Source organism: Alligator mississippiensis, chromosome 14 (assembly GCF_030867095.1).
Source record: "Alligator mississippiensis isolate rAllMis1 chromosome 14, rAllMis1, whole genome shotgun sequence".
Lineage (NCBI taxonomy): Eukaryota > Metazoa > Chordata > Crocodylia > Alligatoridae > Alligator > Alligator mississippiensis.
Window position 1 is genome coordinate 38927501 of NC_081837.1, and position 142429 is coordinate 39069929.

At 46.6% G+C, this 142429-nt stretch overlaps 5 protein-coding genes across 11 annotated transcripts; 2 read left to right on the forward strand and 3 right to left on the reverse strand.

Moving 5' to 3' along the window:
* Positions 1–1422: 1422 nt before the first annotated feature.
* Positions 1423–2709, forward strand: TOMM6 (translocase of outer mitochondrial membrane 6). The gene is made up of 3 exons (XM_006278769.4): positions 1423–1649; positions 1801–1905; positions 2336–2709. The coding sequence occupies exons 1-2, from the start codon at positions 1438–1440 to the stop codon at positions 1895–1897; spliced, it is 309 nt and encodes a 102-aa protein (XP_006278831.2). The 5' UTR covers positions 1423–1437; the 3' UTR covers positions 1898–1905; positions 2336–2709.
* A 13-nt stretch (positions 2710–2722) lies between these two features.
* Positions 2723–58222, reverse strand: USP49 (ubiquitin specific peptidase 49). Of its 5 annotated transcripts, none has more exons than XM_059717451.1 (7): positions 58060–58222; positions 26091–26238; positions 23340–24750; positions 21376–21580; positions 17064–17172; positions 13760–13965; positions 2723–13024 (listed from the first exon to the last, which is right to left on the reverse strand). In XM_059717451.1, the coding sequence occupies exons 3-7, from the start codon at positions 24720–24722 to the stop codon at positions 12834–12836; spliced, it is 2094 nt and encodes a 697-aa protein (XP_059573434.1). In that variant the 5' UTR covers positions 24723–24750; positions 26091–26238; positions 58060–58222; the 3' UTR covers positions 2723–12833. The 5 variants fall into 5 exon arrangements, with proteins under 5 accessions (XP_059573434.1, XP_059573433.1, XP_014449014.2 ...); XM_059717450.1 differs by lacking the exon at positions 58060–58222 and adding an exon at positions 57861–57917; XM_014593528.3 differs by lacking the exon at positions 58060–58222 and having other exon boundaries at positions 2723–12758; positions 12882–13024; positions 26091–36088.
* A 2770-nt stretch (positions 58223–60992) lies between these two features.
* MED20 (mediator complex subunit 20) lies at positions 60993–71739 on the reverse strand. Of its 3 annotated transcripts, XR_001371485.3 has the most exons (5): positions 71546–71739; positions 69806–69960; positions 65673–65926; positions 64575–64641; positions 62970–63060 (listed from the first exon to the last, which is right to left on the reverse strand). XR_001371485.3 is itself a non-coding variant. In XM_014593526.3 (4 exons), the coding sequence occupies exons 2-4, from the start codon at positions 69948–69950 to the stop codon at positions 62845–62847; spliced, it is 615 nt and encodes a 204-aa protein (XP_014449012.1). In that variant the 5' UTR covers positions 69951–69960; positions 71595–71738; the 3' UTR covers positions 60993–62844. The 3 variants fall into 3 exon arrangements, 2 of the variants coding, with proteins under 2 accessions (XP_014449012.1, XP_006278829.1); XM_014593526.3 differs by lacking the exon at positions 64575–64641 and having other exon boundaries at positions 60993–63060; positions 71595–71738; XM_006278767.4 differs by lacking the exon at positions 64575–64641 and having other exon boundaries at positions 60993–63060; positions 71546–71737.
* Positions 71740–71845: 106 nt separating this feature from the next.
* BYSL (bystin like) lies at positions 71846–78894 on the forward strand. The gene is made up of 7 exons (XM_006278778.4): positions 71846–72390; positions 74095–74260; positions 75072–75210; positions 75909–76042; positions 76248–76408; positions 77198–77300; positions 78149–78894. Exons 1-7 carry the CDS (start codon positions 72120–72122, stop codon positions 78495–78497), a joined length of 1323 nt encoding a protein of 440 aa, XP_006278840.2. The 5' UTR covers positions 71846–72119; the 3' UTR covers positions 78498–78894.
* Positions 78895–83384: 4490 nt separating this feature from the next.
* On the reverse strand, positions 83385–104189 carry CCND3 (cyclin D3). The gene is made up of 5 exons (XM_006278764.3): positions 103856–104189; positions 101525–101740; positions 91022–91181; positions 90044–90180; positions 83385–85466 (listed from the first exon to the last, which is right to left on the reverse strand). The coding sequence occupies exons 1-5, from the start codon at positions 104051–104053 to the stop codon at positions 85296–85298; spliced, it is 882 nt and encodes a 293-aa protein (XP_006278826.1). The 5' UTR covers positions 104054–104189; the 3' UTR covers positions 83385–85295.
* Positions 104190–142429: the final 38240 nt, after the last annotated feature.

Here is a 142429-nt window from a genome sequence, read left to right on the forward strand (position 1 = left end):
TCCTGGCCTTCGGTTGCATCTTCTGGCCGGGAACCAGCCCTGGAGATAGTGTTGCCAACTCTGTTTGAATCTACTCCAGGAGATTTCATCACACAATGTAATGACATTAATGACTGATGTACTGTACTCTAAAACTCATTCACTACGGAGCCATCTTCTTGCCTTTAGTGGAAATAAGGAGCATCGTATGAATAATAATTTCACATTTTAAGCATATTGCATAAGTAAACACTACTGCAAAATCCCAAGTTGTCATGTGAATCTTATTTTTAAAAAAGTGAGATCCGATTAGGGATACTTTATTTGTAAATACACAATTAAATGCTTGTGGGTCTGCATGCATGTGTACATTCATTTAAGAATACAGAAAATTAAATAACCTTTTAATACCATTATAAAATGACAGATACAGCAAAAACTCATTCAGTAAACTTACAATCAACGGTTATTGCATGTACCTCACAGAACTACAATTGCAGGGGAGTGTAGTTAGAAGACTAAAAAGATGCCAACGTGCATCAACGTGCGAGAGACAATATGCGTGTGACACGCCATTGTACCCGTGAGAGGCACCAATGTGTCCGTGACATACAATGCAAATGTGCCCGTGACACACAACACCAAGCCTGTGACACACACCATCGTGCCTGCGAGATGCCAACGTGCCCACGACACACAATGCAAATACGCCCATGACACACACCGTGTGACACGCAAAAGCAATGTGCTCGTGAGAGACGCCAACATGCCCGCAGCACACAATGCAAACATGCCCGCGACACACGCCAACTTGCCTTTGACAACGCCAATGTGCTCGTGACACACAAGGCCAACGTGCCCGTGGGAGGTGCCATCTTGCTCACGACACACAAGGCCAACATGCCCATGAGAGACGTCAACGTGCCCATGAGACACACAAGGCCAACATGCTTATGACACACAAGGCCCACATACCCATGAGAGACATCAACGTGCCCATGACACACAAGGCCAACACGCCCACGAGAGATGCCAACATGCTCATGACACATGCCAACATGCCCATGAGAGATGCGAACGTGTCCATGACACACGACGCCAGCGTGCCCCCGTGCTTGCATACGTGTTACGGATTACAGTGCATCGACATTTCCATTGTGTTTCATGTAAAAGACCCACTGGACGGCTGTCTGAATTGGATTCAACATCTGGCATTCATTTTAAACAATGCTCTGCGGTTGATCCGGCGGTGGTGTCCTGCAGAGCTGTGCCTGATGCCCGGGGACTGGCACAACCTGCCTGCAGGACACGCACGTGTGGCTGTACACTGGGCAGGGCTCCGGGCCCGCAGGGGGCGCTCGAGGGCAGCCGGGAGCAGCGAGGTCGAGGTGCAGACGAACAGCCTCGCTCCCGGGGGAGGGGCCACGCGTCATCACGGCCCCAGACGAAAGTGACGCTATGAAGGCGCGCCGGAAGCGGAAAGTGGCCCGTTCAACCCGTGCCGCTGCTCCCTGTGTGTCTGCTCCTGCACGCGGAGCGGCGGCGGACATGGCTCCGGGCGGGCAGGCAGCGGGCGGCGCTGGCGCTGGCGCCGGGGCGGCCCCGGAGGGGCTGCGGGACTGGATCCGCACAGCCTACCGCTTCGCCACGGACAGGAACGACTTCCGCCGGTCAGCGCGCCAGTAGCGCCACGTGGGGCCGGGGGGCGTCCTGGCGGGGCCGCGCGTGGGGCTTGGTTCTCCGGGGGGAGGAGACCCCTCGCCCGTGGGACCCGCCCGGCCCAGCGCCAACGTGGCGTCTGTTTTCTTTCCTGCCCTCCAGGAACCTCCTCGTGAACCTGGGGCTTTTCGCTGCGGGCGTCTGGGTCGCCAGGAACCTGACGGACATCGACCTGATGTCTCCGCCGCCCGTGGCGTAGCGGCGGGGGTGAGTGGCTGGTGCTGGGGAAAACGAGGTGTCCCCTCACGCGAGTGCACTGGGGGGATCGAGGGCTTGGGGGAAAGCAGCAGGCCCGTGAGGCCCTTGGAGCGGACAGGGACTGCTGCACGTGAAGTGCCGGGCGGTCCCCAAGCTGGTGCAGTTCACCTGAACAACCCCCTGCTTGGACACAGCCCTGCTGGCAGAAGGTGGGATCCAGGGGTTTAGCAAATCCCACCCAGGCGGGGAGGTGAGCTGTACTGGCGGAAACAAGCCGCCTGCTGGTGCGTGCCCCGTCCTTACCAGGGGTTTGCAATGCAGACAGATGTTCCCAGCAGCTTCATTTTGGGAAACTCATGAGTGACTTCTGGTATATCACTTTAGTACACTAGGCTGCAAACCCACCTGCTGGCTCAGCCTGTTTTGTATGTCATTGCAGCCCCTTGAATCAACGTTTGCCCGTGTCAAAGGCTGAAGAGCTGCTGCTCCCAGCACGGCAGGACGACCCCAATGACCACCAGAGTTGTGTGTTAAAGCTGCCACAAGTTTTGACCGGCTTGGGCAGTACTCCACGTTGCTTTTGTTTTGGGTAACAGCGTTCAGCAGCGGCTCTGGTTCGCGTGCATCGCCATTCCACAAGTGACGAGAAGACCTTTGTCTGAGAGATTTGGCTTCAGTTCAGCCGGCCGGGCACGACCACTTTTACAGTAGTCTATTACGTTTTCAAGGCTTATGAAACTTGCATGTGGCGTTTCCTTCTGTACTGAGGTTAACGGTTGATTAAATGATCCTTGAGGGTGTATGGAATAATGACAGGCTGCTGTGCTGGAATTTTATTCTTTTAATAAGAAATTTCAGCTTACAAAAACAAGGTGTAAAAAGAGTAAAGATTTACAAAAAAATCATAAAAACATGATTCATATTTCACACCCAAAAGAGAAAAGAAATAAATCCCAGTCCTGGGTTGTAAGCAGGACTTGTTAACCGTTTTATTCAAAGGGAGAGTAAAATTTTAAGAGGGCCTAGATAACTCTAACCACCAGAAATTTACACAGATAACATTCAGACAGGATAAAGCTGGTGCATTTTTCTTGTCTCAGAAGAATGATGATTGTATGTTGTTCTTGACGGGGAAGAAGCTATTTGGTGTTGCATAGCGTTTTAGTGCCTCGGACTATTTCTACAAGTCGCCACTGTTAAGTTGTTACAGGAATTTAGATGGCAGTGGTGGCACGACTACAGGGGAGGTGAAAGCAAAGGTTGGGGGGACAGGCCCCAGAGCAGTGCTACTTCCTATCCTCGACCAGGTGCACTAGCCTGCTACAGTTCCTACAAGAAGATGCTACACAAACAGTAGAACACTTTCTGGCCCTGAGCATTATTATGGCAGTACCACTGCAGCATGGCTTCAGATTCTTTGGATATTTATGCACAAGTTCATGTATTAGTGAATGTTAAGACACACTATTTATACGGCACTAGCTCCAGAGGTTTTACTGGGTGGGGGAGATGAGCCCCTTTAAGAGCAGATGAGGCATCAAGTCAATTTTCTGCTTGATAAAGGTTAAAGGTAATTGAAAAGAATGGCTGCCTCAGTTTTTTCACAGCAAGGTTGGCAGTAGCCTACAACAGGTGCTCATTACGAACTGTCTCTGGGTCAGTGGGACGCAAGTTTCTGTCCAGGCAGTTCTAGCCTCTGAAGGGGAAAAGAACGGTCAAAACAGACCATTAGCACTATTTAGGGAAATCCTGGTTCCAAAAGACTTTGATTTAGAAAACGCAAATCTTTTAGGATCTCGGTGCAGATCGGGGCCTATTTATGCAGCTCCAAGTCTACAGAGTTTGATTTATTGGATACTGTCTTGACAAACCTTTCACTTAAAGTTTAAGAGCAGGCAGCACTTTAGCTTGGTTTGCACATAGCAGGCATGAGACAGACATGGCCAGTAATAGTTGGATTGGGATTGTCCACTGCTACTACCACCTCTGAAAGTCCTTGGAACAAAGGAAGTAGTGTTGCTCCCCAGTACAGCACAGCATCAGCTTAAGAAATTCATGATTTTAGTAGAAGCCTGAAACACACCTACAAGGCATTTGATTTAAAGCCCTGACAAAAATCACTGACAAGCCAGTAACTTGTGTCAAGATTTTTAAATTTAGTCTGGGAGTCTCCTATCAAGATTGCAAGGGGATTTTTAGTGAGAAAAGAACAACTGCACATGACTTGTCCAGCCTTTGCTAATAGAAGGTAGTATCCTCTCAGGAGTTACCAAGGCTGAGACTTCAGAAATGTGTCAATATGGGATTTTCAAACTGGCTCAGCATTAGCTTGACTCTGGTCCTTCAGAAATCAAAGAGAAAGCTTCCTTTGACTTTTATGAGCAAGATTAGATCCAATGCTGATAGCTTTTCCAGAGTCCTAGCCTCAGTCACTAATGCATCACAGCCCTTAGCTGGTTATCTTACCAAGCAAGAATTTGGAAATCCATTCCTAGAATTGAAAACAATTGTTCACGTAAAAGGTAAACTAGCTAAAGGGATGCGCTGAATACAGTCAGACTTTTAAAGACAAAGGGGACTTGTGAAATAGGCTGGACCTGATTTTCAGTTGGGGTAAAACTGTAAAAGGTCCTCTTCTTTCTCATATGAACGGTCCCTTTAATGGCTATAAGCATTTAGCAAAATCCAAAAAGTTAAGCAAAACCAGGCTTGGTTGTTTCAGTGGTCTGATAGTGAAAATGGCAGAGTCACTTAAAGACTGCAGCTAGTACGAGTCTCTAAAACATGAACTCCCAGCTTTCACACACACAATTAATTATGTGAGTCATTTAGGGTAGCAGGAAACACTCAGAACTCAAGTCCAGCAAATAAAGTTCCTATTTATAAAGGCTTTCTAATACCAGGCAGGAAGGTGTACATGATGCTTCCTTTGGCACAATGGTGGTAGCAGCAGTATTGTGGGTTATGTAGGCCAAAAGCTGCCTTTCTTGCGCTGTCAGAAAGGCGCCTATGAATTTTTCTGGACAAACATTTGAGGTAAAGGACAGATTCTAGTCTAGAGCGCAGCCAAAATCTGCACGTCGTTCACCTACGGCAGAGGCTTCTCTCTAATAAGATACATTCTTAGACCTTGTCTGTGCAAAAGAATACTGCATGAACTACACTGACATCGCTGAAGTGATCCCCTTCCCCAAAGCAGATGGAATTTGGAGGTGGATAAAGAAGTTACCGTAAGATAAGTGAAGGGACTGAGTGACATCTGCTCTGCATTAGCCACCTATATGCACCCTTCTAACCCAGAGCAAATGACAGCAGACTGGCCATAGTTAACTGGGGGGTACGTGAGCATGTAGGTAGCTAACGTAGCCCAACTGACACTCTTTTAAGTTCCAGCACTTACTTACCTGATGGGAAACCTGTGTGCTCACACATTTATGGAGGGAGTAAGCTATAAATGCAAAAGCCCTTCTCTTGCTTAAAAGTACATCCACATTGGAGCCAGATGATCTCTTGTAGCTGCACAATTAAAAAAAAGTAACACCCATAACAAGAAGTTACACTGATACAAAAATCAGTGTTGATCAGCCTGCTGAGATGCAGACTAATTTAGAAGTGATGTAGACTCTCATCCCAGTGCCATGAGGAGTTTTTTTGCTTTTCAAGTTAAAACCTAGCATCTGAAAGTTCTCTTTACTAAAAAGTCCAACTCCTCCTTCCTGTATCTACTGCCATCTTTTTTTACCCTGAAATGTATAACCAAGATTTTCACTACCACAAATCAATGTTCAAGTGAACACTGGTTATCTCTGTCCATTCTTTTCTTGCCTCCAAGTAGTCTGAGCAATGTGGGGGTTATGTGACCACTGTGGGGGTTCAGAAAATATCTTCTTTGCTTTTTTTTGTTTTTTAACCTCCAGATAATTCTGCATGTACATTCTTTGTGTTAAATGCATGCACTGTTCACTCTAAGTAGTAAGTTACTGGCCAAAGAGGAGCTTTTTGCCCTGACGTTTGGATTTTGCTGCTGAGGAGATTCCATTCTTGGATTTTATACCTTTTAGCCACTACACCCCGACAAAATGCATTCCCCATGTACTGCATTCCTGTCTTGCTCAGTGTTTCTTCCCTCATATAAATCGGCCTTAACGTTTAGCTGTGGTCAATTTGGCATTAGTTTAAAACTCTTCCCTTTCTCTAGCTCCAACCTGAACAGAATTCAGTAAGAGGGCAGTTCAGAAAGTGCCCTAAAGTATACAGTATTTTGCTCTAGCTCCAATGCATCCTGAATCATGCACAAGCTTTACACAATAAATTAACAGTTAGTGGTTAAAGTCAGTCTTGGGCCCACTGGGCTGGTCATTTTTTTTTCCCTTCTGGAAATGTAAGTTGAAAAAAAAAATTCACTTTTTATGAAGACCGATTTCAGTTTAAAAATTCCTTTGAAAGTGTTGCGGCCAACCATACAAGTTATCCGTAGCACAAAAAACTCATACACACACCGAATGAAATAAGCACGATGGAAGGGCTGGCCCAAAGGCACGCCCTAAAAATGAACCAAGACAAATCATCACGAGTTGGGACAGGTAATTAACAGATGCAGTTTTTGATCATTCAAACTGTGCTGTGGTTTTGCAAATGTCAAAGCTTGCTAAAACGCTTCACATTCCCATCCATAATAAATGGGCATCAGTATTAATGTAATAGAGGCAAAAAACCCACACCCAATTGAGGTTTTATATTCCCACCGGCAACAATTCCTACCCACTGCTTCCTCCCTGTCTGATCTCCAGCCGGGTGCAGGGATTAGAGAGAGACACAAAGACACTGTTCTGAGCAGGTGCTTATGTTTTACCATTTACTCTTTAAGCAGAGATATTTAGCCACCTTAAGCAACTGTACCACTTGCATAAACGCTGCTCACCCACGAGACAGATTGCTACACATTGCTAACTGGAAATCTGTGCAATTAGTACCATGGCAAGGGGAATTTTTCCTTTCCTTTGTAAGTCAGCAGTTGCCAGTCATCATGGTTGAAATACAAGCTGCTGTTACTTCACCAAAACGCCACAGAGTTTATCATTCATAATATGCAAGCTCGTTGTAAATAAGGTACTTGCTTTGACCTGACTGGAAGTGGCCTGAGTGACATAAGAAAAATTAAAAAGCCAAAACATGAACTGCCTTTGAACAAGTAGTCATTTGAGTTATTACAAATACAGGAATCTCAGACAAACACACTAAAATACTAACTTCTGAACTTGCTGGTAAACTTTTTTTTTTTTTCTTTCACATAGATATGAAATGTACAAATGTCAATGATACCGAAAAGTACTTGTAAAAAACACACAGATTTGTCTGCCACTTGAATAACGAGAGGGGAATTTTAAAATCATTTCCCAAGTTTTCTGTCCCATGCAAAAATGTAATTGGATACAAGGCACCAAATTTAATGAATCATATAAAATTAGTTCACAAAGCTTTTTCAGTAGGCAAAACTCATCCTCATCCCACTCTCCAACTCCACCCCCCCTCCACACACACAGCGCGCGCACACACACACACACACACACACACACACACACTTTTCATTCTGCAATACTGTTGACCTCTCCTGTAGTCCATACCGGGGCAGTTTGGGGGCAGCCAAAACCCACTTGCCTGTTGTCTTTCAACTGATAAATAACTATGCATATGCAGAGCAGGGGACTTTACAATCAAAAAGCAGAGCTTCTACATAACAGAGACAACATTTGTGCTAGAAGCTTTGCTTTAAAGAAAAATAACCTCTGAGTGCGAGTCCATAGGACACAATTAATGCTTTCACCATTCCCAATTTTATTTCTACTCTCTAAAAACATGTCTGGAAGTTCTTAACTATCTGGAGGCGTTACCATCACCTGGAAAACATGAGACTAAGATGATGACGGTTTGGTGCAAGTTAGCTGAATACACATTATTCAGCTTACTGCCATAATCATGACCACTTCTGAAGTCACCAAACCAAGACGGTGTTCTTGTAAGTAGCGAACAAAACAAAATCTTTGCCGTTTTTCAGTACTTTGCAGTGAAACTCCTCTTTGCCCGGTGCATAGTTCAAACCCGGCAATTCAGGTTAACAATAACTTTCTGGGAAGCTGTTGTAATTAAAACTTGCTGGTGGGGTCAAGTTAGCCTAAAACAAATCTGCAGCAGACCTTGCTTTTAATCTGGCCAAAACGTTGTGAATTAAGTCTCTTGAATTTCACATGCGGGATGAAATAAAGCCAATTTGCATAAGATTTAAAACATTAAGGAGGTGCTGGTAGCAACTCTCTCGGTAAAACTGCATATCTGGATCAGCGCAAGTCACTGATTAATTACAGCAGCTTCCTATGCTTTTGGGGCCCTGTTCCACAAGGTGCCAACCCCAGTCACCTTCAGGTGTTGCTCTGCATACAGTTCACGGGACTTACTCTGCAGGCTGGGTTCCTAGAGAGCCACAGGAGAGACTGAACAGTGATGACTGCTTTTTAATCTACCGCAGTGCTCTAATATTTTGGCCTAGCACCTGCTGCTGCTCCAAAACCTCCAAATTCAGTCACAGACATCCTTCTACATGCAAGCAGGGACCTCTTGCAAAGGGGCTTTTATCTAGCTGGTAAATTAGCGCAAGGACAACTTGTTTAATATGTCATTCAGCGAATCATTTAAAGAGAGGTTTAATTAGTCTGCTCCGACAGACTTTTGTCACTGAATATAAATTAGGTATATGCACGGGGCCAAATTCTGCTCCCATTTACACCAATTTAAGGCTGTGATCCTGCTGGCACTTCCCCGGGGCTTACATTTACTCACATATCTGCGGTCTCATTAAAGCCAATGGAGGCTACTTGCATGATTTAAGATGCACCAGGTACTTAAAAGTTTGCAGGATTGGGAATTAAATCCAGAATAAGTCAACTGACATCAGCTGTGAATGAGCGGCATCGGACTGTCAGGATTAAGGAGGGACAAAGTTTGTCAAGATTCACTTAAGTGGGCTTCGCTGCAATTGCAAGCAAGATCTATGTTCATCATATTGACCTCAAGGTAACTTCCAATAAGAATTTCTGGCAACCCAGACACTATAAAACAGTGTACACCACAGTGGGAGCATTGGGCAATGCTTATATAAAGAAGCCTGCAGTAGACAAATATAAACCAAACAGCATAAAAAATGCTATACGCTATCGCTTCCAAATAAAAGCTAAATATTACAGAAACCTCACAGTGTTGGAAAAAGCAAGTTTACTTCAAAGTATAATTACTTCCTTCCCTACCAGGGTAGGTCATTTTTTCTGACTGCAATTTCTCCACATCTCAGCACTACTGGGCTCATGTCACATGGAGAGGCCACTAATCTCAAAAGATGTCAGCAGCAAACGCTACTAATCTGCTTGGGAAATCTGATGCACTGAGAGCTAACGGTACACCTTCCTTCCAGCCTCCCTTCCCCCTCTGCTACCTATGCGATTCAAGTGACAATTTTATTACTACCTGAATTCAAATATTAATGCAACACACTCAGTCAAAAGATGAGCATTCATAGTGATAAGTCTAGGCTCACTGCAGTCACAACTGTAACGCTGCATTGTGTTTGCCTTTATGTCAGACATTTTTATACAAACAGGGCTACATCAGCAAAGGTATTCAGAATTCATCACTAGGGTCAGTCATAGCGAACCATGGATCTCCTGTTCAAGAGAAAAATGTAATCTCTCTCCCCTCCCCGCGTGGAAAAGCCGATCCGGTTTCATCTTAGAAGTTGGACAGACTTAGAAGGATAAATCAGTAAATTTAGAAAATATCAACTTCTCCCTCCACCTCGAGAGGATTCAAAAGGCATAGTTAAGCAACATTTTAACTTTATCTCTAATTTTCTTTTTAGATTCTTTTTAAAGGTATTAAGCACCTACATCTTGCTCTAGCAAAAATTCCACAATGCTTAAGCATACATCTCATCAACCCACTGAATGTTTTCTTTCTTTTCTTTTTTTTTTTTTTTTTTTTTTTTAAATGAAGCTCAACTTACATTCACTGGACCAAATTCAGTTTCCACTGAATTCAATGGAGGTGCACCTTTTGACAGGGCTTCTTAATCTGTCCCATTATATTTTGAATGACAAATATCTGTTTTCATTTCCTGGTAGGGCAAAAAAAAAAAAAAAAAAAAAAAAGAAACACACAAAAAAACCCAATCCAAAACCTAGGAAATAAATGCACAGATAACTGTCAAGATGAATAAATAAAAGTCATATCCTCCCAACTCTAGTTACAGATAAGGCTTTTAAAAAAAAATACATTTCATTTTATCAGCACCTACGTGATTGCCTCCAGTGAGTAACAGCAATTGGAGGCTAAGGGTACAATTCGGAAATGACATTTAACAGCAAGAAAACAGGCATTTTGTTGTAGGCTCAGAAGCAGCAGGTTGCTCAGACATGCATGAAAGGGAATGCTGAACAATTTGAATTCCCAAGGACAGGGGAGACTCAGCAGGTCATTGAGAAAAATGCCTGAATCTCTGCTCCAGTGAAAGGAAAGGAGTTAATTGTCTGTCCTGCTGCATGAGTGACTCCCGCCCCTCTGGCTGTCCAGAGTGATTAACAGCAATCTGAGAAGAGAGCCTGTTTTGCCTGTTGGGGCAAGAGGTTAAGTGTGATCATGGCAGTGGCAACAGAAGGAAACTTACCCCACCACTCTCCAGAGCAACAAGGGTCAGCTCTGCCAGGTGGTACATGTCTAATGGGCAAACGCTGACAAAAGTACAAGGGAGGGGAAGGAAGAATGGTTTCAGGACTTCTTTACCTGGATGCTGAGCTGAAGTTGAAAGCACTCAGTGGGTTATTGAATGGCACCCTCACCATTTCCGAACAATCTAGATGGACTGCAGAGGAACAACTGAACCGCTCGCAAACGTTTCTGCAACCCCAAAACCAGAGCACAGACAGCAAAAGCCTCACACCATCCGATGTTTGAAATGTGGTTCTGCTCCAGAAAGTGGCTACAAACAGCGCAGGGAGACCCCTGTGTGTGGAAATCATTGGAAAAGCGCCATGTCAAGCTCAGATTGCATGCACACATGGTTTGTTTCCTCTTACACATTTTGCAGCCCTGCAAAGGCACTGTGGGACCCGAAAGTCAAGCTGTGTGCAGGAAGGAAAGAACATTGGTACAAATACAAGATGGCCTGGCCCAAATTATACTCAGTTATACTGGTACAACCTCACTGCCTTCCTTGAGTTTGCACAAGTATGACAGAGAGCTGCTGACTAAAGCCCTGTTTATACACCGAAAGAATCCGGCTCGTTTTCTTATAGCTGAAATGGCCCGTGCAGTGATATAATCAGCTCACACAGGCCAGGCCTACATTCACAACTGCTTATTGTACAGCAATACAGTGTACTCTGTTTAAGTGCACGGCACTGGGGCTAGAAAAAAAGGCTTTCTACTTGCTTGATGGAGATCCACTTATCCGAAGGTAACACACGCACCGCTCGGAGTACACGGCTTTGTCAGTGTTGCAATATTAACAGCCCCAAAACTAAACTAGCTCCCATCCTTTTCAAAGCTTCTAGCAGCAGCCTTTTGAAAGGCACTTCCCCGTCGCCATTTCTGGAGCCAATTAATATGCAATTAACCAGAGTAAAATGCTTTTACAAAGTAGAAAGGGATCTGAAATACTGTCTGTGCTCAAGTAGTTTCAACACATAACCAAGATGCAAATACTGGACATTTGCAATAATGCAAGCAATAGGAAGAAAAACGTGGGGCCTTTAACATGCCTTTAAATGAATTATGCAATGATCCAACGTGCATAAAAGTCAAGTACACTGTTCTGGTAAAGTGCTCTTAGCATGGATACAGCTTATATGCTCAAAACTGTGCTTTTCCTGGTATAACTTATTTTGCAGCTATAACCCCATGCCCTGAGCAAAATAAGCTATATTTGTAATACTGGAATTTTGCCAATATAAGCTGCACCCATGCTCACAGCGTTTGCTGGCTCAGCTGTGCTGGCAAGGGATCACACTTCTTGACACCCCTGACCGATATACAGGGGTGGCCTGCCAGAAGTGCGTAGCATAGACATGGCCTTATTTTAATTTAGTGTAAACATGATCTGTATTTTGTTTTTAAAGCTGTCAGCAGATACAGTTCTGAACGTGCAGGGGCAGATCTGGTCAAACAAAATGTTCCATTTTTATACGATCCCTTTCTAGAGCAGAACCACTTTTGTTATACTGCATGTTGCAAACCGGAAAAAGTAAATCGGCAAGTCAATTCAGCCTACACAAAACTGTCAAGGTGTATTCAAATGCTACGCTTGGGCCCCACCAGTACCCAGAAAATGACCTGTTGCTGTCAATGGGCCTTCGTGACTTCAGCAAGAGCGGCTTTTACCACAGTAGGGCCCCATCTACTGTAGATACCTTAGGAGCAGTTGGATAAGCAAGTCACGCTTTGAGCCATACTTCACAACAAGGTTAAAGAGGTTCTACCATACCTGTGCATTTCGTTTGGAGGTTCATCAGCATTCCCCACCAGGGAATGCAGTGTAATTAGGAGCTGGTTTGATGATTTTGTATCCTTGCTGAACACAATGGGCTGCCATTACTTTCATGCGCCTTATTTAATTTTTTTGCAATATAAGATTCATGATACTAGGCACCTGAAGTGGTTTCTCTTGTTCCGAGGAGAGCATGGTTTACCGATACCTTTTAACGATGAAGATTCTGTTTACAATCTTACGTGACAGAATTACACAGCCAGACGCACACTGTTCCAGACCTTGGGTGGCCAACGACGCTCTGATCTGTTCCTGCAGTGAGCCTTCTTCATTCCTACAAAGAGGAAAGATGTGAACACCAATGGTTTAAAATAACTGAGACTGTCGATTGAGTTACTGATGCTTCCCGTCACGGGAATGTCAGTCTTCTGTCCTTATCGCTGTTTTTGGACGGCACCTGAGCTTGGAGTTGTGTTTCTGAGATTCCTGCTTTGCCCTGCACTGTTCTTTGAGTGTAAAAAAGAATGTAGGCCTGGGTTTTGCACACCTCCTCCACACTACATACATTCAGTTTGGAGTCATTGCAGTGGACCCAAAAACCTACGAACCAAAGGGAGAAAGAGAATATTAGTAACTGGCCCTCAATTATTTTGCTTGCTTTGAAGGACTGTTCATAAGCAACATCCACAAGAAAAGGACATGGAGAATAGAGGAGCACTTTCTTAAATTTACAGGCACTTTAGGAAGAAACTCCAGGTAATCAGATGCTTGTAGCATTTCTACGGTATTAACCCAATTCACATTATATAGTTGTGCTGCGATTTGATTTTAATATTCTCTCATAAAACCTCCTCAATACAACTTTCAAGAGGAAAGAGACAATTCTTCCTCATTCCACAGTAAACTGGAGGGCGATGATGTAGCTGTGAAAAGCCCTGTGGATGCGACTCATGAACAGTCCCTTTCCCCGTTTCAAAACATTCTCTGTACATCTTATCACCCCAAGAATAATCAGACAGATGCCCAGCACGAGCAGCAGCACAGAATTACAGCGCCCAGGAAAATGAAACATACACCATGTTAAAGCAAGCAATAAAGACATCCTGACAGGCTACAAGGGAGGGGAAGGAAAAGCGGTCTTTGGTCTTTAAACAAACGCACACACAAAGACAACATGCTTTTAGAAATAAGCTCTGGGAATCAAGCTATGAAATGGCAGGAAACTTGATTCAGAACGACTTTGACTGTAAATCTTATCTTTACAATGTACTAGGTCTATGGAACAAAATATTGACAGACTGAAGATCTGTTTCCCCAGTAATAAGGCACACGCACCTCCCTCTGTGTTGTAGCAATATGCTGTGTAGTGTCCTGAGCCAAACCCTTTCCCATGATGCATCACCACAGCGGAGAGGTCATAGACAAAGGTCTCTTTGTCAAGAGAGGAGAGAGAGTCCCTGCAGCAGTAAGGTTCCATGTTTAATACCTGGTCAAAGAGGACATGGACCCCAATCTTCTCACGGTGATTACGTCCAGACCACCTGCAACACAAATCCTTGCAATCAACACAAATCTCTACTGCATATGCACCGGCTCTTGCTCTCACTCTGCAGTCTCTTATCCCCTTTGTAGTTTATTTCTCGTGAAACAGGTGCTGCTCCCAATACTAAAGGGAAGATGCGCACTACAGTTAAAGCATTTCTGGGATTTGGAACAGCCATTCACAAGGCACTCACCACTGTGTGTGAGAGCACTACTTGCAAAACCCAGTCGCTAAAAAACCTTCCTAAAACAGGAAGCATGTTATTCTGCCTCTTCCCTATAACAATTACACAGAGATGTGTTAATCTGGAGGCACTTTCCTAGCATCTGCCATTATAGGAAGCCAATAGAAAAACAATACATCAGTACATACATTCATAGATGTTGGGGACGGAAGGGACCTCAATAGATCATCGAATCCAACCCCCTGCATAGGCAGGAAAGAGTGCTGGGTTCAGATGACCCCAGCTAGATGGTTATCTAACCTCCTCTTGAAGACCCCCAGGGTAGGGGAGAGCACCACCTCCCTTGGGAGCCCGTTCCAGACCTTGGCCACTCGAACTGTGAAGAAGTTCTTCCTAATGTCCAGTCTAAATCTGCTCTCTGCTAGCTTGTGGCCATTGTTTCTTGTAACCCCCGGGGGCGCCTTGGTGAGTAAAGCCTCACCAATTCCCTTCTGTGCCCCGATGATGAACTTATAGGCAGCCACAAGGTCGCCTCTCAACCTTCTCTTGCGGAGGCTGAAGAGGTCCAGGTGCCCTAGTCTCTCCTCAAAGGGCTTGGCCTGCAAGCCCTTAACCATACGAGTGGCCCTTCTGTGGACCCTCTCCAGGTTATCCGCATCCCTCTTGAATTGCGGCGCCCAGAATTGCATGCAGTACTCCAACTGCAGTCTGACCAGCGCCCGATAGAGGGGAAGTATCACCTCCTTGGATCTGTTCGTCATGCATCTACTGATGCACGATAAAGTGACATTAGCTTTTCTGATGGCTTCGTCACACTGCCGGCTCATATTCATCTTGGAGTCCACTAGGACTCTGAGATCCCTTTCCGCTTCCATGTTGCCGAGCAGGTCATTTCCTAGGCAGTAGGTATGCTGGACATTTTTCCTCCCTAGGTGCAGCACTTTGCATTTCTCCTTGTTGAACTGCATTCTGTTGTTTTCTGCCCATTTGTCCAACCTGTCCAGGTCCGCCTGCAGCTGTTCCCTGCCCTCCGGCATATCCACTTCTCCCCATAGCTTTGTGTCATCCGCAAACTTGGACAGAGTACACTTCACTCCCTCGGCCAAGTCGCTGATGAAGACATTGAAAAGTATCGGTCCTAGGACCGAGCCCTGCGGGACCCCACTGCCCACACCCTTCCAGGTCAACACCGACCCATCCACCACCACTCTCTGGGTACGACCCTCTAGCCAATTCGCCACCCACCGGACTGTATAATCATCCAAGTCACAGCCTCTTAATTTGTTCACCAGTATGGGGTGGGATACTGTATCAAAGGCCTTCCTGAAGGCCAAGTAAACGACGTCAACCCCTACTCCTGCGTCCAGGTGTTTTGTAACCTGGTCATAAAAAGAGACTAGATTAGTCAGGCATGATCTGCCTGCTACGAACCCGTGCTGGTTTCCCCTCAGCATAATTTTTCCTGCTGGGCTCTCACACATATGAGCCTTAATAATCTTTTCAAAGACTTTGCCAAGGATGGAGGTGAGACTGACTGGCCTATAGTTGCCTGGATCCTCCTTCTTCCCCTTCTTGAAAATAGGGACCACACTGGCCCTTTTCCAGTCCTCCGGGACCTGGACCGTGTGCCACAAGCACTCAAATATTCTTGCCAGTGGCTGTGCAATGACATCAGCAAATGCCTTCAGTACCCTCGGATGGAGCTCATCTGGGCCTGCCAACTTAAATGCATCCAGTCCTTCCAAGTGACTCTGCAACATCTCAGGGTCAACGCTTGGTAGTCTGGTGCCCTGCTGCTGCCTCTCTACAATCCCAGTGAGAGCCTTGTCTTGCCCCTCGCTTAGGAACACTGAGGCAAAGAACTCATTGAGCAGTTCAGCCTTGTCCCCCTGTCCGTCACCAACTGCTTTTGCCCATTCAGTAGAGGTTCTATACCGCCCTGGGCCTTCCTTTTACTCTCTGTATATCTGAAAAACAATTTTTTGTTATCCTTAACTTGGGATGCCATCCTCAGCCCCATGGTAGCTTTGGCCTTTCTAACTACCTCCCTACATCTGCGAGTGGAGGAGGCATACTCCTCTTTAGTAATCTCTCCCTGTTTCCACTGCTTATATGCCCCCCCTTTTGCCCTTAGGCTGCTCTGGATTTCTCTGGTCAGCCAAGGAAGCCTCTTGGCCCCTTTCCCCCTTTATCAGGATTGTCTCCCTCTGTGCCTGAAAGATCACTTCCTTAAGGCACAGCCACCTTCCTGGGCTCCGAACTCGCCAAATCTCTTACTCTGCAGTGCATCGTTGATTAAATGCCTGAGCTCGCTGAAGTCAGCCTTCCTGAAGCCTAGCACTTCCGCCCTGCTAGTTACCTTTCCCACTCTGCACCTTATGGTGAATTCTATTATTTGGTGATCACTGTCCCCCAGGTAACCACTGATCTGGAGGTCCCCTACCATGTCATCCCCCGTTGCCAATACCAGATCCAGTAAGGCATTCCCCCTAGTGGGACCATGTACCTCCTGCGTCAGGTGAAAGTCCTGCACACAGGATAGGAACCTGCGTGAATGGTGGGAATTTGCCGTCTGCGTCTCCCAGCAGATGTCAAGGTAGTTTAGGTCCCCCATGACTACCACTTCCCTAGTCTTTATGGTCTCCGAGAGCTGCCTCAAGAGTTCCAAATCTAGTTCTTCCCCTTGGTGTGGGGGTCTGTAGCAGATCCCCTACCACCAAATCCCTTTCCCACTTGACCTCCATGTATCCTAACCCACAATCCTTCTACTTTCTCCTCCTCCAATTCCATTTTCATAAGGGTCAATGTATAACGCTCGGCAGTGTGATCCAGAAATGGTATTTTGGCAAGATCCGAACTCTGGTAAGTTCCTTATCTAAAAACCTACCACTGTGATTCCAAAGATGCCTCACCTGAATCGTTTAAGGTGCAGCCGGAGGACCTGAGGTAGTCTGTAGATCATTAACTGCTTTTTAGCTTCACTCAGAACAAGAGGTTTAGGAGAAGACTTCCGCCGTTTGCCTATGAAAAGTTTAAGTAAGGCACAAAATGTTAATAGAGCTGAAAGCTGTCTTCAAAAGGGGAAGCCACATATCACAGACTTCCTAGTGTCAAGAGTTCAGCTCACAGCAATAAAGCTTTACAAGTGAAATACACGGAGAACAGAGGGAGATACAGTAGGGGAAGTGTTGCGTACAACCTACGTATGCAACTTGCATACGTTTAAAAAAAGAAATTTATATATATATATATATATATATATATATATATATATATATATGCATGCTCTCAGATATATATATATATGGGGATTTGCTCACATATATATGGGGATCTGGTGCAACAGGAAACCACAGGTTTTAAAATACTCACAACTTTGCATTTTACACTGCTTATTTTACAGTTTCAAGCCATTTCTGCTAACATTTTGCACTGGAGAGTACTGCACTGCTGAAAAGAGATGACGGATTACAGAAGCTAGGAGACCTAATTTCAATGCTGAATAATGCTGAAAAATTACAGAAAAAAGGGGCACATTTACACAGTGCCATGATTGTGTTCGGAGCCTTACAGACAGATAAAGAGCATTCCTGTGCTGCTAGGATGAGTTATGATAGGACTCAACAAGAAATTTCACCAAATATTGGGAGGAAAAGATAAGAATTATCACAGTAAGATCATGTAGTTATTTGGGTTGTAGCAGTGTGCTTATCTTGAATTTTTTTCCATTTGTTCGAGAGGGAAACTAACTGTAGAATGGAATGGTGGCTTAAAATGAGTCGTAGAAAGAAGGTGAAGGCGTGCTGATAGATCAGTGCTGGTGTCTGAAGTGTAGGGGTCCACAAAGAAATAGTGGAGAGAAGAGTGGGAGAATAAAAGAAAAGGGTAGCTAAATGTAAAGGTTTGGCAGAGCAATGGAAAGTGGAAGTCCTTCAGTTCTCACCTCCAAGAAGACCACCCATTGTCAACAACTACATTTTTATTTGCTAATTAGATAACATTTTACTCCCTGTTGGGAATGCAAAAATTAAGAGATGACTCCTCACAAAGCCTTCCTTCTGGCGCCAGCAGACTACTGAAGTCTCACTTTGCTGTACTGTTATCCCTGCCATAAAAGAGTAATACAATAAAATATTTTTTCCAGTTGGAGTAATTTGTTACAGTGCCACTGCAGAGTACACATTACAATACAATGAAGGTGTCACAATCAGTGCTTTGTGAGTAATTAAAGCATTTTAGGAATGAACAGTAAAACACTCAAAAGACTTCTATGCCTCTATTTACATTCCACCAACTACCGTGGGGTTTTTTGTTTAAAAATATACCTACAACAATCCCATTAAATCATGCAGAAGTTGTTTACTTTGGCAGGGGAGAACGAAATCTTAACACGCTACAATCAGTAACTATTCTTTGCACTTCACCATAAACAGGTTTGAACTGAACTACAACGGAGGGTCAAATCTTGATTTCCTTTTCACTTTTACTCGTTCATTAAGGCAAAACTTCTGACGCCTTCACTACAGCGGGGCCTTATGAAAACAAGGATGTAAGACTTTGGATCTCACGGAGTAATGCTAAATTATGCAAGATTTATCATCTCTCCTTGCGTGCTGTTCATTAATCCTTCTAGAAAGCTACATCTCATGCTTACTATAAACAGCAAAAAAACAAAGTAAACGCCTTTCCTGTTGGCGCATTATCTTCCTATTTAAGCAAGTTGCTGGCACCTAACATACAGTTTCACTGCATGGCAGAGGAAGAGAATGGCTACTCTGAAGAATAAAAGGATCCATCAAAAAAACATGCATGCCTCCAGAGAAAGCAAGGGTCCTAAAATAAATGCTTCGGGTTTTTTTGTGGGCGTTTTAGAAACTAATGGCAATTTTTAAATAAAAGCATTCTGTGTGCAATAATCATTTAGTAGACCACATCACTTCTCTATGTAATTGTAGGTGACAGGCAAGTTTGACAATGCCGCCATCAGGTGTTCCTTGCTGCTGTGTAATGTTCCACTGTTACAGACATGCAGCCATTTGAAATGCCCTCGTACATAGGGAACACAGATACTGCTCGACAGACCTTACGAACCCTAGCCTTCAACAGGGAAAGACCGTCAGTCATTGAGGGACCATGCAACACCCTGCAAAATCCATTCCTGCTTTTACATTTTTATTTTTACCTCCATTAACATATCAGCTTGCAAAATATTGGCATCCTGGCACGATATTCTACCAACCTGCTGCTTTGGACCCGTTCACCAGACTACACGGATAAAACGAGCAACCCTGCGATTCAGGAGCTTAAAAAAACTTGTGTAATAAAAGTTGAGATGAGAGCTTCCAGCCTGGCAGGGCAGAATGGAGGTGTGGCTGCATGAAGAAAGGTAATTCCAGGGCACAATCTTTATTGTCTAATTATGAATAGGACAATGAAGGGAAAAAGAAGAAAAAAGGTCTCCTATACCTATTCGAGACCACCGACCTCTCCAGCAAATGCAGAACACAGCTACAGAGCAGAAAGTGGACAGGTGGCAGCCAGGGCTCTCTGTAAGAAATGTACCCGATAACCAGATTCCACTGCACCAGTTCAGAACAGATGGATTGCTGCTCCCCTTTATCACTTCTGACAGACAGTGCCATCAATAATTTTTTGGCATCTAGAGGAAGGACTGCTGCCTCCCACTGTGACTTCCTTTCTTCAGTTAATGCTTCCTCATCCAAATTACCTGGAAACTGCATTATTGGCAAACTTTAGGTCTGCACAAACAAGAACAGCAGAATACAGGGCAAAGATGAAAGCCAAATGAAATATATAGCGATCACTTTTTTTGCGAAGGATCCCAGCCAATTTTTTTCTCTGATAAAATTAGGTCCTTTTTTGCTTACAGAATATCCACAAACAGATGGCGATTTCTCAAACTTGCTATTTGAAAGCATTTGATAAAGGAAAAGTTACAGCTGTGGAGACAAAAACCTTCACGCTCAGAATACCGGAAGGAGGCATGGTAAAAAGATTACACTACAACTCGCTACGACTACATAAAACACACTCTGAGCAGGCTCCCCAGCCTTTCCATCTTGCAGGACATAAAACGATTATCCCCTAGCTGGGACAGAATCAGAGAAAAGTAGGGCTGGAAGGGACTTCAGCAGGTCATCTAGTCCAAGACAGGATCATCCTGAACCAAACCATTCTAAAGGAGTGTTCACCTACCCCAGTTGCTCTCAACCTCAGATTCAAAGCGCCCCTTGTTGGACTTGAGGTACACCTCTCTTAGCTTTTACTTATGTTTCGACCATAGAAAAACAATAGAACAATTCTTCCGTTGCAAAAACCTCAAGATCACACCAGGTCAGAACGTTTTTGACACTACGGATTCTTCTTCGATAGCTCAGAGTTTATCTGGTGAATTATACGTAGGTATTTGCGCACCTAACAGTAACTCGTATTGAGTAGCACCCTTGCGGCACCCTGCTTGAGAACCACTGGCATATCCTATTCTTAAAGCTGCATGACTGCTTTGTGCATCCTTTTTGTGCAACTACCAGGCATAATACCCCAAAACATCAAGAATGCTACTTGCCACAGGTAAAGGAGAGGGATGAGGGCACTGTCAATGTCCTGCCACTGCAAGAACAGGTCTGTTAAAACATACTCGAGAGATCCAAGGAAGAGGACCCTGCCCCTCTCTGCAGAGAAAGTCATAACCCACCGCAGTTCATGGCGATCTGACTGTAGAATTCCTTCCTCATCTTAAACATAGTGAACAGTCTGGCCCTGACTGGATGAACAAGACCAGAGGAACAAGGTTGGCTTGTTCCATCTCAGCCTCCTGATGGGAGAGGCAAAAGAAAAAATAAAACCGAACATATATTCTACAACAAAAGTCCTCATAAGCTATTTAGTGCAGCAAAGGAAGCAAGTGAATAAAGAAAATCATAGCGGGAAACAGCAGGGGACAAAATGAGTCCTTAGTGAAGTGTATAAATTGTGAGGGTAAAGAATGGAAAAGGAGCAACCCATCAGTTTGGGAGAGGTGCGCAAACAGTGCAGAAACCGCGAACAGGAAGAACACTAACTCAGCAGTGGTGAGGAAGGGCGCGGTTTTCATGTTATGCACACACCATACGTCCTCCCCCTCTAAGCACCAGCGTATGTCTCTTACCCGAACAGCGGACTGCGTTTCTGAGCTGCAAGAAAAAGCATCAACACTTCACTTACTGTTGCATTGGTCGCATGCATATATCCTCCCTTCCAGAGCTTCAGTTTCTGTGAACTTGGCCAACATTTCTGTCAGCATGCACTCTGTCTGGTTTACAGGGACAACCCCTTTCTCAATAGAGTGATAACGTTCAGGAAATTCCAGGGAAAGATCCCAGAAGGGCTCAACGGTGTTGGATTTGTAGTTGCATGTTATACAGGTGACCTGGAAAGGAAAGGTTTATACACACAAATGAGGGTACATATACACATCTACAAGAGAGGCATTCATATTCAGATGACTCAAAGAACACGAGAGCTAATGCTCAAGAGGCAGTGCACTTCGGTGGATACAGTCCAGCTGCCAAGAGAAATGGGGTCTGACAGCTGATTATGTGACCCTAGGCAAATCAAAACTTTTCTGTCCCCATTTCCCCCATGCAGGAAACTTACCTCTCCATGAGCTCCTCAGAGGAAAACTGTCACTTAACTGTCAAACTACTACATCTCTCTGAAATACTTTCGAACTATATTCATACTAGCACTTGGGGTTCAATACTTCTCCCACCATTTCTTCAGTTTGTCTGCTTAAGTAGCAAACCCTGTGTATAGTCACCTTCGTTGTTCTGCCCATTTCAGTTCCTGCATCACATGCCAACCCTGCCATTTACTTATGCTCCTGGGATGATGAGGGTGAAAAGGAGGAACTCAAACGCACAGGGTTCCTCCTGTCCTGCGAGATGGTGCTGCTCTCTTCTCTGCTAAGAGATACAAAGCAGAGCTTGCTGCCTTGACCTCGGGAAGGACGCTGCACCTTAAGTTCACCTGTCTACACAGGGCATAATCCCTACTTCATATGTAACACTTAACCTACTAATGTTTGTAAAGCACTTGGGCTGGGGGGAGGGTGCAGCAGAGGGATGGGAGGTCTTGGATGAGATCCGCTATGTGTAAACAAAAGCTATACAGGCCTCCGATCAGAACAAGCATCTTGGCAGAATGAGCGTAACAGACTACTGGAAAATAGCAGAAAGGTTCAGAATAAGGTGCACTGACATTTAGCACCTCAGAGAGCAGAACGGATGCCTTAACTAGGAGTTCGGACAGAATACACCACCAGTGAAGAGCTAAAATGATGCAAAATGAACTGCAATTTTAAATTAACTGTGGTCATCCAAAAAAATCCTCTTTAAATAACAAACTGAAAGTGCTCTTCTTCAGTATGCGCCTAGATGCCCGTTAACAAATTCAGGGTACCTAGCACTGGAAAAGGCACTACACGAGTAATACGTAAGACTGCACACAACATTATTACTGTCCAATCCTGCAGAGTGTCAAGTGTCTCTTGCAAGGTGTGAGCACTTTTAATGACCTTTGAAGTCAATGGTAATTGAGGGCCTGCAGAGGCACTCAGCAACTCTCAGAGTCAAACCCTTGAGGAGTAACATGGTTTACTCAAGGGGAAAAATATATACCCAAGGGACCAAACGTTGCGAGATGCTGAGCTCTTGCGACTCCCACAGAAACCACAGAATTATGGGTAGTCAGCACGCTGCGGGCTCAATCACAATGCCTGCAAATAATTTTTAATAAGCTCTGTTCTTTATGAGACAAGACGACTGGATTCTCTGTCCCTCATGCGACAATTTTTGAGCGCAGAAAGCAAACAAAGGAAAGGCTAAACTAATTAAAAAGATATTTTATAAGAACAAAAAGTAACTTACACCAGGGTTGAGAACTTGTACACTGCGTGCAAATGTCAACTTGAAGTGATAAAGGACCTCTAAATTATCATTGCATTCGATGAGGGATGTGCGCCGAAAATGCCAACAGGACTATTGCACGGTGCCATAACAAGTTCTGCCCTCATTATGTACACCTACCCAAGTCCTGCTGAATATCCAGCAGTTCGACAGAAAATAAAACCTCTGCTCCCTGGCACAGTGAGAGCAGTGGTTGGTTTCAGTGCCGACCTACGTGCATACCTGACTGAGGAGCTGCCCATGGAAAATGGTGTTCACCACTTTCAGAACCTGCTTGGTGAGCTTCCTTTGCGAGAAAGGGATGAGGATCCTGCGCTTCGTCCCTTCAGACTCCAGCTCCTGCTGCACTTTGTCCAACAGCTCACAAAGAAATTCCTGAGCGTCCTGCTGATCGTAACCTCGAAATGCTGGAATCAAACTCCACACAGAGTGCAGCATGGCAAATGGAGACACTAATGCCCACTTCCCAGACCACATTACTCTGAAGAGGGTGTGCAGTTCGTGACAGAGAGAGATGTGCTTTGAACTTGGTTCCTTGGGCTGTATTAGTTCCAAACTCCTGCTAATTGAGGACCCACCATTTAAGCCAACTGGCAAGCTTTGCCTGCCATATGACCCCATTTTGTCACTCTTCCCTGACTCATTAGCAGCAGATCCGTTTGCCAACTTGCCAGACATTCTAGACTTCCCGTTCACGGTTTTGGCTAAGAGTTCTTCAGTTTCACAGAGGTCAAGTGTCAAAAAACATTCTCTAAATTTCTGGAGGTGACTTAGCACTTGCAGAATAGAGTTCATGTAGCATGTGTTTCCAAGGTTCCTTAAACCAGTCACACCTGGAGTCATAAGGGGCTTGCGCCGGATGGAATAAAACTGTTTGAATTTGCTGCTCTGCACTCTCCTTGAGGTAGGGGAAGCTGTTGCCATCTCTCTGAATTTCCTTGGAATCAGGTTCTCTCTGTGAACATGAGACAACAGCCTTGCGCTCTTTCTGGGAGGAGTGTTTGCCAGCTCCTCCAGAAGCCGCCGTTTCATCTCCTGTCGTCGCTGCCTGGCTGCTTCCTTCTTTTTCTCCAGTTCCTCCAGTCGTTTCTTTTGTTCTAGTTTCAACTGGCCTCTCGAACTCTTATCAAACCAGGTCCGCAGCGCTTTTGCTAGCAAGGACTGCCGCCTGTGCCAGAGAGCAGTGAGCATCTGAGGCTGTCCCTGAGGGGTCCTTTGATGGCTGCATACGTCCTCCCCCAAAGCCATTGATCGCAATGTCCTACCACTTCTTGTTGATGGATCATGCTTTTGACTTCTAATTGCTGACAGAGAGCTTCTTAGCAATTTCAAATCACCCTCGGGATTATCATTCAAGACATAGTCTTCACAAAGGTAACAAAACACATAGAGATCGTTAACCTCCATTGCCAGCGGGTGTCTGGTTTCTTCAAAGTGTTTAAGTGCATGTTCCTCAATGTACCTTCCACAGGCCACATGGGAGCATTTCAGACATGCCCATATCGACTCTGTTGTCTTGCAGTCCATGCAGTGCCACTTCTGGGGGTTCAGGATAGAATGGTCTTGGGCGAGTCGTAGCCGCCCAACATGTTTGCATCTATCCATGTCTTACAGAAGTCTCCACTGCTTTAACCTTGAAGGGTAAAGGAGAAAAAAGAAAAGGACCTTAGAACTATCGTACATATTTAAATCCATCTCTTTTGTCCAAGACATAAAGAAGACCTAAAGAGATACAGGCATGTCATGTCTTGTCAAGTCCAATTACATTATTTCCTTTCATAGACTTTATTACTGGGCACTTTTAAAAGCAGTTTTTAGTACCAGATACAGACTTGACAAGCTCCAAAGAATGAAGCTCTCTGCCTGCCTACTAAAGACAGTTCAGACAGAGACAGTGGGACCTGCCGATGTGTTTTACCTGCCCTGGGTGGAATCACTTGTAAGAGGGAAGAGAGGAATTCAGCCCATGTACCTATTTAATCTTTAGCTATGCCCTTGGAATTGATAAGCTTAAGGCTAAATTTTGCTGGTGGTTTTGTAACTGGAACTTCTGTTTGCTAGAAACTGGACCTAGATTGTAGAAATTATTGCAGAGAAACTACACAGATGCTGGATAACTGCCATGACCAACCTGGGCTGTGCCGGATTGGTAAAGAGTCTGCATCCCACTGTCAATCTCTTGAATTCTTCATTCATTTTCCTACATTACACATTTTCCCCACCAGACAAAGGTTTGATAAAACAAGCATTTACAAATGAAATGCAGTCACTGCATTTGTAGTAGGTCTCAGGTAATTAGTGCAGTCGTACTACACAACCTGCACATCATTGATGTTAAGTCAGATTTGGTTTTGGCTTTTTCACAGAGTACTCCACAACAAATCCCTATAAGGAAGATTTACAAGCAAGCTGGGTCACAAACTGGCAGCTCAGCTTATGAAAGCCACAGGAAAAATCATCAGCTGGTGGAAATGGTCACAGATCTATTGATTTTAATAGGGCTACATCAATATATGCCAGGTAAGAGTCTGCCTCTATTTCCTCAACCAAGGTCAACATTTTAAAATGTGCATGTTACAACCAAACCAGCACACATATTTCAGGTTAACAAAAAAAATGCATTCTGTCATAATGCACAAATTAGTCTGCACACAAAAGAGGAGACAACAAATTTACTCCGTTTTTAAATCCTGGGTGAAGAAAATGCAAAGTAGTTCTAGACAACCAAGTGTTACCTCATGTGTTCCACATCTACGTATTTTAAGAATACTATTCAGTTATATTCTAATCACACACAGGTACAGAGTTCTTAATACTGGTAAAACTGTTCCTTTATACACTTCATGCAAGGAGCTGACATGTGGAACAGTGGAAACAAATAAAATTAAATAAAAATAAAAAACCAAGCAAGCCACAGGATGAAGATGCATCAGCCAGATGCAAACATGCATACGTATGCGATTCAGTACTTACTGAGTCATGTTTAAACATTCTTTTTTTCGCAACTCAGTGACCAAAGCATGGAACATCCCCATTTTAGCCAAAGGAGCCTTGGCAGTTCTTCGGGAAATTAATTACTACTTAGATCTTCATCACATAAAGGCAGCACAGCTTCAAAGCCCTAGAGAGAGAAAAAAAAATTCCTGTGATACATGTAAACAAAGTAAAAAACCTAGCAGAGCTGCTTTACAACACAATTAATCCCCTCAACGTAAGAGCTACTGCAGAGAACATATTCATAATAGGGAACAGAATTAGCTGGAAGCCATGACATTAATGTACCTAACAACCCAAATACATGGCTGTGAAGAAATGTCAAATGGAAAAGGGCAGACTGGAATTTCATTTTTCTGATTTCATTTTCTGATAATCTATAAATCTGCTGATCACACACAGCCTCTTCATTATAGGTCTTTCATAGTGGATGACCTGCCATATGGCAAAGTAAAATCTGAACAGGAAAACTGAGCAAAAATGTGCACCTCCTGTGATCACTTTGATTTTGACTTCACAGGAGATCTTTTCAGGGTGGAAGGGGGGGCATGGAGTCTGTTCTGAATGAAACTCCATTTACTACATGATTTTTATAGCAACAACAAAAAATGCAGAAATAGAGAATGCCAAATATAAGCATCTTAAAATAGAACAACATTTAAGGATGAGAAGCTAGAAGAGACTGTCAAGTACTGTATCTTCTGTCCAAGGCAGAGGGGAAAAAAAAGAAGGCTTGAAAGAGGATTTTGTTTTCAATAATAAAGGTAACTCCCATAACATACGACATGCATACATACAGACACACACATGCACCCACCCTCATATAAACACCCCAGAACTGAAGTATTTCAATATAGCGTAAAGTTGTAATATCTGTAATAACAGCAATAAGCACAAAGTGGTTACAGACATTCATAACACCATTCAAGACAGAGTTTCATATCTGGCGTGCAGAAAGCTTAAAGATCAGAATGCCACTTCAATGGAGAATATAGTTGTAATGTTACTATGGAAATCTCATGCTTTCAAAGAGTCTTAAGATGGACATTGGAGCCACCAACTGCAAATGTGCAGAAGGCACATTTGACAAGTCAATGAATAGACGCCATAGGTTCTCTTACATTTGTTATGCAAGTGTAATTTAAAAATTTACTACCAAGCTCCTTATCGCTAATGCAGCTATTAAAGGAGGCAGATTTTAAGGCAAATGAAACCTCTGCACTCTTTCTATTGTTTGTTCTCAAATAGGGAAGAATAAAAGTAGTCTGTTTAGAAATGTTCTCTCTCTGCATCGCTTCAATATCAGAATAACCTTGTCTGTTTAAAGCATAGTTCGGAAATGGACTGTACCTTGCAGTTAGGGGATGCCTGCTCATTTACAACACAACAGGATCTGGGAAGGCACGGTCAGAAATAAAAGCATGAACATGGCCTAGTGTAGTAAGTTGAAACTCTCCCCCACTCCAATCCCATCCCTACCCCTTTCTGTATTCTCTATTTATCTGTTTCCGCTCAATTCTTGACTCAAAATTGTGAAATAATCCTGTCTAGTCTTGGTGAGTCCAAGTGCAATAGATTCCAGCTTGAAAGAGTAGACACTATGGTAACATTGACAGCCTTCATTTACATAAAAGAATACTAATTACGTTGTATCATCAACATCTGCGATTCTGCTCACTGCCATATGCGACAGTGTTGGGGATTTAACCCTTACGCCTCGCTAATGTACCCAGAATTGTCCCTACTATAGAAAAAATTAGCTTCAAGCGGTCTCCGGGATTTCTTTTCATCAAACAGAAGCAAAATGCAGTGACCAAGCTTCGCAGGCTTTCATGCAGCCGGTATTAAGAAGCATAAAAATTATCCTAAATTTCTAAGCAACCAACCCGTAACAATAGGTTGTTCGTTTCAACTGGGTAACAGGCTATAAGGAAATCAGAGCCACACAGGCAGAGAGCTTCAGAGTACAGTAGTTAGCAATAAAAACAGGCTGTCAGTATTTGAATTACAAGCCCTGTGTCAGTTCCCTTTGTTTTTGTTGTGTGGGCTAGTAGGATTTCCTGCTGTTCGAAGAATTTTGCCCTTTTAAAACCTTGGTCACTTAGCAAAGTAGGACTTGGAGAGCTAGATTTTGTTATTCCCAGCAAACAAGCATCCTTGATTTTGCACGAAATGTTCCCACCTTTTTCTCCTTAGGGAGCTACGGATACTGCGTATTTTCTTGCAGGCGTAGGCCTACGAACACGAACCAAGTTCATTAGGCTGTTCAAGAAGTGACACCGCACAGGAGCAGGTTTTATTTAATCAATTCAGCTTTCTTCTCCTAAGACTGTTCTGAAATGAAATTCTTCCTTTCCACCAACTGGTTTTCATGTCAAAACAGAAGCAAAAAATAACACCAAACCCCTCAACCCATTCTGCATACCCAGATGAGCTGAGCTGTTTGATCTGTGCACCCTGATTAATGCCCCCTATCGCTCTCCTAACAAACCCCAACCATGTCGACTTACCAGATAGAGTAGAAGCCTTTTTTTCAAAATACCTTAAAAATGTAACAATCCCTTGTTTGTCTCAAGCCCCGAGCTCTTGATGCATGTTGCCCTGGATCGAAAGTCTGAGTTCTTAACATTATGCTTTTTTCAGCATTGTACAACACGTCAAAAAAGTATCCAAAATACTTGTGGGTCTAACTATACCTCAGGCACATACTGATCTTTAGTAAAAGGTGCGTGCACAGTTAAAAGACAGAATTAAGCTCCAGCTTTCTCTGTCACGCAACTATGCAAACAATAACTGCCGGCTATTACCTATTTCAGAGAGGATGAAGTAAATACTCACAAAAGGAACGGGGAAAAACAGTTATGGAACAGGGAGAGAGGAAAAATCTGAAGCTGCAAATAGTTTAAAGGAGAAAAAAATTAATTGCTCTGCAAAGGCTGTAGAGAATGGAAACTATTTCAAGTGTCACAACAACTGATCATGCATTCAGAAGGTTGTGCAGGTGATCTAAGATCAGCTGTGAGCAACAAGCGTGTTCAATACCAGGGAACTAACGTTTAGCATGTTTTCTTAAGGCTTTAGCAACAAAAAGCTAAAGCAGATCGTGACTGAATGTACGCTTACTTTTATGGGGGTTTAGGTTGTAGCCATGTTGGTCTAAGTTAGTTTTATGGCACTCTGCAGTTAAAATAGAGATTCCCAACCTTTTCTCAAGATGAGGATCTCCTTATCAGCAATGCTTGTCTTATAGATGCTCCCTCCCTCTTCCATTCATGACTGCTTCCATTTTTTTTTCCTTTACTCCCCATGATTGGAGATACAGCTGCAATTACGGTACCAGAGGAAGTGTTAAATTGCATTAAGAGCCAGCTAGAAATGCACTGAACAAAAAAGCAAAGAGAACATGACGCCTTTCAACTACGTCTCTCTTATCAGTTTCCTGACTGAGAATTACTTTTGGTAATCAGATGCACGAAGCATTCGCATGGATACAACTGTCTTCTCTATGCCACACCTTTCCTTTTCATGTTCCATATTCAGAACCAGACTGAAGAGATCTGTTGAAATTTGACAACTTCAGCTGCTTTTTCTTTTTTAAAATAACTGTGCAAGAGGGGAAAGGAGATAAAAGTATTGTTGGAAAGTCTGGATTGATAGCCCCAAGTCCGCGGTGTATCCATAGGACAAGCATAACGCAGGCAGCAAGATTCCTGAACGCTGAACTTCAGCCTGAAGATCATTGCTAGTAATGGGAGGGAAGTTCAGGCTTAATAGTCCTTTCATTCGTTCTCTCTACGGGCACTGGCAAAGGGGAAACCGGTGGTAGTAGCTTCTGTGATGCACTCCCTTCTCTGGGAACAATACTAACTTGGGTTTTTCTTACTAGGAGGAAAATACCTTCAAATTTCTGTAATTCTCATCAACAGCAGAAAAATGAGGGGCAACCAAAGTCTAATTTAGAGCAAATAATTTTAAAATTTGGACACAAAAACGTTAATTGTACCGCCTGATAAAAAGCACACTTTCCAAGTGCACAGTCTGAGGTTTATGGCAGACTTTTCTCTCTGCAGCAAGCACTTAACATTTGTAATAAACTGGAGAAGCTAGTAGGGGGAAAACACAACACATGTACAATTGCATGTGCTTGTTCACAGGCCTCGTTCAACAGATTTTTTTAACTCACCCTTTTGCAATAGGCATACAGAACAGTACTTTTGCCTATGCATGTACTGGAAGCCCTGACAGCCAACACACACACGCACACGCGCACACACACCCCGCCATGCAGTCGCAATTGGGGACAAAAGTATCAGAAGTCTGATACAGCATGAGCTGGCACAGGGAAGCACACCTGTTTCTGATTGTTCGCCGCTGCAGAGGATGGCAAACAGAGCAGGACGGATAAGTTTTGTGATTATGCATTATAAAATGCAATAGGGTAGCATATGCTTCTTTTCTTGGGGGAAAGTAAGCCAATATATTCTTATTGTTTCAACTCTGCTGACTGGACTGTTTTGTTTTATTTCATCATTCACAGAAAAATGCTGCAGGAACGTTTCTTGAAAGCACCACACTCTCTCAGGTGGAGTTTCTCAGTCACTTTAGCAGAGAAGCTGATCTCGGCTGCTTTCTTAAGTGAGTTACTTTGCTTTGGGCAGGTGTGTTTTCCTTCTTGGTAGTAAGCTACCAAGCCACTGTTTTCTACTGCAATATTTTACATTTATTTTTTGATTTATGGTATGAACACTGTAATTTCTGCTTCCTTTCTACCCCTCTCCCACCTTAAAGCTTACTAGACCATCCCCCTAACACTCTCATTTAACTGCACAATGATAAATATCGATGGATGACTGTGCTGTAGGCAAGGATTTCTTCGGGTGGTATCTTTTATTGGACCAACTGCATAGCTGGCATAGAGTTAGACAAGCTTTCAAATGCAAGACATCCTTTTTCAACAACACAGTTGGTTCAATAAAAGGTTGATCACCCTATGAAATCCTTGCCTCTTGCGTGATTCCTGGACCGCTGCAGCTACAACATCACTCCAACACTATCATATTAAATGCTGTCATTTCTGCAATCCCTCTAACCGCCCAGGGATCAATAACCTTCTGCCAGCAGGGGCCACATTTTCCGACCTGGCCCTGACCACAGGCAAGTTTCTGCCCCTCAGAGCAGCCATCTGCCTGTCCTTCCCTTTGCATTGATCTCCTCCCTACCCTGCAGTGAGGGTAAGTGCAGATGCAGCGGAGCAGCAGCCTCCACAGCAGAGAGCGGCACTGCAGGGAGGATGGGAAGAACAGCACAGCTTTGCGCTACCTATCTCCCATGCCAAACTGGACCTTTTCTGGGCTGGATCCAGCCTGTGGGCTGCATACTGCCAATCTCTGCATCCATCTCAAAGGCCCCATCCATCCACATTGTTCTGATGGGTCCTTCTAGACAGATAGGAAATGGAAAACTCAAAAACCACCAGCACTGTTTGTAGGTTGGCGGTGTAAAGTGGGACTGAGAATAGAAATGTGATGAGTGGTTGGTTGGTTTAGACAGAATAATGAGCAGAGCACTCCTTTCCTGTATTATAAAACAGAAAAAAATGCAGGCATATTTCTCAGAACATGAGAAATAGAATTCATCCTCTGATTCCAAAAAGATCTCACCTGTCCACATAAAAAGCCTCTCAAAGCAGTCAGCCCTTCTAGAATTTACACCTTAGTCCCAATCTAGTGTCTTGAGAATATTTCAAAGTGGGTCAGCCTGACATTGTAATCAGAAGGAAATGCTGCACATGTAAACTAGAGCTACCACCACTTTTCTTCTCTCAGCAAATATGAAGATGTCTTTCCAAGACCGGTAAAGCCTGTATTGTCCACCAGAACCACCTGCTGACCATAATGAAGAGCTACTCAGTGAAGTCTTCCTCTCCCGCACTCTCCTCCTTCTCCAGGGAGTAGTCACTTGTCACAGAACCCTGCTCCCCTGCAATCAGAAGTCTTGTTCTTAAGCGTCTAAACCTTGTTGTGTAGCAAGTAGAAATAGTCCCAACGATCTTTTTTAGTTCGTACCTGAGGCATGCTTTTTCAAGAGCCGTCTACTCTGTGTTCCAGGCTTGCTGGATTACCTTTACCCAAGATGACAAGTTATCGAGTAGACAACAACCTACAGACAAATTAATACAGCTGCCAGAAGAAAAAACATATTAGCAAAAGCTTCAAGTTGATTGTGAATATGTTGCACCCTCGGAAGGAGAAGGGCAAGCAAACCTGTGCATTAAAAGCTGCCATCAAACAGATAACTTTTCTCCTTGATTGGGCAAAAACCTTTAGCAAATTGGGAAGCCTAAACGCACAACATTTTGCATTCACCACTCTGTTAAGTTTGGACCCATAAATGAGAGATGGACTAAAACTCAACTTCCAAGTCAATTTCCACGGCAAGCTTTGTTTTATTAACTCCTTTAAGTTAATTATAATTGATGTCCATGTTAGATACTTTCCAGGAGTTCATATCACGCTGTAAAAATTTGCTCTGGGCTCATATCTAGTGTCTGATAGAAACCAATTTTCAAAGAAATGTAGCCATTGCAAGATGGGGGGGGAAAAAAAAAAATCTACAGGGATATAACAAAAAATCCTATATAATTTAAGTTCCATTTCAGGTATAGCAATTTGACCTCTATAGGATTTAACTGTTCATGTGAAACAACAAAAAAGAGGTAAAATTGAGGGTGGGGGGCAAGGGGGTGATGCTGTTACATATGGCGCTTTCCATCCCATTCTAAACCAATATGAATTGGAGGCTAAAAACCAGTTATTTCAAGCATTCACGGTATTGCTAACTCTCCTGATTTTTGGCACTGTTCTTAAAGTCCACACTTTGGGAATGTGAAAAACTTAGCTCTTTCTTTTATACAGGAATCACCAATTCCTGTAGATGGCTATGCCTTTTAGGCTAAAAATGGAGTAGCTGCTTAAAGCTTTAATATATCCAGTTGATTAAGGAGTAGTGAATGCAGTATTGCCAACTCGCATGATTTTTGGCATTGTTCTTAAAAGTCTACGCTTCAGGAATGTGAAAACCTTAGCTCAAGCTAAGTTTGGTAATCGAGCAGGAATTGGTGATCCTCCCCTACATAGCTCTGTTACTTTTGAGCAAAATCAATGGCAATGCAAAGGTAACATGTGCTCACGTTTATGGAAGTAAATAATTTCAAGTACGAGACAATCTAAATGGACAGCACTGACTCATTTTTGCATATTGTCGTCCTGAACAAAAAAAAAGATGCATCAGACTTTTGGGAACCCAAACAGCGGTACAAAAAACCCCCCTGCTCCTCACAAGTCTCTCTTCACTCTCAGCTCTCCTTCCTCAGATGGGAAGTGAACTGATACTTAGGGTAATTTCAACCTGGCGACATCTAGCACACGCTGCAAATTCAGACAAATTTTAAGTCATGATTCTAGGAAATTACATAGACTCAGAGAAGGGCTGCATTCAGTAAAAATCTCAGCCTGATAGATTCCTACGCATATTAATACAGTTCTGAGCTGCCTGCCCCTTGAAACCAACAGGCTTGCAAGCCACCGAGAGCTTTTAGCTGTCTACTTCAGATGCAGAAGAAAAATGAAAAAGCATCCCTTTTCCCAAATCTCTGGATCTGACAGTACTTTAAAAGAAAGGACCGCTGTTTCCAAGACTGCTTTATCTGCAAGGAACATACTGAACAATTTAAAGGCACAGCCTACAGTTAAATGCTTTACTGGTATAAATAACCATCTCATTTGGGTATGTGGTTTTCTTTCTCCATTCCTAACTAGCCTAGCCAGTCCGACAAAAAAAGCCTTAGTACAAACACAGTTGCTCCCTTCAGAGAACTTGCATAAATTAAATAAGAGCAAAAGAACCACTTGGTTGGCATAAACTGCATCTCCACTAGAGGGGGTTGCCAGAATAGATATAGAGGGAAAAAAAAAAAAGTGTATAATTTTGATCAGTCTAGGGCTTTTTGTGCAAGAAAAGTATCTTCAGAGAACAAGGAGATCGCACCTTTAAAACAAAGGCCAATAATTATGGACATCCGAACCCTGTCTTCTAAATGTACACAAGTTGTAATGCACCCCTTCCTGCTGCAGTTGCTGCTATTGGTCAATTTGGTATCTATCAGAAACAGAGCTGACAATTTACGGATTTAAAATAATCACAAATGCAAACAAAGAAAGCGGCAGAGTTTCCTTCGTCCACAAATCCATCTCAGTAGAGCCTTCCTAAAGGCCAAATGCAAGGCGGTTGGCAGTGCTGGCCCACGGTATACCAACAATTACGGTTCCAGAAGCCCTACCTCCATTTTTCAATAAGGATTCGCTAAGACCCCGATGATAGCTAAGAGTCTCAGCAAAACAATTGTGCATTTCATTTTCTGTCACTGAAAGGAACATTTGCATTAAAAGGGGATGTTTAAGAATTTATCTGCTCCTGCTACGTAGTTCAACATAAAGTGATCTCACATTATACCAGTGGACTGCCTGCAGTGCAAGCACTTACATCATCATTAACAAAGGAAGATGACTTCATATATGGAAACGAACTGTGTGGGAAGGTGGAGAAATACAGAGAGGACCCCCCAAAAATGGGTGAAGTCTTGGAATCAGTTCTTATTAACTAGGTGATTCTTCTGTTTTAGACACAACATTCTTATAAGTAGGAGCCTGCTCTTTTAGGTGATTAAATATTTGACTAACTCACTTTGTAGCCTGAGTCTAAACTGGCTTCCCCTTACAATCTGGAAAACACCAAGAGGATTGAAGGGATCCAAGCCTGAACAGTCAGGCAACAGATCAATAAAGACAACAGAAACCTTCCTGTGGAGAAGAGAGAGAATAAGATAAGTCTAAAGTACTGAAGTTATTTTCCTTAGGGAAAAGCAGAAACTGCTCATGATACTACTACCTTGTGACACAAGAGGCTGTAATTTATTTTTTTTTTTATACATGGCTCAATTCTCTCTGCTGCTTTTTTCTGCAGAAGACAGACAGCACCAAATTCAGTCCTTACAATTATGGGCGCAAAGTCCATTTACTGCTAACACCACAGTTGAATTTGGTGTAGAAGCTAAAGACCACAGTGCACATTTTCCACCTACCTTCTTTCCAGAGCAAACAAAACCTAATCATTTAGACCTCAGGGAATGCCTCTCTCTGCGACCAAGATTATAACCTACTGCAACAAAAATTCCTCACTAACTGGTTGTCTAGGGAAAGCTTCAGAGATGCACAAGGCCCAACTGCTCTACTGCTATAGGACCCCACTCCGTCAGCCGTCAGAATGCTTGCAGATCCCACGGATTTCATGAAATGCAAATCTTGTCTTTCCACCACCTGTGCCTATGTTACACATCTTATCAAGAACTGATAGGGAAATACAGCCTTCTGCTTTTAGGGTTGAATGTATGTGCTTAACAAAAAGGATGGAAAACAGTCTAAGAAAGATCAACGTAATAACAAATCTGCTTTACTATCTTAAGACAGAAAGTTTACCATCAAGTCTCCCCATACCAGTGATTGTTCATTTTGGTTTCTCCCCATCTGCCTGGTAGATGTCCCTAAGTGCCCACTGAAAGTTTCCCCAAGAATACTAGTATGATATTTACCCATTACCCTACAGAGGTTGAGCTGTGCACCTGATTAAATGGTTGTTCTCGAGCACAGTCCCTTCCTTGAATGTATTTCCTATAAATAGTGCTGTCACAACCGAATGGTGAAAGGCAAAAATCCTCCTAGTAGCGTATGGACAGTAGGGTAGTGGCAGTGATGGCCCTAGGGTTGTTGAGGCCCTGGGCAAGACAATCGTTTAGGGCCCCTTAGAGCAGGGGTGGGCAAAATGCAGCCCTGGGGCCAGATGCGGCCTGCCAGGCCATTCTATCCGGCACGTGGGGCCCCTAAAAAATTTAGAAAATTAACATTTATCTGCCCTGGGCTGCCTGTCATGCAGCCCTTGATGGCTTGCTGAAACTCAGTAAGTGGCCCTCTGCCCAAAATAATTGCCCGCCCCTGCCTTAGAGGCTTAATTTTGATGACCTATAAGCAAGTTGGACATTTTTTATTTCAATTTCATTTTGCCCTATCCATGAAACTGCTGCAATGAAAGTCTCTTAATACAATATTGATAATACAAATATTCAGTGTAAATAATTTTTATTTTTATAAAGTGTGGGGCCCCGGGCGGTCGCCTGGTTTGCCCTCCCCTAAGGCCGCTACTGGTAGTGGAAATACTTCCCTGCTGGAATAGGTTTGGAGGAGTGGGGGAGAGGAGGGACAAGACATCTTCCTTCCATCTCTTCTTCTGCACGACAAGAGATAGGCATAAAAGAGTTCAGTTGCACAGAAGCACAATATGGTCTAAGAAAATATTTCAAGTTTTTAAAGTATATGTTTATCACTCAACCCATTCTTATGAAGGGGAGGCCCCCCCCCCCCGTCCCCATTTTGGACTTCATCAACCTAAAAAATTATAATGTTTATGTAAGTCACAGATATACCGACCTTGCAAACAGAGCCCTGGAAAAAGGGGAAGAGGGGGGCAGGTATTAGCTCTTCATATCATAACCTCACTGTATTAAATTTAAAATTAAAAAAAAATGAACAAACACTCTACGAAAGCAGTGAGCCATGAAGTAGAACTCGGGCTGCTAAGCAAGATTCTGATGGGCACGCTAGTTAAACCTTCCAGTAATTATTCTGACTCAAACTAATTAGCTAGGAAATATTTCTCCAGTATAAGAGAGTGAAATTATGCAACCCCTGAAAGCAACCTATGTTGATTTAGAAAGGGACTCAATAAAGGTCAACTGGCTCAAGAGGTCTCACACATACAAGCTCACGCTACACTGTCCTTCATATCCAGAGGTCTTTATTCACTCTCACTCCCTTTTCTTTGATAAGAGACAAGTTAAAAAAAAAAAAATGTAGTCACAGGCTTGAGATAAAAACACCTATGGGGGGGGGGGGTGTCTTATTTATTAGATTTATATGTACCGGATTATTGAATTTCAACTTAATTTTAAGAATGGCTTCTGATGAAGTGGGCTACTCAAATGCTATGGAATCACTATGTCAACTAGTACTTCTGTCTTTTATTGGGGGTTACCAAGAAGGTATGAAACGTGGATGTGTGGGAGGGTAGTGAGAGCAGGAATAAACCGACGTTTCAAAGTTCCTTGAAAATACAGACATCATCTATATTCAGGATGAATGTAACAGCTTCACTGAAATGCTGTGCAATTCAGTTTATGACTCTTTAGAATTTAAAACTTATTTACGTAGCTAAAAGAGAGTCCTTTCCCCCTCAATTCTTTTAACATGTTTGAAGGTCTTAAAGAAAAAGAAATTAAAAAACAAACAAACAAAAAAACCAGCTTTTGCAGAGGAGTATGCTGAAGCAGTCTACGTGTATATACAGATATGCTCAATAAGCATGACCACAAACCTTTTACCATATTCCCTTCAAAACTCCATCATTAGGATAAAAGGAGAAAAGACAAGGCCAAAATTCCAGTCAACTACATCGCTGTAAACCTGGAATGACTGTCAGAGACATACTTCAAGATGAACAAATTCAAGCATGGAAAAGCATTTCAAATGAAACCATTAAAAAAAAAAATCTAGTGGTACACTAAAAAAGTAGTAATTGCTTCTCCTAAAGCAATAGCAACCAGCTTTGTAGACCTACTCATTCACGATGGGCGGTTTCCATTACTGTACAAACATCAGGGACATTGATTGTGCAGTTTCCCTAAAAACCCTGAAGCAGAAATACTTCACCATATTTTAACTGGTACCCATTCCTCTCTGGAATATCAGCCCTCCCTCCCCCTACCGAAATAAAAAATAATCACCAGGGAAGATGGTGCTACTTTATACCAACTGTCATTACGGGATAGCATGGGACTATGGCAAATGACACCAGTGACGGGTCTGGGCCACCGTTCTTTTTCTTCCCATATATCCCCCAAGCTATCCTGGTGTATACTAAAACTGATGACCGTTTGTTTCCCTCCCCTCATTTGAGTCCAACGAGACTATGCAAATACATACAAGGTAAGCATGTGCTTAAGCATCTGCAAGTCAGAACCTACATTTTTGAGAACTAAAAGCAAGGCAGACATCAATGCTATCAATTAATGACATCAATGCTACAGAAATTAAGTAAAACCAACTACGTGATATTTCAGCACTAGCAAAGAAGGGAACTAAATCACATTTTTGCAGTGTTTGGGTTTTCCTTCCTCCTGTACGTTTTGGTCCTGGCCTGCCACGTTTCGACAGAAACCCACAGCTGTTTTAAGAGTGCAGAAAGCAATGCTTCATTTGACTGCCAGCTTAAGATGTAAAAATCAACCTACATCATATTCTATCTACTGTGAAAAGTGCACATTAGCTCAAGTTAACATCAAGTTCAAGTTAACTGGAATGGTTCAGTATGTTAAAAAAGCTTCAAAACCTTACAGTCATAATTTAAGGAAAAACAATGGAAGTTATGTGAGAATTTTTCAATAATATCAATCAAATTGGCACGATGATTAAGTTCTCCAGCATTTGAAACCTTTAAAAAAAAAAATTTGAACTACACATATTCTGATCTATTCCCACAACACACCTTGCTTCATCCCCTAGGAAATTACCATCTGATATCATTATTTCCAAGTGCAGTATTAAAATGTATGTAAGCGCAGTAAAAACAGCTCAATCTCAGATGTATTTTTATAGCTGGACCAGAGAATTGTCTCACTGTGGATCACACGTACACGACTGGTACCTGTGGTACAGATCAATTTAACAGCTCTCCTGTATACAAGCAGCCTAACATTTTCTTCAGAATCTCCTCGCGATAGACACAAAGATGGATTATAGCAGACAGGGAGGATTTGGTAAGTGATGGGCAGTTCTCTGCTGCTTTTCCTCCCTCATTTTAATTCATACTCATCGTGGCAAAATGTAAGAAAGCCTATTAACTAATTTAAAATAACATCACAGCTGACACGACATATAAAACAGTCAGTCAGTTAATAACCCAAATCAGCACGCCAAGACAATCAAATGATGCTGTAAAGAACAAAAACCACATGCACAGCGCAGTAGGTTGTGGCTTCATTATCTTCATAGCAATAATGAATAATAGGCAAGCAGTATCAGACAAGATATAGCACTGCTAAGTCTCATTTGGCTACACCTTAAGCTGAGGTGGGCTTCAAAAGCTTTTTCATATATGTTTGGGAGACGTTAAAAATTCAAGCAGAAGCACAGGAAACCCTCCCTTCTGCCATTATTTTCCTTTTCCCTCATTTGCCAATTAACAACCGTACTTCTTTTTACGAATCCAAAGAGGATGGAAAAAAGGGAGAACCTCTTTTTTCACTAAGGCTTTTAAGAGATGCATGCTGCTGTTAATTGATAAATGAATAAACCCAAAACGATGGATGCAACTAAGAAAACTTGCTCGAGGACAACGTTTTGTCAACTAAGAAAATATAGCAGCCACCATTTATTATTTGCTTAACGCCGGCAAAACAAGCAAACCGACCAAAACGAGAAACAAACAAGCAAACAAAAAGCCTATCTCTGTGTTCAATGAATTCATAGATCACCTCGCTCCGCAAAAAAAAGCTCTTGAGCTGACCTGACCTGCACTTAAAAATCCCGGGTGAATTCTGACTGCTGTGCCTGTCCCAAAGCCACCTCGGTTTTCTTGTTAACAACAAATTGTCGAAGGAGAGATCTGCTTGGCACTTAACTAAATTCCTCCTCTCCTCAGCCAGTTGCTTTGCACGGAGAGGACAATATATATGAGGCTAACCTGCACTCTCCCTGAAGTGTAAAATGAAATGCAACTGCCGTTCAGCAGCGTGGACAAGGAAGCAGGCAGACAGCCAATTTTCATTCTCCGCCGCGGCGCACGTCTGGCAAGCGGGTCAGTCAATGAGCGCAGAACTTCTGAGCCTCTATCAGCATCAATGCTGGTACGTGCGACTTTCTGCAATTTTACTTTGAGACTTTTTGTGTGCGCGTGCAGTGGTTTTGGGCTGTCAATGGGATTACTACTCATTTGCATGCTAAATCATCCTTGTCTTGCTGCAATCCTTGTATCAGATGTCTCAAAAGAAAAGCACCCCTCTTGTTCCTGGCCAGGAAAACACCTAGCTATTTAGATGTGATTATATAGACACAGAGGGGTGTGCCCAGTTTGGTCTTCTAAGAATTTAAGATGAGTCAACATTTGATTCGACTCTCTCACTTTAACAGATAATTCCATTAAGAGTTTTAGAGCTCGCTGACTCAATCCGTCACCAGTTGATAAATAAACCAAGGAAAGAGGAAGAGGAAGGTAAAGAAGACATTTCATTTTAGTGTCGCGGCCCCAATACTCAACAGAGTGTTCATAAGGCAACATCATGGGGAAGAGGCTTCGCTAAACAGTTATCACCATCCTAAAAAAGGTCATTGGCTCACTCGCAAGATGTTGCTTACTCTTTCTTCCACTACTCCAAATTCAGAGATTAGGTTTCCTACTGCTGACTCCTAGGGAGAAAGATAACACAAACCAGTCTAGGCATGTGAAAAGCAGAATTCTTCAGTTCTGTATTTTCAACCTGCCCTTAAAAAGGGGGCATTTTCATCACGAATGTCACACTGTTCCCAAAATAAAAATGTAGTTCTGAGAAAGATGTTGGTGTTGTCCCACTTTTAGTTGTGCTAGTTATTCGTAGCGAATAAGAATGAACAGACCTCATTGCGGTCTTGGTCTGAGGACAGATTAACCTGCGACTGGCAGGATTACCAATTTACCTCCTGGACTAAATCACTTCTGCTGCACGATTCTCAGCCCTTTAAAGCTTAGCTGAACAGTTTCTTGAATTTCCTGTTCTTTGTACTGAAAAGGAAATGATTGCACTGCCATCTTTAATGACTTCAAAAATATCAACTGCTGCAAAGCTCAAGTAAAATCAATAGCTTGCTGAAGTCATCTTTCCATTTCAGAATAGGAAAGGCACATCAGACTGTTACCCCAAAACTTTCCCTTTTACATTTCAGAGCATTTTTAAGCTCAGAACTTTTTACCCCAAAAAAGGAAACAGTATTTTCAAAGCCCTTAATAATATTAGGAACAGGTTTTTCTATACATAAATACCTACCCTCACTACCTACTTCCTCTCTCTTCCTAAAGGTAAGTGATAAGCTAGCACAACCTACTCCTTCATACTCCATGTGCCTTTATTATCCCCTCTATTATCCTCATTTTAATAGAACTTACATTATTATTTTTCTTTTGGTTTTGAATGTTTAATAATGCTATGTCATCATTGGTGGGTAGGTTTTCACTCTGGGGTCCGCCACAAGTGGCAGCAGCGCAGTCTCCAAGTAGCCAAAGATTACACAAATATGGAAATAGATATCGCTTTATTTATTTATTTTTATTTTTTTTTTACTGCTTGTTGCCTATTAGATTAAATGTCAAATTTTATACTTCGCAAGGCAAAGCTTTGCGAAGTTTGTACAGGTTGCCAAATGCTCCCAAAGCAAAAAAACTAAAAACCAACTTACACACTGCCTATAACAAAATGAAGTCTTTGCCATGCAGACTCGAGGTCAAACTGATGGCTTCATTTTCATTTTTTCCCCCCAGTCACTCAGACAACAGCTGGAAAAGTCCTGTCCAACTCCGTCTAATAAAAAGCAATTGTGAATTGCACGATGCATGCCAAGCCAGCAGTGTCAGAAAAAAAACACGTTTCATCAGATCCGAGTATCAGTGAGGAGGTATGTTTAGGCACTAAGAATTCATGCAGTCTGGTAGTTATGTTGAATAATGTTACATTTTCAGTTTGTCAACCAGTAATTTGATTTTACAGCTACGCAGTTACTACAGAACCCACCTTTTACTCGTATATCACCTTTCACAAGGGCGGACTAAAATATAACAAGCCAAGATCAGTCTGAGTTCGCAAAAGAAGCCAGTGAAATTTGGATTTTAAAGAGGGGTGCAGGCCATGTTCAGCCTTTCTAGACAGTCAATTTTGAATTCAAGAGGTATAGTAGCAGCTGGGAGGTACGGTATCTCAGAGACTCCCGTATAAAGCTAGGAGCTGTCAAGGGAGGAGGCAAGACCTCAGAGGTGACCATACTTATCTGGAAGTATCGAGTCAGTCAGGCAATGCCAAAAAAGCTAATCTGTTGCATCATCTCTAAAGTTAATATTGCAAGTGATGAAGAATGTAATGGGCAACCAATGCAATGACTGAGTACAAAAGCTATATTTCCATCAGTTTTACAGTATTACAAAAGTGATGTTTCCATCAGAATCCTTCAGTTTCCAAATTAACTCTTTTTTTTCCTCCTGCTTCATGATGAGAGGCATTGTACAGCTTTTTAAACAGCTTCCTCATTTGTTTTCTCCTGGAACAGGAGAGTCCAAACCCACCAGGCAGACAGCTGCAGTCCGCGTACAAGAGCAACAGGTCATTGGCCATTTGGCTGCATGGACATGGGGTAGGCAGGCGTTATAGCTCCTCCTTCCCACTGAACCTGCAACAACGCAAGGGGAAGAAAACTACCTGCTGAGCGGGTAACACAGTTCATGAATTAGTGCAGCCAGCTACTGGGAGTCTGAAGAGCAACAGCAAAAGCACCTTCCTCCTCAGGTCAGAGCCCCAAAGGAAGAAAGGAATCAAAAGAGAAGCTAGGCAGAGACAACTACCATTAGCTGCAGAGGGACAAAAAAAGGGTGGAAGAATGAAAAGCCCAAGGGATATGAGAGCAGAGAGAAACAGTTTCATAGTTGGTAGGGTCGGAAGGGACCTGAGGAGATCATTTACTCCGACCCCCTGCCGTGGCAGGAAAGAGTACTGGGGTCAAACGACCCCGGCCAGACATTTGTCCAGCCTCCTTTTAAAGACCCCAGGGTAGGAGCCAGCACCACTTCTTTTGGAAGTTGTTTTCAGGTCCTAGCCGCCCTGACAGTGAAATAGCGCTTCCTAATGTCTAGCCTGAAACCACCCTCCGTTAGCTTGTGTCCGTTGTTTCTTGTAACTCCCGGGATCGCTCGGGGGAACAGGGACTCTCCCATTGCCTGCTGGTCCCCCCTGACTAGTTTGCAGACTGCCACTAGATGCCCTCTCAGCCTTCTCTTGTGGAGGCTAAACAGGTTCAGGTCCCTCAGCCTCTCCTCGTAGGGAGAGGAGGGAGTTCCCCGGCCTGTAAGTGTGCCGCTGGTTCTTCCTCCCAGGTGCAATAACTTGCACTTGTCAGTGTTGAACCCCATCCTGTTCTCTTCGGCCCACCCCTGTAACCTGCCTAGGTCCGATTGCAGCCTGTTCCTTCCTACTAGCGTACCCACTTCCCCCCACATCTTAGTGTCATCAGTGAACTTGAACAGGGTGCTTTCTATCCCCTCGTCCAAGTCACTGATGAAGATGTTGAATAGTGCGGGCCCAAGGACCGAGCCCTGGGGAACCCCACTGCGCACATCCCTCCAGGTCGAATAAGACCCGTCCACCACCACCCTCTGGGTGCGGCCCTCCAAAAGGGAAGTTCTTTATTCCTCCAGATTTTACCAGAAATGATAGAGCTGCAGCAAATTTCTTATTCTGGGGGACAGAATTATATCTGTATTTCTTTTAACTACCTGCCTCTCTCAACTAATAAGACCAATGGTCAAAGTCATCCAAATAAAGCTTCCCAATTAATTCTTTACCTTTCTTCTCCACTTCCATGTTAGTGGAAGTGGGGAGTGGACAACGTTTCCCTCTGAAATTAAATTAAAGGAAGGCCCCAATATTTGTTAATCAAAGGTAGCCCAGGGCAAAGCTGGGTACCACTCTTTTTTTAACCTAAACGAGCCAGATGCCATGCTGGAAGCATGTCTGTCCCCACCCCACATTTTTTTTTTTTTTAAAGCACAGGACAAATCATCAACATTCATTTAATCATTAATTTATTTCTGAGGCTCAAGCTAAGCCAGCTACACTTTTCAAAACAGAATATTCCAGTTTTCGCTGTTCATGAATCGATAAACAAAACCCCAAATCCTTCCAAGCAGTTTTTAGGTTGGCCAGTCACAGAGACACTTTTGCTGTTTCCATTTCAGAGGGCTGAATAGATTCCACCTGCTCTAATATCATTCATGCATGGCCAGATTTTAAAGTGCTACTTATGTCCATCTGCATGAAGACACGGCTGTGTGCCAGAAGAACTGATTTGCAGGGACTTGGCCCATCAACGCACTTGGCCTCCCTGAGCATCAATACAAGTCAAGGGGTCTCGATATTTTGCAGTCAGACCCAGAGCAGCAACATTCACTAGTCTCCAAGCAAAAGACATGCTGGGGTCGTCCCTGCAAACTCGTATTTTTCCAAGATGAAAATGTTGCCAAAACCTGTATCTGAAGCGGACACCACAACCAGAGCAAATGCACAGAATTGCGAGGGACTCGAGAAGCCTCTAGATTCTCTGTTAATTTTATTTTCTGCCAATTTTTTTTTCTTTTTAATAAAATAGTGGCTATAATCCTATGCTTATCTTGCTGGGGTGACCTGACCCCAGCTGACTTCCTGCCCCTTGGGCAGGGGGCTGGACCTGATGATCTTGCAAGGTCCCTTCCAGCCCTAATGTCTATGAAATCTATACTCCTCACTAGGACAATAGCTCAAATTAAATTTAATCCCAGTATATGTCAATGGTTGAGCATCTGTCTGCCTTCTTAACCACAATAAAACAAACAGCAAGAGAGAGAAACAATGGAAGCCATCAGTGATAGAGACAGCACTATGTAACACTTAAAATAAAGCAAGCAAAACCTGTCACCTGCACAGAAAGACCTTCAGACTTGGGATCATCCTTGGTGCTATGCACGTTACACAGCAAAGAAAGTTAACACATTCTTTCAAGCCATCTTCATTACTCCTTAAACACTTAATCCCAAAGCTATTAGGGTAATTGGGGCTATCTTGGTGACTGCAGGTTACTGAGGATGGGCTGCAGAATCTACCTTTCAGTTTCTAGAGTACTGATTTAGGAAAAAAATTAACAGAGACACCACTATTTAAAGGAAAAAAATGAGTTAAAAAAAAAAAAAGAAACAAACCCAAAGGGCTTTGAGCCAATACAGTTTAGCTGAACAGAATCATATTGAAAAAACACAACAAAACGCTACACAAGCATTTGAACTGTACACCACTTCAAACAACAGAACACAAACTCCACACCCACCAACAGCGTTAAAGGTCAAAATTACACCCATCTCTTTAGGTTGAAATGTAACGTACCCAACAAGCGAACACACGCACCAGTACGTGGAAGGATATTCTCCAGCGTGTGCTCTCTCCGTGTTTGAAATTACAGACAAAAATTGAGAGATGTGTGACCTGATACACTAAATAAAAGTGCAATAATCAAGGGAAGCTTCATTTCAAAGACTTTTAGAGGACCGTCAGAAAGAAAAAAAAAAAATCACGTGAAACATCAACTTCCATCTCCTGAAAGCAGAAAAGTGGCGCACACATTCAGAAGATCTGCAATTTATCCCAGCCACCAACTGCCAAAAAAATGTAAAAAAACCTGAAACACTGCAACACAGGTTGCATTTGAAACTATGACATAACTGCAGAAGAAATAAATTGAAGTGCCCTGCCAAAATAGCTGGGATTATAAATTACAGGAAGAAAGAAGGCCAAGAATCTTATTTACTGAGCCAGATTTATATTTAAGGGGAAAAGTGTAACAAAGTAAGTATACATCAGAAGAGGGAATTAATTTGGTCTTAAGCCCATCCAATGGCATATATTAATATGAAGGTTTTATTTGCCAAAGAGTACCATATGAAAAAATAATTTGCTCTTATAGTCCCAGCTAAATATTCAGACAGTCAGATATTGCTTGAGTTAGAAGTCAGCCACAAACCCCATCGTCTCCTTAACACTCAGTGCGCTCGTTATAATGCAATTGGTGTATGTTTAGTGTGCAACAGTATGATGTGTAATTCTAAATTACTTCAAAATTACATTCGTATTAAGTAAACGTGGCATCAGAACCAGCGTCGAGAGACCAACCTGTTCTATCACATTTATGGCAAGAATGGAAGTTTAATGCGATACAAACTTTTTTTTCTTTTAATTAAAAGGGAGCCAATTGGAATATAGGGAGAAATATATATGGTCATAGCCACTGAGCCTTCATAGGAGTTTGGGGAACAAAGCAAGAACGGGACAGAAATACAATCCAGCACTTGCAGCTCTTCCGAGCCATTTTTTCAATATTTTTGACCAAATGGCATTTGCCAGTTCATATGCACACCTACCTCGAGGCTAAAAAAAAAAAAATGTTCTCCCCACCCTTGTTATTGAAAACGCATAAACTTGAATCGCCTTCTGAGGCTATCCATTTCCTAGCGCACAAGAGAAAGAGAAAGCAACCGTATGTCAGTCTTTCTTCATCAGATCTAATGTCACCCACTGAAACCAAACGGGAGTGTATGACTGCGAGGTAGTACTTCTCACTCAACTGTATGGATCTGCCTTCAGAACGAATAAGGGAAAGTGGCTGTGGTCACCATTTCTTAATAAGCTCAGCTGATATCCTACAGGAAGTTCGAAAAGGGAAAACACAAGCATGGCTCATAATTCTTCCACGTTTCCACAGAGAAGACTGAAAAAACACAAGTGCGCTTGAGAAACATTTCACCCTTTAATCAGTTCCTTCAAAATATTCACAGGATCCACCATGAAAATGCTTTATTTCCTTCTCAGTCACACATGGTTAAGTGCTCAGTGTAAACTACGTACGCCGTAAAGCAGCAATAAAGAGGACTTCACTGGGATTTCTGGTTTCTTAAATGTCTTGTGTAATATCAGTTGTACTGTTTTCATTAGAATAAATATTCAAAGGGCTGAGCGCAAAAAAATTATTTTGAACAAAACCAATCTTTTCTCCTCCAGTGTCTCAGGGCAATGGAGTAGATGTAAATTTTTTAAATTCCAGACCAAAAAATGATTTTTGGATGCTCTGACAATAGCTTCTCTCAGTGAAATGAAAAAGGGGCTTCACTCAAAAGACAGTGTTTGTCACGACTAGTATGTGACAAGATAAATTTCAAGTGAGCGAGTCGCACTGACCCCAGACACCAGCAACTACGTATTTCAATTTTCTGTCTCTGTACTGGAAATACAGCTGAATGTTACTACCAGGATAGTGAGAAACAGAAGCTTCTGGGGAGGGAGGGAGAGGAAAAGGGAATTGAAAAAGGCTCCTGCCATTTCTTTGTCTGTTTCTCGGTGCAGGACTAAAATTGACAGATCCTTCTCTGAATCTGGTTATAATTATCTAATTAAAGAAACCCATTCAGCAGGTTTTCTTTAAAACATTTTGACTGCTTGAGATGAGCCCCTCACAAGTTTTCCATTTTCTCAGAGATTTCACACTCTGATCTTTGGCTGCTGTTACACCGTAGGTGTTACGGTTAATGTATACTCATTATTACACTGTGAACAAAAACTGATTAATAACACTTATCACAAGGCAATCCCGTTTAGTGCACGCAAAGCAGTAAAACAAAGTGAGGGTCCCAATGTCCTACTGACGCCGCTGCCAAAACGTAGTTCTCGCAAAAGAAACAACAGGTTCAAACGCAGCAAAATGGATTTTACTTTGCATTCTGATGTATACTGTATGATGATCCTGAATAATACAGCAGCACAAAGAGCTAACAATGGACAATTTGAAGGGGTTAAAGGTAGAAAGCTTAAAATGACCCTGCCATTTTCGTTTCAGTTTCCGCAGTATTCGTTAGTCGCATCGCTTCTAAGATTTCGACATCTGGCCTTTCTCGGTTTTGTACATTTCAGTACTGCCAGCTCATATAAACAAAGCAAGTAAATACAACTGTTTATTTGCGGAAAAGCATCTTTCCTACAAACTACATACATATGGCTTGTAGTCTTTTGTATATGCGCACTGCAAGGAATGAAGAGTCCCGCTTTTACTAAGACTTGTTCAGCCAACTAGAGAATCAAAGACTTTTGTCCATGTTGCAACTCTAGTTTTGTAACTGCCAGCAAGCTCTCTCCCTCTCTGTATCAGATCAGCTAAAAAAAACCCCAAAAAACAAAAGGGGGGGGAGCCCAAAATAATTTGTACCCTCTGCCATGATACATTATCCATCTCTGTACAATAGATCAGTTCAAGATAGTCTCTCACCCACATTGGGATTTTTTTTTTAATCCCATGGACAGCCATGATGGTGCATCCAAAAAATTAGCTAGCTTTACCACCATGATACTATAATGGTCCAGGCAACAGCAGAGAGTCCTAACCTCACTACTTCACCTAGAAATCCTTCCTCCCTTCTCTTCCATGCCCAGCTTTGTTTCAATACCTATACACCAAGAATTATAAAGAATCAAATTCTTTAAGGATGCTGTTCACTAACAAATGTGCTCCCAAATCTCCTCCTGATGCCATCTGTGATACAGAAAGCACTCCTAATGCATCTGTGATGACACCACTTTTGTCCTGTTATGCTAATATTAGGTGTTTCACAGTTGGGGGAAGAAAGCACAGAGGATCATTTACCTAAACAGCAGTACCTCAGTTTCTAGCACTGTAGTTCATATAGGAATATGCACTGTACTAGGCACAAGGCACGTGTAAAAATTAGTTTTAAAATAAAAAGCAGAATTACTTTAATCACGGAGATCCCACGAGAAAAAAAAATCTTTTGTAGGGTAGAAAATTAAGACTGGAAAGGACCTGAGGAGGTAATTTAGTCCTCTAGGGCAGTGGTTCCCAAACTGACAAATTGTGCACCGCCAATTTAAAACGATACAACCTTAAATACTACCAGCAATTTTTTGTCACATAAAGTAATTATAATAAATCTGTTAACACGTACCACTGACAAGTTACCTGGGTACCACTGGTACCCGTACCACAGATTGGGAACCGCTGCTCTAGGGTCATCTAGGGTTTGATGGTTCTGCTTGCTCAGACGCTGTCCTGGAAAACTGCCATCAACTTCGGAAACCGTTTTCACGGTGGGCAGAACATCATGCATTTCTGGCCCTTATTACTGACGGGATAACGTTCTGAATATGACCAGGTTGTGAAGTGACGCAGCAGTAGTTTCCAAAGTCCATAGTCGATAAGGGTGCCTCTGTTGTCACAAGTGGCCACAATGGAAAGCCACAAGTAACACTTGGTGTGTTTGTTTTTAGTCTCATCCTCTGGAAGATAGGATTCGGTGAGAAATTTCAGGTTTAAGTTTCTAGCCCCCATGGTTGAGGAGAAAAGCTGAAAAGTGTACTGCAAAAGCACAAAAGATGTAAGACATATAAATGCTGTGTTTTTTAAAAAAAAAAAAACAACACTAAAGAGTCTCATGACTTCTCAGCCGGGCTCACTTTTTAAACACTTGGGACAGAAACAACCCACTTCAGCAAGCTGCAGTACAATTTTGTCTATTTTCAGTGCTGATGTTCAGAGCACAGTGGGCAACAATAAACCTGACAAGATTCCCATGTATTTCAGTCTGGTGCAGCTCGAGAAAGCTGTAAAACCACAGCCAAAGCAAGTGTCAGCACTATTCACTGAACCTTTGTGAAGGATTAACAATAAAAGAAAGAAACATGCTGCTCATAACTGCAAGGAAGTCCTGGAACAGGGGGCAGAGGAACATATTTACACTACAAATTCTTGGCTGGTATATTAGATGGCTATAGCTATCCTAGCAAAACTTCCTAGTAGAGTCTTATGCCAGCAAAAAGAGCCCTTTTTGAGTAGAATTTATATTATTCTGGGTGCTTGATTAAATAGATCAGAGACCACCTTGCCAGACAGCATAAGCTACACCTGTAAAAGGCCTGCCGATGGCATGAGCTGCATCTCCACTAGAGGGCTTTTCAGCAGAGCTGTGTCCACTACGGTGCATTTTTTCACATCCTTAGCCATGCAGCTATACTTCCTAAAATCACTGGTGCAAATAAGTCTGGCCAGAGGCATTGAATTTTCATCCTTCCTTCCAGAAAAGAGAGATTTGGGGATCCTTTCCAAACCCTATCAGACACATGGTTGACAGGGGCTCTTTGAAACAACCCAGCACAAATCCTAGCACTATCCCTTGCAAGTGAGGGTTATTTTGGCATTGCCTTTAGAGAGCAGGCCATGTCACTTTTGACCTTCATCTTTGCTTCAGCTGTTGCTGTTTAGTCCCTAGACTAAGGGATTCATGTTAATATTTCCAAACACCAGCCTGCCTGGATGGGAGAAAAAAAAAAACCACAAATCACAATACAGTACTAAGGGTAACTGAAAACCTGAAGGTTTCTTTTGGTTGTGAAGAATTAAGAGAAATGATATAGGTGAGGAAAGACAAAATACAATGTGTGCATGTATGATGGATAACAAACAAAGAGATACAGAAGGAAAGGAAGAAAAGAGCAATGGAACAAGACATGATACACTATACCCTACTTTAGGGAAGAGAGAGTGGAAGTTTGGAGGAATAAAGAGTCATTAACAAAAACAAGGATGTGCTGTTATGTTATATCATTCAGTCATTATGCAGAAAGATGACTGGTGATAAGTATTTAATTCATTCCACTTGGGCACAGTCATGGAGCTACATTACACGTGGAGGAAAGGGCCGGAAACACTGCAGCACAAGTGTAAAATTACTAGTTATCCAAAAAGATTCCAGTTACAGAAGAGGATTTGTTTTCAGTTACACTGCAAATTAATTCAAGTTCCACCCTTCACATTATAACTGCCCTTACTTTTTAGGAGTGAGGAGGACAAAGATTAGCTTCCAGCAGCTGGCTGCTGCTTCAAATACATTTCTTACCAGGGGAGCACACAAAGACCAACAAACTCTCCCTATGCCTGAAGAAGGGCGTTTGTGCCCGAAAGCTTGCAAAGAACAATTTTTCCAACTATTTAGTTGGTCTAATAAAAGAGATTAGATCTTTTATTAGATATTAGTATATTAGCATCTACCCAAAGAATTGTGTCTTTCTTATCTTTAATTTTTTTGCTGACTTTAGAGCCCACATTTCCCCTTTTCTGAATAAAATACAAGCTTCTATCTAAGGCAGGCTAACACCCAGCTCTCTACCCACATCTCTCTCTATACCTTCTCAAGCTGCCTGCTTCACTTTTCTCCACTCAGTCCTGACCAGATGCCTTCTGCACAGTCAGGGTGTTCCAATCTCCCTAGGAGAACCTGAAGTATCCTCATTTTTTCCATGTTAGGTAAAAAACCAACACCTTAGAATATATACAAACCACCACAGTTTTCCCACCTGTTAAATGAAAATAATGGTACTTACTATAGCTATGATTCTGAAGTGCTACATAAGAGCTAAATATCTTTACGATATCTCTGTATAATATATGGATATTGGTTGTATAGCCTCACCCTGACTATAGATTAGACAGATAGACAAATAAACAGCCACGCATACATACATACACACACACACAAATAAATAATCAAAAGATTTCATTCCTTAAATTAGAATTTAAAAAAAAAAAAAAATGTACTACTTTTATTTACTAAAGTTGTTGAAGTGGTACAATGCTGCTGGTCCCCTCTCCAAAGTTGGTTTTTTTTAGTATTAATAAAGGGAATCCTCAATTCAGTGCAATAATGCAGGAAGTAAACCTTCTCTACACAGCACATAGAAACAAGTTAACAGGCTGTTCCTCTTGGCTAAGTGTTTTGGAGGATGAACTGTTAATTATCCCGTGTGTCAACAATAGGGCAGTTCAGACAAAAATCTCTGTGAGGGTTTGCCTTTCTGCACTCCCTCCTTCCTCCCACAAGAAACACTTGATAAAATATTCAAGCTGAAACCACAGGAACTGATAAAGCAGGTTGGCAAAATGAGAGCACCTGTCATCATCTGCTTAGCATGGAACAGTTATAAAAATTTCATTTTCGATATTAAAATATCAAGTCAAAGATCTTGCAGCATCTGAAGACCACACAATACATTCAAAGGAAATGTCTTACAGGATAATACAGTTCCCTTTTCTGAATGTGGTCTAAATTTTCAAACAATTTAACTTACCATATTGCCTTTCATTTAATTTCGTAGCAAACCCAGACACACTCTTAATGTTGTTAATGTTCCTTTGGCTAATATTTAAAGTCAACAGAGTTTAGATACTGTATTGTACAGCTCCCCAAAAATCAAGGACTGTTTCTAGGGAACGCAAGTATACTTGATGGCAGGGGAGCAGAGTTCTGCAGAACTTCATTTCAAAGTTATTACAAACCTATCAGCTGAACACAAAGGAAAAATATGCTATGAAACTTCGACATGTCAGAGAAGCAAGTTTAGAAATTCAGTTACATTCTCCACAATACCCTTAACCCTGTACCTTTTATATACTAAGTGACAAATCCCACAGCTCGAGTTACATGGCAAAAAAAAAAATCCATGACAGTCAAGAAGGATGAAATTCTCTCCCTAGGACCATCATAAGAGAGCAGGGCTCAGGCTGCAGTAGCTCCCAGGCTGCCGGGCCTCCCCTTATTCATAACATGCATGTGTTGGAGAGGCAGCAATAAATCCATATATGTTCACTCCATCAGCCCCGTTACTGCACACTACATCTCCCCTCCTGCACTAAGTACAAAGAGATATTGGTCTTCAGCTCTGCACAGGTTCCCACAATCCTACCTCTCCCTCCTAAAGCAGCAGCACTACACTGACTGATTCTGCTGCATTAAGAGCTTTCCATGCCTGAAGGAACAGGAGCTATAATTTACTCCCATGATATTCTCACAGAAATATATATATATATGCAATACTAACCACTACACAGTTGTATCAAAAGTTATAAAGACAAATGCATCTGAATTGCAGTAAGAGCCAATGCATTCTTAAATGCTGGCATAGATAAATTTATCAAGCAGCAAAGCTTGTCAATTAAGCTAGAGTAATATTGGGTAGTATGGGTAACGAGTAATATGATGCACAGATATACTATAGCGTTGGTCCCGTAGATAGCTCAATTTCAACACAGTTATAAGGAATTACTGTTATTCCAGTAAACCTGTGCCATTATCTGCACTTGCTGAATATTCACATTGTTCTGTGCTGAATGATCTTGTCAGGAAAGTCCTCACTGTAAGGCATATATGCACAAAGGTCCAGAGTTCACATGCTCACAGCAATCTTATATCTGAATGTCCTGACTTTTGTCACTAAAGCCTCACCCTAGCTATGGCATTAACATATTCTGTGGCTTTTATCTTTATTTATTTTCTGCTTTAAATTTGTACTTTTAGAATGCATTTCAGTATTTGCTAAAAGATGCATTCACATTTATTAAAAGTGACTAGTGCTTAAGAAAGGCTGAACAGTGTCATCCAACTGTTGTAAAGGGAATTAATTTTATTTTGAGGTCCCATAATCATAAGAATTTTCAGTTCAAAACGGCCACTCAGAAGAAGTCCCTAGAATCACACAAGTTAGAGATGCGGTATTAGATGTATGCCGTATTTGCCGCTACAAAATTCATTTCTTAACTTACGCTTCAACCATAATGATGAAAACTGCTAATGATTAAGTGCATCTGGAAAGGGATGGGGGAGGAGAAAGAGTGCAAAGCCCGATGTAGATGGTGAGGAATACTGAAAGGATTCCAAGTCAGCAAGCATCACATGAAGGATTATCCTTATTTGTGAGGAATCCACTGCAGCAAGAAATGGAAGTGGACACTTACACACCCAGAAGCAGAAGGACTACACATTGAACTGAAGGAGACACTGCTCTTTCCGCCAGTCGCAGTCCTATGTTAACAACATGGTGCACAAAAGATCTCAAAGACGTTCTCTCTCTCTCTGAGGTCCCCAGTGCAAGTACTAAACCACACCAAGCCTTACTTCGTGTTGCAGACCAGATCAGATGAGGCTTATTTAGACCTTATCAGTTCTTAAATGCAGCCAGCAAGCATCTTGTCAACCACTAAATTCTATAGCACATAGTCCGAATCCTCCCAGAAACCACTTTCATATTCCTTAATATTAATCAGTCCTCTGGTGAATACCGGCTAAGTAAATGTGCATTTGTTAAACTATTAGCTTTCCCATTTTATAAGCCATTGTGTAGGTGAGAAGTTGAAACATTAAAAGGACTATTGTTGGGCCATGCTCACCCCAAGTAAAAGGGTCAAGCTCTGTATAAAGAACAAAACTTGCCAGAGATCAAGAAATCTCTTTAGAGCTCTGAAAAACATATCACTTCAAATCATCCCATTTCCATTTGTAAAGGTAGCTAAAATCTTTTCCAAGAATAATAGGAAAAATAATAAGAATCTACATTTTGGAAGACCACACTTCACTGCATGTGCTTCACTCAACAAGTAATATATTATGCCAGGTCAGCACCAGATTGTCAGACCTTCCCATGGTTGCTATTTTCAAAACAAATGTCTTGAGAAATGCAAATACTTGCATTTCTCATTTAGAGCTGCTTTACATTAAAGCAAACCATTTGTTAACATAGTACTACTAGGTTTTTGTTTAATCGGTTGCATTTTTTTTTAAATCCATCCTTTCCCCACCGATTCATGTCTACTTGGAACATGAACATGACTGAATTAATCTAATGTTTGAACCAAAACAACACCTTTTTCAGGCGGAGACCAAGAATGCAAATTTTCAGTACCAACCACATTCTGAAAAAAAAAGATAAGTGAATGAAAATAGGAGCTTGGGTTAGATATGCCATTTCAACTGGCTACACTGTTATGGTTTGAGCAGTATTTGCAAGTAAAGAGACAGAAAACTGAGTAACTGTTAAGAACGGGATATTTCATATTTAACAGTGTCATGGGATCTGTCAAAAGTTAGTTGGAATCAAGCACATGACAGGAAAAGCATGGTCCTTGTGAAACCTGCTGTCTCAGAATGCAAGAACAGGAAGCGCAATGGGAATAAAACTCATAGATCATTACCAGCCTACTGATTCCACATCTTTGGCTCTCAACTTCCATATCTAAGTTTTAAAATTAATTGTGCAAGGCAAAATGACCTGTTTAAATAAAGATTATGGATCTACCAGATGCTATAAAAGTCCTTCTCCACATTAAACACCAGTTCAAAAAGAAATGTCTACCTTCCTCAACTTATGACGCTATAAATGTTAGACACTGAAACAGAAAGAAAAATCAGAACGTGCTCAAGATCAAACTACTGTTAAGTCACTAACAACAAACTCCATGTACAGCAAGTTATTTTGAACACAAACCAGAAAGATTCAGTACAAACACGAGGGCAAAATGCATCACTAGGGTGAATCTACAGACTTTGCTGCAGTTATATCCACTGACGCCAAAGGTGAATTTTAGCCACAGCATTCAGAGAATCCAGAGGATTTTTATATTCATGGTCTCATCCATTCACTGGTTCATCTGCTTCTTCCCCCTTCACTCCCCCCCTCCCAATCCTCACCGCTCTTTTCAATTCTTTTTCCTACCCTCGTTCTCTCATCTTATTCATGCTGCTCCCTTCTCTTGAACAGTGTCTCAGATCTCATCCACCAACAGCTCTCTCTTCTCTTCCAAATCCCTTGAATCTTGTTTCTCCCTGAAATCCTTGCACCCTTAATTTCACTCCCATCTTTACCGTTCTTTAAACTAATCTGGGCTCCCCATCTTTGCCTTGTCTTTCCATGGAAAAGATCAGTATTACTTTAAGAAAAGTGCCTGCTGAAGTCAAAGAGAGTTTTGTCTAAGTAAGGAGAAAGTGGTACACATCAAACCTCTCCACTAAAAGCTCTCCAGCCACAGCAAGCATCTTCTCTGGATTCTGTGAAGCAGCACCATATAAAAGGGCTAGTGCATGCAAAATCTTAATCACACAAGCCATCCCACGGACTGTGAAGGTTTACAGGGTCCAGCTCTGATGAATGCTACAAAATACAGGTCTGAGAAGTGTTTTTTAAAGAAAGTTAATCTACAGCAGACTACCCTTAATGAGACATCTTCATGTTCTTTTAAACAATTCCCACAGATTGGGAATGATTTATTTATTTCAGACAAATCACGGCATGATTGTATTACTAATGCAATGGTACAGCAAATCTCTCTCTCCCTCTCTCTCACACACACACAAACTGTACTTGCAAGCCATGTGTATATGTGTGTGTGTGTGTGTGTGTGTATACACACACACTGTATTTGTAGTGCTGTATATTTACAAATATAGCTTTTATGAGACAATGCGTTGATTCCTGCAAGGCAGGCAAGTTCTAAATATTTTCACTTCTGTCCCTCGAGAACAAAAGGTGAACTTGAAGGTTTTAGAAAAACCAACTAGAAGATAAATAAATAATCTAAAACGCTACATTTGCAAAATACAAACTTTCAGAAACAGAGCTGGTAAGCTTCCCATTCATCCAAAAACCCACCAAGCGCTGGCTCCTAATAATGATCCATTCCGAGTCCTCTGAAAGTACCCCAGAACCTGAGCATAAATGAATCAGAGTTCACTTCTCCTTGTAAACAGGGTGGGGGGAGACTGAGTCTGTGGGAGGAGGAGAAGACGCAAGACATTCACGCTCCTGCCATTTTTCCAGGTTGCAATTATGTTTAAAATGCCAATTTTAAAAGGGGGTCTCTCTTCAGTTTCTTAAGAGGATGGTAACAATCAAAGAACTAGCTGGAAATTGCAGCAGCGTGGGTAAGTTCAGTTTCCCTGTGTGTGACTCGCACCATACCCTCCACACACTTTGCAGCGAGGTGGGCTATACACAACAGTACGCATTTTTTTCTTTGTTAAAATCCTATCAGCCAACACGCATCCCTCCACCCTCGGTTTCTTCGCTCCCCGCTTCCCCATCCCTCTCTCCTCCTACACAAAACCAAACAGCTGGAAACTTCAAGAGAAGTGAACAAAAGAGATTTCTGGCCCCCCTCTCCTCTCAACAGAGGATAAAAATCACGGCAGCTAGACGCGGTCGAGACGGCGGGCTCCATCCCGGCGGCGCGGCCATCTCCGCGGGACACGCCAGCGTTACTCCTGCGGGACCGGTCCTCCAGCAGGTCACCTCGCCCGGCGTCCCGACAATACGGGATGCTTTCCCGAGCACGTGCACGCTCGGGCTTTGGCGAGCATGGGAGCGACCGGTTGGTTTCTCTAGCCCTCCAACTCGCAGGCAGAGGGGGGCGAGGCGGCCACATTTCAAACGAGCCCCCAACAAAGCATCGTCCAGCCGGCCCCCTCGCTCCCGGCCACGTTATCATCACGGCGCCCGCGAAGTCAGCGGAAGTCAGGAAAACTTGGCGCCGCCGGGCACCTCTCGCCCCGTCCCAGACGATGCGCGGGACGAACGGGGAGGCGCGCGGACCGAACCGGGGGGGATCTCGCCTGCCCACAAGGTGTGATTCGGACCCCATTTCTGGGGCACCCCGGGCTCGCGGGGCAGGGGGGGCTCAGCCCCTTCCCTGGGGGCGGCCCAGGCTAGCGGGGGGCCTCCCTCTCCCCTACGGCCCTGTCCGCCCGCACCCTCCACCCGGGCCAGACTCCGCGCGGGGGGGGCCCGCAGCCCCCGCCCCGCCCCAGGCACTGGGGGGCAGCCCCCGCCCCCCCCCGAGGTGACGGTTAAACCGCCCCCCCCGCGCGCCTCGGGGGGGAGGGGTGCCCGCCCCCCCGCTCCTCCCCCCTCCCCTCTCATCCCCTCCCCCCGGCCCCTTTATTTACCGCCATCATCAGCACGCGCGAGCTGTCACCCAGCGCGAGACACCCCAACCGGGGCGCGGCCACGCCCCCCCGCCCGCCCATTGGCCGCCCGCGTCGCCCCGCCCCCCGCCGCGGTTGGCGGACGAGCCCGCCACACACGCGCCGCTTCCCCGCCCCCCCCTCCCCCGCGCCGGGCGCCCCATTCACCGAAGCTGCTTACGCCATCTCCGTAAGGCCTCTCTCCCGGTCTCCCTACGCTAGTGGCGCAACCCCGGGGAGAGCGCGGAGGTGTTCCGCTCTCGGGCGCCAGAGGTGTATTCTGGACGGAGGGGCGCCAGCTGCGTAGCTCGGCGCGGGGGCAGTCGGCGGCTCCCGCGTAGCCGCTACGGTAAGGTCGCAGCGGCTTACGGCAGTGGCGCTGCGGAGGGGCGGGGGAACGCGGGGCGGGGCCGGGAGCCGGCGGCCCCGCCCCGCCAGGCTGACGTAGCGGGGCTTTGTGAATCCCAGGCTGAAGTTTGGTTGAGTCACAAGAGGGTAAATAAGGATGTTTCGGAGACAAAGAGGCTCTTAAAGGCGCAGCGCCTCCTGGTGCCCCCCCTTGGTGGGGGGGCTCACATGCATGCAGCAGCCTTTCTGGGGCAGGCCACACGTGGCGTCACACGGAGGTCACGCCACGCACACGTGTCGCAGGGGCCACGACTGGCGATGCCACCGCCACAGGACAGCGAGGGGAGCCAGCAGGCCACCATCACACGTGGTGTCACACAGGTCACGCCGTAGGCACGTGTGTCACATACGGCAGGCAATGCCGCCACCACGGGACGGCGAAGGGAGCCAGCCGGGCACCAGCACACAGGGGCCACGGCCAGTGATGCCACCCCTGAGGACGGCGAGGGGAGCACCACCTCCGGGCCACGCCTGCCCCACGCCGAGTGCCGCGGACATGGCCGTGCCGTCTGGCCCGTGCTGGCAGCGTGTGGCCTACGTTAGCGCAGGCGCGGTACCACAACCGTGTCACCCTCGGTGGGGGCAGGACCACATCCTGGCGTGACTGGAAAAAACAACCCCAAGCGCTGCACGCGTGTGTTTTTATTTAACCAGGCCCTTGGCGAAGCTCTGACGCCGCCTGTTGCCACCCGCTTCGGATTCATTTGAACGTGCTTCATTTGGCAACAGCCTCGCGCCATTTTAAAGGCCCTGACAAAGATGCACTAGCGCTCTGGGAAGGCCCCACGAGCTGACCTCGTTAGGTGGCACCACTCGGAGGTACCATCCTCCCGCTGCACCACGACGGCATGATTTGGTTTTATATAGTGTGTCCTTGTAATTGTGGCTCTCAGGCCACTTTGCCCCATGGGATGTGCCATCGTGCTGCAAAGCATCCTATGGGTTGTGATGCAGCACAATCGCACGGTGACTGACCGCTGCGTTCAACGCCCCTTAGTGCTAGTAGGCGACACGAGGGTCCTGTAAACTGGCTTTGCGGGCAGAAAAGCCAGTCCAACAAAAATCCAGGCTGTTCTTGCAAGGCAAATCTCAAAAGCTCACAGAAGACTTCAGAAACTGATCTAGAAACGGAAGGCAGGGCCATCAACCCTTTGGCAATAAACAGCTGTTGAGCACCAAGCCGGTTTTGCTTTGTCTAGCAACCTCCCTTTCCTCTTCCAAATCTCTCCCTAAAGGCATCTTGGTTTTTGTCCAGGGTCATTTCTGTTTCAAGCACCAATCCTGCCCAGACTTCCTCATCGGCAAACATCTCCCAACTCTTTGGACTGGGTCCTTGCGTTGTCACTATTTGAAATCCAGTTCCCCTTGTTGTGCAAGTCCATTACAATCAAAAGGATTTAAACCAAGGATGAATTTGGTCTTCTGTAATCCCTTTGTAAACATGCATATCAGCATGCAGCTACTACATAAGTGATTACTTATAATAATGATACAGAGCTAAAAATATCCCTGGCAGTACTGCTGAGGCAGGTGACCACGAGTCTACTTCTATACTCTGCCACTGAATTGCTTTGTGATGCTGATAACGTCACCGAACCTATTTGTGCTTTTTAGTTTCCTCAGATAAAATGAACCTAATTGATACATACCCACCACCCAGGAAGTCTACAGTCTACCCTGGTTTACAATGGGTAGATGCAATGTCCTCCCTCCAAAATTATCGACAAAACTGCTCAACAACTTTCACAGGAACATGATCAGACCCCAATCTTGTGCAAAGAAGTGTTGGATTTTGCAGCACCTTTCTTGGCTTTGCACGTGCACTCCAGAACCTAACTTCCCGGTCCCTGTATTGACAGGTGGGAAAGCCTGGTTTTCAGTCATGTTAACAACACGATTGAAAGCCCTCTTAACATCTGTCAAGACACAGGCTAGCGTGTTTGAAGCCAGGTTAGTTGGCCTTACGGTTGCCTAGGGAGAGCCTACTGAGCTAATAAGATTGAAAAACAATCATTTTGCCTGTCAAGGGAGGACCCCAGGGAGTAAAAGAGATGCCCTATGCACAAAGCAGTCGATCCATTGGTTTAGAGAAGGCAGCTACATCAACGGATATCTTTGCTAACACTGAAAAGGCTAAATCTTTTCGTCCCCCTTGCCCCCCGCCCCATTACAATCCCACTGACATCACTGGGGGGTTACTGATATAATTAAAGGCATAATTTAGCCCTAAGAGTCAGCTTGGTGGCTGCTGAACAGTAACATGCAATAAGAGCAGAATACATCCCGTTAAGACACCCAGCATGTTGTTTATACTTGTAAGACACGCGACTAAAATTTTGGTATCTCTGGTTACAAAACACATCATTTTTGTATTAAAAAGACACACGTACAACACTGGATGTGCCTAGTTTTCTAATAATGACCCCACGCCTTTTATTTCAGCAGAGCGGACGTGATTACCAGTGAAAACAACAGAATTTTTTCACAGAACTTCCCAGCTATCCTTAACGGCACAGAACTATAATGAGCCAAGGGCCAGATTTCACCACTAACTCAAATAGTTTGACCAGAGCCAATGGGGAGGTGAGTTAAGAGTTGCAGAGATCAGACTTCACTTTGTTTCCCAGGGTATCCAGTAGGTTGGAATTGCTAATGGAGTTACACTGAGTGCTGGTTGCTATGAATCATTAACCAGGTCTCACTAACCCCAATACCAACTTAATTTATTCAGAGTTAAATAAATGCCCGTGCAAAAAAAAAAAAAAAAAAAAAAGGCTCTAGGCACCCTAACAATTAATTAGATTTACAGGCATAAACGATGATCACCCTTCAGCAAAAACAAAAAAAAAATCATATACAAATAATGAGTTATCTCAGCCCATCAATAAATCGGAGTAACAAAACACCTCCTTTCTCACCCACTCCTTTAGGAAATACCCTTAACCTTACACTCCAAACCTTGTCTAATACATTACTTTCACAATATGCCTGGAAGGTTAAAATTATTTAGGAACGAGACATCTATTTTGTCCAGTTAAAACTCAGGGCTGCAGTGCAAGATACATTGATGAGTGAGGGACAAGAAACTTTAATTTTATTTTTTTAAAGAGGATGATATACTCTGCTTCCTCAGGTCATGTGCTGAAAAACTGGTGCGATGTAATTTAAATAACTTAGAAGCTTAGGACCTAGCTAAGCCTCTGGGCATGGAATTCCCAGTGACCTCAAAAAGCAGCTCAGCATGAGAACTGCTTACAGGAGCAGGCAGTCTGGGCTGATTTTAACGATGATGCTAAATTCTGAAATGAAGCAGAGAAGATCCTTGTCTCGCAGCAGTTCCTTGCAAAGTTCCTTGTTTTATGCAAGTGGCATAAAAATCTTGCAGCTGCAGAACTGGGCTAAACAGCAGGCTGTGATTTATTTAGCAAATGGCAACGCGCACCGCCGAAAAATATAAAGAGAAGAAAATCGCATTCACCAGCCGGGAAGCTATTGAAGGTTTAGAGCCAAGGAGACAGATGGTTCAAAGGGACCAAATTTCCCCAGCTTCCCTTCCATGTAAATAAATCACGGCTGCATGATATTGCATAGTTAAGCCCTCCAGTAAATCCCTGGTCCTCATTTTGCAACTCCTTCCTTAGTTCTGTCAGCCCACTGATATCAGTCAGACTCCTGTCCAGTAAAGGCGTGTAGAGACAGTACCATTATCCCAGAGCGTGGCAGGTGCTTTATTTCAACAGGTAAGAGGAACCCTGCCAGACTTTTTCTTTTTTCCAAATCCATTGGTATCATCTGAGACACAAAAGATTTTAATCCATCCAGGAGCTATAGGAGAGACTGACAGACCATGAACATACCCAAAAAGAGACAGCAAAAACCAAATGAAATTTTCCTACAAAAGACACGAGTTTGTACTGAGGGTATAAAACTCAAAAGAAATCAAAGTCAACCTCAGCACAAAAGAAAAACTAAACAGATCTGTAAAAATCAACAAACAGGGGAGCCCCGCAGATTTCCCAATCCTTGGTGTATAAAAAGACTTGGCAACTTTACATGAAAATATGGCTTTTTTTTTTTTTTTATTAACAGTATCAAAATATTTTCCAAGGGGTATCCAGAAAACTCACAGTTAGCGGTCAGCGGGCAAGGCAAACAGAGAAGAATTAACCCTTGCCTGTGTGCACACAGCTGCGGTTTCTTCTTTCTCCTCCATTTGGTTGAAGAGCTATCCCCCAAATCAAGCATTTCCATAGCACTGAACAGCCTCAGTGGCCAATGGTCAAATCACTGGAAGTACTGAATTGAATAAGGGACCAGGACAAAAGGAAAAACGCGTTACATTTCAGACCTGTGTCTGAGAGTGGGTGAAGAAAGAAAGTGGATTCTCCTCCTGGGGAGATGAGCATTGTTTCTTTGTTTCAGAGGGAGGAGAATGCACTAAGGAGCTATGGGCTGGCATTCCTGATCTCTGAGGACTATCGGGAAAGGGGTTACTGCCCCTGTAAAGGGGACCCCCCCCCCAAAAAAACCAAAACCAAACGGCCTCATGGAAGCCTTTTCATCTCATCCCAGCTACAGGCACCTGCTGCTGTTTGCGGATCTTGTTGAACAGTTCCATGTACTGCACCATCGAGTCAGCTGGGCTGTAGATGCTGTCGTGCTTGTTGCCAAACACGGATGGGATTCCAGGAGTGTGATTCCCCATGAAGCTTTGCATGAACTCCATTAGCAGGTTCCAGCAGTCATTGGCTACCACACACGGGCAGTATTCCACCTGGCAACACAAACAGCAGCGCTAAGAGATGGAGCAGTGACAGTCATGATAATGTCCCCTCCCTTTTAAATATATATCTGGTTGGCTAACAGCTCATCCAGAGCTGCCCAGCGCTTCGAAGGCAGAAGCGACATGGTTTTCCTTTCGGGGAAGACAAGAAAGAAACATTCCTTAAATCACAAGTAAAACAATGGGCCATCCTGGAGAATGCCCAAGGAAACTCTCCTCAATTGTACTTACAAAAGCCAAGCTGGGGGAGGGAGAGAGAAAGAAAAGGTTATCAGAGAGCTGCAAAAGCAGTCTCTATTAAATGGCCCCAAGCCTTGAGGGGCTACATGGCACAGTGGGTGTTAATGCACAAGCCTTTCAGCTCTGCATACCATGGGTCGAATATCAGGATGCATCGGAAGGTCTTGGGGCTGGAATAACAAGGACGCTGGATGTCAAGAGGGAGGTGCTTTGCTTGATCCCCGGAATAAGGGCAAGGGTGCTACCTGGCAAAGCCCATTGGCAAGGGCTTCGTCTCACTAGGGCTAGGAACAGACATTGCATTTGCCCCCTGACAAGTTGTGCCTGTGCTTGTCCCAGAACAGAAATATCCTGGGATTGGTGTATTGACACATCACCCTTCTAATCAGGGTTCTTTTGCCGTTCATTCAATGACGCAATCCTGGCGTAACCATTCAGGCACACTGTGGGACTACTTGACCCATGGACCTTTTAAGGGCCATGTCCCAGGACAAAGGACATGAACCTCTGAATAATTAAACTTTGTCTTGGGATAACATGGTTTAAAATGCAATGCTTGCTCATAGCCTAGGGCATCAGCCTCATTTTTCTCCCAAAAACATAGCTGTTCCCACAAACCTGCAAAGACAACTGCCTGTGAATGGGGATCCGATTATGACATCCTCTCCTCACCTCTCCATGGGAGCCTGGCTCCTGCTGTGTACTTTGGACGAGCTAGTCAAGTAAAGCAGGGCTGTCTGCTCAGCTGGGGCCCCATACTCGACTTAGGTACTAGACAAGCTTTTGCGCGCAGGCCAGCAAAGGCTGGAGATTACTGCTCGTAGGCACCTAACCCTCACCGGTTTCCAAGGGAGCAGTTACCTAACTGTGTTTGCAGATCTGGGCCTAAATATCGGCTTCCTCTTTTTCTGTGGCATCAAAACCAAGCAATTCATTTTCAAAGGATTTTCCTGCTTCACTCGGTCCTGCTAGGGTGGCTTTTACTCATGCCTCCAATCTCCCCATGAGGCCAGCCTTTACAACCCATAAATCCAATTTCCCCACCAAACACCTTGCGTTCTTTTCCATGCTGCTTCATACACCCTGGAAGATCTGGAGCTAAAAATCTGTAAGCCCGTGGCATTGTGCTTCTACAAATTCACCTCCGTCATGATGCCTAACTGGTGGGCTATGGCTGATGCTTATGACCCGAATCATTAGTCTTGCTGTCACACAGGGAAATCACAATGCAAGGTCGAGGGACCTTTGCTACACTGTGTACTTACAAAACTTATAACAGTGGCACCCCTGATCTCTGGTTGGAGTGTCTCATGAATAGCGTCATCTCCCCACCTGAAATGCCAGGGGAACACTTGTGTTTACAACAAGGAAACATTCCCCCTGCCACATGGTAAATACAAACACAGGGGCGGTGTGACACTGCCCGGGCCCTGCTTGTAATTTGCCCCAAACAGGAAACATAAACACATCTGAAAAATAAATTAGACTTCTGTCTCTTTTTTTTGTAATAACCTGGAGAAGAGTTATTAGCATCTGGCTCAAATTCAGGCTTTTGAGCTTGATGGCATCCCTTTAAAATGAGATTTGTTGGTATTTTTATGTTAATTGCTGCTATAGCAGCTCAAAACACAGAGGAGTTGCATAAGCACTGTCTTTTTTAGAAGAGGTTTGAATACAGCAGTAATATTTGTTAATATAGGCTGGAGAGATGATGTCCAGAGAGGACGGAGTTTCCTGAGTTTCCGCCGATCTTTGATTAATCCATTTTCCCCCTTGTTCAACTGTCTCCACGCAATGGGCAAGCAGAGCCCCACTGTGTGCAGTCAGCAGCCTTTTTGCAAATTGGGCCTAGCAACTCAGAGAAACACACAAGACGCCCGTTCCGAACACGTGGATCTCCAGGCTCGCTCACGTACGCTGCTAGGCAGCAGCACAGGTACAACACCATGTATCCCAACCCCCATTCTTTTTGCCTTAATCATATCCTTCCTCCAAAAGGCCCTACTGCTAACACTTAAGCACCCTAATTTCAAGCTTATGTGCAGGCCCAGTAAATCGGTGGGCTTACTCCCATGTTTTACAGCTACGCAAAGGCAAAATTGGGACCCATACTTCCAGGGCTTCAGCTATAAGTAACCTTCCCATACTGAAACTCTACAAAGATGAAAGTCTATGTAGGCATTCAGCAAACCATTTGTCCACCTTCTTAACTTTAACAAGAGGTTTAAGTTGCATTGAAGCCAAGGAGACTTAAAATTGATGGTTGAATGGTTTCCCGAATCAGTGCCCCTTCCTGTATGCAGGCTGAGCCAGTCAATTCCTCGCCTGTCCTACATTTCAAATGCTGCGAAGAACAGCCTTACCTCCACAGATATGCCACGGGCACTGGGCCCCATGGTAACAGTGCCCACCTTCACCAAGAAGTCACAGTACTGGTACCGCGTTCCCCGGCTCTCTATCTTGTTTGCCTTGGCATTTTGGAAGAAGCCTTTCAGTTTCACCATAAGGATGTCAAAGTTGGCATCTGCTATGAGGCAGGGGCCATTCTCAAAGAGAGCAAAACAGCTGAGGGGATATTCGGAGTTATGCATCACATACATCAGCTTGCCAGCCTGCCCTGAAAGAAGAGCAACAGGGTTTTAGCTGTAAAACAACACTCCTCTCCTGCAGGTTGTCAAGAAGCATCTCTTAGCTTTTCCTTTGTCCTCATCTACCCTCTGTTATTTCTACTGCAAAACTCTTGACATTCTTTATTAATGCTTATGTTCTGCACACTGGATGTATAGATTTTTTTTTGATTTCGCACAGAACAAAGCATTCTTCCTATTTATAGTAACGCTGCTACAATCCCAGAGTATAGTCTGATCCACCATGCTATTCTGGGGTATTTCTGGGAGGTGCTTAAACCAAGAGATAGCCTTTTAAATAGATGACTGCAAGCGGGACTTCCCTCCACTTATAAGACAAAAAAAGACCTGCTACTTTTCTTCTACATTCACGGCTTTGAAGTGATCAGCAAAACCCAGCAGCAGGACAAGGTTTCCGGAAGTACTTTGAGCTGCAAAGCCCAGTATTAACAGCGATCTCTGCATAGGCAACAGCAAAGCCAAGCAAATTCAGACCCTAGGTAGCAAGACAGCTACACAGGCTCAGCAGTGACCTCTGGAGATAATTATAGGAGAGCTGTAGACTCACTATAGTCAAGGTTGAGACTGGCTGTTTGAGTCTTTTTTTTTTTCTCTAAGTGCTCTAAACTCCACATGCTTATCCAGATGGTCCTGAAAATGTCTGTGTGGAGAAGATCCAGGGTAGGTTTAGTGGTACAGATTTGTGGTTAACTGAGAAAAAAAGGGCAACTTTCAATGCTGACACTCACCAGCACGTTCAAAGGGGCTTCTGAACATCAGAAAAGGTGCTCAGACTAGAAACCCCTGTTCTAAAGAGTGGCCTGAGATCAACAGCGATGAATGCAGTGCCAGGATGCTGTCATCAGCCAGAAGAAAAACTTCTGCATGTTTCTCAAGAGAAATCAGCACACACACACACACACACGCACACGCACAAATATCACATTTCAAGCTTTCTAGAATAATGCATCCAATTGACACCAAGAAGAGGTTTCTCTCCTCAAACCCCTTTAGTTTTTTTGGACAGGGGAAAAAGGCCAGCTTCAAAGGCAATGTCTGATACTGGAAGCATTTTAGTCATGTGGTGCGTTTTTTAAAAAGTCATCACAAACCGCAATGGTTGACCCCTGCGCACCATAAACTCCTCTAGGAAAAAAAACGAGCAGTGCACACACTGCAACAAACCTCTAGAAAATGATGTTCTAGCCCAAAAGACGTTTATTTGCAAATCTTTTTCACTCCAGTTAAAATGGAAATTCTGTAACCTTAGCTGAGACGGCACTGCCAGCCCGGGATGTTATTGCTGGGGGGCACCAGGCCTGTGGGTAGTGTTAGTGGTGCAGGCTGGAGTCCAGGGATACCTCAGATATAGCCTCTCTGAGTCAGCAGTGCTCAATCTTTTGGCCACATGGGCCAGGTGAGTCACGTGGAGTGGGTCTGTGGGCCAGAATGGGCCCTGGGTGCCTGGTCTGGGCTCTGTGCCACCTCCCCTTGGCCCTATGCACCCGAATTGGCTGCCATACTGCCTCCCCTGCCCTACACACCTGATCTAGCACGCAGGGCCACACTATCCAGCCCACAGGGCTCCTCAAGGGTCTGGAAATTTGGCAGCAGGGTTGCTCCCCCACCACCAAATTTTTGGACCCGTGGGCAAGGTTCTTTGGGTAGATGTGATATATTTTATTAGGCCAACGGAGTAGTTGGAAAAAAGTTCTTGGCAAGCTTTTGGGCGCAATCACCCTTTGTTAAGTATAGGGAGTCTCTGCCTGACGAAGGGAGACTATGCCCAAAAGCTTGCCAAGAACTTTTTTCCAACTACTCAGTTGGTCTAATAAAAGATATCACATCTACTCAAAGAACCTTGCCTACCTAGGTCCTTGGACCAACACGGCTACAACCAAAAACCCAGAAACCTGGACCTGTGGGGAACTTTGTGGGCTGAATGACATGCCTCCACAGGCCAGAACTGGTCTACAGACCAGGGGGTCAAACACCCCTGCTCTAAGTTGATTTGAATGAAGTTGCTCTAAAACCACATATCTAGTAAGACTGTCTTAAAAACTGGTATTCTACAACAAGCCCTGGGGCAGACAGTGGAAGGGAGAAGGAGAACAGTGATGAATGGATCAATTCACACCTCGGCCCAGGTTGTATTCAACTCCAGTTATTTAAGAACTTGTTTTGATGAATGAGGTCACTTCACACCTCCGTGATTCTCAGCACAAGAAGGAAAAGTCTATGATCTCAATGCAGCTGTAAGCCATCCCTGTGGCAGCAAATACAGCTGTCCCTGGCCCAAGGGAGAGCAAGGGTGATGCATGCAGATAAACGGGAGAGTATAATGTGGCACATTTACACATTCCCTGCATCTGCTTATTGTAGAGCAGCTGTGCCTGAAGCATAATTGCAGTATACCCCAGGAGGTCTTGCCAGCCAGAAGAGACAGGCTGTGAGGCACGGCAGACATGTCCTTAGCTCTGCATTTCCTGGTTTTCCCAGGTTTAAGTACAGATGCATTCTGGAAGGTGTGAGGCACCCTAGCTCTGCAATAACAACTCTGTAGAGAAGTGAACAATACCATGCATTTACAATCACCTGTCTTCTAAGGCTCCTAAAGTGTTTCCAACCTGGAATTGAATCCTCCAACCCCATATGAGGTGGGTCAGGATTGCTATTTCATTTTAGAAGTGGGGGAAAAAACCACAGAGGCACAAAGATTAACCATACCTCACCCAGAATCACACCCAGGTCAGAGAACAGACCTCAGGTCTCTCTCCTACCTGGAGGGCAAAAGTTTTACCAGGAGTCAACAGCCACAAGAGTGAAAGCAGAGCTCCATGCCATCAGCCCTATCAGAATGGCCCACATTGTGGGGACATAGCTGCTAAAGCTGGGGCAGGCAAAGTCTGGTGGATCAAGCCTGCGGCAGACTTCATTTCCCAGCAGCCCCTGCCTGCATCACTGCAGCCAGTTTCCATGGAGACCCCGGCAGGGCAGGACTGTGACAGCATGGGGCCAGGGTTTCCACGGAAACTGGCCCCAGCAGCGCTGGCAGAGAGCGGGGCTGGGTAGGGAGCTGCTCCGGGGCCAGGATCTTGAGCCAGCGACAGCGTGGTCCAGGGCTGGGACAAAACTATGACCTGCTGCCCTTATGCCCTGGGCAGGGGCGTGCAGGCAGCAGATCGCGGCTCTGCCCTGGCTCTGGACCACGCTGTCACTGCTGAAAGATCCCAGCCCCGGAATAGCTCCCTGCCCAGCCATGTGCTCTGCCAGCGCTGCTGGGGCCAGTCTCCATGGAAACCCTGGCCCCGCGCTGTCAGGATGCCACTGCTGCTGGGTAATGGAGTCCAGCCACCAGCTGGATCCACAATTTTGCTCAGCCCTATGCTAATGGGACCACAGCAGCCAGAAGGTGGTACAGACCTGTCCATATAAGCCTTTGTTAGCTGTTAAATAGCAGCCTTCTGTCTGCCCAAGAGATGAATTCACTCTGCCGGCAAAAGAAAAAGATTTTGATTCCACATAGCAGCTTTGAGTGGGGGCATGCTTACAGGAGGTAGAACTGAATCCCGCTAGCAAGATTATACAGCATAGACCGGGCTTGTCTGACCAGCTCTTCCTTCCTACCGCTAGTTCAATCCAGTTCAGTAGCACCATGCTGGGGAGACGACTGGAGAGAAGAAAGGTATAAACAGGAGAAAGAAGAGGCCTCAGAGCTGGCTTTAGCACTCCCAGCTAGAACAATAAGAGGACAATAATTTAACTCATTACGAGAGCAGAGTTCAACCCAACCAGAGCTACCAGCTACTGCAGCCAATATAAGGTTCTCTGCAAAGCATTTCACTCAGATAGCGAAACGACAGGCTGACCTTGGTTGCCCATGGTGGAGGCAGCTGTGTGGTAGGTCTCACAGTCGACACAAAACGTTCCTTGTTTCTCTGCTCCGAGCAGCTCCAGTTTCCTTGTCAGGATTTCAACCGTCTGTTGGACACTCTTCCCCTCTGCCACTGGCATCTGAGATACACTATCGAAGAGGAGTTACAGAAAAGAGTCAATAACCATAGATACCGAGACACCTTAACCAAGGCAGAATGCAATACAGCCAGACAACAGCGTTTTGCATCTAGAACAGAGATTAAAAGCCGACACGTGATGACCATTTGCTTTGTAAAGCATTTGGACGGTACTGTCAGCATTACTTTCATCTATCTTATCCGCTCACACTAGTGATTCTCAACCAGGGTGCCAGGGTACCCTGGGGTACCCTGAGATCCTTCCACATAATGTTAGCACAGTTGGTTATACAAACCCAAAGATTTCAAACAGACTTCCATGGCTGAGGGCTTTCTGAGTGCTTTACATTGGAAAAACTGCTCTATTATTTTCCCATGTTCAAGAAATGAAAACTAAGAGGCGGCACTTTCTAACGGGCACCTCTAATTTATCCAGGGATGCCTTGAGTCTAAAAAGAATGAGAACTGCTGCTCTCGGCTTCTCAGGGCAAGGACGATGCTACTCAGTGCCTTGTTCATGTTTGTGCCTGAAGCATTACAGTACTAAACACGACTAGCAAATGTAACAAACACCTCTAAAGGCTGTAAAAGGACCGCTGTGATCATGTAATCTGGCTTTTTATGCAACACAGGTCACAGAACCTTACCCGGTAACTTCTACCTTGCTGAACGACAGCAGCAGTTCCCAAACTAGGGGCTGTGAGGCCTTGGCATGGGGTCTGCCGGTGGGCCACACACACTGCTAGGTCCCACATACTTTTCTCATGCTTCCAGTGAAACGTTTGATGATAAACCTGCACTGCTAGCTTGCGAGAGAAATGGAGGATGGACTGCTCCGTGAGTACAAAGCCCTGAGCTAGATAGCGGGTCTTTTACAAAGACGTCCTGTCTCAGGTTAGAGACAGGTCCACAGAAGAAACCCTCGCTTCCAAGAGCAGGCAGGCACACCCAAAAGCCCCACGTCTGGCATTTTCAGTCCACTCCATGTCAACCCTGCTGTTCTCCACAACCCAGAAAGCCCTACAGACAATGGTTATTTGCCCTGCACAAAGTGCCACAGCGACAGCCCGATGCCATTCCTGCCGCCCCTATAAACATAGGACGAGCATCGCAAGGAAGAAGCCTCGGCCAGGCAGGACTGCTTCGCACCCGGCGTCTGCCCTGTTCCGGTGACAACAGCAGACACCCAGAGCACGACTTTGTCCCCAAGGCCATTTTGCCTTTTTGCCAAGGGGACCCTGCGTCTCTGTTCTGATACAGCGGCACCTCCGTGCCCCTGACGCCTGGTGCCATCACAGCCCTGTATTTGCAGCTGCGACGCTGACCTGGCTTGATCCAGCCTGATCTCTTGTCAGTTCCTCTCAACCCTGTCTACCTCCCAGCCCCTTGCTCACCAGGGGCCTCATCCCACTCCTCACCGCCTGCTCCCGGTGGTGGTACCGCAGGCGGGTGCTGAGTGGGGCCTGGATCTTCAGACCCCTGTGCATTGAGGGGCAGCTCAGCCTGCACCCCTCCCCCCATGGGGGGATCTCACCTGCCCTCGCCCCTTTGCTCCCTGCAAGCCTCCCCCCAGCCCGCACACATCCGGGGCCCTACCAGGTGACCCCCATGCTGGGCCCAGCGCTCCCGGCCAGCCCCTGCCTACTCGGGATCCTCTTTGCAGGCGCGGGGACCGCCTCTCCCGAGCAGGAAGCGGAGTTTCTAGCCCAGCCCCGTCCTCTCCCGCTGGAAGGGGTGGGAAGCCGAGTAGGAAATGATGTCAGGCGGCCAGAAGTGGGTGGGGAGGCCGAGCTACGACGCTGGGAGGGGATGGAGGGGGGGCAGGAGACAGGGGCAACCCGCTGCTGATGCGGGCAAGCGCGGGTTCCTCCGCCGCTGATCCGGGGGCACGTGGGCAGCGGACAGACGAGCAGCTGCCCTTCACACGCGGTTCAGTAGCTCACACCCGTCCCAGCTCTGGCCTACACACATCAGCCCCGTCTGCCCCTTGTAAAAAAAAAAAAAAAAAAAGAATGAAAAAAGAAAAGAAAGTAAAAATTGGGCGGCGGCGCCTTTAAGAGCGAACGTTCGGACACGCCTGTCGCAATGGTCGGAACGTTGAGAGTCGCAACGTTCCATCCGCGCCTGCGCGCCGCGTTGCTCCCCTCCGCCCACGTGTGCGCGGATCGCCATGCCGAAGGCCAAGCGGGCCAAGGGGAGCGCGGGGCCGGGGGAGGCGGTGCGGAGCCTGCCTCTGGCCGAGCAGATCCTGCAGGGCCAGGCGGTGCGGCCCAGCCGGAGGACGAAGAAGCGCGGCGCGGCCGCGGAGGCGGAGGACGAGTATGTGGATGAGAAGCTGTCGCGAAAGATCCTGGAGCAGGCGCGGATCCAGCAGGAGGAGCTGGAGGCCGAGCACTGCCCGGGCCGGGGAGCCGAGCCGCCGAGGAAGACCACGGTGTTGGGTGAGCGGGGCGGGGGAGTAGCTGAGAAGAGATGTCAACCCGATCCCCTTCGATCCCCCCCACCCTGAGCCCCGAGGGCAGGTCGTGGCGCTGGCAGGGGCACGGTTCTGCCTTCCAGGGGAGAGGAGGGCAAACCCTACACCACCCCGCGCTGTCCCACACCTGCCTTCTCATCCCTTTTGATCCATGCTCTCTCCCTATAGTGTCTGATCACCTTCCAGAGACGTTTAGGGCTGGAAGGGACCTCGTGGGATCATCGGGTCCAGCCCGCTCTGCTCTGGCAGGAAAGACATTTTAGTCTTCCCACAAACGCAGGTCTCAGCCCCCTGTGGGTCTTGTCTTCCGAGCAGCACACTGCAGAAGTAGAGAAGTCCTGCAAGAAAGTCAGGACTGAATCCCTGCTTCTTGATGTCCAGTCCCTGGCTTTATTCCCTGGGTCCTTGAACGTGAAATTCTCCCTGCCCTAAATCACCGTAGGTTGTTCCTGTCTATTGATAAACAGCAGCTGACCTAGGGCAGGGATGGGATGAATTCCCACTGGGATTGATTGATCAAGTATGCTCCTTAAAGACAAAAGGGGTGAGCTGTGGTTTTATGTTCCATTTTAATAACATAAACAGGGAGTAGGGAAGGTCAGACATGGACCGGACACCCCTCAGTACTCCTGCTACAATAGAGATCGTTCCCTACGTCAGACTCCCTTCTAGCCAAGCTCTGTAGCAGCCTGCATACATGCTACTGCTTAGCTAGCACGTCAGCCTGTTTTTGTCACTGTAGATGGTATTGCTGTGCGGTCAAACCTAGCAGATTGAGCTGAATGGATGTCTTTCTGTCATACTAGTGATGTTTTGGACTAGGGCCGTTGCTAGGCCAGGATGCTGTAGCTGTGGGACAAACCACGTTCACTGCAAATACTGACAAAGAGCACTGGAAAGAAATTATTTAGATTCTACCTTGGGAACTTGCTTCATGTATATGTGGCCATTAAAAAGTATAGAATCATAGAACATTAAAGTTGAAAGGGACCTCAGGAGGTCATCTAATCCAGGCCCCTGCTCAGAGCAGCACCTGTCAACCTAAAGTAATCCTCGGACATGGGAAATCTGAAAACCTTTTATTTGCTGTTACCTGGAACATCTAAGCTAACTGAAAGACCAAAGAGAAATATTATATCTTGTATATTAAAGTTGATGGGACTGCTCTCATGTGTGATGTCAAAGGTGTGTGTGAATGCATGGACCTGTAAGCTCAGCCCCTGAGGCAGCTTTCCCTGTGTCTGTGGGCATCCATCCTCAAACAAGGTTTGGGGGGTAAAAAAAGTGTTTAAAAATAGGGCAGTGCTATTGCAAAGCTACAAGAAAAGCAGGGGGAACGCGGGTGCAGAGGTAGGACTGGGAGCTGCTTATAACTCAAATCATTAGAACTTCAGATTGGCAGGGTCTCTCTCAATAATGATGTTGCGGTTCAGATGTGCTCTGTTTAATCAAATGTGGGTGGCAGTCCTCACTGTGTCTTCAGCCAAGGCCTGGCAGTCTCTGGTGCCCATCCGCTTGGGCTATTGGACTTCTTCACATTGACCTCTCAAACTACTCATCACTATAGAAGAGGTGATGAGAGACTATGGTATGGAGAGCTAACTGGTACAGCACAGAGGTGCTTAGTTTTCCAATTTGTCCAAGCCTAACCGTGCCTTGTTTGGTTTAGGATCTGCATCTCGCGATGGGGATTCCGATGCAGAGGACGATGACGAGTGGCCCACACTGGAGAAAGCCACATCCATGGAGAAGGAGGAGTATTGTGAAGAGGTGACAGTGAACCCTGAGGATGAGAGAGCCATCGAGATGTTCATGAACACGAATCCACCGCTAAGGTAGAAGATGAGCCTCTGAGCTGCAGTGTGGCACTTCTGAGCAGCGGGCAGTATCTTCTGCCACCATGCGGCACTGGAATAGGGTTAACATTTCATGGAAGCGCATGGATGGGGGTGGCTGCCTAAAGTGCTGTTCCCCACCTGTCGTTGGGGAAACTGAGGCATGGAGAATTGTCTTGTTCAAGCTCATAAAGGAAGTCTGAGGGAGGGCTAGGAACAGAGCCCAGGAGTCCTGATGGCCCCTTTCTGGGTGCCAAGCAGCAGATAGTACTCCATTTTCGAGAACTGATGCATGTGTGGCACAAACTCCCTGTTCCTAAATACTGTGTGCAGTACCTGAGATCAGGGCCCAGTTGTTATTGGGCAGTAGGCAGTCCCAGCCCCAAGATCTGGCAGTCTGAAAAGTTAAGACATGTAAAGCATAGAGGGGGAAACAAGTACAGATTCAGGAACTGACTTGTCCATGGTCCACAGTAGCCCTGTGGCAGATCTTAGACTAGAACTGGCGTCTCCTGAAACCTAGTCTGGGGCTCAGTGCACTAGAGCAGGGGTGGTCAGCTTGTTGTGAGATGTGTAGCCTCTGTTTGTGGCAGGCAGCAGATTGGGGAGGGAGCAGAAAGCAGAGCAGCGGGTTGGACAGGAGAGGAGAATTGAAGTGGCACCTGGAATGGTGCAGGGTTTAAGCTGTGCGATGCATGCCAAAATGGTTGTCCCCCACTGCACTAGCCTAATCTGCCTTGACAAAGAGCTGGCTTCTTGCATCCATTTCCAGAGCTAATTCCAACTTGTTTTCTTTCTCTGTGTTTGCCAGGAGAACCCTAGCTGATATCATCATGGAGAAGATCACAGAGAAGCAGACAGAGGTGGAGACGGTTATGTCAGAAATATCAGGCCTCCCCATGCCCCAGCTTGACCCCCGGGTGCTGGAGGTTTACAAGGGTGTCAGAGAAGTAAGAGTTGTTATATAGCATAGACCAGTATAACTAATATAAACCAGACCCAACGGCTGTTGTGGCTGATATTCTCTGTTGTGGTGGCTTGTGATGAAAAAGTCTCTTTACTTGCTACAGACATGGCTGTTTACTTGCTACAGCCCCTTCTGGGACGGCTGTTACAGTGCTGTGTAGCACTTCAGAGTAATTCAGAAGACCGTGAATTCTGCAGATGCTCCCCTTCCATCATAACTGCTCTAGACAAATATGTTGATTTAGGGCTTTGTGTTGAGAGGCTTTTTACTGCTGAGCTGGCGGTAAGTTAGCAGATTCTGGAGCTAATGCTAAAATTCTTTCATGACGAGGAGCCTGGAAAAGTTTGTAAGTGGAGGAGAGTTTCGGTACAATTAGTGTAGACCAGCATTGATGCCATGTCTTCAGGCTTTTCTGAGTGTTCTCTCATGCTCTTTCTTCCCAAATAGAACCACAGCTGTTCACCTAGCACCTCTCACTGAAGGAGTGGGAAGTACTTTTCAAATATTACATCCTCCAGACTACTGTGTCTGGAGTTGGCAAGGTGCCCTAGCCCTTTAACAACCATTCACTCTTAGTTGTTCGGTCTTTCTCAGGGTGACACATGCAATTAGTAACAGACTGTGGAAAGCGTGTGTAGCAGTTCCTTATCCTAACCGCTAGTATTCACTCGCTTTTTTAAGGTGCTGTCCAAGTACAGGAGCGGCAAACTCCCCAAGGCATTTAAGATTATCCCTGCTCTGTCTAACTGGGAGCAGATCCTGTACATTACAGAGCCAGAAACGTGGACAGCAGCTGCCATGTATCAGGCAACCAGGTAAGATGCAATCACTTTGCCTTTGAAAAGCTGGCTGATTTGGTGCATTTACAGCAGAAGCTTCCATCAATGGATAATAACTGGTGACAAACCATTATACATGTCATGGGAGATGGGTGAAGCTCAGATGATTGCTTGGGTGCACTGAAGTGTCTGGAATGGAGAGTGAGCATTCAGTTATTTCCCACACCCTTGTTCCTGCCAGGATTTTCTCATCTAACTTGAAGGAGAGGATGGCCCAGCGGTTCTATAACCTGGTGCTGCTCCCTCGCGTGAGGGATGACATTGCTGAATACAAACGCCTCAACTTCCACCTTTACATGGCTTTGAAGAAGGCCTTGTTCAAGCCAGGTGCCTGGTTCAAAGGTAAAAGGAAACTGAGGTGCAGGAGGGGCTGGGCTGACTTTCAACACAGCTACCTCATGCAGAAAGGCAGGGCTGGGCTCTCTGTGTGTTCCTTGTTCCCCGGTGTCATTAGAAATGGTGTGGGAGAGACCTGGGTGGAGGACTTAGTATTTTCCTGCTGTCTTTGGCCTCGTGGAAACAACATTTCTTATCCATGGCACAGCTAAGTTCTGCACATGGTGACCCCAGGTGCGCTTGAGAGTTTAAAAAGAGGGAGGAATATGAACATAAGTATAAGATAGGAACAAGAAAGTAAGAGGTGGAAGTGCTTTCTGGGTGCAGAAGAGAAGACTCTTGAACCACCAGCTACCAGATCACAGTATTCCATCACCAAAATTTAATTGGCATCCCAGATTATTCAAGTGCCCTCAAAAAAAAGACAGAACAAGCCCTCTAGTTCTGTCGGGGTGGGCTCTGCCTCCAGCAGGCTCTCAATTAGTTAGAGGTTGGGTCTGGTTCTACCTTCCTGTCTGTCGATGAATAGAATGAGGCTGGTGCTAAGGGAATACCAGGGCAGAGAGGAATGAGACCACGTTGTGGCTCCAGCCGTGTTCGATCTGTCCCATGTCCAGAGTGGATGCCCAGGCAGGAGGCGCTAACATCTTACTGAGATCTCATTCTTGTGGCTTGGACAGGCACACAGATTGGGAGTAGGAGGGTGGGGGGTACCAAACTGGCTGGAGCCTGAGGCTGAGAGTCCCCCAGCTCCATGAATAATGTGTTTTAACTCTTCCTCGATGCCCATTCCAGGGATCCTGATTCCCCTGTGCGAGTCGGGGACATGCACGCTGCGGGAAGCCATCATTATAGGGAGCATCCTCACCAAGTGCTCTATCCCCGTGCTTCACTCCAGGTACCGTGGGGCTGGCCGGGCTGTCTGCTGGGCACATGAAGAAATGGGGATGGACACATTCTGCCACCCTCCAGGGAATCCTGTAGCAATGCCAGGGACCTGCCAGAAGCTGTGCCTGTACTTTCATAGGGATTGGAAAGGCCTAGCTCCCACCTGCCCTAGGGTTGGGTGGGTCCTTCCAGGGCTGTATGCCATCCCACCACTTCCCAGGAGACCCCCATCACCATTCTAAAAGCTCACCTTGCTGGAGATTTCTTTGTATCAGGAGGCACCCTTAAACTACAGCCACACTTTTCCCTAGCTCAGCACATCACCAGCCATCTTTGCAGTGTTTGCAAGTATGTCGCATACTTGCAGCCTTCTCATTTAGTGCCCAGTCCATTGGGAGTGGCGGAAGTGAGCAGTAGGCAAGACCAGGCTGTTACAGTTACTTTTGCTGCCAGCTGTCCCAGAGTACAGGATCAGGGAGGAGTCAGTCTGCATAGTGGCAGGGCACACAGCGAGACTGTCCATTACTTCAGAGCAGGGTGGCATGTACCCCATACCCAGCTATGTGGCCTTGTGGGAATATGTGCTTATTAGCTGGGATGGGAAGGAAGAAGGGGACTGGCCACTCCAGTGCCCTTGTAGCCAATGCCCCTGTGTGGCTCCCTGGGTCTTCTGGAGGTTGAGAGAGTTATGGGGAATGGCTAGCTGTGCACGGGCTCATGCCCAGCTCTAGAATAGAGGGGTAGGGACAGCCTCCATCCCATGGGGCAGATCTCTTCAGTTGGAAAGGGTTTGACAGGCACCTGCCTCAGGCCTACCTACTTCTCCATGCACACTTGGACTCCGCTGTCCCCTTGCAGTGCGGCCATGCTGAAGATCGCCGAGATGGAGTACAGTGGCGCCAACAGCATCTTCCTGCGCCTCCTCATCGACAAGAAGTACGCGCTGCCCTTCCGCGTGGTGGATGCCCTGGTCTTTCACTTCCTGGGCTTCCGCAGGGACCAGCGCACCCTGCCCGTGCTGTGGCACCAGTGCTTCCTGACCTTCGTCCAGCGCTACAAGGAGGACCTGTCCTCGGAGCAGAAGGAGTCCCTGCTGGAGCTGCTGAAGTTCCACTGCCACCCGCAGATATCACCTGAGATCAGGAGGGAGCTGGTGAACTCCAAGACTCGGGATGTGGAAGGGCTGCAGCCGATGGCGATGGAGTGACAGGGGACAACAGCAGGGAGGCAGAGACTCCTTCCATCAGTAAAAAGCTGCAGCCCGGGGCTGTCTTATTACTCATCCCTTGCTGGAGAATCTACATGGATGAGAGTGAGAGGCCCTGCTTGGGAGCTAAACCTTTAGACTCAGCTTGGGACTGTACATCTGCCACTGGGATCCCAAGACTGTCTCTCTTGCCCAGCAGATGAGAACAGGCTGGGTTCTCTCCATCTGGGCTTACCCTCCCCTCCCTCCAGCTTGAGTGGTGGAAGCTGCCTGCTTCAGGTCTGAGCAGTGCTGATAGTCATGCTCTTCTTGACCTGATGCCAGCAGTGTGGCACTGGGGGGAGGGCATAGGAATCTGACCTGTTTCTGTGTCTGAGAATAAAACCTGTTCCCTGTACCTTCTGAATGGGCTGTAACATCTGCTGGAACTAAAAAGGCCCCTTTTAAGGTCCTTGCTGCTGGTCATACCCTGTGGCAGGGAGCTGTCTCCTTTCGGAAGAGCTTTTTGTGGGGTCACCGACAGCATGTGTGGTGTCCCATCCCCTGTCCTGCCAGCATAGCCAACCTTTGCGTGCTTCCTAAAGAACCCTCTCCCCTTTCCTAGGGGTGTGTGGCCTGCACTCTTTCCTCTGTAGGGATTTGCCTTTTATTTCACTGAGGATTCATTGCAAAGGCTGCCCTTGCTTCTACGTGCTTCTCGGGCAGTGTCCTTGAGGAGGCGCCGTGTCTGTGTTTACAGAGGAGAATCATTCGCTCCCTGGCTGAGGTAGTCAGCGCAGTGCAGTGAATGAGCGCAGCGGCTGTGAACATGGCAGGAGGAACAGTGTGATCCAAAGAGGGGCGAGCTCTGGGAAACCCAGCTAATGCTGCAGGTTTGTTTGCTGAGACAGAACCCCCCAGGACCGCCACTTGCTAGCATGGAGGTTGCTACCCAATTAGCAGAGCTCTCAGCAGTGTTTAGCACGAGCCATCGCAGGGGAAGTGCTCTGCATGGAGCCAACCAATTGCACTGCTTCGCGCCAAAGTGCTCTGGGTGGCTTCTGTGAACGGGAGCTTCATCAGAGCCAGGAATTAATAGCCCTGAGCAAGGGGCTGTGGCAGAAAGGTGAAACCAGGCAGCTTGGTGTTTCAGAGCAGGTTCAGTGGGGGACGTGATGTGGCACTCGGCGACCCCAGGGTCTTCTCATTTAGCTCCTGCCACTGGTACCGGCTTGGGTGAGCCATTTAGCTTCCCGCTACAAGTAAGGTGGATGATGGTCCCAGCAGGTTCCCTTGCTACCTCTCTGCATGGTTGTGACAGTACTCCTCCCATGCTCACCTCCAAAGGGGGGCTATAGAGCGGTGAGATTGGGGGTGGCTGTGACAGAGAACAAGTGCTGAGCGGGATGGAGCTCTTGGGGCTTTCTGCTCTCCAAGTTGTTACTGCCCAAGGGCTAGGCAGGCAGTGGGACTCTGTTAAAATGATTGGTTTGATCTCCACTTCAAGGCCCATGGCTCTGGTATTACCAGAGCCATTAAACACCCAAGCCTAAAGCACACTGAGCACCCCTAGTCCCACAGCCTTCCAGCCACGCTTGAGGCCCCGACCTTTCAGTCAGCAGGGCCATGCTCTCTTTCCTTCCACCTCGGCAGCTATTCAGGCTACTGTACAAATTTAGCTGAGGGAGGCCGTGGCAGAGGACAGGACCTGCCTTCGTACAGGCATGGGGAGGCCCCGAGGTGGCTACTGCCCGGTTAGACTCATGCCTAGTCACAAGTGAGTTGGAAGCAGGTCCACGCTGGAACAAGTTCCCAAAGTGACTTCTCATGCCTGCTCTGGGAAGTCAGGCCAGAGGACAAGTGTGTGCAAGAAAAGTCCAGCTGCCCATTCCCACGTACAGCTAGCATCTGCTCCGTTGGTTTTAAAAGAGACCAAGCTGCTGTCCACCATGCTGAGTGTGGCGGTCTTCATCTCTTACATCCAGATGCGTTCATCTGGGCAAATCTGTGGGCTTGTAGTGAAGGCAGGTTTTGTTTGGGCCTCCCGTGGCAATGGCTGCCACATCCCCAGGGCAGGCAGGAGGGGACGAGCTGGAGCCCTCGTTCCACCTGAATGGCCCATTCTGTCCCATCTGCTCTTTGGGTAACCTCTCCTCTGCCCTGGCTGTGGGAAGGAAAGTCGGGCTGTCACCGCCAGGTGGCAGAGCCCTGTCAGGCAAGGAGGGAGATGGAGCTGAGAGCAGTGCCTGCAGATGGAGGCAGGGCAGAGGGGCTTGTGTGCCCGGGAGGCATTGAGAGGGAGGGGTCTTGGCCCTGCCAGGTTCCCAGAGCCCCTTTCCAATCAGGTGGACCAAATCTGGGGGTGGGATGTGAGGGGGACTCGTGGTTCTCTGTCGCTGACTCTTTCCATGTGATCTCACCTGTGTCATGGGGGCAGTGCTGGCCCTGCAGAAAGATGGGATTCAGGTTCTTGCAGTGGTGGGGAGCCTGAGATGCTGCTCTGCCAGGCCTGGTTAGTCCTATTGGGGTTGCAAGGGCTGCCCTTCAGAGCACGAAGCTGGCCTGCGAGGGGGTTATGCGCTTGCTGTGCTTGCTGCCTTCTCGCAGGGGACCTGGCAGGAAGAAAGGGCCCTCGCCAGCAGGTCAGGGCCGCTTGCCACAGCCTGCAGAAAAGCGCGTGGTGCATCAGCTCTTGGAGATACGTGGAGAGCTGAGAACACTTGAGGGTTTCCTGCGGGCTGGGCTGTCACCAGGCAGGCGAGGGAGGAGGAAGCGCTGCGTGGGTGCCGAGTCTGCCTCCACACCAGCCCTGCACCCTTGCTCACTTCACGCTGTTACCCGGGATCATGTCCGTCTCTGTGGAAAGCACGCTCCGTGGCTTAGGCCGGCGCTGAGGGGAGCGTGAGAAAGCAGCTGGGCTGTCCCGGCTGCTCAGAAGGGGGAAATCCCCAAGGGCAAAGAGCTGAGAGAAGGGAAATCTCCTGTCCTCAGTGTGACACCACACCCCTGCTGAGCTGCTAAAGGGTCAACTGGGGTTTCCTGGGGCTCTGGCTGCCAGCCCCAGGCTCCTGTCTGCTGCAGCGTGGCCCTTTCTGTCTGCTGCTGCCCCCAAGCCTGGACCCACTCCCCATAGCTGTGACCACCTGCCTTCTGGGCCAGTCTGAGATGCTCACTTAAGTTCTTCCATCTTTCCTGTCACCTCAGCCTTGCTACTCCACACTCTGCCTCTCCCCTCACTAAGCTCATGCAAGAATCTGGGGTTGATCCTTCTCCAAGTCAGCTTTCATGTGGCTGCCGCTCCGCTCCAAGCTGCGACTCGCCTCGCTTCTCACTGAGGAGCTACTCAGGTGAGCTAGCATGGCAGGAAGGTGATGCTGTCTTGAAATAACTCATACGTATATCTGGGGGGTGCATCAGGAACTGGGAGAATGTCTGTTCACTGGGGCACTCCAAGGGAAGACCAGGTCGAACAGTCACAAACTGCTGGAAGACTCTTAGACTGGACACAAGAAAAACTTCTCTACCGTCAAGTCTCCAGAGTATAAAATAGACCCCCCCCCCCAGAAGTGATGCAAGCACCTACTCTGGATACCTTTAAGAAACACTTGGATGCTCACCTTGCTGGGGTGATCTGACCCCGAATGACTGCCTGCCCCTTGGGCAGGGAGCTGGACCCCACGATCTCACAAGGTCCCTTCCACCCCTAATGTCTATGAAATCTATGAAATCCCTGCTGGGACTGGTCGGCACCAATAGATCTTGCGGTTCTCCAGGTGGGACCATACTCTTCTTTCATCTCTCTAAGCTCTGCTGGAGTTTCCTTTGCATCCAGCTCAAGAGCTGATGCACCTGCAGCTTGAAAATCAGCCTGCCAGCCCTGCACTGAGCCTGAGCGCCAAATGTCAGGCTGGGTCCTTCCCTTCCTGCATGCTTCCTCAGTGCACAGCATCTTGACCCCGCTGGTACCCAGGTTCTCCCAGTGCCCAAGTCCCCATTGTCGTGAATGGGATTGCACAGGTGTAAATGCCCCAAATTGAGAGTCCAGCTGCCTCTCCTGCAGCACTGCGGGCCTGGCAGTACGGTAGTGCTTTCTGTAGCTACTGTTGGCAGCAGGAACAGGGCACTTAAGGTGCCAGGTTTAACAATCTGCTTCTGGAGCCGCTCAGAAATCAACTTGCCTGGAGCCTATCTACTTCAAGCTGGCAGCGTGCTGAGAGCAGGCTCTGTGTTTTCCCATGCTTCCTGATATTATCTCCTTCCGTTAGAGGAGCCAGCAAGTGATAACATGGGGAGATGACTCCTCTTGGTGGTGTGTACTCTCCCTGGCACAGCAGGGCTCTAGCCAGATTGAAAATTTTGGTGGAGAGATTTCAAGGGGTATAAAGGGTTGTAAATCACCCCACGGACAATGGCAGTGCCAGCTAACACACGCCTGAGAGACCATGGTCACTTGGCTGCAGGCCCATTTACGTCTATATTACAGGGTACTGTTGGTGGAGCTGCGTTGGCAAGGGATGTGGAAAAGATCACGCGTCAAACCTGATGTAGCTGTGCCTGCCTGGGTACAAACACAGCTCTGCCTGAAAAAGGCACCTTCTGTTGGTGGCACCTCTGTCCTTTGGGGGAGCTGGTGTAATTCTGGGGACAGAAATACTCCATCTGTTGGCACCAGGGACCCTAACCACTGTAGCCTTGTCACTGTTAAGTACAGCAGCAGCAGGCTGCAGTGTGGATACAGCTTAAGGCTGAATGATTGGGGTGACTACCAATGGGTTAGTAATCAAAAAGGAAGAGAGAAAAGCTGCTGTTCTGTTTGTGGAAAGTGCTTAGGCAAGGATTTAGATTTCTTTCTGCAGGGCCATGTTTGCATAAGAAAGATCAGCTTTCAAAAAAACCCCAAAACTTAAGATGCTTCAACTTTTTTTTTTTAAATACTTTATTGCAACATCATAAAGTCATTTGTTCTTGTATAGCAATGAGCCTCCTGTACAGTAAGCAATCTTATTTTAAATTAAGACTCATATATATAACATATATTTCTATGCTATGTACTAAACAGGTTTCAAACGTTGATATCTTGCTCCTCCTAACTTTTCCAGTTAGCAGAATTCAATGGCAGATGGCTCTGTTTTTGGCAAATCAGGCTAAGCATGTCAGGAAGGTGGAAGTGAAAGTAAAAAGCAGCCTGAGCTTTCTCCACCTGATAAACAAGACTCTTTCCAACAACTGGAAGGAAGTTATTTGTGTTCTTGTCCCTCTCTCCCCAACGGAGGGTGACACAGTCATAAAATGAGCTGTGCACTGTGGGTTGGAAATTGTGATAAGCAGCAATGTTCTACATCCCACCTTCACAGACAGAGTCCCATGGGCTTTATAACATGTTGACCTGGAAAACTAGGGTCAAAAAAGCAGCATTTTTTTCAATACTTTCTTAAAACTAACAAACAGCATCAACAACAACAATGAAACACAAAACTCTTTTCGGTCTTTGCCTAGACTGCTCAGCAGAATTTATATATATTGTACGGTATGTATAAAGGGCAATGCAATTCTCGTGCGCTCTTGGTTTCTCGGGGTAGATTCGAAGTCCTCTGGAAGAGTTAATGCACGCCTCAGAGTTTAGCAGCACATTCAGTGTATATCTATATATGTCTGAGCTAACTAACCATCTTCCATGCATGGCACCTGTGGCAGTGGGTTAGTGGAGAGGGGTGACAGAGTGTCGCATGTATTGTTTTGGAAGGTATCCCTACCGTCCAACTGAGAAGTTCCTCCTCCCCACAACCCCATTCCTAGCAGTTATTTAACAATAAATTAAGCATGTTTGTGAAACAGCAGAATGCAAAGTTAACTTAAGTGAAGTGGCTACAATCCTTCCTCGCACCAGCCCCAAACCTCATGCCAAGAGTATTTGTTAGCTGTTGCAAGGGCTTTTTACCTTAGTGACTGGCTCTGAAGACTTAGTCCACAAGGACAGGGAGCGCTTATACAAAGCAAGCAAAAAAAAAACCAAAACAAAACAAAGCCAGGAAACATTAGGCCACACACTTGCTCCTCAGTCTATGGCAGAAGCAGTCCCCACTACACCCTCCTCCAAAGGAGAGCCAGAAGCACCCTGGCATTGAGCAGCTAGGACAAGAATTTTCATGCCTCTGTTATTTTCCTTCCTGTGGTTTATTAATTGATGGTTAATCCCAGCATCTTGCCCACAAAACAAGCCAGTGGGCAGCACTATGGTCTGGGGGCTGCTTTGTATTGGACAAATACTTCTTTGTCATGGAAATCAAGATAGTAGCAGAGCTATCCCTCACCAGGCACGCAATGGGCATGTGAAAAAGGCTAAACTTGGTTAAGGCCGAGGTTCTTCCCAAGGCAGCAAAGACTTGTGAACTAGTTTTAAGATGAACTCAAACTGAGGAACTTTTAAAACTGCAGTTAAGATCTTTTTGCCCTCTCCTGATCTGCCTTTTAACCCCAGCACCATGAAAAGATTCCCCTTGCTGCCACCTGGAGAGGCCAGTTAGCATATAGGCAGTGACTTGCTGCATGATGACTTGCTAACCTGCTTCCAAGACCCACCTGGTTCCCTGTTCCTCAGGGGTCACCAACACCTCTCCTTCCCACCCCTCTCTAATGCAGCTTGGCTGATGGATGGACAGCAGGAAATCTTTGTCACCCATCTAGCATGAGGACCAGATCCTCGGTGTGTTTCAGATGGACGGAGTTAACAGGCACGGTAGGGCCCAGAAGGTCGCACGGTTTCCAGAGCAAGGTCCAGTTCTCATGGGGCTGGGTGGCTTTCAGGAAGGGCGGGCTTCATCACAGGTTGATGTCGGTGACATCTGTAGGCGTGCTGGTAACGTTGCCATCCTGGCTGTCTGGGTAAGCAGAAGTCTTGGTAGAGGGGTACTCTTGCGAGGATCTGGAGCCCTGTTTCAGGCTCTCGGCTAAGGCTGCTTCAATCTGCTCCTGACAAGCTTTCAGACAGTCCTGTGAGAGAGGGAAAAAAAATCAGCGGTTTCAGTTCCACTTGGTCTCTCGAAAATGAGAAAAGCCCAGCTAATGGCTCTGAGCCAAACCTGGACCAGCTTTCTGACCATCTAAGGGACAGGCAGGTCCTCCTCTCAATCTCCTTTTGAGTTTATTCTTTAGAGACAGCTCTGCAGAGACATCTCCTCCCACCTCCCTGCTTTACCAGGCTCCTTGTTTCACTACATACCCCACCACAGAAAGGTATCAGGAGATGCCACTGGAAAGACAACTTGTGAGCGTGAGCACCACAGTCTCATGGTGGTTCCTCCATCATTTCCACTTGGAGAGGAAATAGAATTTGCCCCAGGATTTACCGACGTGGACAGTATGGATGCTGGCTCCTGAATTGCACCCGTCCCCTAAATACATGAGAGCAGCTCTTCCACTCTGCAGTGGAAGTAAAGAGGAACTCGCTGCATCACCTGGACCCTCCAACAATCGCAGCACCCACGCTCTGCCCCACGGTTCTCCTCTGTCAGAGCCCAAAGCCTGCGAGGCTTTGTCTGGCTACAAATCGCCACGGGATCTGGCGCTTGCTGTGGACTTGTTAGACCCAGAGGCCCTGGCCTTTCAGTTCCTATTGTGCATTGCATGAGGGAAGATCACTCAGGAAATCTGTTTTTAACTCAGCTCCCTGCCCGGCACACAGAGCAGACCCAGCCCTTTCAGACTCCAGGCACGGTCCCTATCTGAGGGATGCCACAGCTGCCAGTTCGGGTCAGGGGACACCAGCGTTCTGCTAAGAGGCCGCGGCTCCTTGCAAGCCTCCTGCACGTTGCTGACCCTTTGGGGACCGTCATCCAATTTTCCCCACAGCTCGAGAGAACCCAATACTGCACCACCCAGTGACCCCTCTGGCATGCCTCGTTCCAGAGCCAGGCGTGGGAAGCGGCTGGCCCAGTTACACCAGAAGCAAAGGGGATTTTAGGTAGCGGAGAGCTGCATGTAGCGCACCCCTCCCCGCAGCCAAACCGAGGCACATGAGGAAACTCCTGCAGTTTGACACTCGAGAGCAGTGACTCACGCTACCCCAGCGGCAGCGCTCCTGCATCTCTAAAGGGCAGAGATTGCCTTCTCTCGAGGGCTCTGCCCGAGCGCTTTGATGAGGGAAGGTGGCATTTTGCAGAGGCCAGGTTGGGGCGCTGGCCGGATCCAGGCCGGACGCCCCTGGGGCCATCTCTGTTCACAAGAGTCTGTCACACTCACAAATCTCTTACCAGGAATCCACAACTGGTTCTTAGAAACTGACAGAGGATGTGGCAAGCAAAAATAGCAACGCCCACCTCCCCTTCCCTAAGTCATTTCCAGTAAGCGTGGCCTCTACCCGCAGCCACGAGGAGAGGAGAGCTGCATTGCAAGGGCCCCAGCAACGGCCACTCTGGTCCTTATCGGGGCTCTTACACGGACGAGGAGGAGGGGGACCAGCACGAGAGCTGCGTCTCTGGTGGGTGGGGAGGGGAACAAAGCCCTGGAGCTGCTGGGTCACATTTGGGGCCGGTCGGCAGTGACCAGAAGCCCTCTCTGAGCCCATCTGCTGAGGAACCGAGACTGAAGGCAGTACCTTATGAAAGCTGCTGCAGCCGTAACCGACTCATCCGCAGGTGACCGACGGAGCAGCTGCACCAATCCCACCCAGTACCAGGGCCTTCCACACTGGCGGAGTAGGCCTGGGGGAGCTTGCCCTGTCCCTGCTCTGCCTGTCCTAGGGAGGAGCTCATCCTCTGGGCTCCTCCGCATCAGAAAGATGCATGAGATCTGGCCTTCATCATAAGGGAATGGGGAAGGAACTAAGGGGATGGATCTGTACTCAGGGAGGCAGCTGGGTGGAGAAACCCAACCCCTAACAAGGGGTAGGAGTTGCTCGCTTGAGAGCATGCACTCATTGAAGAGGAAGCAGGCCACGCCGAGTCCTTGGAGAACCTGCATCATGGATGAAGTCCCACTACAGCCAGGATGAGCAGACCCCCTCCCTGCCACCAGCCCCAGGCAGGGATCTACCACCCTGGCAGCAGAGATGGCTCGATTAAAGTGGCACAGGTCATGCTGCGACCTGGAGTCACCATAGAGCACTGCGAGTGCCCTCCGAGCATCTCCTCCAGCTGCTCAATGGTGAACTGAGGGGGGCACCAAACCCTGGGTGGGGCGGGAGGGGGCAGTCGTCCAAACTCGAGCAGCGAATCAACGGCAGAGTCAAAACCTAGGAGACTGAGGATGAAACGTCTCTCCTGTGCTTTCGCTGCTGGAACCGTGTCCCGGAAAGCTTGGGGGATACCGTTATCTGGTTAGACTGCAAGCACCTTGGGGCAAAAGCTACCTTTGCGTCTGAGGCTGTACAGCATTTAGCACCACGGGGCCCAATTGCACACGGGTCTTTCTGCAATGCCTCTACCGGTGTGGCACAAAGGGCTCCTCCTGCTGGTCCATCATAATGTCTGCAGCTCAAGATGTCAGCTCTGGAGCCCCGACTGGTCCAAAGATGGAAGCTGGGACCAGGGGAGCTGGGGGCAAAGGCTGTGTTTGGCACCCGGGGTTGCAGGAGAGGGGCTGGCAAAGGGGGGGTGCAGCCTGGTAACAGCTTTCGGCCCTGACAGCTCCACTGCCCTCTGATCTTCCCTTTGTGTTCCCCCCTGCATGTCTTTGAAATCCTCCCTGCTTCCCACCTGTTCTCCTCTGCCGGCTTCAATTAACTCTGCTCACAGGGCAGCATTCAGCCTCTGCCCCATTCACCGCAGCAGCTTGCGAGCAGCTGGCTGCAGGCAATTCAGAGCGACTTTTTAACTTGAACAAAAAACCGCTGAGCAAAGAAAGTGTCTCTCTCCTCCCGACCACCCCCCAGCCCGACTCTGTGACAATGCCAGGCTGCGATGATCCCTCTCTCAGCTCCCCGACTGCCGTCAGGGACGTCCAAGCATTCAGAGCTTGGGCAGATGAAAAGACCAAAGGGTCTGTGGCTGAATGAAGGCTCCCAAGGCCCCGTATGTGTAGAAGAGGTCCCGGAGCTATCCCAGTCCAAGCTCCTCATCCTCTCCCCAACGATGCTGGCGGGTCACAGCCCCTCTGAGCCCTGCCATTTGGCTCTGAGCACGTCTGGCTCTGACGGAGTCCTGGAATGCCCAACAGGTTCTGGCTTCCTTCCTGCTTGTGCTCAGAGCAGCTGCAATCGGACACTGGACAAGATGAGCAGATGCTGAGCCTGGTCCCCTCCACCCTTGTCCACCTGATCCCATTAACACCTGTCTGCTCAGGTGAACAGACGCCTCCCTTTGTGCCTGCTTTCCAAAGGCTCTATGCTCCCCACCCTGCTGTGAAAGCGATCTGGGCCATCAGGTGACCGGGTGGCCAGCCTCAGTAGGCAGCAATCATGCACCATACTGCAGGTCACAAACTGCAGGGGTGGAGGGGTGCAGCTGGGGCCAGCGTCCTAGGAACAGGCAGGGCAGGAGTTGGGGCTTCCATGCTCTATCCCATGACAGCCTTGGTTGTTACTTTTATCAGTGCAGATTCTCACACGTGTGATCCCAGCTAGCCACAGCACTAGCCAGACCCTCAGGAGGGGTGGGGCAGATAGTAAAGCTGGGCCCCAAGAGGCTGCAGCTCACAGGCTTACTGCACTTGGTTGGTTAGCACTGTCCACCCCCTGCCAAGACTACCGAGTCCAGGCCAAGGCTTCTGGAAATGTTAAATCGTGACCCCAGGTGATACTGGCTGAGTTTGTGAGTCTGGGATTTGGAGACGGCCACAGCACGTGTCTGCATCCAGCAGCCTCAATAAAGAACATGCCTTCTACCCATTCCAGCTGATCCCTGTCTCTTCTCTACTCTGAGGGGTACTAATGGGGTGGCAGCATTGACACCTTTATCCTGAAACTGGAGAATAAAAGTGATCTACACCCAAGGCCTGAGCAGGAGAGAATAACCCAGTCCCCTGCCTCTCCCCACAGCCTTCAGGGACACAACTCGATACTTCAGGGTTAGACACTGGGGCCCCGTCATGGTGCTTGACAGATGCCTGCTCACACAGCTATCCTCCCTGTCCCTTCTTGGCTACTCCTGATGACGGGCTTTTCTCCCGACCCCATACACACTTCCTACACCTGATGCCCCACCTCCTGCCCCTCTGTTGGGAGGCCTGGGACCTGATCAAGTTTTACACTGTTATCCAATGTGGCACTTGTAATAGACCTTCGGTGATGATCCCCTGCAGCCCACAGGCTGCTTGCCAGCTTGGATTCCACATCTAGACCCCTAAACAGATTCAGAGCTGGCTTCCTACCCCACAGTGGAGACATAGAGAATGGTCTGATCAGCTGGTTTCTGCAGGATCTTGCCCATGCAGAGATAATACACTTGTTTGCAGTATAAAACACCTTTTCTCTACACACTTTACAAAAGTGAGCAAGCCTTGCTGGGACATCCACTGAGGAAACTGAGGCAGAGGAAATGAACTGTCGGAGGACACACAGCAAAACATACAGGAACTTTCTGTCTCCTGACTCCAAAATCTCTTTGGCAAGGGACCCCTGAGTGAACACTTACCAACTCTGTGCCGGTAATGCTAGCCAGCAGCTCTGTGAGCACCTCTCCAGCAGGGGGGAAGAGAGACAGGCCGTGGATGGCTGCTCCAATGCTGCCCGTTGCAATCATGGATGGAGGGTACATGGTGAAAGTGTAATCTAGGGATCCAAGGCAGGGAAAGAAACAACAAGGAGTCTTGTGAGCGCAGCTGCTTGGGACTGCAGCACCCATGTAAAGCTAAGGGGGTTTGAAATGCAGGACAGGCAAAGGGTGGTGCAGCTGGTATGACTCACTGGAACAGAGCACAGCTAAGCCAAGGAAAATGTAAGCCACCCGTCCAAAAAACCCCAGCAGGATCTGCTTGGCTGTGGAATAGTTTCCTCAGGGAAGTCCTGAAAGCCACAACGCTCGGGCGGCTTAGGATTAGCTTGGGGAAAACGCTGCAGGGAGCAGCCCCCACCAGATTTTGCCAGCTGAGCTTTCCAGAACCGTACTCATGCTGTCCAAGATGCAGAAGTGGGGCTGAGAGCAAAGTGGGGCAGAGGGTGTGAGGCACCCTCTGGAGCAGTGTTTTAGTGCAACCCCTTCCACTCAAGAGGCCTGGGGAGTTGTCCGAGTCTATACAGCTTGTGAGACAAGTAGTAACTTCCATGAAGAGTCGATTGCCCCATGCCTGGCTCTAGCCAGTGCAAAAAAAGGCTCGCTGCTGCTTTGCCCTCCCATGACACTTTCCAACCAAGTATCATACAAACATGAAGTCCCAGGCCTTCAAGAGTCCCCATCTCCATCTGGCAGAGGGGGAAACAGTCACTGGGCAGTTCTGGGCCTTACTGTAAGGGATGGAGGCTTTGATTTCAAGAGACACAGATGCTCAGTACCTCTAGGGAGTCAAGTCCCGTGTGATTTGCCCAAGGTTAAACAGTCAGTGAAAACATCAGCCTTTCTTCCAGCCTGGGCTGCCCTCATGAGGCCCAGGGGCTCTGTTCCTCTGCTGCTCACCTGTGGCACACAAGGCAATGAAGGTCTGCGCATGTTTCTTCACCAGTTCCACCTTGTCCTTGGGAATTGGGAGCTGATGGAGGATGTGAGCCAAGAAGTCATTCGCTATCACTGACACTAGGTCCCACTTTAGCTTCTGAAGAACTAGAACCTCCCAGTCCTGAACAGGGAAGACAGAGAGAGAAAGAGAAAGAAAGAGAAAAATTACATATAGAGGGAGGCCCTTCAAGGCAGAAAGTACTCATCCACCCAGAAAATATCAGAAAGATCCAGGGGCACATGAGCACGGTGCTGGGGGAATGGCCAGTCAACTGGTGCATAGCCCCCCCACGAGTCAGAACTGCTGGAAGGGAAGCAAAGTTCCTGCCTCCAGTCTGCAGCTGTGGGCAAATCCATGCCCACATAGATGCAGCCTGGTGTAAAGCAATCAAAAGAGGAAGCCATCCATCTGCTCCCTGGTGCATACCAGACCAGCCCTGCCAGCTCCCTTGTTCACAACCCTGCTGCAACAACCCCTCCAGGACGCTGCAGCAAAGCAGGACAGTCAGGGTGTAGGCACCCCATTGCCATGCTGCTCTGTCTCCTAGGTCTCCTGCTGCAGGGACTCCTGAAAGGGCAGGGGAGGGTGGCAGAGAGACTTGGACAGGATTCCTGGGTTATGGCTATGCAGCAAAAAGGGGCTAAATTCTACACTTGAAGCTTGCAGCAGTTTTCATAGGATGCGGCTCTGTGTGGCCCTGAAACTTTATAGCAATGGACGAAACAGGGAGATGGAAAATGAGACAACGAAACTCAGCCCTCCTAGTCAACTCAGGCAGATTACTCATACCTCACTCAACCAAGCTTCTCATGGCTGCTAATGGCACCTGCCACAGTAAGACAGACACGAGATTAACCACCATGCCTTCCATCCACAACCACTTTCTGTGCTCACGAGCGAGCAAAATGCAGCCTCTGCTAGGCCAGGAAGCAGAAGCCATTCCACACCTACCCTTATGTGCTATTTTCTTCATTTAAGGAGGGAGGTAATTAACTTTCCCAATTATGCTCTGGTCAGATTAGATTCTGACCAACCCCACCAAGCTTAACACTCCTTCTTGTCTATTGCTGATGAACGGTACGAGATCTTAAAGAGCACAAAAGGCCCTGACTTCCAACGCAGCACCTCCCTGACTCACTCACCCACCCACAACACCGCTGCCTTTCCTTAGGGGTCCCTTGTCCAGCCAGCTTGACCCAGCCTGGCTTACAAGAGCTGACCAGACTGGCTTCAGGCCAAGCTCGGAAAAGGATGTCCAGCAGCTTCCAGGGAAAGCCCTGCTCTTCCACAGGATGCTGAAATGTCCATGCAGATTTCCATCTCCCGCTCTCTTTGGGTTGCATTAAAGCAACAGCTAATGCAGGTTTTTGCTATTAGGGGAGGGCAGACTAACATCTTTGCCCTCCTCACACCCCTCCGCACTGTCCTACCTCGGAGCCCCTGGGAGTAATGGAGGCAGCTGCAAGGGCTGTTTCCAAACATGGAAGGCCCAGAAAGCAGACGGAAGACAGGAACCCTTTATAACATTGATGCCTAGTGTCTCTATGGCCTCTTCTGCCCGCTGGTCTCCAAGCATTTTATAAACATCAGGATTGATCCCGCTAATGTCCCCAGCAATTCCCTCTGAGTTGCTGGGTTTCAGCTGCAACTGCAGTTGCTCATTCCTGCTCAGGACCCTGCATGGTACTCCTCCAAACAAGTCCTTTGAGCTAGGTATTATCCTTGTTTCAGAGAGGGAAATGGAGGCGCTAAGCAGGCCAGCAGCTGGCTAAAGAGCACGACTAGTCTGTGGCAGGAACCTATGTGCAGCAACTGGGTGATGTTCCTTCTAAAACTGGCTGATTTCATTCCATAGCTGCACCAGTAGGAAGAACAGCTCAGTGGCTAGAGCAGTAGCCAGCAGTTCAATTCCCTGCTCTGCTACTGGCTTTCTAGGCGACTTTGGGCAATTTGCTTTGGGTGCAGCTCACTCAACTTGCACAGTTCATTGATTTCAATGAGAGTTAGGCCCTAAGTACCCTTGAGGATCAGCACGCTAGTTCTCCAGGGTCTCAGTTCCTCTCTGTACAACAGGCATAGCAGCATTGCCCCCTCGTTCACTCCAATTTTATTTGCAATTCTGAATGTCACATTCCAGCTGGAAGGACAGCAAAGCAAAGGCTTGGAGTCCTCAAGGGAGATTGTGGAATCTCCATCTGGAGGTGTTTTATGCACCGGACAGTGAAACATCAGCAGGAATGGCACTGGGATGGCTCATCCTATAAAGGACCCCGTGAGCTCCCTGCCAGGCCTACTTCTGATGATTAAGTTCAGGGTGTGGTTCAAATTACCAGAAGATGTAGTATTTTTAAGTGGCAGGAGATGAGGTTGATTCTGCTCGCAGAGACGGCAAAGTGGGGGGTAACCAATTCTATCAGGATAAGCAGTTTTGAAGAAGTGAGATTGATATTTCAAAAGGATCTTAGTTGATTTTTTTTTTTTTTTTTAAAAAGAACCCACCCTTTCCCCTTACACAACAATGCCCGTTCTGCATTGCTTAAAGCTACAGCATTGCTCAACCTTCTCTGGGTGCCTCACTACAAGGGCTGCACAGTGTCATTGCTGTCTGGCTGCAATGTTACTCCAGAGCCTGTACTGTTCCAGCCAGTGGATTTTTTTTTTTTTTTTTTACTAGAATGGATTTCCTAGGCTTTCATCCCAAGCAGCCTGCTTTCTATCTCCACAGCAAGCAAGAATAACATCTACTCAACTGTTGGAGAGAGTCCATGTCCCTTAAATGCTCTTTATCCAAATGCATGGAAGAAAAAAGGAAGAGTAAAGAGAAAAAAAGGACCATAATCTATAGGACTTTAACATCGAAGAAGAAAATGACCTGGGATGCAGAGTATAAGAGGCAATATTAGGCTCAGATCTGGAAAGAGGGTCTTTGCTCCTAGCCACGCTGAAGGATCATAGTGGCAGGATGCAGAAAAATGCCTCATAGGAGGTGCTCAGGAGACTGAGAAGGGGCTACAAAGCTCTTCATCTCCAGATTGTTAGTTCAAACACCATCCAGGTAATCAGTGACGGGCTGCCTGACTACATGGAAGGACATTGCTGAGTCTTAGTCCAGGTCCCTTGGGAACAAGAGTCCAAAGTACAGTTAGCACCTTTGTCTTGTCACTGTCACAAGGATGGGCAGAAGACTCCCTTGCATGCCATCTGCTGTGGTTGAAGCCTAAAGCACCTTTGCAAGGCTGGAACATGGAGGGCACAGTCTGCAGGACAGTTACGCCTGCCATACCTGCTCTGTGATGAATAAGATATTCTCCAGCCAAACACAGCTGACAGAGCCAGGTACAGTATGACATTCCCTAGGCTGTTATAAAAGGGACTGAACAAGTGAGCTCAAGGTCCCTTCTGGCCTTGAAACTTATGAGCCTGTATACCGGTATTTCTCAATTAGGCTGACATAAGATCCTTTTTACAGGTGCTCTGGGGTGCCACACACTAGTGGCACTGATAGGTGTGCAGACACCTACACATGATTCACAAGATAAATCCTGAGATCTCAAATAGGGATCCAGAGTGTCAAAAACATTCTGCCCTGCTGTGGACTTTCTGAGCTCTTTGCAAGATTTTCCGCCGTCAAGAAATGAGCAAAAGCTGAGCTGGCATTTTCGGAAGGGTGGCTCGAGTCTAATGAAGGTTGCCTGGTGTCTAAAAAGATTTAGAACCACTGTTATATGCTGAGGACTACAGCCTCCAAGGCTGTCAATCTGGTGTCTTCCACCAAGCACTAAAAAGCCCCCAAATGCACCTGCTGCAAACAGGAGACAGAAAAGCCTGTCCAACCATGGGGAATGTCTGTCAGACTATCCACTTTTACCGAATGGGAAGGATGCACGCCCGCAGAGAGCTGGGTATCCCAGCAGAGCTCTCTTTGGATAGACCAAACTAAGGAGTGTGCAGAGGGCGCTTTTCTTCTGCCATACAAGCCCTGATCTGGATGGATTACCTTGATATCTCAGTCCTTTCACGGCAGATAAGGAAGCAGCACTTTGTAAGGAATGCGGAGAGGCTCAACAGAGTCCTCAACTCTTCCTTACTAAAGGCCTTATCCTGAGAGATGCTGTCAACCAGGAAACTCTTGCGGAGACCAACAAGAGTTGCAGATTCTCAGCTCCTCACAGGATCTGCCTCATGGAAGCTTCTTTCCTCCCTGCCAAATAAAAGCATCTTGTCAACAAGCCCAGGGATTTCCAACTTCTGAGCCAGGCGCTAGAACTTCTGAATCACTTGATCACTGGAAGAAGCAGAAGAAAATGGCTGTAACAGATAGAACAGCTACTGTGCAGCAGCAGGAACCATCTTGAGATAGCAAACATCCTTTTCCTGGCCTTTGCCTGGCATCTAGTTGACTCAGTGTCTGGTTAAAATAAAAAGAACAGACTCAAAGCACGTGGAAAAATTGCCTTTGGTTTCTTTGGTCCAGCATCTCTTGGGAGAGAATGGCTTTTCCCAGACAGCTCTTCTGCCCAAGAACGAAGCCTAGCCCCGAATACTTTGCTGGGATTCTTATGCATGGAGACCTTACCCCACTGGCTTCTTCACTAGCACAATCTGTGCTCTTGGTCCTTCCCTGCTGCACTCTGGATTTAAAAATGCAGCTTCCGTGATCTGTTCCCTGTGTGAAAATGACACCAAAGTGCCATGTTCCAGGACACCACTCCCCAAGGCCTTGTCTCTCAGTAATTTCCTGCTCAAGTGAACTCCCATTAGCAAATACAGCTAGAACTGAGGGGCACCTCCTGAAACTAGTAGGTGACGAGTTTAAAACTAACAAGAGAAAGTATTTTTTTGATGCAATGCATAGTTAACTTATGGAATTCATTACCACAGGAGCTGGCGGAGGCAGATGGCACATCCAGGTTCAAAAAGGGACTTCATAAATTAATGGATGATGGATTCATTCATGGCTATTGAACAGAATGGTTGGAGAGGTTTCCTCTGACATCTCTTAACCAATAATGGAAGATGCCAGGGATGGTTGAACAGGGGATGGATCACTCTAGAGGTTTAATGCTCTTCCTCTGTAGCATTCATTTTTGCTACTGTCGGAGACGGGTTACTGGGGTAGATGGACCATTGGTCTTACCCAGTGTGGCACTTCCTATGTTCTTATGTACAGCTTTCACTCACTCATGGCCCTTCATATTTACATCGGGATGCAACAGCAGAATTGAGATTTTTCTTTGTTGTGTACCCCATCAGCAACAAGATGCTACATGCTAAATGCTACCCTCTGTGGCACCTGTCCACTGCTTCCACTGAGTTTGTATAAGCATAACTGACAAACTCAGGAACAATTTTGTTCGAGATGCGCAAAGAAGAACAAAATCTGGCGCACTCTCCACCGCAGTTCTAGCTCCGCAAGAGGGAAGATCGTTCACACTTGACTCTGTCCCTTAAGTTGATGAGTTCACTCCTTACAACGGACTCATTTTACGTTGAAAATAGCAGATCTAAGCAAGGTGATGGCAGCCCGACCCCCTCCTCCTATGCACGTTTAGATGACTCAAAAGGAGAAAGGAAAGAGACATCAGAGCTGCAGTTAGCCACCCAGCCCACTTAGCAACAGATCTTAAGCGCTACTGAAATGAGAAGTCATGAAAGTCCATTTGCAAATAGGAAACTCAGGTTAAAGCTTTGCTCCTGTCTCCTGTTCAGAACTCAGGCTATGTGCCGCGGCAAGGTCAGGAGCAATTTCTGGCATCTTCCAAGCCTGGATTCCTTGCTCTAAGATCCTTGAAGGGAGCTTGTCTTCCTGAAGGTCTCTAGAGTGCCATGCACACCAAAAGTGATACACAAGTCTCTCTCTCCACCAAGGGCTGGATTTTCAAGGGTTTGGTCCTTAGAGAATCAGGGCCAGATTTTGGTCCCTAGAGAATCAGGGCCAGATTGTCAGAAGAGTTTAGCTCCTATGTAGGTGTACTTTCAAGAGTGCTCTGCACCCAAAATGCTGGGCTCTTCTGAAAATCCAGCTGCTTGCTTTGCTGCCTAAAATGAACTTAGCCAATTTGACATTCTCACTGCAGATGGCTTCTAGCTGGGGAATTAGACTTGCTAAAGTCAAAGCCCGGTGTAATAAACCTTTGGAGAGGGCAGCTGGGAAAAGCAACCAGTAAAGAGGAATCGGGGAAGTGAAGGTAAAGTTACTGCAGCCTCCTGTACTGGGGAATCAGCAGAGATGCCTGTAGGTTCTTTCCCCTTAGACACCGAAGCACATTTTGCAAGGCTGGGACAGCAGAATCTGGTGACCGCAAGAAACAGGACTCCTGTTTTATCTGCAAAGCCACTGGCAGCTGGGGTTTTTTTTCTGAAATTGCTTTGCTTTGCAATAGTTCTAGCCCATCTTCATTCTCACCTCCCAAGCCCAACTGTGCAAACACGCACTTGTTACAAAAAACAATTAATGCCTGTGAAACCTCATGGCAATTGTGGTGCTAGAAAGCATCGTTGCTGCTTTGGGAGCCAAAACCATCCTCTTGGCGTAACCAGACTCTACAGAGGAATTGGGTAACCTCAGAGAAGAGCAAAACTTGTTATAGCCAAAGCAGATGTCTAAGGCATAAACTATGGAGCCAAGGATTATCAAGATGAAGGACAGGATGACCCGCAATGACTGCTTCCCCCCCCAACCATCATGTGGCTAAGTACCACCCCTGAACATGCAAGAAAAGCCACTGCAAAAAAAAAAGAAAGGTAGGTTAGATAACGCCCCTGACGGAAACCCAACTTCCTTTAAGTGGACAAGTCCCTCATTGCATCATTTCCTTCTACCAAGAATAACTTCATCAAGATTTTGTTTTAATTTATCCTCTTTAGAGCACTGAGCTGGTGCCAGGCATCCTCTCCAAGAGGAGGAAGTAAACCTGCTGGGAAAGTGAGCCAACTTCCTGTGCAAGGCCCGGGAGAGTGAGCCCGAGGCCAAACTGGCACAGATCCATGGTAAGAAGCCAGGAAGCATCCATTGTCCGAACCTTGATGAAGAAGCTCTCCTTCCCCTCCCCACCCACTCCCACTGCAGGGTTGTGAAAGAAGAGAAGTACACAACATTATTAGCACACAGGAGGAAAGCAGCAGCTCCTTCTCTGGTTTTGTAAGCAGGGCATTAACTCTGTCAAGTCTCAAACCTCATGACTTTCAGCCAACATTGCCCTAGGGTTTTTAACCCTTCTTCGGTCATGGACTGTGTGAGCCTGTGAGAAGGCATCAGAGTGGCAAATCATAGTACAGCCAGCTCCCAACTACCTTACATAGCTTGTCAAGAGCAGGGCTGGTGGGATGGGGGCCCAAAATGACTTTCAGATCACAGCCTTCAGGGTGTTTTCTCAACTAGTGGCTTTCAGAAGTCCTTCTCCAGGCTGCTTACTGCTCTGACCCTAATCACCACCTCGCCCTTCCTGAACATTGACCAGAACATGTTCTGTTTGACCTCAAGCAAACTGTGTTCTCCCAAATACTAAAGGCAACTGTTCCTAGAAGCCCATGCACCTGGACTGACTTATTTTTTTGGCCATAACAAATAGGCTTCCCACTCCCAAGAAAAGTCCATCTTTGAGCTTAAGGATGAATGCTCAAAGGTGGTGCCAAGGACGAAACTCTTTTTGCTAACCCCAATTGCAAGCAGACACTGAAATGCAATGACAAAGAGTCAATGGCAGGAGTGTTCGTCTTTGCTTTGCTCAGTGGGGAAAGCACCTCAATATCATGGTGGTGGGAGCTAAGATAAGAACCTAGGTAGACAGACAAGAAAGGAGAAACAGTGGGAGGAAGCTCTCACAATCACCTGCAAGTGGATCTCATGTTGGTGCCAAGAGTGAGCAGAGCTTGGGTTGTGGGAGGAGTCCGGCAGTGTCACTGCCTGTTTCTCCCTTCCCACATGTAACCCGCGTGCAAAGCGGGGATGGATGTAGGCATTACTTGCCCCAGCTCTCTGCTCGTGAACATCTGAACTGTCCTACAGTGACAAGCCATTAGCTTTTCAGCTTAAAAATAAAGACAAACCTCAAGGTCAAAGCCTCTTTCACTGCAAAGGAATGCACACTTCTAGCTCCCACTTTGGCACTGCTCAATTGCTGTTCTTTCAGAAAGTGAAGCCTGTTATAGACCAAGCCTTCCAACATTTAATTTTAAAACAGCCAAACCCACAGGCAAAATTACAGCAATTCTCCTTTGTGCTTAAATACAGATGCACCAATCTGAAACCTATTAAAGATCCACACAAGGTGGTTATCAAGTCCATTTCCTAGTATCCAGGTATCCACATCACAGAAACAATTACAACTGGCACTAACTAAGCTCCACTAATTCATGGTCTCAGGAGAGATGCAAAAGACTGCATGGGCCATGAAGGCTGAACTGCCCTCTCAGCCCCAGAGATGGGGTCAGAGGTGCAGGTAGTGGTCACTGGGGGGGCAAAAGCTGTGGAGGCTTGCCTTGCTGCAGCCTGTGTTCCTGTTCTGTGGATAGCAGATTTCCAGGGCTGGCAGAAGACTTTACCCCAGGACTAAACCCAGAGCCGCAAACATGACACTGAGGTATGATTGACACGTCTTTCTCTCCCATAGTCATAGGAAAAAAAGGCCCTTCTCCATCCCTTCTGGATCACTTTTGCTGACTTCCTAATGCACCCTCCACTCCCAGAAAGTGACTGGTAAGTAACCCCCCACCCCTGACCACATGCTCAGCCTGCTGCTTCTGCAGCATCTCCAACCTTTGGTGGCACAGGGAAGGGCCATGAATGGAAACCAAGTCTCTCTCTACCGAGTGGAAATTCTCATCATTATCACATGGCCAATGCATACCAGCCTCCAGCTTAAAGCCTGATCCAGAAATATAACTCCATGTACACACTGCCCACTGAAACCCCTGGGAGTTATGTCCATAGAGTCCAGAAGGTACTGTCAGGGATGATGTTTTATTTTACGAGCAAAACCCACACGTGTGGAATATTCTTGACCAACAGGATGCTTCCCTACAGCAGCACAAGCAAAGAGCTGTGCTATACACAGGGCCAAATCCCAAGAAGCTGCAAGCCCTGCAGCTCCTGTGAACATTGGTATTGGGCCACCGTGTCTGGCACAATCCACCTATCTGTGCTGAAAACCTCTCCCCTTGGTGTTTCTGCAGCAACCATCATCCCGTTCATAGTAAAGGCAAAGGAGCCAGCAGGTGATGGAACTTCCCCCAACTCTCATTTGCGCTTGGAAAAAACATGGTCATAAAAAAGGTCTCCAAAAACCAGAAATGCCTAATCGACTCACACCTGAAAGTTTTGTAGGTTCAGTCCCCACCCCAGGGACAAGTCACTGTTAGATCTTCATCCACCCCCACCCTGAAAGGAAAAAACTCACCAGCTGATGACTAACTCTGAGAAATTCTATCAGAGAAACCGTCCCCAGGAATGTTTATTATATTGAATTGAAGTGGCTGTTTCCTCCTGAGAGTTGTAAATTTTAGCACCACAGAAGCCCCCTTGAAAGGAAGACTCTTTGATTTCCTCCCATTGACAGCACTGACTCAGAGATGTCAAACCCCACTTCTGACCAGTACCTTGGGAAAGCCCCTGTTTGTTCAATAAGAATCTACTTGAAGGGACACCCAGGAAGCAAGAGAGACCACTTCTGGTTTAACTCAAGACCTTGTAGAAGCTGCTTTTCCTCCTTTCTATCACATTACTCCTCCAGAAGGGCCCATAAACCCTAGGCAGCAGCAATTCCACATTGCTTCCCCATGCCATTCCCAACCTCTTGCTATGGAGCCCATCATTCTGGTGGTGGCACCAGGAATGGTGGCCTCAGAGCAGTTTCCCTTGAGCAGACCAGTTGGTCCTAAAAGGCCCCGTCACAGCTATCAGCCCCCATCTTATCGGCCATTTCAGAAGGAAGACCACAGGTTGGCAGAAAGGGGAAGTCAAATTTCCTCTCCTGCCTAGAGGTGAGGTCCTTTCAGGTCAGGGTAGAGGTGCACACCAACAACACTTTCCCCATTCATCTCCTTTTGCTGTTGCGGAGCCCTTTGGTCTCCAGGGCCGTCAATCCTGAGCTATTCTGCAGTGGTACATTAACTTAAGGAAGCTAGGCACAGAGCCCAACATGGGACACAATGAGGCTCAATGATGGGATGTGCACTGAAGCATAGAGAATGGTTTCTACAACTTCAGTGTCACAATTCTGCATCTAGCGGGCAGAATGGGAGACCACCACTACATCTGCAGGGGGGGCAGGTCTGAGGAAGGGTGCTGGTCTATCTCAGAAAGGCAGTGTGTCCACTTGGGTTAGGAAGCAAAGAGGCTGAATGGGAGAAACAGGAGGAAGACAGGATCCACAATGCACATATGTTGCCAGGGAGCAGCACCTAGAGGGTATAAAGAGCAGGGAGTGAGGTGAGGGCTCTATCAGGCAGGGTGGGGTGGTTACCAGGAGCTGCTGCGCCGTGATGGAATTGTCTGTGTAAATGCAGAGTTTCTCCACAGTCAGGGGCATGGTCTCTCGCAGCTTGGAAGCCAGGAGCATGCAGACAGCCCCTAGAAGCTGCAAGTGATTTTTCCGCGTCTGGACTGAAGATAGGTAGCGATCCACATAATTCATGGCCAAGGGGAAGACCTCTTCTTCACACTTCTGTTCCTCACATACCTAACAAAACCCAAGTAGAAGAGAGGAGGCTTTAGATGTGCAGAACTCAGCAGCTTCTATCTGCAGCAGGACTTCAAAGCTTCTGATTATTACAGTACACTACACATCTGTACAGCTGTATATCTGGTGATCAGAAAGACCTTTAAATAGTAAGAGCTAAATTCTCTGCTGTTGTAACTTCAACACTTCATGTGTGACACGAGCACAGAGTTTAGCCCGATGCCTTCAAACACTACTACTTGTCTTTACATGGCAGGCAGGAAAAATGGTAGCATGGGTGTAATGGAGGCAGAGGTTGAGACCACAATCGTGTGTGTGTGTGTGTGTGTGTGTGTGTATAAAAGTGTAAGGTCTTGTGACTGCCTCCATCTTTGACGTGAGATGCCTATAGCCCGATTACCAGTGATCCTGATCACTTCCTGCTCACACCGATTGTGAGGACTCAGCACCTCTGAAGTGAGTCCCAGCATGTCTCAAGCTGGACACCTCAGGGTGATGGTACCCAAATGAGGTGGCTTGTCCAATGTCACAAAGTCAATGGCAGAGAACCCAAGTTGCCCAAGCTCCGAGCTCCTTTCTGTGCATACCATACTTGTATCATGGTCAAATACAGGATCCAGGAGTCCTGAATTTCAATCCTAGCCACAAGACTATACCACTGAAACACTGATCAAATGTACTTCCTTCTTTTACCGTAGCTACAAAAATACTGAGGTTTTCCCTCATGCCGCAACTAATATCATCCTTCTCTTTCAAATGTTAACTCTGCTTCCCTATGTACCTTTTACAGGCTGACATAAACCCCCAGCACAGAGACTCTCTTTAAAAAATAAAGTCAGGCTCATACTTCAGAGGTTTAATTTTGCTTGCATTTTTCCCCCCTGTAATGAAAAAATAAAATTATCATCATCATCATAAAAATTAGTGTTAAATCTTGGTGCCACTGAAGTCAATACAAGTTTTGCCATTGATTTCAATAGGACCTGGATTTGGTCTTAATTGCTCAAACACTTTAAAATCAGAAGCTAGAGGGACTGACGTTTCTTTGGGACAAGTCCTGCGAGAAGCTGAGGGCCCTCTGCTGCCATTGACTCCAGCACTTCATAGGATCAGGCTGCAACCCAGCTTCCAGCCAAGAAACGATGGCAAGGGAAGGGGCTTTAACAGACAGAACAATGATAGAAAAGGCAGTGCTGAGCACTTCTTTTATTTTAAAGGTAACTGGGTACTGTGTGGCAACAGTCAGTGGGGTAGAGAGAATGACTGGCTGGATTCAACCACATTTTATATCTCCCATTTGCTTCTGAATTGAGGCGTTTCATTCTTTAATTAAGACAAGGGAAAAGTGGCTCTGGTGCCTTTCCTTGTCCAGGTGAGTCATGCGGGGTGGGGGCTGCATTCGCTTTTGTGTTTGGGGAAGTGGGTGGCTGGCATCTTCTAGCTGAGCTCTCCCCTGGGCGCTGACAAACCCTTCTCCAAGCATTTAGACACGCTGCAGAGCACTGTCCGGTGTGCTCTGCTCCGCACTCCCCCACATCAAACCACTAGTTTTAAACCTGGGACCTCACTCCCATCCCCGTTTTCTCTTCAGCTGCCCCGATGCGTCCGCTGCGGCCTCCCTCCTAAGGGAGGATTATAGTTCTTCCGTGATGGGCCCAAGCCCGTGATCCACCAGGCACATCCAAAGGCCCCACATGCTGCAGGGAACTTTTTCAGCAGCGGTTGCGGGGAGGAGGTGGGAGCAGGGGGACCCCTAGAGGCATTGCCACATACTGCCTGCAGGACTTCCCCCCTGCCTGCTGCAGCTCATGGAGGGAGGGGAGGCATCCCAGCTGCTGCCCATCACCTTCTCTATAGCTGCTTATACCCCATAGGGCAAAGGGGGGCTTGGTTTTATGCCCCCTGCTCCCACCAGCTGAGCCTGCAGCCAGCAAGGCCCCAAGGTGGAGCTCTGCCCCCCTTTTGCACCCCCAAACCCTTCCCCCCAGGGAGCTGGGCTCCAGGGAAGCCGGGGTGGGGCTCCCACCCCCGACGGGCAAAGGCTTGGAAAGTTGCCGGCGGCTGGGCACAGAGAGCTGGAGGGAGCAGGGACCCAGCCGAGGGGGGGTCCCGTACCTCCAGCATCCAGAAGGCCAGCATCTTCCGCATGTAGGGCTTGATCTCCTTCTGCACGCACTGGAAGTAGGAGACCCGCGGGGTATAGCGCTCCTCCTGGCTCAGCAGGTTCTGCAGCACCCGCCGGTCCCCCAGCAGCTGAGGGTCTTGCCCGGCCCGGGGCACGCGGGGCGGCCCCTCCGCGCACAGCAGCTCCATGTGCCCGGGGGCCGGGGCAGGGGCGGGGAGCGGGGGCTTGCAGGCGAGGAGCCGGCCGGGCGGGCGGTCACGCAGCAGCCGCGGAGCCGGCCCGGCCCAGCCCAGCCCAGCCCAGCCCACCCCCTGCGGCACTGCTAGTGCCGGATCCACTGTTGCGCTTTTTAGAACGTCGGGAAGTTGCAACGTTCCAAGTGGGCGGGGCGACGCGCCGGGCCCCGCCCCCCAGGGGAGGGGGCAGGGAGCTGCAAGCCCCGTTCGGTCACCTCTGTAGTGTGGGCAGCTGCTGTGTCTGAGGCGGCTGCCCCCGGCCCCGAGGCTCCTGGATGCCAGGGCTTCCCCAGCCCTTGATCCCTGCCAAGAGGAGGGGGGCCTGGCTTCCCCCTGCCCCAGGGGTGCCCCCCGCACCCCCCCCGGTGCAGGGTGGGGGGCGTGAAAGCGTGCAGGAATGCCACCCATCAGTCTCATCCATTCAAACGCAGAGCCCCCTAGCTCAGAGGGCTAGGAAAGAGAGGGACTGGACTGAAAAACCCATGGGAAGGACTAGCTTGCAGGGGTTTTACAGCCGTTGCAATTTCTGAGCGTGCATTATATTGACTGCCCTTCTTCGGTATTGTCCTACCTAGGCAGCCATGTGGTCTGCTGGAGCCACAATGTCATACCATCACATTGCAGGATCTGCAAAGCTCTTGAGTTGTGATGGCGGGATACCGATTCACTGGGTTAAAAACGGGTAAATCCTGGAGGTTTCAGAAGAGTTCCCATTTCAGTCTTTTATGTCTGATTTCTATTATTCTCTCTTCCATATTTAACTCTGTAGCTATTTTTGTTCACAATCCGTCGATGTTCTGAGAATAACCAGCTGCATGTATGTTGAAGGGTTGTCTGCACCTGGCTTTTTCCTCCATAAAAGCTGCCCTGGCATTGCTAACACTAGTGCAGCACTGGGACAGGCTCCCCACAGAGGTGGTGGACTCTCCATTCTTGGAGGTTTTTAAGACCTGGCTTGACAAAGCCTTGGTTGGGATGATCTAGATGGGGACGGTCCTGCTTTGAGCAGGGGTTGGACTACATGTGACCTCCTGAGGTGCCTTCCCGACCTTCATTTTCTATGATGGGAGATGGCAATGCTGGGAGTTTGAGTAGATATGATTTTTGAAGGCACTGGCATTTTTAACCCCATGGAATAATGGTTTTGCAATACAAGTGTTCCTAACAGCTAAAGAAGTGCCTGAGGCAGTTGTCCACTTATTCTTCTCTCTCTTCAGAACAGGGATAGTAAAACATATTTTTCTGTCACAGTTACAGTATTAGAAAAACAACTGAAGGGAGTTTCTTCAAGCTTGAAAAATTAAAGATGACAAAAACAGTTTCATTAGGTTGAAAATGAATCTGGGTAATGTCACCTCAAAGGGCCAATTTTTGCAAACTGCTCTATTGATTTTGAAAGGGACGGTGTTAGAAGGGAATGGTCATCTTGTATGAGCCTCTTGGTTGCTATCAGGTTGCTGCTATATGATGCAGTCATATGGCAAGTGCATGAGCAATTTGAAGCAAGAAATAAATTAGATAATTAAAGATGTTGGTGGTAGAAGATCACTTCTAGATGATCTAAGTCATACTCTTGGTCAGCTTAATCTTGTTCTCTACCATATTTTCTACTCCTTTATCCGGTCTAGGATTAAATGCCTCACGAGGAGTTCCTACTATGCAGTTTTGCAAAGGGTCACGTGTAGCAATTCATACTGCAGCGTTACTGTGCAAGGTCCACTCTTGGTGTGTGGAGAAGTGGCAGATGCCTTCAGATCAGTGTGGCCAAAAGCTTGGAGCCTTGGGATATGTATATTCAAGCCTCCACATTTGGGAGAAATGGGTTACATGGAAAACATGGGTGTGCTGGAAGCAATGTCATGCACAGTGTCTTAAGATGGAGTATCCACTGTGACCTGTACTCTTAGAAATGTGTCTAAAATTACAAGTTATGGACATGGGATCATAGGAGGCAGAAACTGAAATGACCTAGCAGATGTCTGGGTTGATCCTTTTTGTCCATCTATCCCCATCTGCATTCACTACCACATTGAGGCACCTCACACTTTTGTGCTTCTTCAGCCATTTAAAAACACAACCTTTTCATCAAGAATGAACAGAACTGTTTTTTGCACTCCTTGGTTTAGGCGCTTTGTCCTCTTTGGAAACCTTTAATCTGAACAGTCAAAAGAGAACATACCATATTCTTTTTAAATCAAAGCTTTCAAATGCTCTCATTTTTTACAAATTTGATGCAATTCACACGGCGAGGTTCTGTTCCTACAATCCAGACTCACAGAGCTTGAATGACCTCTCCTAAGGACCTTCAGCATCCCTCTCTCTGTACTCATCTCTTATACTTATGGGATCTAGTCATTTTTAAAGATGCCAATGTCATAGCATTATAATGCTGATTGCATTAAAAAAATCCCATAGCAAGGTAACATGGAACAGGAGTAGAGGGATGAGCAAAACGTGGAGGCTTGAATGACACCGATTCAACCCCAGTCTTGAAATGAAAAAAGAGGCATTTCAGTGGGTGACAGAACTGTAAAAGCTACCTCCTGTTGTAACTTTTCTTCACATTCCACAAAAGCCTCCTAGGTCTGCGGACACAAAATATTTGAAGAATCCATGAGAGAGATTTTTGTAGACCAATCAGCTGAATTTAATCCAGGATGTCCCCCATTCTTTTATTGTGGGCAGCATCTTTTGTTTTGTACAAGCAAAGAGAAGGACCTTGAATCCCATGTTTTGCAGTAAAAATAGATCGAAACATATTTTCTTTAGCCAAGCAAAGGAAAACCGCATCGGACCCATTGGATTCTGGGTCCCTGTGTTGTCTGGACTGTGCCTGTTGAAATTGAAAGTTTCAGGCCATACCCCAGACACAATGGCCTCTCTCACATTTCTCACTGTCCACATGGGTGGTTTTAATTCGGCCGGTTAGGAATATGCTGCAGCCAGGCTCAATGGTAGACAGGGGACATAAGGGAAAAAATGAAGGTTGTGGCATAAGAAAGTGTTCCTTCCAGATGATGACTTAGCAAAACTGATGCCTCTGCAACCACATTATCAGGCTAGCAAGGCAAATTACAGACTGCAGGAGTCCTGAAAAGCCTGTTGTGTGGGTGTGTGGAGGGAAGGGAGAGAATTCCAGGAAAACCAAATTTTGGTCACTGTTGACTGTAGATAGACAACTTCCTGGCCTCAGTAGCAGAGAACTCAGCAATGTAAAAAAAGGAAATTCCTTCAGAGTAAAAGAAAAAAATTGAGGGTTTCTAGACTTACAGGATCTCAGACCAGCAATGTTATTCTTTGCTGAATCACCAAGAGGGATCATTATTTCGGTATGCTGATGATGAATTTAAGAGAGTCACCAAGATTAGGAGCTTTTAAAGGGCCAGTGTGGCTACCGGATCAGATTCTCAGCTGGTATCAAACTCATGCTCAGACCGTCATAGGAAGAAGGCTAAAGTGATATAGAAGCTGTTCATATAACAAGGGCACTTTGTGCCAAATCTTCACCTGGCGTAACGCAGTTGACTGAGCAACACTGATTTGCATCAGCTGAGATCTGTCCCGTGACATCTGTCCATAGACACAATTGTAATATCTCAGCCATGCATTTTTTGCCTTTCCGATGTCTTATATTTTGCAGCCATCTTCTACCCAGCTCTGAACTGTCAACGTGAAACTGTTTTTTTCTGTCAAATTGCAACTAAAGCATCATCGGTAATATCATAATGAAACTAATTAACTTACATATCAGACATAAAAACCAAACTCTCACAAATTAGTGAATCTATACAAAAGATGCTGTAGGAAATACCCCCAAAACTTTTCACTTTGGGATCTCAAAGCACTGTAGAAATCTGAATTAGTTAAACATAAGAACCCACACCACCTTCCGGAGGTAGACATTCTGTCCATTTTATGGAAGTGAATGCTATTTCACAGAGGAGTTAAAAAGGTCATACAGCAGTTCAGTGGGTAACAAAACCCAGAAATCCCTTTTCCTGACACCCTGCTTAAACAGCTGCCTCCTTAAAGGGCCCATTGAAGTCCTTTTCCTAACTTAATCATCCTTTTCTTAGGAAAGATTTCCATTTGCTGCAGTGAGAGTTTAGCTTGAGCGCAGTCTTGACACATGGGATGTATTTCCTAATATTATTTCTTAATATTGGCAACCATTGCACTCTGTTTCCTTTAACTTGGTCAAACTTGAGTACAAATAACTAATCTGTGGTGATATCATGTGGAGGGGGAAGGGAACAGAACCTCAGCAAGGCTTAGATGTCCTTTAGCAGATGCAACGAGCTGGCTGAAGAAGGCCTACTCCATACTAGGGTGGGATTGTGAACTAACCCAATTATATCAGTATAATCCTGGTTTAGCTACACAGATAGGACCATCAAGTTATTAATACCTGTATAGCTTGGGAATAAGCTACTGCTATGCTGTGCCCAGTCTGAGAGTTTTATTTAGTGATATTAGTTTCTCAGCCACAGTTAAAGCGGTTCAACGGCAGCCTGTAGAAAGCTCTTAGCCTGGGTTGCTTGCACAGCAGTTAAAATGATAGAAAATAGCTACTTCTATGAACAGGGAACACAGTTGTGTTTTTGTGTGTCCTGGGGCTTTGCAACTGAGTCAGGATTGTGACCTTGTAGCAATTATTTAGGATAAAATTAGCAAAAGTGGCTATTGGTTTCAGGTGCCTCAGTACTGTGGGAGCACGCTGGGTCTGACTTGAGAAAAGGTGAATCTCCAGATGAAGCCAGCAATTTCAACAGTACTGGGCCAGTTTATACCAGCTGAGGATCTAGTCCAACACAGGTCAAAGCAGGGCTCCACCTGACCCTTTGTCTAGCTATTCACCTGCCATTTTTAGCATCTTTTTTGCGGCTTTTGTTCCCTTTTCCTAGAACGTTCTAAAATTATATCACATTTTCATTTACTCAAACTGGTACCACAAAGCTCAAGCATCCCCAGGTGAACATTCAGTTTTGTCACTGAAATAGGCACTTCAAAAACTAATGACAGAAAGGTGGAAAGACAGAAAGAAAGATGGAAAGAAAGATGGAAAGACAGAAAGACAGAGAGACAGAAATGCAGAGCTGAAACTATTTTCAGAAATCAACAGCAGTTTGGAAAGCCCCTAAATTGAGATTATATTTAGTTAATTTTAGGAGATTATTTTTGCTTGCAAATTTAAGCAAATTTTAAAAAGAGCTCTTACATTTTATGCATCAAAAGTGTTTTTTTTTTCCAAATGCCCTGCCCCTCTGGTTCTTCGCACCCCTTCACTGGTCCATGCCCTGAATGGATTGCATTGCCCAAGCTGTGTTCACACGATTCTGTGGTTTTGATGTTTTAACCTGTGTTTTATCCTTTTTGGTTACAAGTTATTTTTGTTTTCATTCAGTGTGGCAAAGGCAGCAAGTGACTCTTTACATGCCAATGTAACCACTAACAAGGCAGTGTCGTGCAGGAGCCGGCACTGAACTAGCAGTCAGGATGCCTGGGTTATGTGCCTGGCTTGGCTGAGGGGTGACTTGAGGCAAATCATCTGTGTCTCAGTATCCCCCTCTGCAAAAGGGGGATCAAGACTGACCTTCTTTGTAAAATGCTTTGAGAACTAGTGATGCAAAGAGCTACGACGGTAAATGGCCTACGGGAATTAAGTTTGAACGATCATGTCTATGTTTATTCACAAGTGCCTGCTGCAAAGAGTTTGCAGTCTAAGACCCTAAACCCAGGCACTATAGCACTGCTCGATTCCAAGGCTGTGTGCTGCTCCACACAGGACATACCTACATCCCACTGTGTCCCATATGTCAGAGGACCCACATATCAATGGAGTCTGTACTATTGCCTTGAGCTGTCCCATAGGACTGGCTGCAGAAGGGCCCCATGCCGCCCCTGCACAGAATCTATGGGTGCTGCGGCCCCAACCTCATCTAGCACAACATCACGGCTTCTGCTGCTGGGGACACGCCACAACTTCAGGAGTGACAGTGGAACTGCTCACCCCCAAACACTTAGATGAACGAGTCACGGTGTCCAACTCCCAAACTTCGACACCAGGGCTCTGAACTCTGAACTTTCCCAAAATAGAAGGGCATTGGCTGCAGCTTTATTGAGCTGGGTGGAGGAAGGGAGGAGCAGCCAAAAAGTCCTGATCCAGATCTAAACTTCCCCTTCAAGAAGGGTGACATGAAGGAGCCAGTTTGGATGCATGTGCGTGTGCATGCACACAAGCGTGGGCTCATCGTGCTTTGGAGATAGCTGCCAAGGCTCACGCACTGAGGAGCAGGATCGTGGAATTGCAGCCGGCAATGACAAGAAACACTCAAATACAGGCTGCAAGACTCATGTTAGGATGGTTTTTTTTAGATCAAAGTTTGCATTTACACCTATTCGGTTATCTCTCCCACCTCAAGGGACTCAAAGCCTGACACTGAAGCATAACACCGTGGGCCAATGACGGAACTGGTGTCAGGGCAGCAGGGGGGAGAACTCAGATGAAACCTATGGAGTCTGCTGCGTATTTGGTCCTCTGAGTGAGGCTGCTGCCATTGAGCGGGGATGCTGCTCGTGGAGGAGAGGAGTGTGGATCTGTGGGCATGTGGTACATATGTGCATTGCGTGTGTGATATGCTCCACATGTGCACGTAGAAGCTTTGGTGAGGAGGATGAAAGAGAATGAATGAAGCTTTTCTCATTTCCCGCAGCTGCACTGCACCTGGCGCGGGGATCCCTTAGAAAAAGGGCTGGAGAGAGTACTACCGGGGTTTTTGAACGGAAGGCAAACCCTGCCGCAGATGGCCAGTAATCCTTTCCACTAGACTTGCTAGCTACACTTGGTTTGCCCCTGGTGGAATTGAAAGGAAGAGCCTTGAACCAGCAATGGAGTGGGGAGGGACAGAAGCTGCAGTTTCACTCTGATTTACACCCCACCGGTTTTGGCAGGTTTAAACGAGGGTTGAATCAATTAGATGCTCCCCCTGGGTGTGGAGGTGATTGCATTTCCTCTAGTAACATGGGAGAGCAGTGGCTGCTCCAGCTTTGCATGCTCGGAAGCTCTGTTCATTGCAGCCGCTCAGACGTGAAGTCTAAGAGGCTGTTTCCAAGGATCACCCGGGAGCTCTGCTGCTAGCCCTACTAAACCGTGGAACTGGGATGCATGTCCCTTCTGGAGCTGAAATGATAAACCCACCTCTCTCATCTCATACACAGCCCCACGTTAGACCCAAAGGAGAAGAATAACACTAGGCAAGGGCTCCAATATCACACATCTGAGGGTTAATGAAGACTGGCAAACTGAGCTTTGCTGTGCTTTCTGCGGGACAGGAGAAGCCAAGGTGGAGACAAGTGCTGTGGCTTATCCAGGACCACAGAGCGAGTCAAAGCACAGCTGGAACCAACCTAGAGCTTCTGCTGCAAAAGTCCCCTCCTCCAAGCATCCGACTGCATTCCATGAGATGAATGCTGTTTCCTGCAGGCGCAGACATTATTGCATTGCTTTCGTGATTATATCCAGCTCCACAAGATTTTTGGCCTCCATTATAAAAGATAATATAGTTGTGGTTCTGTCGGCAGGTTTCTTGCAGTTACAATTAATCCCATAAAGAGACATGCTGTCACGTTAATGTTGTGAATACTCTGCGACAATAACAACATATTCGTGGTCAGGCATGACACTAATGAAGTAAGCTCTGTGACTAGAGGTGTTTTAGGGGATGAATTGCATTCCCATTTACAGTCTTGCAGGCCTGCATTGCAATGACCCCAGATTGTCCCAAATGCAACATTTGGTGTTATATACGAGCCATGTCAGCCAGCGTGGATCAAACTGCTTGTTCCGAGTCTGCATCAGCTGGCCTCTTCTAGCCTTCGTCCTGGCTGCTGGGGAGATGGATGTACCATTACACTTTGCGCAGGGAGCCTGATTCTCCTTTGCCTTCCACCTTGATTATGCCAGCGCATAGCAAGAGCAAAGCAGATGTAGAGCTCTACCACGCTGATCTGACTACCCAGGGCAGAGGAGAATTGGCTCCCTCAAAAACTGTGACACCTGGGGTCAGGCTGCTACGAGGATAATATCTGTAGCAATTAAACGGTGAGTTTCCTTCCCACTGTAAACTGACAACCAAATATGAACAGTCTTCTTGGTTTATTTTTGTAGTAGGGTATAATTATTTATAAGGTGAACCAACAGACCGTGTCCCCATAACAAGTGCTAACGTTTGCAGCAACAAACAATGTGCTGAGCAGGCTACCTTCTTGGTTCAGCTGCCAGATCTCTCCAAGACGGCGTCACACGAGACATGGTTCTAATCACCCATCTATGCATCTTCATGAGCTAGACTAGATTCCTCCCCACTCTACACCCTACTCCCTCCCAACAGCCTCTGTTGATACTAGTCAAAGAGCTTTACTGGGAGCAGCTACGGGGGAAGCCTCAAGGCATACATGGGGAGGTCATGGTCCACGATTAGGTGCTGCAGTAATAAAAACCAGCTTGGTCTGTGTCCTATGCAAAATGGGAGGAGTGGGAGAGGCATCTGTGTAAGGTTTTGCAAGCTTGGGAAAGTGGTGGAAGAAAAGCAAAGGCATATCGAGCAGAACCATGCTCAAGTTGCTGAGATGACTGAGAAGGTTAGAAGCTCTTTAGAAAGAGCTTTAAAAAAGGACACCAAAGCAGGGTAAATAATTGCAAACTTCATGTTGGAGACACGGTGTAAATGCATACCGTAAATTGAAAAAAAAAGAAGAAACCAGGCCAAAAAGGAACCGTAAAGGATAAATGGAGAGTAACGGAGGCTATGAAAGAGGGGGGTAAGGGGGAGGCTTCATTTAAGATGAAAGTCAAATCCAAATGAGGGAAATAAAAAAGAGCACAAACTCTGACAAGCCAAATGCAAAACTGTAAGACAAGCTACATGAGATTTTGACAAGAAATTTGCTAGAGACATAAAATGTAACAATATGCATTTCTACAAGTACATGAGAAGTAGGAAGCCTGCCAGAGAGTCAGTCAGGCCATTGGATGATCAGGGTGTAAAAGGAGCATTAAGAAAGAATATATTCCTTGCCAAGAAATTTAAATGGGTCCTTTGCATCAGTCTGTTCTATGGAAGATGTTAGAGAGATTCCCTTGCCAGAGCCATTCCTCCCAGGGGACATGTCAGTAGAAAAGACAAAAACTGAGGTATCAGTACATGAGCTTTTAGAGGGGAGAGATGAATGAAACTGTTGCAATTCACCAGGACCTGATGGTATTTACCTGGCCTAGAGTCTTGAAGCAAGGAGCTCCAATCTTAAATTGTGGGACTATTTACTGTAGTGCATAACTTGTCATTAAAAAGTCTCAGTGCTGAAGGGTTGTCAGTGCAACTCCAGCCTTTAAAAAGGGCTCCAGAAGGGACCTAGAGAATAAGTATGCCAGTGAATCTAACCTCTGGTCCTGGCAAATGGGTAGAAAGAAGAATTAAAATGGATTATTCAGCACATGGATGAACAGGACTCACTAGTAAGAAATCAGCATGGCTTTTCTAAAGGGAAGTAATGCCTTACCAATCTATTGGTGTGCTTCAAGGGTATCAGCAAGCATGTGGAGTGGTTAATCCAGCTGATCTAGTATTTCTGGACTTCTAAAAAGCCTTTGACCTAGTCCCACACCAAACGCTCTAATGAATTGAATTGCTGTGGGCTAGAGGGAAAGTCTGCTGGTGGATGAGAAATCACCTTAAGGATAGAAAACAGAGTAAGTATAAATGGTCAGTTTTCCACATAGGGTCTGTCCTCTTTCCCTGTCCCCTTCTCCATTACTTGACAACTTCCCTGGTTATCCCAGATGGGAATCACACCGTCTTTGACTTCATTTTCACTGCAACTTCCTGTTCCTCAGTATGGACTCTAGCTCAAGCAGAGAGTTAATAATTCAGAAACAGTTCAGGTAGGATTTCTTTCAAGGTCCTGGTGGATAGGAAAGGGAATTCCAGTCTGAGAATGCTGAATACCACCACTGCACTGAACTGAATCACATTACAAAATCCTAATGCACTGGGGATTTGGGATTTTTAGTGGAGGAGTAGCATCTAGCAGAACTAGAACTGTGGGAACAAGAAAAAAAAATCTGCAAGTCCATTTTTTAAGCAGCTGGAGGAGGAAAGGCTGACCATGAGCAGCCAGCATGGATGTGCTACAAACAAAACATACCTAACAAATATGATCTTCTTCTTTGACCAAATAATTAGTTGGGTGGATAAAAGAAATGCAGAGGACATGGCATGGCGTACTTGGTTTTCATTATCGCTTTTCAGAGTCTCACATAACCTAACAAACTGGAGAAATGTGAGTTAGACAAATCTACTATAAGGTGGATAGACAATTGGTTTAGTAACTATAAGCAAAGAGTTGTTAAAAATGTATCCCTGTCAAAATGGCAGGAGATTTTGAGTGGAGTCCCACAGGGGTCAGTCCTAGGTCCAGCATCATTCAACAGGTTTACTAAGGATTCAGATGCTGGAATAGAGAATTTACTGATCGAATGTGCTGACAACATGAAACTGGGAAGGACTGCAAACACATTGGCACAGGCATAGAATTAAGAAGGATCTTGATAGATTGGAAAGCTGGGCTAGAGACAACAGGATGAAGTTCAAGGCAGACAAATGCAAGGTGCTGCACCTAGAGAAGAAGAAGAAAAAGCACAAATATAGGATGATGGATACCTGTCTGGATGGCAACAGCGCAGAGAAAGTTCTTGGTAGATCACAGACTCAACACAAGTGGTCAGTGTGATGCAGCTGCACAAAAGGCAAATATGGTTTTGGGCTGCATCAACAAAAGTATTAGGTGTAAGACGCGAGAAGTTATAATGCCACTCCTCTGTGGTGGTTCGGCCTTATCCAGCGTGTTTTGTGCACTTCTGGGCTCTGCATTTTTTAAAGGACATGGAGAAGTTAGAGACGGTCCAAAAACAGGTGACAAAAATGATAGAGGGTTTGGAAGGCAAGTCATACGAGGAGAGCTTGAGAGACATAAGCAAGTTAAGCTCACAGAAAAGGCAATCAAGAGGGGACACAAGTGCAGTTTTCAAATATCTGAAGGCTTACTATAAAGAGTATGCAGAGAGTAGGATGGGTAGCAATGGCTTGACATTGCAGCAAACAATGTTAAGGTTGGATATCAGGAAAAACTTCTTCACTGTTAGAACAGTGAGGCAGTGGAGCAGATGCCCAGGGAAATGGTGGAATCTCTTTCATCAGAGGTTTTCGAGAAGCTGGATGTGCATCAGTCAGCAGACTTTAGGCCCTGCTATGAAGAGCAACAGTAGATAGATGCTCCTGCTGGGATGAGAGGGGGGTGGGAAAGGAGGTCCTTAGCTAAAGAGTCTGTCTCCTTTGCTCAGGGTCAGACTGATCACTACTCTGGGGATCAGGAAGGAATTTTACTCCGTAGTCAGAGCAACATGAGCTGTGGTGGGTTTTGCCTTCCTCTGTAGAAAGGCCAATGGCCCTCTTCCTTAAATTCCTCAAGCATATTTTAACAAACTACTTCCTGTCCTTGCAGTGGCAAGACTGACAGTGCTGTCATCTCCCGCCTTTAACTGTGGGCGTTTTTGATGTTTGTAGGCACTGTGCCTGGTAGTTATGCGAGAGCTGTTCGTGTGGTTTTAAGAGTAGGTTAAACAGATGTTGGCTTAGTCAGGGATGCCTCTGCCTTGAGCAGGGGCTGCACTTGATGGCATCCTGAGGCCCCTTCCAGACTGACTTTGTCTAAGATTGTATACCACATTCCCGGGGAGCACTGCTTTGAGACACACCTGCCCTGCCGCCCACACCCCCCTCAGATGTGCCCAGATGAGAAGCACCTCTCCAGGGATGCTCCTTCCTGCTGCTCGTGAAATCTTCTCTGCCTCCAGCCTGCTTGACTGTCTCAAGGAGGGTGGGTATGATCAGTGAACTACCAAGTGCTTTTCAGTAGCATTGCCCCACTCAGAGATGGGGAAACTGAGGCACACAAAGACCAACTGACTTGCTCGAGGTTAGCCAGCAAGCCAACGGCAGGTCCTGGAAGAGAACTTAGGCCTTCCGAATGAGCAGAAGACCACGTAGCTAACTTCCAGCTGGGTATGAATGACAGTGTCAATGGAGAGTCCCACTTTAGTTTGTTCTCCTGAGCTCAGGGCTCATAACACAACTCTTTGTCCTACCCTGATCCCGGCAACGATCATTTGCACACATTTTCCATTCCTCTGTGACTTCGGGTTGCACAGGCAACTGAACAGTTGCTCTATTTCCATTTAGGTGATTTCCCATTGTCCAGCAAACAGCAGCTCAGCCAAAGGGACCCTTCTGAAAAAGAAACTGCAGCTATTACTGCTCTGCTGCTTTGATGGGGGAGCCTTCCACCCCTGTGCCCACTTTGCCAGCCTGAGTCCAGACCCGAATCAGTGATAAGTGCAGAACAGCCATGCTGTGTTAGCACCAGAACTGCTGGTTATCTGCACCACCTCAGCACAGGCAGCAATAGGAAGGGTGCTTTCCAGGCCTACCAGTTGCCCTATATTATAAGTACAGTGTTCTGATGTCCTTGATCCAAAGCCCACTAATATCAACAGAAAAATGTGGTCATAAGAGGGGGAATTTGATCAGTCTTCAAATAACTGAAGGGCGATTATAGGGAGGATAGAGATAGACTGTTCTCTGTGACCACAGGAGAGAAGATAAGGAGCAATAGCCTCAACCTGCAGCAAGGGAAATTTAGGTTGGAGAGTGGGAAGACGTTTCTCGCTGTGAGAGTGGTCAAGCATCGGAACAGGCTGCCCGGAGAGGTTGTGGACTCTCCATCCTTGGAAATTTTCAAAAGCCAATTAGACAGACAGACAAGGTTCCTTGGGTGAATTTGATATCTTTTATTAGACCAACCCAAATGGTTGGAGAATAGTTATTAAGCAAGCTTTCGGGTTCAAAAACCCTTCGTCAGGCTAAGGACGCTGCAGCAGTTGCTGCGTGCTCTTCCTGGATGGAATTAGACAGACAAGTACTTGGCTGGGATGGTTGAGTCAGGGCTGATCCTGCTTTGAGCAGCAAGGTGGACTGGGTGACCTCTTGAAGTCTCTTCTAGCCCTATTTTCCTATGATCCTATGAAGTCACCACAAAAAAATGTGGTCATAAACTTGCTGACCTTTTTAAGGGATTTAGGTCCTGCTTTTTTGGGAAGAAGCAGGCGGCAGCAGCTAGCTGGGACCTGGTGGGAGAGTTGTAGGACTCTCTTGGAGAAGGCCAGGAACGGTGAGAGCAGCCCAGGGGCTGGCTTGTGCCACTTCTAGAATTGGAGGACAGTCGCTCTTTCCTGCCCAGGGCAGGGCGTCAGACTCCATAATCTACTGAGGTCCCTTCCAACCCAACCATCTATGAATCTAGAGAGGAGGCTTGGGTTAGAGAGGACAACATAGGAGTTGGCTCTCTGTCTGCTTTGTGCTGAAAGATGAGGGGCAGGAGTGCCAGAACCAGGGAGGATGGAGAAGGGCCAGAGAGATCCACTGAAGAGCTTGTCTGCTGAACAGCTTGGGTGGAGAGCCTGAGCAGGTCTTGCAGCAGAGCTGGAGAGGACAGCAGTGGGAAGGGCCAGGATGGCTGTGTGATACATCAGAATGAGGAAGAGCATGCGCAGAGGATGTTTGGACTGGGGATTGCTGTTGGGACTTTTTAAGGACTTCCCATGGGGATATTAAAGATGATTTTTGCATTGTCAGATCATCAGCTGCCCTAGGCAAGGATGCAAGGATGCTGCTAACTTGATAAAAGCTTGTGATTGCAGCCTTGAAGGGCTGTTGATGGAGGAATGTAGGTGGCACCTCTGGCCTACAGCCCCCAGGGGCAAGCAGGTGTTCAGGGACCAGGATGTTAACAGCTGTCCGCTGACTTCAACAGGCTTTAGACCGGGCCATCAGCTTGACCGGAGGGGAGATCTCCGAAGAGGCACTCCCTTCCTGTTCCATCTTTGGCTTCCTGGAGCAGATTCTGAAATCAGAACCTGCTCTCCCGATCCAACAAAACTCCCTGGCGTGGCCCCATTGAGGAAGGAAGAATAAATACATTGCTGAGTGCATCAGGGCACACAATAGAGACTGAGTGGGCGGCTAGATGCAACGAGTGTGAGAGGCAGGCAGAGCAGCAAGCGCTGGGAGCGAGGTGAGCTGCCTGGCTCCACTCATTCTCTACCAACTGTGTGAGGCTCAGCTGATGAAGCAACATGAGGAAATGGCCTCGCCAGACCTAGGCGGGGAACTTTAATTTTCCAGGCCAAGGCCTGAAAGGCCCACATGATGGCAAGCGGCGAGGTTTTGCTTCCGTCACACACGGCTTCCAAAAGCATGTCAGTGCACAGGTATTTCTCACAGCCAGGATCTTGATGCATACGTCAAGCTGGACGGAAACGCCACAGATAATAGCTTCCAAAGGCTTGAGAGTGGAAGAAACTGAAAAAATACACGCTCAAGGAGCAGGGCAGGGGGCCGGGGAGGAGGTAAAAAAATAAGCTGGACCAAGGGCTAGCAACCAGGATTCTCAGGGATGTGCTACAGCGGCTCTGCCCTCTGCCTGGTTTCTAGAGCGGTCATCACCTCCTCACACAGATGGGGACAGCCTCTAGACGAGAGCCTAATCATGTAGACAAAGTGGCAGCTCCAGTACCTGCAGTCAATGGTGGGACAGGAGCTCTGGGTCGGCTTTTATCCCCAGCCGGAGACTGGCTGCAAGACAGAATTGCCATGCCTCACCTCAGATGGCATCTCTGGAGTTACCCAAGGCCCTTGCTCGCTTTCCTCACCACAACAAGATGAACTATGGACTCTTACAAAGGAAAAACAGACAGGAGAGAAGGGCAATGGGAGGTATGGGGTGTATGTACAGTTTGAAGTGGGAGAGAAAAGCCACCCAAACTTACTACCTAAATATTCTGTGTTCCTGCTTTGCAGTTTAGGGGCCTCTGCGGAGAGAGACAGAAATGACCCCCCTGTAGGAATCTCCTGAACAGCAAACTGCTGGGCCTGATCTTCCTCCCACCTCTATCAGCGAAGCTTCAGGACATAGGCGTGGACGGGTGCGGGAGGAGAACTAGGCCCTCCCTCGGCACTCAGCTGGGGAAACGTTCTTTCTGCACCTGTAGCAAATCGCTGGGCAGTAAAGTTAATCTGGAAAGACACCCCTCCTTCCCCCTCCACCCCGTTGAGACCTGGGCCTCCCAGCAAAATCCGTTGGCTCACTTGGCTCTGCTGAAGGGCATCAATACATCACTTGCTATTTTGGACAGGGCCCTTTCCTGTGGTCGCACTCCATGGTTGAGGAGTTGTGCACACATGTGCGGTTAACCACTTGGCTGCTTGGTTCACAATGCAGATGTTTTATCGTTCAGGGGACTCCATCGATCAATCAGTCCCCTCCGGCTTGCTGCTGTGCCTGTGAGCGTCATGAGAACACACAAGCAAGAACCAGGGCGATGCACTAAACGAGGAAAGCAGATGAGTAAATGACGGCTCGATCTTGCTTCTACAGTGGAATCAGGAAGAGGAAGATTCTGAAAACGCACCCACCTTGAGAGGGGTTGGCTGCAGATCTGGATGTTATTAGCAGGCTGCTGGACCTAGGTGGGTTTCAAGGCTGCCTGGTACGAATGCAATAAATGGGCAATGTTTTCCATTTGCTATCATATTGCACTAATACTTCCACCTAGTCCTTCTCAGTGCATCAAGTTAACATGACCTTTTTGTGTTTGATAGTGAACAGTAAGCCTTGCCTACTGCCACTTCCTTTTGAGCCTCTGAGGCCATCTGATGGCACTCTCTCAGCAGGACTCAGCAAAGGACCGGCCATTCTTTGCAGAGATTAAGGACATCCAGAGTTATAATGAACAAAAACAAATGTTTTGGAGGGGATGTTTAATCTCATGTTTCAGGGCTTAAAACTACCTAATGCTGGCCACTGTCAGAGGCCAGATACTAGACTATGTGGACCATGGGTCCGATGCGCCATGGCAATTCTTAACTCCTTTAGGATCTTAGTAAACCTCTTGATGGAAGAATTGGAAGCGCTGAGATTGCTTGGTCAATGTTATTTCCAGACACAGAACTGCAAATGTCCATAGTTAAGAGAAGGTGTGAGTGGTCATAAGAGCAAGAGTTCCCCTGTTCCCGATCCTTCTGGCTTCTAGTTCAAGCTCTTCCATTGACTTGTACTGTAGCTTTGAATGTATCACTTGTCCTCTGCATGTCTATGCTGGCCCTCCTTACAGCAGGCTTTGCCTCTGTGTTGCAAGCTGTATTTATACAGTCTCTGCAGGGTAATGATGAAAATCTAGCCCTGGGGAAGCAGACACGTTTCCCTGCAAATCAATGTAACTGCTGTTACTTACACCAAAATGAGCTTGTGTAACTGCACGGAGTTCAGGACAACTGAATTGAATTGAATGAGTGCTAGAATACTTTGAGCGTAAGATTCTCAGGTGAAAGGTACTGCAAAACTCAAAGAACCCCTGAGAATCATCTCATCAAAATGTATCAGTAAATACTACCAGACGGGAGGATCTAATTATTCTTTTGAATAATGTTTCTTTTTGGAATGCCTCTAATAAAACATAGGGAAAACAAGATACTGATGAACTCAGTGCAAAATAATCAGTGTAAGTTATTTTTTGCATGACAGTAGCATTTGACACATCCAAGGAAGATCATAGCTCTTCACAGTGCTGGGTGTTGTGCATATGAACAATAGGAAACAGTTCTATTCCAAGGAGAATATACTCTACATAGGCAAGATAGACCAAAGAGATGTTAAAAAAACAGAGAGATAGATAAGTGACTTGCCTGAGATCACATGGTAAGTCTGTGGCAGAGCTGCGAAGAGTTAAAGTGGCTAAAGACTTATGCAATGATGCAGGCCCAATGAAAAAGAGCATGGCAGAATTAGGTGCCTATACTGCCACACCTGAATCTACAGCAGGGCTGTTGTCGGTACAGTATCATGGTATGACATAGCTCATAGTACAACTATAGCAGTATAACTGGTGTAACTATTAGATTGGGAGAAAATATTACGCTGCTTACCAACAGCTATGCCGGTAAAACTAAGCACAGACAAGGCCCAAACCTACTGAGTTCCAGTCCAGTGCTTCCGCCGCTAGCCCATGCTGCCACTCTAATGAGTGCATTTCTGACATGCCCCAAGAGACTGATAGCAATGAGTAGGAACCGGCTTATACGCATGTGAGGTAATGAAGACAGGGATACTGTCATTCATTAAAAGCGGAAATCAGAGTTGGGCCACTGGAGCCTAAATGCAGAAAAGAAAACAAAACAACCCAGGGGAAAAATCCTCCAACCCCTACAAAGATATTCATCAAAGGCCACACCTCTACTGACCCCAGCTCACCCTCCTGCATGGCTCCTGAAAGTGCAACTCAGGGTGGGGCGACCAACAAACATCACATATGTAAGAAGGATCTTCCACTCCGCCCACCCCTCCACAGCTGGAAAGGGCATGTGCAAAAAACCTCAGCAAAACAAGAAAACTTCAGAGAGGATGTTTTTCTCCAGCATGTATGGGAAAGCACTTGATATTCTACCAGTTGCTGTCTCTCCTTGTCTATCTCTGTCTCATGTGCTGCATTTTTATAGCCTTTTGTTGGTATCAGAGGAACAGGATATGGCTGTGATTAATATAAAGGGAGGATTTTTACTGGGGCTGCTGGACAGAAACATATTCTGTGGTCTTCTCTCCAGTTCCCCGACTGCAGCCTAGGCAGTGTCTCCATAAGTGATGGTATAAACTAAACAGGGGCATTAAACTCACCCACCTCCCTCGGCCAGAACCGGACTGTGGGGTTTCTTGCAGGTCGGATCAGGGCACAAAGCGGGTAAAAGTAGTGGTGGTGGTAAATGCAGTTGTTACTCGCTTCCTGCTGTTGGTGCACATACCAAATGGGGTTGTGTCCCTGGATTTAGGTGGCAGGCCCCACCCTGACTGTCCTGCCCCTGGCTTTCCATACACTCTACCAGCTCCTGGGCCACGTGACATGACTCCATGAGTGCCACATCCAGTTTGTCAAGCCTAAACTGGCGCTTGGAAGGAAATGGTTGCTCCTCCCCTATCCCCAAATATTCTGGTGTGTGACGAAGTGAGCCCGAGACTTGTCAAAGCTTTTTGTGAAAAGTGAGTGTCTCACCTCTCAGAATAGCACAAACCTCAAGGTGCCTGCCCAGAGAGCAAGATTCAATTCTCACCTGTGCGAATCAGGCCAGACGCTTGAAACTTGGCCTCATGGTGCAGGTGAGTATAACTATGGGACTGTGGTGTCGGCGTCTCACTGGCACCACAGTAAATTATCAGCAAATCAAAATTTGCCAGTGGAAAAACCATTTTATTGGTACTATAATCCTGATCAGCTCAGAGCCCGGATCCAGCAGGCAGGGAACAGGCAGATTCACAGAAGTTTAGGGCTGGAAGGGGCCTCGTGAGATCATGGGGTCCAGCCCCCCTGTTCTGGGCAGGAAAGACTGCTGGGGTCAAATAACCCCAGATGCATGAGGACCGAATTGTGAAGGACTGGGAACATTTTGTCGTGCAAATGCGGGGAGGCGGATTGAGAGAGACGCATTAGAGAGGCCCTTCGCTCTTTTGCATGGTGCAGATCTACTGCTTTTTAGCCCTGCAGCTTAATCCGCTACACAATTGACCCTCCACCCAGCAAACATGAGGAGGCTGCAGGTGCTACTATGACTCTATCATAATAGCCGTAGAAAAACTATCTATGTGTGCAATGCCCTGGATTCCAACCCCTGACCACTGCTGAGATCTCCTGGGCATTGCAACATTTGGCTCCTTGTCCCTTATTCCATTTTTTTAAATATTCCTCCCTTGTGGGTCTTCAGCAGATCTTTGCAGATGGCATCCTAAGGCCTCACTGCCTAATCAATGCATCCCAGCTTCTGCATTATCTGGGCGCTCCCGTTGCTCCACGCGTCCATATTAGAAAGGTCAGAGATAAGCAAAGGGACCTTTGTGCTCCTGCTTCCCTGCCTGCAGTTTTCTGTCCGGGTTTCTTAGAATCTATCTGCTTTCAAAAGAAGAAAGAGAAAACAAACAACTGCACATTGACAGGGACTGATAGTGCTTCAGTCAGCAGCTGGTGCTCCGCTTTATAACGCCCTGGGGGCCTCGCCTCTGAGGCCCAGCCTGGCCCATGTCTGTAAGGATGTCTTTTTTCACACAGCAAGGGGCGAGAAACCCTAGCGACTAGCTGCATCTTCAAAGGGGGTCGTGCAATCAAAGATTTGTGCAAGCGTGGTGATCGGCTTGTCGGGGAAGATTTGTGCACGTACAAGCGAGGGTGCTCCTTGAGGAGGTGCTGAAATGGGTTGCGCCGGCGCATGCAAACATGCTATTTAGGCTGCAGGCATAAAAGAATATTAAAAGGTCTTCAGACAGGATGAACTTGCAGACAGAGAGCTAGTCCCAAGCATATTTGTCACTGCACCATCCCCTGAGACCTCAAAATACACTATAACTTCAGAGCATCAGGTGAAGTATGTACTGTGCCTAACCACACACTGAAGAAATCAGCTTATGATTGGTATATGATTATTAGTAATGATCTGCTGATTGCTAATTAGTAGCTCTGTAGCATTTATAGAAGGATGAGCTGTCACCATATGCAACCATGGGAACTGCTCATGCAATTTTGTTGCTTTATCCATTCCAAACCAGGCTGTTATGGCTGTGAAAGACAAATTATAGGGTTATGGCTATGACTGTGTTTTTGGCTTTTATTCTCTCTTACACAGATATAGCACCAACCAGGAAATGTCCCTGTATGGATTTGGGATGGCAGGATGTGTTAATGCTTACTTGTGATAACTATAAGATAACTGACTGTATGCAGCTAGGAAAAGGATATAAAATTTGCATTAACTGAACTTCAGAGACCTTGGGATAATTTAATGTGTGCACAGCACTGGCCTAACTGTTCCTTCTGCACTTATTGGGAGTTTTACCATTGGCTTCAGAGTTAGGCCACTAGTGAAATCCTATCCACCTGGTTTAACGAGGAAAATTTAGATCATGACCGCTAAATGCTCAGACCATGTAGATCTCTAGCAACCAGGCAATGCAAACGATTGATGCGTGACCATGTTAAAAACAAATATTTTGGATAAAATCCGCTTGTCATGAGGTTTGATAAGTGGAAAAAAGAATGAGGCATCCCTATCACTTCTACTGTATGAAAATTCTCCTCTCAATGTGGGTGGGAGTGCTGCTAATGGAAATGATGAGCATAAAGTTAGAGAGGGTACGTGTATCTGGGTGTTCAGGCACCGTTAGAATAGACTGGTGCAGGTCAGGTAACTCCTGGCTTTGCCAGTGAACTACTGTGCAACTTTGGGCAAGTTGCTTCTTCTTTCGGTGCCTCAGTTTCCCTTTCGGCAAAGTGCTTTGATATCTAGACAAGGAAAATGGAATAGAAGAACCCTGGTTGCCTGTAGAAATACAAGTTGCCTGGGGCTCCAGTGGGGAGTATCCAAGGCATATGGCTGTGGTTGATGAACTGGGGTATGCAAATACTCTACCTCTCTGTGTCCCCATTGCCAGTTATTGGTCGCTTCCTATCCAGACCTCTCATATAGTTGTTGTAAGCTGCTTTCTCTGTGTATGAATTGAACTCTCTGTAAAGCCTGTGTTTCATTGTGCCGAATGTGTCAAGCCCTTTAGGATCCCTTGGGGTGAATGGTGCTTCTGAAGGTGACAGATCATTACAGCATTTTTGCCTATGATGTGGGAGGATGACTGCTACACTTTTGTTTGGTATGGTGGGGACCAACTTGAAAAGTGCATTACATGAAATAATCCTGACAACTTGAGGGGGAAAACATTTTAAATACACAAAGCAATGCCATTTTTGGTACCATCCAGGGCTGGTATTGAAAACTATGCCTATATGCGCAATAGAGCCTTAAACCTCTGAATTAGATGACACTCTCAGTCACCAACTGAGCAATGTCTGTTTGGAGGACAAAACATGGTGTCATGGTCAAGCTGGGGCTCAGAAGATCCGGATTCAATTCCAAGTTCTGCCAGTCTTCCTGTGTAAACCTAATGTCTCTGTGCTTCAGTTTGCCATCTCCATAATGGGCATAGAACTACTGTCTTCCTCTTGCCTTTTATCTTTTTGGACTGGATGTTTTTCATGAAGCTGCCTCTAACTGTGTGTGTGTGTATCGCCCACCAGGATTGTGGCCTTTAAATGCTACTCCAATATAAACATTAAACGACATATCTTCCAAAAGTGGAGGATCTAACAGCTACAGGAGAAAGCCTTTTCTACAGACATCATACACGCTTCAGCCCCTGCCAGAACAGCCCGAGCCCCACCTTACTCCATTCCCTTAATCAACCAAATGCCCCAGCTACAGTGGAATAATCCAGGTTGTTTTGTGTAACCACTCTGAGTATCACAACGCAAGTTGTTTAAGGATACAGACTTAGATCATGCACAATGGTCAACCCAAAAGGAAGGACGCCAAAAACACTCATCAACTTTTTACCTGCCCCCCCTAAAATCCACAAACAAGGAAACCCCGGCAGACCTATCGTTTCAAACCATGGAACCCTAATGGAAGAAATATCAGGTTTCATTGAATCCATTTTAAAACCGCTCGTCACCCAAAAACTGCGTAGCATCCAAGACACAACAGACTTCCTGTGAAACCCCAAAACATAGACCACCTTCCCAGCAATACCCTCCTAGCCACCATGGATATCACTAGCTTATACACCAACATCCCACACCAGGATGGCATCCAAGCCTGCCTCTCATATCTACAAGAACAAGATTACAACTCAGAGTACAGACCTCAGAATATCACTGAACTCATATACTTCATCCTCACACGCAACCACTTCAGTTTCAACAACCAACACTTCCTCCAGACCATGGGCACAGCTATGGGCACCAAAATGGCCCCATAATATGCCAAACTTTTTATGAAGAATTCCTGAAGAACTGCACCATCAAAAACTTACTGTACCTGAGATGCATCTTCATCATTTGGACCAAAACCCTGCAGTCTCGGACTGATTTCCACCAAAAATTCAACAATCATCACCCCTCCATCAGACTATCGTTTGAATACTCTATCAGCATTTCCTTTTTGGACACCATGATCCATATCCAAGACGGTAAAATTCAAACCACCATATATATAAGAAACCCCTGGACCAACATATATACCTACACAGAACCAGCAATCACCCTAAACACACCTCGGAAGCTGTAATTTACAGCCAAGTTCTCCGCTACCACCACATTTGCATGGAGGAGAATACCCTTGACTGCCACCTCACATATCTCAAAAGGGCCTTCAGCCAACAAAGACACTCATCCAGAGAGAGAGATCACACTTTTGAAAAAAGCCACCTGGATACCACATGAAGATTTGCTACAGTATGAACAGAAAATCCCCACAAATCACACACCGTTAGTTATGACATATCGCCCTTCCCTGGAACCTACATGGGAAATCCTCAAACAATTGAAAGCCATACTAGAAGAAGATCCAATTCTTAAAGAGATCTTTCCAAACCACCCATCCTAGCCTTTACACAAGCACCGAACCTGGCTAACCTCATCACCAGAAGTAAACTCCCTCTGACCCAAGCCATACCTAATGGATCCAGACCATGCCAGGACAAGAAATGCAAAACCTGACAACATGTCTCTACCACCTCCACAATAACTCCACCCCACAACAGATCCATCACCATTCCTGGATCTTACAGCTGCACCTCCAGAAATGTAATACATCTCATCCAGTGCACCAAATGCCCTGATGGAAAATATGTAGGAGAGACCACACAACAACTGTGCGCCAGAATGAATGCACACCGAAAATCTATCAAAGACAAGAATACCCAACTACCTGTGGGGCACATTTCTCACAGGACAACCGCTTCCTCTTTGATCTCTCAGTTTCAGACCTGAAAGGGAACTTCCAAAACACCTTTTGTAGATGAGCCTACGAACTTCACTTCATAAATCTACTGGATACAAAAAATCATGGACTCAATATAGACATTGGATTTATGACATATTACAACCTGCCTGACATGTGATTCACCAGGTACCTGCCAGACCTGACATTTTACACTTTTCTGTCTCCCCCCCACCCATTTTCTCCCCTCCCCTCCATTCCTTTTCTGCTCTTTGTCTTCCTAATTTCCAGCTATTTCCTTTTTCACAAACAGACTCTTTTCTACCTTGAATCTCTACTACTGTAGAGTCTCCTTGACTCACCTTTTGCTTTTTTTTCCCCCTACCTTTTCCCCTGCTTTACCTTTTGTCTTCCTAATTTCTACCTATTGACATTCTCACTGACAACCTGTCACACTTTTAGCTTCTCTCATTCCTTGGAGTCTCAGACCAGCAGAGACGCCCTGTGCCTGAAGAAGGGTGACTGCACCTGAAAGCTTGCTAAGAACTTTTTTCCAACTACTCAGTTGGTCTAATAAAATACATCACATCTGCTCAAAGAACCTCGCCTGACTTCTGCACCAATTGCTCTTCAAAGAAGAGGCCTCCAGAAAGACCAAGAACAACATGTTTCGGAAACCCCCAAATAAGTCATTCCACGGAGACATGATTTGTTCTAGACCAGTCAATTTACTCAGATTGCTCTACCAGTTTGTTACAGCCATGTAGCTTGTTGATTTTCATTTTCAGACATAACCTGTATTACATGACCTCCAGTGGTAAAGCCCTTTGAGACAGAGCCCAGTCCTCCCACTTTGACTGTATAACCCCTAGTACGACGGGGCCTCGATCCCAACTGGTGCTTTCAGTGGCTACAGCAATGAAAAGAACAAACGATGATAATGTGCTGATTCTCTGCAGCCAGCTACTGCAGGACTCCCCGATGGGTTTTGCTGGACATCGTTTGCCATTTAATTTTCCTTTTGGCGGTTTAGGCACAAATCTTCCAAAGGCAGAAATATTAGTGGCTCCACTGGTACCAATAAGAGTGAATACTGAACTTTTTGACAAACCAAGCCCAACAGGTCTCAAGGTGGGTGCCCAATATGAAAAAACATGGGTGATCGCGCAGAACTGCTGGGCTCCCAGGCATCACCAAGGGCTAAGCGGCTCTGAAGCATTATGTTTTTGAGCAGAAAGGGCCGCATCTCTAACAGTAGAAATTGTCAATATGAATTCCAGATCAAAGAACAAGACACTGGGCCCAAATCTGCAGACCCTTCTGCAAACCCGCTGACTTCAACTGGCATACGCAACTTGAGGTAGAATTTGGCTTGTTTAGCTTTAGAACATGCAAACCTATTTTTATCAGTCTGTAGCCCAGGGCCGGTAACGATATTAAAACTGTTTACTTCCTGCAGGGTATAAATGAAGAAATGGAAAATAAATGCTTAGCAACGTTGAAAGACATTCACCTGCACAGATTGGTGGTTAGGTGCACAGCTGAAAACTGCAATGGTGCACCCCACCCCAAATAGCTTTCCACTCCCCTTCTTCCATCACTTTGCATGTGCAATTCTGGCATACCCCAGACCTTGCACATGAAGCTTAGTGCTTGAGGAAGACATATCTAGCTGCAAATGTGGAGGTTTCTTTAAATTAGACTTGCAAACCACCGCTGTGGAGGTGCTAAGCAAATGCAGCATCTTAAAAATTGAGCTTGTGCTGGTTTATCCTCCGCCACGATCGAGGTTTATTTAGGCCTGGCTGAGACACGTCCTGTGTAGCCCTTTGTCATGGGATGAGATCACATCAAATTTTCAAAGAGATTCAATGGCATTGATAAAGGCAAAATGCAAATACAACAGAGGTAGAGAAAATGACATGAGACTTTTACAAGAGCGCAGTAGTATGGAACATCGCACAAAACCTAGAAATATGTATATACACGTGGATACTCAGGTATTTCTATTCAGTTCTTTTCAATCCTCCTAGTAGTCCTCTTTTGTACCCTCATTACTGGGCCCTTGTACTATTATCATGGATTTGTATGGCGCTGGTATCTAGAGAACCTGGCAAAATAGAGACTTCATTGTGCCAATCTTCAGGTTAGTTCTGACTGCATAAATTACATGGGGGATGGGGGCGGTATATAGGGCAATATTAAGCTTATAGGATTGGAACTCTTCTGCGCAAATCCAGCCCTCTAGCCTGGAGACGAGGGGGTCACCTGCCACTCCAAGCCGCATGGGGCTTAGGAGGTTCATGGTTCAAGAAAATTATTATAGGAGATAATGCTTAGCGGGGTCATGGGTGAAACATTGACAGCAATAGCTGGTGGAATAACTTGGGGAAATCTCTGCAAGGAAGGTGGGGTAGGGCTAGCTGGGTGTCTGCCTGTGGGTATTTCCAATGAAGAGGTTGATCTAGCCTTGACTGTTAATGGAATTAAGTACAGCAGAGAGGGGAAAGGGCAGTGCTTTCATCTCACTCTTCTCTCTGGCTTGGTGTGAAACCTAACACAGACCTGATTTGTAAGGTACTTTCCACAATACTTCCCATCTGCACTTCTCCCTTCCCAGCTCTTTCCTTCCAGAAGACAAGTGAGTGTGTGCATGTGTGTTAGAAAATGGAGCGCTTGAGAAAAGAAGTGAAGCACCAGCTATCTGAGTTCAGGAATAAAATTCGTTGTTAATGAACTGCTCTCACAAAGCCAAGCCCCAGCTGTGCTTCCATAGGCGGAGGAAGAGGCCCAGAGCAAATCCGTGCATGAATGCACGTGTACATGTATGTTTGCATGTGGAGGAGCCTTGCTTTGCCTTCCCTGTGCATGCAAAACTCCTGTTGAGGGCACAAGCAACCGCGGTGGCAGAAGAACTGCAGGCTGGAGGCATTGCTTTGCGGCTGTCTTGCATATGGCTGTTTGCATCAGGATGTATATGGTGCTAGCCCACTAGCCCGCAACCAAAGCGATCTTGGCCTGGTCTGATTCTGCTTTATACCAGTGTCAGCCCCCAGAACAAACAAGGAAACCTGCCCGGCGAGCTCCCTTGATCTAAATTTGTGGCGTTGCCTGTGTGCACTGGGGGTTTGTGTCAGTCAGGCTACACTGGGCACTGTAGGCAATGCTAGAAGAGAGATGCTGCTAGCAGCGCTAATGCAGGGTTACACTCTCATCAGGCATGAGGGACCTCTCTCAGACCCTGGGGGGAAGAGACCCCCAGGGTCTGAGAGACAGGCATGGCAGCAAGCACTACATCTGCTCTTAGTAGTGTAACTGGGGGTGGGCTACGAGGAGGACAGTTGCCCCGGGCACAGATTTAAAGAGCCAGACTAGTGCCACCCCTGCCCTGGGGAGCCCATGAAGCTGTGTGAGGCTGCGGCAGCAACCCTGCAACCCGCTGCAACGGCTGCAACCCTGAGCCCCTGCTGGGTCAGGGCGTATCAATCCTGCTCCTAGCAGCAGCTGCCCAGTTCTTTGCGTCTCCAGGTGAATTAAAGCTTGCTCGGACCCCTCGACCCGGGCACCGAACAGTGACACCTCTACCTGCTCCTGCTCAGCTCCTGCCAAGCTTCCTGTTTCAGGGAACAGGTTTCAGAGTGTCGGTAGTCGAGAAAACGGATAGCAGAAGGCCAAGCCAGCAGCCTTCCTGCACCAGCTCTAACTTCTGCTCTCAAATAGGAAGTTGATAAACTTCACCCAGTTGCAAAAAAGCAAAATCAGATTTCAAAACCTTTTGGAACAGGGCTCCTAGCCTGCCCAGCCCTCCGCGACTTAACCCTCTTGTGAGGTGGCCTCTTCCCCGTTGCACCTGAGAGCTGGCAAGAGGCCGGGCTGAGCGACACCCGACACTGCGCCGCCTCGCTCAGATCTTTTGCGTTGTTGTGTGTTTTTTTTTCCGAGCCGTTGCTTATAGTCTCTTGTAACGTTGCTTTTATCTCGGGGCCTATCGCATGTCAAATCTGCTTTCATCGATAATCAGGTTGGGGGGTAGGAAAAACTGCTGTCTCAGTTAACGCACACAGAAGAAAAAGAAAAAAAAAAGGAGCACGAAACCCAATGCTGCGTGAACCAACTGGATGGCACGGCTGGTCCGTCTCGGAGGGACATGCGCTTGGCTCCCGGCAGGGGGATCCAAAGCACGTGGGCAGCTCGGGTTCTAGCCCTCTCGTCTCCCAGCTCTGAAACCCTGCTTCTGAGCTGCACGTCCCGAGTGATGCATCTCAAGAGGGAACCGTTTGAAGCCACTGTTGTTCCTCCCATATTTTGGGGCCTGCCCATATGCCAACAGAACTGAGAGCCACCTTAGGGCTTCCCTAAAGTCATGCTACCATAACAGCTTTCTATGCATCTCTCCAGCAGATCAGAAAGCCTGGATGCAGAATATTCGGGACATGCCTCCATGTGCTCAGCGTTGCTGAGGGGACATAGCCTCGAGCTATTACATGGTCTTAAGATACCAACTTTGCTTGCACCATGGGAATTTGACCATGAAGAGCTCTTCAAGAGTACAGAGGAGAGCCATGCGCATGGTTAGAGGTCAAGAGAACAGGCCCTATGACGAGAGGCTGAGGGACATGGGACTCTTCAGCCTGGAGAAGCGTAGGCTCAGGGGTGACTTGGTGGCAGCCTATAAGTATATAAGGGGGGTGCACCAGGATCTGGGAGAACATCTGTTCACCAGGGCACCCCAAGGGAAAACAAGGTCTAATGGTCACAAACTGCTGGAAGACCGTTTTAGACTGGACGTAAGGAAAAACGTTTTTACTGTCCAAGTCTCCAGAGTCTGGAACAGACTCCCCTCAGAAGTGGTGCAAGCCCCTACTCTGGATATGTTCAAGAAACACCTGGATGCTCACCTTGCTGGGCTCAGCTAACCCTAGCTGACTTGGGGCTGGACCCGATGATCTCGTGAGGTCCCTTCCAGCCCTAACGATTATGAATCTGTGAACTCAGCAGTCAAAGATATAATAAGATCCAATGGCTAGAAGTTGACACTAGACAAGCTTAGAATAGAAATAAGGGATACATTATTAACAATGAGGGTTATTAACCAATGTAATGGCTGAACAATGGTAGTGGTAGATTTGCAACCCTGAACATTTTTTAAATCAAGACTGGGTGTTGTTCTATGAGCTTGGCTCTGGTGCAAACAGGAACGAATTCAGGGGGGGTCTCATTGCCTGGGGTATGCAGCAGCTCAGGCTGGATGCTCACAATGGTCCTTTCTAGCCTTATAATCTACGAATCCACAAATTCCTTGACTAAGGAGCAATCTTTTTCGTGTGACCATTTTTTTTTTTTTTTTATAGACAAAGGCTGGATCCTAGCTCAGAGCATGGGCCTCCATCATTCCTGCTCCAGTGAAGTGAAGATAACACAACATCTGGGTCCAGATGAGAGATCTCAGGGTCTGTTCCAGGGAAGCACAAAAAAACTATTTGGCTGAGAATTTAGGGGAAACCAGTTCGGTCCCTCCTTATTGCCAGTGGAAGGTAGCCCACTGCAGACTATCCGGACTAGATGGGAGGGGATACTAGATCTCAACCTGGAAGTTTGTGTTTACTTGAATATAAACCAATTCCTTACCGTTGCCCGTAATCCCTTAATTTGAAGTATTTGTTGACTTTCCTGCTACATTAATTTCAAGTTTCAAGGAGAGGAAAAACTTCCCCCTTCTCTTTTTAGCTCAGTGCTTTGCAGCTGTTCCCCCTGCAGCAGGCCCATCCGATTTGACCCCCTCTGCTGGTGTCAGATCGGATGGGCCTGCTGCAGGCACCTGTGATATAGGGTGCTGGAGCAGAGAAACATTTGGGCTTGGCAGATAGCGAACACATGAGCTGCCAAACTAGAAGCCTGTACTGTGTATGATCCTGTCTCGGCCGGTGTTCTTCAGAAATATCGGCAAGGAAACCCATTGTGAGCAATTATGGAATAACCACCCTCTAGGGACAGATACTTCCTGCCCTCAAGCAGTCAGTAGTTGGCAGGCAGCCTGATGCATAAGGATGCAGAGCGCTTTTAACAATGCATGCACCGTGGCGCTGCAAAAGCAGCCTTTGCCTGTACCCGCAGGCCAGCTTTCCCTCCTGCCTGCAATTCCTGCTAGTGACCGTCGGTCCAGGGTAGAGAGCAGTGCATGGAAGCTGACGCTTCCTCAGTGCAGCTGTGGACATGCATCATGAGTGTACTGATTGCCACCCCCTGCACCTCCTCAATCCCCACTGCCTTGACAGTGGCCTGCTGTGCTTCCCCTCCACCTGTGATGTAATCTGCAAAAGGCCTCTCTGCTTGAGGTCCCTACCATCTGACTTTCCACTCCCGGCAGAATCTGGGCAGCTAACTTCCCCCCTGCGCCCTCTCTGCTGGCTGTGGTTTTCCTGGCACCCTTGCACGCGCAGCGTGACCCAGAACCTGGCCTACTGTCTTTAGGTGAACAGGTGCTCCCCCCCTTGTTTCTCCCTGCTCTGCCTCTTGTATCTTGCTATGATTAAATCGAACCTGTTTAACCGCCACAGCCAGATGGGGGGACCTGGCTCATTTGGTATGGAAAGGAAAAAAAAAAGTGAGATTGCGAGTGGTGACAGTTGTTTGCAGGTGAAGTGCGACCTGCAGCGCTTCGCATGGCCTGAAGCCACAGGCTCTCTGCAGGGGCCGTGGGAACTCTGTACTGTCACAGCAGACAGAGCCTGGGAGCCCCCAGACCTGTTAGGAGTCTGCCACCCAGCACAGACACTGGGCTATGGGTAGGGAACCTGATTTGGATGTACCCTTTACCCAGCTTTTGAAGGGACACCCAGTCCTGAATACTGAATCCCAAAACCGACCCTGTTATGTGTCCGGCCCAGAAGCCACCTGCACCCTACCTGACTCCAGCACAGACCCCATTATTCTCAACCCCTCTCCTCTTTTGATGCCGATGAAGATCCAGTTATCCTCAGCCTGAGGGATTCTCTTCCACAATGGTAGCACAGCCCCATAACAGCCTTAGGGACTCTTCTCCTTGCCTGATCCCTTAGTCTCAGCCTAAGGGACCCCTTTCTCTCATCTGATCCTGGCACAGACCCCATTATTCCCAGCCCTTCTCCTCATTTGATGCCAATGAAGTTCCAGTTATTCCCAGCCTAAGGGATTCTCCCCCATAACTGTAGCACAGACTCCATGACAGCCTGAGGGAGTCTCGTAGTTTCATAGTTGTTAGGGGCTGGAAGGGACCTTGCACATCATCGGGTCCAGCCCCCCTGCACTTGGGCAGGAAAGACTGCTGGGATCAGATGACCCCAGCAAGATGGGCATCAAGATGCTTTTTGAAGATCCAGCTTTTCGAAGATTGCTCCTTCTTGCCTGACCCCTCAGTCCCAACCTGGGGGACTCCTGTCTCTCATCTGATCCTGGCACAGGTCCTGTTATCTTCCACAGCCCCAGGGAACCCTCTGCTGGTGTCAGCCAAGGGAGACACTACTGCGTCCAGTCTGAGGAAGCCCCTCACAGCCAGGCTCCGGCACAAATGCAGAGCCCCATCTTCGAGTAGCACCAGCTCTTGCTCTGCGGGGGTCCGCCTGCACTGTAGGAAGCGTTCCACGCTCCCCGTCTCATCCTATCCCAGGGCCGCTAGCTTCTACCTACACATCTTTTTACCTTATTTTAACTGTTTTAAATTCTCCCTTAGCATGACCATGGGATTTCCCAGAAACGTGGCCAGCCCGGCCCCTCCCAGTGGAGTCCCCAGGACACCAAGGACAAGTGTCTGTGTGCGGGGAGTGGTTGGGTCAGTCACCCGACCAGGCCGAGGACTGTTGCTAAATCTGCTCGAGCGAGTTAACAGGGGTTAAAGAGACCTTGAGAGGAAGAAACAGAGACATAAGGGAGGAGGGGAGGGACGGAGGAAGGAAAGGAGATTATATCCGTCACCATCCCCAGAGCTGGGAGGGCGAACAGACAGAGCGAGCAGTGAAGCCTATCATTGTCTCCCAGCTGGTGCAGATCCCCAGAGACAGGCTGTGGGTCGCAGCTTGCTTGGAGCAGAGCTGCTTGTCAGTGTGAGGCTTTATCAGTTGCTATTTCTCTCTCTTTTTACTGTCCATTTCCAAAAAGGGTGGGAGATGGGCTACACAGAATCAGCAGCATATCCTGAACAGCTGCCACCGGCCCCTATCTCTGCCCGTCTGTTTGTGTCGCTCCATCTTTCTGCTGTTTCTGAAGTCCCGCTAATAGCAAAAAGCCTGCCTGCCTGGCTAGTAAGTGCAAAAGGGGTCTGAGGCATGACGTTAAACCCTGAGTTTGGAACGATCCCAGGTTTCAGAGTGGACTGGATTCAGGTTTCCCTGTAGACCCTTAAATGACTCAAGGGTCTTACTTCAAGAGGCTTTGGATTAGGCAGTGAATGAGGATGACTGAGAAAAAACGGCCCTGAATAATTCTGGGATAAAAGGATGCTGTTCCATGTCTTGGACTTTTTTCATGCTATGTCCTTGAGGCTGAAGCCTCCTTTTCCCCCGGGGGCTGAGGTAGGGAGTGGGTAAGGAGCAGGTCTGTTAAAACCCAGGTCTGTTCATGGAGAACTGTGAGGAAACTATTACTGAAATGAAGGGAAACTTGGACTTCAAGAGGAGGTTAGATTAGCATTGGACAGGGATGATTTAGGAGCAGCATTCCTGCATTACAGCACTCATGCAGGAGGCTGAGGTCCCTTCCAGTCTAGGATTCCTCCTTGTCCCAGGACCAAGGGGTTTTTCCAAGGTCACTGGTAGGCAGTGGGAGAAGACTGTGACGGACAGACCACCGTGGCTGAACGAGACACGGCCTCTTTTTGAAGCCAAACAAGGAATCCCCTTTCTGGTCTGTAAATGCGACATGTAACAACTACCCAAGAAAATTAACTCTCAGCATCATAAAAGGGACCTTCTTTGGCTTTTCTGAGTGACTTGGGGACCTGGTTACACACCACTGACACTCTGTTCCCTTCCAGCTAGCTTGAGAGCTCTGCTCTGGTCCCTGTCCGGAGAAGAGGATTCACGGCCTCTTTATTCTCTCCTTCATATGGCTCCTGTGAGCTATACATGCTGTCCATTGTGTCTCATGTCTGGCTCCTGCTCTGGTCCTGACCCAAACATCTGCCACTAACACAGGCAATCAGCCAGTTCAAATGTCTCTCCAAGATGTTTAATAAGCAGAGGCCTTCCCCCCCATGAATCAAGGTCAAAGCCACAAAGGTATTTAGGCATTTAGAAGTCTGACTTCTATTTAAGTAGGCACTCGCTGTAACATGGAGGGCACTTCACAGACAGCTACATATTGATTTTCAGAGGATCTGTTCAACCAACTCTTCCACTGAAATCACTGAAGTCTGTTGGAGATCAGCCTCCGGGAAGAAAGGTGCTAAAGGAACAGTATTCATGCTCAAGTGACTTTTGAACACCCTGCATTAGGTTTTCTCATCGGGAGTCTCCTTCCTCCGTGAAGATCCTTCCCTGATTTGAATGCATAAAGTACAGTTGTCCTTTTTTGGGGCCTTTCACCATTTGGTACCTCACTGGTGAAAATTCAGATTGCACCCAAGGGTGGGGAGCTGGATTTGATCATCTAAGAATTAGCCCACCCTTAGGCCTAAAGCCAATATGCTCATGTTTAGAACTGTTGATGAGTTCATGGCATCGTGAGACTTTATATCTTGCCTCTGCTTTTCCAGCCTGCAGCTGGGAAAAACCAGACAGCTGCTAGGAACATCAGTGCTGGTCTGCAGATGCAATAAAACTTAGCTTTTTTTCACTCATAGTTTTCAGCGGCCTTCACACATGGCATGGATCAGGAAAAACAGAAGTGTAGATAGATGAAGTGACTCACCCAAGCCCACTACACATGGTCAGTGGCAGAGGCAGGAACAGCACCCAGCTCTGCTCATCCCCATGCCAATTTTCTGAACCCTTTGAGGTTCACCCACCTGCACTAAAAGCATCTCCAATAGCTCATAAAATCTCTGGATTCAAGTTGTGAGAGGCTTGCTCCCATGTGGGACTGAAAGCACATGGTCTTGCAGTCCAGTTTACTGATGCAGCACGCAGTCTGCCAGCAGGCTGGGGCTTAAACAAAAGTTCAGCAAGGTGCCCTCAGTGATCAGCCTTCAAGCACTTCATCAGGGGAGGTTTTCCCACTAGCTGACTAGCATGCTTCTAAGTTACAGAAAGATCTGGCTTGAAGTACCAGCCAGTCTAGACCACACACAGCACATCCCAGAGGCTGCTGGGGGAATTATTTATGCTGCTCCAGTCCTGCTAATTTGACAGTTCTTACACGGGAATAGCAGACAGATGTGCTCTGCTCAGGTAGAGTGCTCTAAATCTCTTCCCCAAATCAGGTCCCCCGCAGCCTGCACCTAGCTAAATTTCCCAGGGATGCTCAGGCTGGAGAAGCAGGATTCCCTCCCCCACCCGACACCCTGCTAAGGCAACACCCGCCATGTGGTTTCCTGAAGATAATTTAGATGCTTGTCAAAGAGAGCGGCAAGAAACCCTAATGTGGTAAAGTGCTGAGAGATAAGTGGCCTTTTCTGTCAGAGCACCGTCGACGCTGGGCCTCAGGAGGAAGACTGTCACCGTACAGGGCCAGCAACACCTTGCTCTTTGCAAAGCGATCAAAGGCACATTCTGAGCACCACTGTGGCTCAGGCTCCGAAGCAGATATGGCTTCCTCTGGCAAGCTGCTAGCCACAGAAGGAGGGGCACAACTGGCACAGTCATAAAAGGAGGCAGGCATCATCCTGTCCTCCTGTGAGCCCTGCTTCCAGGTTTATCAGGGAGAGGATGCCCACCTTATGCTGCAGCACTTTCACCGGTGGTCCGAAGGCACGGTCCTCTTTAGTGACTCAAGTGGGCACTGGGGTAGCAAAGACACTTTCACATTTACTCACCCCAGATGATTTGGGGTTCAGTTCAGCAAACAGAGTTAATTCAGTTGCATTTGCCACTTCATGCCCAAGAAAATGCCACAAGGGTGGATCCTAAATTTGGGAGGGTTTGGATCTAGAGGCAGGGTGAGACAGTCCCCCCCATCAGCATTGCTACGAAGGGATCACTGCATGACCCTGCAGCTGACTCGCTTCAGCACTGATGGCATTAGCCCGGGTGCTGAGGCTTGTGGTGCAGACACATTTCTGGTCATGGTGCATTAGGAGGAGAGACCTGGGGGGAGAAATCAGGTGAGCTTTGTGCCTAGGAGCTCCTAGCTCGGGGGGTGGGGTGGGGGGATAGAAGGAGGGGTAAAATTCTGATTACAGCAACCAATTTGCAGTAAAGAGGTGAAAGCATTTGGGTATCTGAGCCCAGATGTCTCCTCTGCCTCTAAATGCTGGGTCCAGGAGCTGTTAGCAGAGCATGTCCTTGAGCCCAGCTTCCTCTTTCATGTTATTGCTGCTTGTGTGGGAAGTGAAGTCTGTGTTAACTGCTGAGAGGATGAGGATGGGGATCTTTGCCAGCTGGGGGTATGTGGAGACTTGGGGGGCTGGCAGTGCACCCCATATCAGGTGTCTGGATCACTACTATGGAGGCTGTGGCTGGAGCACGATGAGAAATGAACCAGAAATGACTTAATTGTGTCATCTGCTCCATTATTATAAAGCAGCAGCACACTCAGTACTGAATAGGACGCAACATGCAGAGAGTTGCTGTTACCCTGAAGGAGCTCAAAAGTTGATGATCTATGGTCCATGCATCCTGGGGGCAGTGCAGGCCTGTTCTAAGCAGTCTGTTCTTTAAGGCTTTTTCTAGTCTTGTTTTAAATGCCCCAGGCGATGGTATTTGCCATCAGCTATTGACATGGCAAAAGAAAGCCTTGGTCAAAAGACTAGTGATGCTTCACTCTTGGCTATGTTCTGTGCTGTATCTCCCATTCCACTGGAATCCCCATGAGATGTTCTGGTTACAAGGTACCTGGTATAACTTGTGAGGATGCTCAGACCGGTGGGTAAAACATTCTGCAGCAGTGAAATGCCTGAGCCTTCTGGCAAGATGACCTGGAGGGACGCTGCCCAAGACAGGGGTGAAAGGTAGAATGACAGAAAATTAGGGTTGGAAGGACCTCAGGGGGTCACATCTAGTCCAACCTCCTGCTCAAAGTAGGATCAACCCCAACTAGATCATTCTAGACAGGGCTTTGTTAAGCCGCATCTTAAAAACCTTCAAGGATGAAGAGTCCACAACCTCTCTGCGTAGCCTGTTGCAGTGTTTTATGACACTCCTAGTCAGAAAGTCCTTCCTAATATTTAACCTAAACTTCCCTTGCTGCAACTTGACCCCATTGCTCCTTGTTCTGTCATCTGCCCCCACTGAGAACAGTCCAGCTCCATCCTCTTTGGAAATACCCATCAGGGACTTGAAGCCTGCTATTAAATCTCCTCTTAGTCTTCTCTTGAGAGATAGGAGGAGGACAGGGAGGGTGAAGATCAGAAATATTCTTTAATGGGGCATTAACTGCAAAATATTTTCCAATTGAAGGGCAAGACAGAATGGGGATCCATACTTCCCCATACTAGTGTGAAGAATGTGATGGGTGGACCCTTTTTGCCACTAGCATTACCCAGGTCTCTCTATGATGTATTCTCCCAGAAGATCCAAAACACCACCTTCCTTTGCCTTTCCAGGAAGAAAAACCTTGGTCTTACCAGTGACCATTGTGCTTTCTTTCCCAGGATAGCTGATCTTATTAACCTTCAGACCCCAGAGCTGCAAGCAGCTGAAGAGAGAGAACTGAACAGAACAGAACAAAAAGCTCACTGAGTCACTGATGAGGCAGGGCCAGCTGACCAGTGATCTGTAATAGTTCTCGGCAGCAAAACGCAGGGCGGCCTGTAGCTGTGGGTCTACATGCCTGGTTGATTAGACATGGCACTGCGAGTCAAACTCGGAACCACGTGCCTTTGACAGAATAGACATGAAGTGCTTCTAACCTGGTGTTAGAATCAAAAAGGTCCCACAAACAGAAATATCCCCAGAACCATTTTCAGCTGGACAGATGTTCCCTGAATGTCTGATTTGGGCGTATGCGTGGCTTGGATTTTACGAGGAGTTGTGTGTGAATGGAATGAAACAGTTAAGAAACCCTGGAGCTCTGTTGCCTCAGCAGCAAATAAGGGGGAGGCCAGGGCTGAGCCCAGGATGGAGAACTAGGACAAGAAGAGTTCAAGTCCTAGTGCTGACATTGATTGCCTCTACGATCTTGGGAAAGTCACTTAACTTCCCTGTCTTGGTTTTTCATCTGAAAGATGAATACCTACCTCACCAGAGCCTCCTACATAACACAGGCCATAAAACCTCACCCAGCCATTCCTGCCTCCAGTCCAGACACTTGTGGTTGAACCTGAGCAGAACCTTTTAGAAGGATACTTCATTTTTGCTCCGTGAGATGAAGAACTGACTGGCCCTATGGGAAGCTGTTCCCACAGTTAGTTATGTTCCCTGTTAAAAGCGTGCATCTTTCCAGTTTGAACTTTGCTGACCTACACTTCCAGCAATTGGATCCTGTTATGCTGTGGACTGCAAGATTAAACAGCCCTCTAATACCAGATACCTTCTCTCTGGGTAGTTATTTACAGAATTACAATGAAATTGCCTCAATCTTGGATAAGCTTGAGAGAGCGAACTCCTTCATGCATTCATTGTAAAGCGGTGTTACCTAGATCACAGCCCATTCTTAAAGCTCTTCTCTGGATTGCCTATACTTTGTCCATGTCTTTTTAAAAGGGAATTGGACACCAGAATTGGACATCATACGGCAGGAATGGTCTCACCAATGTGAACTAGGCTGTTATCACTTCCCTATTCCTGCTTGGTATTTCGTTGTTGCTCTATTAAATATCATCTTAGCCCTTTTTGCCAGGGCATCACACTGGGACTGCATCTTCAGGGGGATAGTAAACCCAATCAAGCTATTAGTGAAGATAGCAGTTTAACAGGTTTAAACAGGCAGTTACTTACATGAATAAATGATGGCATCCAGAGTTACACTATTCTAAAAATATTGACTATATGGCTATCCAGGGCATAAACCACCCACCAATGGGCTGCATGAGAAGGAAAACGTCTTTTGTGCAGGTTATTCCATCAGCACACGCTGAATGTTGAATACCGGCCACTTTTCCAGCAGCAAGATATAGACAGGACTAGGTAATCCCTGGTCTGATCCAGTCTGGAAACTCCTGCATTTGTTAAAAAAAAAAAAATCTCCTGCTTTTCAGTAGCTAATGGCTGGAGAATGATTTTTTTTTCTGGGTTTTTAAGTCTGGAGGGTTATTCTTTGCCTGTGTAACACCTCAGAAGACATCTGAAAGCCAACTATCCTGGTAACAATCTGCCCTCTAGTGACAAAAGATCTCGACCTTTTGTTTCGGTGGTAGGTTTTTTGGTAAGGAGAGAGGAAACTGAGAGGGGCAGCAGAGATAAATTTAACCTGCCTCATCCAGATGCTGCAGAAATAAAAGGAAACCTGTCTGGTCAAAGCGAGCCTAATACGCTGCGCTCACATGGATCAAAACAAAAGGAAAGAAAGGAAGGGCTTTAAGAAAGTGGTGCTTCAAGGAGAGCAGAACATGCTGCGTGTGATGCACAAAGCTGGTTCGAGACCCGCAGGCAGCTCTAGGGCCTGGACGATAGCGCTCTGTTGGCGGGATCTGGCCTGCAGGGCATATCTTTGACATCTCTGGCCTAAAGCATGTATTCTATACAGGTATCTAGTCTTGATGTGTCTGGTTGAAATGTGCTTAGCGGATCTCAGGGAGGCTAAACACTATGTGCTACAAAGAAAGGCTAAATACCCACGGTCCTTGCTAGTTTGATCGAGGGACAAATTCCTTCCTGATCCCAGATCTGGCAATTGATTTGACCCTAAATAGGCCCCATCCACAACTATCTGTAAGGTTTCCAAGTACTGGAAGAAGTACCGATGCAACCCAGCCATGTTTCCACACTGAGCTGGAGCCAATGTCCACAGCTTCAGGGGAAGATGGGAGAAAATGCAGAATTCAAATGAAGCATTTGTAGCAGGGGAAAAAAAACCTTGCTAGCCACGAAGCTTGGAACCACCGGAGATCTCCTCAAAAGGATCAATTTTCCTTTAAACACGTTTCTGGGGATAGCAGGTACTCAAGTCCGCTCATCACATGCCCTGTTCACTACCCGAGGAACACCCTGACTCTGCCATGCTATCCCTTCCTGTAGGCAAAGCTGGAGGAACCCGCTCATCTGGAAAGTCTCTCCCTGTCCCCCATCTCATGCCATGAAGCAGGAACTAGCTTTGCTTCTCACCATACTATTGGAAGGATAGT

Excerpts from the sequence above, each read along its gene's own strand:
- TOMM6 (XM_006278769.4), top strand. The coding sequence starts at position 1,438 with ATGAAGGCGCGCCGGAAGCGGAAAGTGGCCCGTTCAACCCGTGCCGCT. Across the intron at positions 1,650-1,800 it reads GACAGGAACGACTTCCGCCG|GAACCTCCTCGTGAACCTGG; the intron begins GTCAGCGCGCCA and ends CCTGCCCTCCAG.
- USP49 (XM_059717451.1), bottom strand. The coding sequence starts at position 24,722 with ATGGATAGATGCAAACATGTTGGGCGGCTACGACTCGCCCAAGACCAT. Across the intron at positions 21,581-23,339 it reads ATGGGCAGCTCCTCAGTCAG|GTCACCTGTATAACATGCAA; the intron begins GTATGCACGTAG and ends TTTCCTTTCCAG. Across the intron at positions 17,173-21,375 it reads TGCATGCGACCAATGCAACA|GCAAACGGCGGAAGTCTTCT; the intron begins GTAAGTGAAGTG and ends AACTTTTCATAG.
- MED20 (XM_006278767.4), bottom strand. Across the intron at positions 65,927-69,805 it reads CTCCACCATGGGCAACCAAG|GGCAGGCTGGCAAGCTGATG; the intron begins GTCAGCCTGTCG and ends CTCTTCTTTCAG. Across the intron at positions 63,061-65,672 it reads CCCGTGGCATATCTGTGGAG|GTGGAATACTGCCCGTGTGT; the intron begins GTAAGGCTGTTC and ends TTGTGTTGCCAG.
- BYSL (XM_006278778.4), top strand. The coding sequence starts at position 72,120 with ATGCCGAAGGCCAAGCGGGCCAAGGGGAGCGCGGGGCCGGGGGAGGCG. Across the intron at positions 72,391-74,094 it reads GAGGAAGACCACGGTGTTGG|GATCTGCATCTCGCGATGGG; the intron begins GTGAGCGGGGCG and ends TGTTTGGTTTAG. Across the intron at positions 76,409-77,197 it reads GCCAGGTGCCTGGTTCAAAG|GGATCCTGATTCCCCTGTGC; the intron begins GTAAAAGGAAAC and ends TGCCCATTCCAG.
- CCND3 (XM_006278764.3), bottom strand. The coding sequence starts at position 104,053 with ATGGAGCTGCTGTGCGCGGAGGGGCCGCCCCGCGTGCCCCGGGCCGGG. Across the intron at positions 91,182-101,524 it reads TCACGGCGCAGCAGCTCCTG|GACTGGGAGGTTCTAGTTCT; the intron begins GTAACCACCCCA and ends TTCCCTGTTCAG. Across the intron at positions 90,181-91,021 it reads CATTGCCTTGTGTGCCACAG|ATTACACTTTCACCATGTAC; the intron begins GTGAGCAGCAGA and ends TTGGATCCCTAG.